The sequence below is a fragment of the Moschus berezovskii genome, chromosome 13 (genome assembly GCF_049115385.1).
Source record: "Moschus berezovskii isolate FMDL1 chromosome 13, NW_MosBer_1.0, whole genome shotgun sequence".
In the NCBI taxonomy this organism is placed as follows: Eukaryota; Metazoa; Chordata; class Mammalia; order Artiodactyla; family Moschidae; genus Moschus; species Moschus berezovskii.
Genome location: NC_142472.1, coordinates 29,106,443 through 29,250,621, shown reverse-complemented (window position 1 = coordinate 29,250,621; position 144,179 = coordinate 29,106,443).

The window sequence follows — 144,179 nt, the reverse complement described above, 5'->3', positions numbered from 1 at the left end:
CCATACAAAGTGTAAAGATAGTTAAGGTATATGGAATTTGGGCAGATAAAATTAAAATCCAAAATTTATTAAATTCCAGGGCAAAAAAAAAAATGACCCTATAAGAATATATCTTTTTCTCTGCTGCCCTGGCCAAATCCACTAAAATTTAAAAATTGACTATATTATACAAACATAGAGCACATGATTTTTATAGTGAATATTTACATGTAATTTTCCCAGGAATGTTTAGTACAATACCATACCATGTTGATTTTAAATGTAATTTTATTCTCTGGAAAACTTTATCTAGATGAGCAAATATTACTATCATTAAAGCTATTTTATCTTGATATCCAGTCTCTAAATATATTTTCAAAAAAAATTTTTTATGACTTCATAGGTAGACTCCTGATTAAATATATTTTGATCATTACTGGAATTAGTTGCAAGAAACTACTGAATAAGATAGCAACAAAGGAACATTTTGTTCTGCCCAGTTTGTTTATTTATGTTTATGCAGCATTCCTTGGAAGGAAAGTTACGACCAACCTAGATAGCATATTAAAAACCAGAGACATTACTTTGCCAACCAAGGTCCGTCTAGTCAAGGCTATGGTTTTTCCAGTGGTCATGTATGGATGTGAGAGTTGGACTGTGAAGAAAGCTGATCACCGAAGAATTGATGCTTTTGAACTGTGGTGCTGGAGAAGACTCTTGAGAGTACCTTGGACTGCAAGGAGATCCAACCAGTCCATCCTAAAGGAGATCAGTCCTGGGTGTTCATTGGAGGGACTGATGTTGAAGCTGAAACCCCAGTACTTTGGCCACCTGATGCGAAGAGCTGACTCACTGGAAAAGACTCTGATGCTGGGAAAGATTGAGGGCAGGAGGAGCAGGGGATGACAAAGGATGAGATGGCTGGATGGCATCATTGTCTCGATGGACATAGGTTTGGGTGGACTCTGGGAGTTGGTGATGGACAGGGAGGTCTGGTGTGCTGTGGTTCATGGGGTCGCAAAGAGTCAGACACAACTGACCGACTGAACTGAACTGATACAGCATTCCAGAAGGCCTTTAAATTCCACTGGATCACAATGTTGAGCATTTCACTGAGCAAATAATCTTCATAAATATATATTTTAGATTTGGCATATGCTCATATAAATTTAAGAGTGTGTATCTCCTTTTTTCCTAGTTGTTAATTTTATGAAATTTTTATGGATTTCATAAAATAAAAATAATCTCTAAATCATTTCATATATTAGAATTTTAAGGATATTATGTTACAATGTTCATTTATTAAAAAGATACATTAAACCACTTATAATTTACTGATAAAGTTTACGGAAGAAATAGGAATTGCTGATAACTCTTAACATCTAAGGGGTGTGGTAGGAAGAATGAAAGAGTATGAAAGTATTTTGTTTTCATACTTTTCTCTATATAATCTTTATTACTTTAACTTTAATATTTGACCATATGTTTCTGTATAATTAATAAAAATCTACATGAGTTTGTTCTAAGTCAGAAACTTTTAGAACCTTTGAATATTTGAAATATGGCAATAGCTACTGTGATCAATGCTAAGGTAAGAGATAATATTGTCTCTAAAGTTAAGGAATATACATGTTGCTGTTATGGGAACACTGGATAAACCTCTTAATTACATGATACTTTAAAATATAAAAATAATTAAATAGCTAAGTTAGCAGAGATATTATAATAAATATAGAAATTCAAAGAAGAGACAGTGAGTTCACTATAAAATCCACGTGAAGACTGAGTTTCACAATAAATGATAAAACCATATCAATCTGTGTTGAACAGATTTCCATACTATTTAGAAATAAATCATCAGCAGATAAAATGTTGTTTTCAGAACGTCTAAAGAAAATTTCCTATTCCACTTTGGATGCTATATATAATTCAGTAAGTTCAAAAGTTAATAGATTAATAATTTATGTTTAACAAAGACAAGTGCAGAAATATGCCATTTCTATGTACTCTAGTGCCTCAGAATCCACATATATAATTTCATAATTATTATTAGTTATGATGTCATAACTCAGAAACTATGAAGCTGTGTGTTGTCCTTGAGAAATTAGTAAAACTTTTATGGAAGTTTCTGTAATGATATTTAAATTCAGTAGCCTTATTTAAATTTCATTGACAAGACAGACTTGAAGTTTTCAGTGGAAGGTGACAAAGCTATGATAATGGTGTGCATGTTTAAGATATTTTAGCTATTCCATGAAATGTATGTCTTACAAAGGTAATATTACTATGTCTGACCTGTAAAGGAATTTCTTTCTTCCTTTTTTTTTGTAATTAAGATGACTAGTTAAGCCTTAAAAAATATTCATATATTTTTAGTTACTTCAAAGATTATGTCAGTTATGAAATTATATTCCAAAAAAGAAGTGATACAGAAGAGATTTAGTAATACTTGAGAAAAGGTTTTTTTTTGTTGTAGTTGTTGTTTAGTTAACAAGATGTGTCTCACTCTTTGTGATCCCATAGACTGTAGCCCACCAGGATCCTCTGTTCATGGGATTCTCCAGGCAAGAATACTGGAGTGGGTTGTCATTTCCTTCTAGGGAATATTCCTGAACCAGGGATCGAATTTGCATCTCCTGCACTGACAGGTGGATTCTTTACCACTGAGGCTTGACCAAGGAAGTGGGGAAAAGCTTTTACACTAGGAAAATGATTAATTAATCTGAAAAATTACATATTCATAGAATATTTTTACAATACATTTCATTTATGTACACACACAAAATAACTACTCTAATTCTGACTCAATAATATAAATGTGATTTTTTTAAATATAAAATGTTGAAAATAAATCCCACTCTGCTTTTCTCATTAGTGATGTCCTCTTCTCTTTTAATAACTGAACAATTGAAACTAATTATTTTGTTGGAAATCACAGCAAAAGGACAATAAATCTGCTGCAAAAATATATACTGGGGTTTAAAATATAATATATATATCATTTAGAATACACTTTCCCATATTTTCCCCATCAACAGTAGAGATGACTGAGATGATTGTTCATGTAGGGGAATGAATTATTAATTTTTTCATATTACTAGAATCACTGTGATTTATATTCATTCAACTTTGATATATTCATCTTATTTTTTTCCAGACAAATGTTAAGTGTGCTAATTATTATTTTTATATAAATGACTATAATAAACATTTAGTATTTTTTTTTAATATTTTTCAATGTGAAATTATATTTATAAAAAATAGCTCATCAAGAAATATAAAATGACTCAGTCATGGAAAATTTTGCTTTTTGTATTTAGAAAATGGACCCAGATGTTGGGATCACTACAGGGGTAAGAAATAAGCAAAAATCTAGTCAAATTAAGTAAGAAAAGTAAACTTTTCTTTCAGGTATAAATTTAGGTATCTTAGTTTAGATGCAAAGATATTCAAGGACTATTTCACAGAAACTGTATCATATAGAGAAGATATTTAGGATATTTTAAGTGGCAGTGACCTGTTTGAAGAATATATAATGAATCTCTACATTTTCCATCCATATACTGATGATTATTTGTATTTGTTCTACATGTCATTTTTGGTTGGATATGAAGTAGCAGACATTCCATTAACATCATGAAATTAAAAATGTTAATGAATGAATTAAGTGTGGTAATGAATGAAATTACTTTCACATAAATATGTATCAGTTCAGTTCAGTTGCTCAGTTGTGTCCAACTCTGCAACCCCATGAATCACAACACGCCAGGCCTCCCTGTCCATCACCAACTCCCAGAGTTCACTCAAACTCATGTCCATTGAGTCGTGATGCCATCCAGCCATCTCATCTCTGTTGTCCCCTTCTCCTCCCACCCTCAATCCCTCCCAGCATCAGAGTCTTTTCCAGTGAGTCAACTCGTCGCATGAGGTGGCCAAAGTATTGGAGTTTCAGCTTCAGCATCAGCCCTTCCAATGAACACCCAGGATTGAGCTCTTTTGGAATGGACTGGTTGGATCTCCTATATCCATAGCTTCGATCTCAGTAAAATTTTAATAAGAATTTAACAATACATTCTTAATTATTTTTACCAAAGGTCAAAACTGTGAAGAAAAATGTGTATTGTAGTGGTTGCAATACAACAAAGTAATTACACCACAGTTGTCAATAATGAGTTTACAAATTAGCTTAGTAGGATTGCAAAGCTATACAAAGACAAGTTTAAAATGATAGAAAGATATATAATATATAGAAAAGATTAGTCGACCTATGCATGACATGGAAGACACTTGGTGAATTTAAAGAAAAAAGATAATGTGAAAATTTTATTCAGTTGGATATTACAATAATTACTTCACTTTAATTCCACTTCCCAGATGACTCATTCTCAACAATTAAAGAGATTATGACAGGAGAGAGATCAGATTAACAACAATCTGTCTTCAATAACACAGTACTTTTTTTAAATGAGCAAAAGATCATCCAGGGAGATGATAACTGTGCTTCAGGCAGTTTGGGCAATACAAATGAGAGATCAGTGATTGTTAGAAAGTTAAAAAGTTTCCCCAAAACAAACTGTTCCCCAGTGAAAAGTTGAGTTACTTGTTACATTGAATTTTGACTAGGAGAAGCTGGCCTTGACATCTGCTATCTTACCAAGCTTATTATTACTCCAGATGGCAACTTCAAACTGTTCTCCAGTGTTTCATTTCTATAGAATAATAATTTGTGCTTTCAGATCACAAGATACTTATCTTCATACCACTGTTTCCATTTCATTATGTTTACTAAAATGTTTTACCAGTAAGATTTAAGGACACAAATTAAACAGTGGCATCAATAAATCTTTTGCGAACTAGACAAATAATCTCAGAAAACTATTATTTAAACACTAAGAAAAAATGTTTTCGCTAAAAATTTAATAAAATCACATTTTACCTCTTCAAATTAGATAAATAACTCTACCATGTCAGGCTAAAGAAAGAAAATGAAATATAGAATTTAGGAAGGACACAAACCAGAAATATGGAGCTGCTGCTGCTGCTGTTAAGTCACTTCAGTCGTGTCCGACTCTGTGTGACCCCATAGACGGAAGCCCACCAGGCTCCCCCGTCCCTGCGATTCTCCAGGCAAGAACACTGGAGTGGGTTGTCATTTCCTTCTCCAATGTGTGAAAGTGAAAAGTGAAAGTGAAGTCGCTCAGTTGTGTCCGACCCATAGCGACCCCATGGACTGCAGCCTACCAGGCTCCTCCATCCATGGGATTTTTTAGGCAAGAGTACTGGAGTGGCTTGCCATTGCCTTCTCCGAGAAATATGGAAAGCAGTTCTAAATTCAGCAGAAGTCAAACAGAATATCAGAAAGATAATCCCTCTCCAAGATTACAAAAACAAACAAACAAAAAAGCTCATGCCTAATTACTTAGATTTAAGCTATTGATCAGAATTTTCTAATTAGTTTCATTAACTAATTCTCCTTAATTCTTTCACAAAATTATGGGGTGCAGCTCCTGCTTATGGACTTTGTTTGGGAAGGAGGGTAATCATCAGTTTAGTTCAGTTCAGTCTCTTGGTCGTGTCCAACTCTTTGGGACCCCATGAATTGCAGCACATCTCCCTGTCCATCACCACCTCCTGGAGTTTACCCAAACTCATGTCCATCGAGTCGGTGATGCCATCCAGCCATCTCATCCTCTGTCATCCCTTTCTCCTCTTGTCCCCAATCCCTCCCAGCATCAGGGTATTTTCATAGAAGGAGGATTAAATGAAAGATATTATCGATAAGATATACAACCTGAAGTAGCTGATTGGTGAGATAGAGTAAATAAACAGAGAATGTGATATGAACTGGCTTATGTTGAATAAATTTAATTTGAGCAAAGTTTGAAGACAAAGTAGAAGGAGGAGGAGAAGGGGAAGTAGAAGAAGAAGGAGGAGCAAAAGGACAAGAAAGAGAAGAGGGAGGAAGAGAGGATGGTTAAGGGAGGAGATGACAAAGAAGCAAATCTCTGACATTTGTACCTAAGTGGACTGTAATAGAAATTGTTGCTAAGCTTAATCACACACTTGGTATTATTTCTCATGATATTCTTTAATGTGCTTGTTCTTAATGAACTATTCTTATTCACAGATGAATAGTCAAGAAAAGGGAACACACACAAACATGTACACACAAGGCAAAGAAAAATGAGTGAGAAAAATACAATTGATAGTTGAGGAATTGGAATTTTGGAGGCAAAGAATCAGAGAGAGGAAATGGAAGGGAGGGGGCAAAGAAAAGAGCACCCCAGAAACTTGCACAAAGATCCATGTAGTCTCTCATTAAATAAAAGCATGTGCACATGCAAGGGGAAATTCCACAAGGCTAGGAAAATTGCTACTGGATCAATGTAAGGTGAACATTCCCAGAACTCACAGAAGGACTCGAGAGTTTCAAATTCCAGCCAGCCAAGTGGAAAGACCTAATTGAATATCTATTATATTCAGTAAAGATCTAAGATAATTTACACAGTAATTATAAGTCTAAGCTAGTATGAAAACAACTCTGAGTAAACCATAATATACCTTAAAATGAAAATGTAAAAGAAAATGCCATTCCACAACTTAATGGCATTCAAACAAATATCAACAATCTTAAATCTACAGAAAGACAACAAAATCCACAGAATCACAAAATAATATTCGTCAATGTCAGTATTCAATTAAAAAATTACTAGACAAAATTTCTACTTACAAGTTTCAAAAAAAAAAAAAAAAGCCAATGGAACGGGAACGTGGCAAAAGAAAACAGAAAACCTGAAGGGTAATCAAAAGAGATTATTCAGTCTAAGGGGGAAAAAAAAGGACACTTGACCTATGGACAATATCGAACATCTAGTGTATTGTGACTGAAGTTGGAAAAAAGAGAGAAGAGAGCAAATGGGGTGGAGCTGGGAGGTGGAGCATTTGTAGATAACTACTAAAATATTCCTAAATTTTGTTTGAAAAAAAACTTAAAAATCCATAAAATTCTGGGACTATCATTGGATATGTTAAAAGACAACAATGCCAAGGTGTATCATAGTCAAACTGCTGAAAACAAATTTAAAAAGACTATCTTGAAATCTTCTGCAGATCAAAGACAGTTCTAACTGAACAGGCAGTTATAACTGAAATTCCCAAATTGCCTAATTAATATAAACAACATTGAATTGCTTTGCCCAGTGTTGTCTGAAACCACCTGAGTTAACCACTTTTCTTAGTGTGTATACATAGAATCAGAACATAGTAATGAAGAAACTTTACATATTTCTAAATTGTGTAATGAGTGTGAATATTATTCTATCATGTTTTAGTTTGAAAATGCCAAATCACATAAACTTTGCTTGTGGGACTGAGAATCAATTGTCATATAGAGACCATATTCTGAGAAGGGCACTAAGAGTGTTTACAAAAAGCAATGGAAAGAAGCTTGTAGATTTCTGAAATTAAGCACAGTATTAAAGGTTATAAAGAAGCATAGAATATGCCAAGTTAAAGTCCTCCTCTCTTTCTTTGCCCTAAGGGGAATATTTAATTCACTTTTATCAATTCTACCAAAACAGTAATTTGTAACAGATATGAGCAAAAACTCTGGGAGATGTGAAGTACATGAGGTTGCAAAGAGTTGGAAAGGACTGAGTGACAGAACAACAACAATTAGAGAAAATATAGCATAGGGTGAAAGTAAAAGCTGCTCAGTCATGTCCGACTCATTGAGACCCAATGGTCTATACAGTTCATGAAATTCTCCAGGCCAGAATACCAGAGTGGGTAGCTTTTCCCTTCTCCAGGGGATCTTCCCAACACAGTAATCAAACCAGGGTGTCCTGCGTTACAGGCGGATTCTTCACCAACTGAGCTATCAGGGAATCCCTTGCATAAGGTAATGCCATTCTAAAGACATTAGCATAGGGTAGTGCTACATTTTTCTTCCATTTTGAATAAATTTAGGAATATTTTATATAGCAATCCATTAACACAAGTAAGTAGAAGAGTAAGGGTTAAAATGTAAGATTATTAGTCTTTCCAATGGATAATATTTATTTTACATGTGAAGACTTATCTTGACATTCAGCAAGCTATTTTAACATAGTTGAAAACACTTAACAAATAAATTCACTTAGCTTAAGGTATAATGCACAATCTGCATAAAGCCTAGAACTAATCATTATATTCTTCCTTTCCCAAAATATTTATCTCAATCTTGTTATTTTCTTTTCCAACAGAAAACTATTTTAAATTTTATTTTTGCTCTACTCAACAGATTTTCCTTGAGAGATAATTATATACAAGAACTTACACACTGGGGATTCAAGGTGAAAAATTCTAAAAAGATTTCAATCTGGTAGATTATTTAACATGCATGCAACTAAATATAGCATCAGATGGGGTAAAAAATGTTGTCCAAAATCAGATTTGGGTAACAAGCATGGAATGATTAATTTTTTCTGTATGATCTTCAGATCAGTTCAGTCACTCAGTTGTGTCCAACTCTTTGTGGCCTTATTGACTGCAGCTCACCAGGCTTCCTTGTCCATCACCAACTCTGGGAGCTTGCTCAAACTCATGTCCATCGAGTTGGTGATGCCATCCAACCATCTCATCCTCTACCAATCGCTTCTCCTCCTGCATCAGGGTCTTTTCCAGTGAGTTTGTTCTTTACATCAGGTAGCCAAAATATTGGAGTTTCAGCTTCATCATCAGTCCTGCCAATGAATTTTCAGGACTGATTTCCTTTAGGGCTGACTGGTTTGATCTACTTGCAGTTCAAGGGACTCTCAAGAGTCTTCTCTGACACTGCACTTCAAAAGCATCAAGTTTTTGGTGTTCAGCTTCCTTTATAGTCCAACTCTCATGTTCATACATGAATACAGGAAAAACTGTGGCTTTGACTAGATGGACCTTTGTCAGCAAAGTAATGTCTCTGTTTTTAAATAGAGATTAGTGGGAAAATTATTTTATGTTGCAAGCATGTTTTATTTTGGACTTTTGAAATATATGTTTATAAAAGTATCTGTGTTTTCAGTTAATTTTGTTGAACTGGAAAAGTAGGACAAACCACATTAACATAAATGGGGTAGATGGTCTCAATGATATATAGCATGTCTGCAACATAGCCAGAAACCTTGTGAGTCTATTGCTGAATTACACCCCTCACTGCATCTCTGAATGATTCTGTTACAATATAAACATTCCAAGAGAGAAAAAAATATTCCACAACTGAAAAAAAAAAAAAAGATCTTACAGATTATGAGATATCACAGATGTATACTATATAAGACTACTTGATTGAGATATTAAAGAGAAATAGTAGCCTGGAATTGTTAATATTAACCTTGGAAAGAAATAAATTGGAGAAGAAGTTTGGTGGTAGGAAAAACTTTTTTAATACCCGGATTTGTAATAAAAGATGAGTGATTCATGGGGTCGCGGAGAGTCGGACACGACTGAGTGACTGAACTGAACTGAACTGAACTGAGAGGGCTGCCATCAGTTCAGTTCAGTTCAGTTGCTCAGTTATGTCTGACTCTTTGAGACCCCATGAACCACAGCACGCCAGGCCTCCCTGTCCATCACCAACTCCTGGAGTCCACCCAAACCCATGTTCATCGAGTCGGTGATGCCATCCAATCATCTCATCCCCTGTCATCCCCTTCTCCTCCTGCCCTCAATCTTTCCCAGCATCAGGGTCTTTTCAAATGAGTCAGCTCTTCTCATCAGGTGGCCAAAGAACTGGAGTTTCAGCTTCAACATCAGTCCCTCCAATAAACACCCAGGACTGAACTCCTTTAGGATGTACTGGTTTGATCTCCTAGCAGTTCAAGGGACTCTCAAGAGTCTTCTCCAACAGCACAGTTCAAAAGCATCAATTCTTCAGCACTCAGCCTTCTTTATAGTCCAACTCTCACATCCATACATGACCACTGGAAAAACCATAGCTTTGACTAGACGGACATTTGTTGGCAAAGTAATGTTTCTGCTTTTTAATATGCTGTCTAGGTTGGTCGTAACTTTCCTTCCAAGGAGCAGCATCTTTTAATTTTATGGCTGCAATCACCATCTGCAGTGATTTTGGAGCCCAGAAAAATAAAGACAGACACTGTGTCCACTGTTTCCCCATCCATTTGCCATGAAGTGATGGGACCAGATACCATGATCTTTGTTTTCTCAATGTTGAATTTCAAGCCAACTTTTTCACGCTCCTCTTTCACTTTCATCAAGAGGCTTTTTAGTTCCTCTTCACTTTCTGCCATAAGGGTAGTGTCATCTGCATATCTGAGATTATTGATATTTCTCCCAGCAATCTTGATTCCAGCTTGTGCTTCCTCCAGTCCAGCATTTCTCATGATGTACTCTGCATATAAGTTAAATAAGCAAGGTGACAATATACAGCCTTGACGTACTCCTTTTCTTATTTGGAACCAGCCTGTTGTTCCATGTCCAGTTCTGACTGTTGCTTCCTGACCTGCATACAGGTTTCTCAAGAGGCAGGTCAGGTGGTTTGGTATTCCCATCTCTTTCAGAATGTTCCACAGTTTATTGTGATCCACACAGTCAAAGGCTTTGGCATAGTCAATGAAGCAGAAATAGATGTTTTTCTGGAACTCTCTTGCTTTCTCAATGATCCAGTAGATGTTGGCAATTTGATCTCTAGTTCCTCTGCCTTGTCTGAAACCAGCTTGAACATCTGAAAGTTCTCAGTTCACATATTGCTGAAGCCTGGCTTGGAGAATTTTGAGCCTGACTTTACTAGTGTGTCAGATGAGTGCAATTGTGCTGTAGTTTGAGTCGTCTTTGGCATTGCCTTTCTTTGGGATTGGAATGAAAACTGACCATACTTCTACATAAATGTTTCCTAATTAATTAATTACCCATGTTATTTTAGATTACCTGTGTGCTTACACATGCATTTAATAAAAATTTTTCAGAAAAAAAAAAACTCTTGACTTCAAGATTATTTTTTAAAACACACTCATTCTATAACAAATTCTATATGCCTTGAAATAACTTTTTTGAATGCTGTAATATGCCATTGGTCTCCAACCCCTGGACCACAGACAGGTACTGGTCTTTAGAAAAGTAGGTATGAGGTGAGAGATAAGTTTTTATGACTTGAGATTATTATAAATATTTGGAATACAGATTGTTTACCTTTAATTACAATTCAAGAAAAGGTATTATTACATATGTGTCAAAATTATCTCAGATAGTGTATACCAAGAAATTTTTTTCTTTTTTTAAAATTTATTTAATTGGAGGCTACTTTATAAAATATAACTTTCATTATTTGAATTCTTAATTCACTTATAGATCTACATTCAAGTTCTAAACTCTCAGAAACTCATTTTTCTCCAGTGAAAATAGAGGAAGATGTAAAGTTGTCCCTAATCTTTGATCTTCATGATAAAATTATTAAGGTATGTAAAAATCTTAAAACAAAATGTCTTCTACGTAATTAAAATATATCTCCTCTAGTTCCTTGATTAATTGTGCATCTTAATTAACTGGATATTTTACCCCACGAATCCGAATATATACTTTAACTTTCATTAGTTATTTCCCTTAACATTGAAGAAATTTAAAAGGAATGCAATGCAGAAATTTAAAGTAAATATTTCAAATCTCCTGCCATTTGAAAATTATGGTTATAAGTAAGATTTACAAACTATACTCTTGATCATACAAGAAAAAGAAATAAGTTTTCTGAGAAAAAGTAAAATTAAATTGATCCTGATCTACATGTTGTAGGTAAAGGATCTTCTAAGCAAAATAAATTATCCAAGAAGGTAAAATCAAGGTTAAAGCAATCCCATTAAGTCAAAGAAAACACATGATAGAGAGAACTTCATCTCCTTTCTCCATTGTACTGAAAGAAGTGATTGAGGAAGAGGTGGATTGTTTCATAAATAATCTAAATGGAATTTGGCTTGAGTTAAATTGTAAATGTTACTAAATTTGAATAAACTTTATATAATAAGAACATTTGACATGGCTATTTTTTACTTATTTGAAATGTATAGTATGTAATTCACACTGAACAAGTTATTATTTGAGCAAATATAATCACTCTGTATGCATGTGAATTTGTGTATCTGTTGTAGTGGTACTTTAAGAAGGAAAGTTATGACCAACCTAGATAGCATATTAAAAAGCAGAGACATTACTTTGCCAACCAAGGTCCGTCTAGTCAAGGCTATGGTTTTTCCAGTGGTCATATATGGATGTGAGAGCTGGACTATAAAAAAAGTTGAACACCAAAAACTTGATGCTTTTGAATTGTGGTGTTGGAGAAGACTCTTGAGAGTCCCTTGGACTCAAAGAGACCCAACCAGTCCATCCTACAGGAGATCAGTCCTGGGTGTTCATTGGTAGGACTGATGCTGAAGCTGAAACTCCAGTACTTTGGCCACCTGATGAGAAGAGCTGACTCATTTGAAAAGACCCTGACGCTGGGAAAGATTGAGGGCAGGAGGAGAAGGGGACAACAGAGAATGAAATGATTGGATGGCATCAGCGACTCAATGGACATGGGTTTGGGTGGATTCCGGGAGTTGGTGATGGACAGGGAGGCCTGGTGTGCTGCGGTTCACAGGGTCACAAAGAGTTGGACGTGACTGAGCAACTGAACTGAACTGAAATGTAGTGGTACTGGTGGGAATACTTTTCACTGAAGAAAAAATAATCAACTCTCGTCTTAAGAAGTAAATAGAATACAAGGGTGTGTTTACTTCTTCGATACTACTCATTCTGTGAGTTTCTTCTTCAGATATTGTCACTTATTGATAGCAGCTATGCTTCCATAGTAGCTCAACTGGAAAGAATCCACCTGCAATGCAGGAGACCAGGTTTGATCTCTGGGTTGGGAAGATCCCCTGGAGAAGGGAAAGTCTACCCCATTCTGACCTGGAGAATTCCATGGACTGTACATTCCATAGGGTCACAGAGTGGGACACGACTGAGGGACTTTCACTTGACACTGCAGGCTTCCAAGCATTTATTGCATGGCTTCTTTTCCCTTTTCCATCTTGCTTGCTTTCTTTCTTTTCACTCTTGTAACCTGGCCATATTATTTATATTCTTTTTCCTTCTAAAGTATTACTTTCTTACTTTGCTAGTGTCCCCATCTTCAGATGGATCACACAAGTTGCCTGAAGCTCACTGAACTAAATCTCTTTGGATTAGTCCCTTATTCACCTCCACTAGGTTTCTCTGCTGTAGAGAATCACCTATTTGAGCTACATCACTTGGGTTTTAGGAGGTCAAAGGAAAGAAAATGATGACTACCATAATCACAGTTTCCTATCTGTTCCATTATCTTGTAATGGTTATTAATACTTTATCTCAGGATGGCCCACTCCTTTTAACTCATTATCTCCTTTCAGGTTTTGCTGTTACTGCGTTGAGCCCCTACCAGCCAGTGTTGAAAACAGAACTTACTATTATTACCTCTGATATATTGTGATAAATCATTATTTCAAATAGTTCCTTTGTTAAACCCTCTATGAATCATCTTTGCTAAGCTGCTAAGTCACTTCAGTCGTGTCCAACTCTGTGTGATCCCATAGACGGAAGCCCACCAGGCTACCCTGTCCCTGGGATTCTCCAGGCAAGAACACTAAAGTGGGTTGCCATTTCCTTCTCCAATGTGTGAAAGTGAAAAGTGAAAGTGAAGTCGCTCAGTCATGTCCTACCCTTAGCAACCCCACAGACTGCAGCCTACCAGGCTCCTCCATCCGTGGGATTTTCTAGGCAAGAGTACTGGAGTGGCTTGCCATTGCCTTCTCATCTTTAGTTTATACTAAAAACTAGATACACTCGTTATAATAATTGGTCCAATAAGACTACATGAGAGTTTAAAGGTAAAATAACTTTAGTTATATCCTGACAGTGCTACAGGGGAAAAAATATCTCAAAAATGTCTCATCCTGGGTTGGAAAATGGACTTTGCTCATCATAGTCTCTAAAGGACACTGGAAATTCCATAGAAATCCTCCAGGATAGAAAAGGCAAGGGAAAAGAAAGATGAAGAACCAGGAGTTGGTTATGAAAGGTTGTACCTAAAGATAGCTTCACTCATTTTTGTAACATAGTCAGATGGCTTAGCCTGAATGATAGTATGATCTTCCCACAGGGAGAAGAACCATATTTGATTGAACACTAATGAACTATAAAGTAGTCTGACATTTTGGTCACCAAATATTAGTTTCATTCTTTATCCCATCTATGGAACATTCTTACTCAGTCCCAAAGTACTCACCTAATCACTACTTCTGGCCCTAAGTCTGAGATTTCTTGGTGTTACTTGATTTTCTCTATATCTGGCCAGATATATGGCTTTTTTTATTTTCGAGAATTATGAACTTAAAAGAAAAGTTATCTTCCTTCCAAAATCAAAATATGGAATTAAGAAGGGGATTAATAGTAAAAGGTGTTTCAGGCAAGAATTATTATATTACAAAATATAGAACCAAAACAAACCACAGGAATCAAAATTAAATATAGGCACATAGGAAATGTACATTAGTTATTAGTTTAAAATTAATCTTATCAATTAAGCAATTATCTTAGTGGTTAAATGGTTTATATAATGTATAGTCAATAAAACTAGATATACGATTCTACTGGGAATTAACTGGGCTGATTTTATGCCTCATTATTAATGACCTGAACCATTAGGAAAAGATCCTTTAGGCCACTGGATACTTACTAATTTGAAAAATTATGTTTTTATAATAGTCTCAGTATTATATGCTATATGTATTAAACCTCATAATTTCCCTGTGGAATAATTCAAATTTATGGAAAATTATTAAAGATATAAAATTATTATCAGGACAACAAAAATGTTAATTAATGACATTCTTACCAAAGGTAACAAAACATTTTCTGAGAGTCAATAATTGAATATCAAGTCCAGGTGTATTCATGATTTTCAATCATACTTTTTCTCTTTTATAATCATGCTCCATAAATAGAAGATAATCTATTTTAATTATTACATAGAATAAATATGTATTAAAATATTTTATGACCTTTAATAAGCTTTTGGTGCTGTGAATGCCAAAGAATTACAATTATTTTCAGGAAATACATCTAAGAGGAAAACAGCTAAGAATGCCATAATGAGAAAATGATTATTTGCATCAAATTTTTAAAATAAGCCTTCCATTGTCCAATCTGTACATTTGTTGCAAAAGTGCTAAAATGGTATGGTATTATGCATTTGCATGTTTCTTCTCATTTAACATAAGCTTAAATAAATATTTTAAGTATGTTGTATTAAAATTATAATTTCATGATCAAACTTTTTGTGGAATAATCACTTACACAGTGGATTTTTGAAAGTTCCTTGACTACAAGGCTTTTAAATTATCAATGAAACAGTATAACTTCCAAGAAATGCCAAAAAGTTTCCAGAGTAAAATGGCCCACAGAATGACCATGTGATCAGCAAAGACTCATACACAGATGCACTGCCATAAATTTCAAAATCCTTGATAAAAATAACAAACCCTAAGAGTTTTTACATAGAAGGAGAGGCAGACAGGAAGACAGACAGACATAAAGATAGAAAGAGAGAGAACATTAAAAGAGGAGTTTTAAATGGCAGAAAACTCCAAAATACACTATACATTCTGAGAAAGGCAATATAAATATGCTTTCAAAATTTAAGGTTTATAATACAAGATTTCAAGAAAGTATAATATATAGTCTTAAGAATCTTATTTTCAGATATGCAGGAAAATAGGCCTATATGTAATCTTTGATGAGCAGCAGGCACTTATTTTCTTAAAGTACATCAAGATTTTTGAAGAATTGCTTCAAGTTGACTAATAAACACGGATATTTTCATACTGACCAATTTGTATTAACAAGCAAATTGGACATGAAATTAGGGAGTTCAGTATCATGCTGCCACCTTAAAAAAACATCGCAAAATTTATTGTCTCAAACTCACAGTATTTCATGCAAAAACTTCATTCAGTCTGTTCCCAACTTGTTGCTTCTTTGGCTGGTCCTCTGAGTGCCTTAGTCTGGTGGCTTAACTGAGGCTGGATGGTCTAAGCCAGCCTCAGTCACATATCTGTGGGTTGCATGAGGCTACCATGTTTCTCTAGCACTCTTAATTGATTTGTCAGATCAGATCAGTTGCTCAGTCATGTCCGACTCTCCGCGACCCCATGAATCACAGCACGCCAGGCCTCCCTGTCCATCACCAACTCCCAGAGCTCACTCAAACTCATGTCCACAGAGTCGGTGATGCCATCTAGCCATCTCATTCTCTGTCGTCCCCTTCTCCTCCCACCCCCAACCTTTCCCAGCATCAGAGTCTTTTCCAGTGAGTCAACTCGTCGCATGAGGTGGCCAAAGTATTGCAGCTTCAGCTTTAGCATCAGTCCCTCCAATGAACATCCAGGATTGATCTCCTCTAGAATGGACTGGTTGGATCTCCTTGCAGTATAAGGGACTCTCAAGAGTCTTCTCCAACACCACAGTTCAAAAGCATTGATTCTTCGGCGGTCAGCCTTCTTCACAGTCCAACTCTCACATCCATACATGACCACGGGAAAAACCATTGCCTTGACTAGACGGACCTTGGTTGGCAAAGTAATGTCTCTGCTTTTTAACATACTATCAAGGTTGGTCATAACACTCCTTCCAAGGAGTAAGCGTCTTTTAATTTCATGGCTGCAATCAGCATCTGCAGTAATTGATTTGTATCCGCCATTATTAGACTGTTTCTCAACCAAAATATCTTTATTCCAATCTTGGTGAGATGAATTTAAAACTGAGACTTTTTTAAAAAATAATGCTTTCTCAAATATTTAATTTAGCCATCTCACATGGCCATTAAGAAAATGTGTCTCCTAAATAGCCTCTATTTCTATTTCCCTAAGTCTTGGAGAACACACAACCTCCTTCATACAAACAAGATTTAGAGATCAGGCATCTGAAAAGAAATTTCCTGCAGTATGTGTATTACCAATCCATTCAAGCATGTAACCCAAAGGATGCCCCATGCTGCATTTCCTCCAGTGAAGGCAACTTAGATCCAGAGAACCACTGTTTGATCCCAAAACAAGGTTTTAGTTTTAGTGTAATTAACTTCTAATTATGCTGAAATTGCAATACTTTGGCCACCTCATGTGACGAGTTGACTCACTGGAAAAGACTCTGATGCTGGGAAAGGTTGGGGGCGGGAGGAGAAGGGGACAACGGAGAATGAGATGGCTGGATGGCATCACCGACTCTGTGGACATGAGCTTGAGTGAACTCCGGGAGTTGGTGATGGACAGGGAGGCCTGGCGTGCTGTGATTCATGGGGTCGCATAGAGTCGGACATGACTAAGCGACTGAACTGAACTGAACTGATGCTAAGCAAGATATTTCTGAACATGTATACAATCAAAATTGTCCTTGTTTTTCATTCTATCTGTCCTCTTTAAGCATATTTTTTAACTCTAAAAGTTCTTAAAGTATCTTCCCCATACTTACTCCAAGATTAAAATACATAGATCAATGGTCTCCAAGTTTTTCATCATACAATCCTATATAGCCTTAAGTTTTTAATAACCCCATAATATTTTTAGAGTTATAATAATTAAAACTCACAAGAGTCGGACATGACTCAGTGGCTAAATCACCACCACCATATTAGAAGTTAACACTGAGAAAAATTGTAAAATATTTATTTTCCATTCAAAAATATAAGAAACATTACTTGTTAATATAAAGGTGTTTTATGAAAAATAACTAATTTTCCTAAAAGAATATTAAGAGAATGGTATTATCCTGCAAGTCTTTCAGTTCAGTTCAGTTCAGTTGCTCAGTTGTGTCTGACTCTTTGTGACCCATGGACTGCGGCACACCAGGCTTCCCTGTCCATCAGCAACTCCCAGAGCTTGCTCAAACTCATGTCCATAGAGTCAGTGATGTCATTCACCCACCTCGTCCTTTGCCATCCTCTTTCCCTTCTACCTTTTAGCTTTCCCAGCTTCCGGGTCTTTTCCAAGGAGCCAGTTCTTCGCTTTAGGTGGCCAAAGTATTGGAGTTTCAGCCTTATCTTGCTAATTATGAAATAAGTTGATTCTTATGTCTGCTTTTACATTAAATCTGTTGCAATATGTTGGTTGGGTTTAAATGTATGAAGAAGGTCATGCCCCACAGAGACATGCAGCTGAGACTAAGAGGAATATTCAATAGTGCTTTTAAGTATAATATGTTTTATATTCTTCTTTGATAGTAAACAAGAATGTGCCAAGTTGAAGCTTCATAAAGACTAGCTGCAGTGTAGAATGTGAAACAATACCAAAGATTTTTTTTGTGCTCTATTGCAATAAGACTGGCCTGTCTTCCAACTGGAATGTACTTTTAACATATGCATGATTGGATAAGATTACGCTTTCATCATTTCTTTAAAAAAATTAAATTTAAATCTATACTGTCCCAAATTCTGTTATTTGTGAAGATGTGTATCATATGCAAAATTGAGCAAAGTAAAAAGATAGTCTTTACCAGAACTTACACACACACACACACACCACACACACATAAACAGTCCTGAAATATTTTGATGGATAAAGAAAAAACATTTCAATTTCACATTATTCTTAAAATTTTCTCAGTTCTTAATTTCATATGCAGACCTGACCTTAAACTATACAATCCAAACTCATTACAGAAATAAACAACTTAAAGGAACAAGCAATCTCCTTTTTCTTTACAGTTTTTTCCTACCATGATACCTTCTCCTATCCTTCATTAAGTAACTGATTAAAAGCCTCCTTGATGGGGCTTCCCAGGTGGCGCTGGTGGTAAAGAACCTGCCTATCAATGCAGGAGACACAAGAAAGAGATGCAGGCTCAGTCCCTGAGTTAGGAAGATCCTTTGGAGGTGGACATGGCAATCTACTCCAGTATTCTTGCCTGGAGAATTTTCATGGACAGAGGCGTCTAAAGGGCTATAGTCCATAGGGTCACACTGAGTTGAACACGACTGAAGTGACTTAGCACATATGAATGTGCACTCCTTGACTATAGCATATGTTAACTATACTTTCAAAGCAGTGTAAAGCTGCAAAGAAAAACTGAAAAGATTTACCATGAAGTGACAGGGGATTGGAGGCTCTAACAGAGCAAAAAAACGGTCATTTTTTAGTTGAAATATAGTTGACATTTTCTATATTGTGTTTCAAGTGTACTACATAGTGGTTAAAAATTTACATAGATTATGAAGTGATTACCACAGCATGTCTAACAACCATCTGTCCCCCTAAAAGGCAATTACAATATTATTAACCATATCCCTGTGGTTTATTTATTTTCTAACTCAAAGTTTCTATCTCTTAATCCCCTTTACCTATTTCACCCAATCCACCACTCTCCTTCCTTTAGGCAAACACCAATTTGTTCTCTGTGTTTATGAGTCTATTTTCATTTTATTCTATTTGTTTTGTTCTTTAGATTCCACATTTAAGTGAGATTGAACAGCATTTGTCTTTCTGTTTGACTTATTTCACTTAGTAGCATACCCTCTAGCTCCATCCTTTTTTTTTAATCATTCTCTACAGGTTGTCCTGAGAATTTTTTGTCAGAGATATATTGGTAAGCTCTGCTAAGCTGGGGCAACACTGTTTTAATGACAAAATTTCTAGCCAGTACCGCCAAGGAACAAACATTACCAAGTTGAGACTTGTGAAAACTCAATATTCGGTAAAGGAGAAAGAACTTGAGAAATGAACTGGCCAAAGCTTTCAGAATGTTCTTTTCTGATTTTGCTTTATTTTCCTAGTTTGATGGCAGCTGATTCCAGGAATTATCATGGTTAGTCATTTTTTATCTCTCTAGATAGAGTTTATTACATCAATTTAGGCTGAAATTATCTCAATGTAGTTTGCAACTCTAACATGTAACTTTATTTAAAGTTTATTTTCCCTCTTTTTCACCATTTTACAAGCGTAGACTGGTAGTAAAGAGAAATTTTATGAAGAAGAGTTGGAGACGGGCATGGCTACTGTTTTACTTTCAAATTCAAATTGTTATCAATGGAATGTAGGCCTAACCCTTGAAATTGAACAGATAAACATAATTGCTTGTGGTTTATAAGATTTTATCTGATACCATTTTGCCTATTCCCAGCACTTCATATATAATGAGACTTTCCCCCAGTCTTGAAACCAATAAGGCCTTATTAGCTTAGGTGGGACCTTAATAGCTTAGGAGCTCAAGTTATGGCCCAGTTGTTCTTTTGTCAATTTCGCTTACCTAAAGCCAAATGGCAACCTACTCCAGTGTTCTTGCCTGGAGAATCCCAGGGACGGGGGAGCCTGGTGGGCTGCCGTCTATGGGGTCACACAGAGTCGGACACGACTGAAGTGACTTAGCAGCAGCAGCAGCAAAGCCAAAGCATTCAAAAAATTCGTGAGATAAACGCAGTCACCGTTCTTAGCATGGCCATTAGTCATACTCATGGATATAAACTTATGTAAAGAACTAGCATACTGTAAAAAAGCATCATTTTACATTTTTCAGAAGTTTACCATGTTTGTCACAGTAAATGGTAAATTACCATCAGTACACTTTTCAGAAAATTCTTTGTGTGTAAAGTTATTCAATCATGTCTGACTCTTTGCAACCCTGCGAATATAGCTCACCATGCTCCTCTGTCCATGCATTTCTGTAGGCAAGAATACTGCAGTGGGTTGCCATGGCCTTCTCCAAGGGATTTTCCCATTGGAAAGATCCAGGGATTGAACCTGTGTTTCTTAGGTCCCCTGCACTGACAGGTGAGTTCTATACCACTAGCGTCACCTGGGTGACACATTAAAAACTGACTTGTCTGCAGTTTTCATACAGTCAGGACACTGCTATATTTGTGTATGAAATTAAGGACTCAAAGAAAAGAAAATAACATTTTTGATCATTTAGCTATTCCACTGTGCTAGGTTAACTACTACATCAATTAAACTACTGATGTAAATAATAATGAATAGAAATTAAGTTACTTTTTTCAAGTTATATAAAGTACATATACAATTTAAGATCTATTACATGACAGTTACTATCATAACTAACATGTTCAGGTATAGTATATACTTTTGTCCAATTCCTGGGTGAAAAATAGATTCAGTGAGTAAATAATTCATTAGAGAACAACTAATTAATAAGTGTGAGACTCCAGTTCTTGCTTTGAGTAGATCTGAGAGATCATTAAAGAAATATTGAAGCAGAATTCTAGAAGTCCAATCGCTCATTAGATAATGAAACTTTCATGATAAAAGTTTAGAAAAAAAATATTTCAGAACTCAGAAAATGAGAAGAGACCACCTATTCATATGTTCTACAAAGAGTAATACATACTTTATCATTTGAAATATATATATATTATTGTGCCCAATATTATTTATATTTGTATAGAAAATGATGAAAAATATGTAATAAATATTTTATGCAGAACTATTTAGAATATTCCACTTTATATGCTTCAGAATTTTATAGATGACCACATATATTCAAAAAGATTGTTGATGACAAACAAGAAGTATTTATTTTGACATAACCAATAGGTGCTACTGAATTAACAAATTTGGTCTTTCTATATGCAACACCATAATTAATCTCATTTCATTGCAACGCTAACATTATGAACAAATATTGCAGCATCTTAAAAGTAATAAAATCTAGTAAGTTATATAAGAAAATTTCCAGAGTATTTTTATTATCATACAGCTATTGCATAGCAAAAATTAGATTTATATACCTAACTTGTGTTTTCCATAAACAGTGCATATGCCATTGTGAGTGAAGTATTTTCTACTATAGTACCATCAGTTCAGTTCAATTCAGTCGCTCAGTTGTGTCCGACTCTCCGCAACCCCATGAATTACAGCACGCCAGGCCTCCCTGTCCATCACCAACTCCCGGAGTTCACTCAAACTCATGTCCATAGAGTCGGTGATGCCATCCAGCCATCTCATTCTCTGTCGTCCCCTTCTCCTCCCGCCCCCAACCTTTCCCAGCATCAGAGTCTTTTCCAGTGAGTCAACTCATAGCATGAGGTGGCCAAAGTATTGGAGTTTGAGCTTTAGCATCAGTCCTTCCAATGAACACCCAGGATTGATCTCCTCTAGAATGGACTGGTTGGATCTCCTTGCAGTCCAAGGGACTCTCAAGAGTCTTCTCCAACACCACAGTTTAAAAGCATCAATTCTTCGGGGATCACCTTTCTTCACAGTCCAACTCTCACATCCATACATGACCACGGGAAAAACCATAGCCTTGACTAGACGGACCTTTGTTGGCAAAGTAATGTCTCTGCTTTTTAATATGCTATCTAGGTTGGTCATAACTTTCCTTCCAAGGAGTAAGTGTCTTTTAATTTCATGGCTGCAATCAGCATCCTCAGTGATTTTGGAGCCCAAAAAAATAAAGTCTGACACTGTTTCCACTGTTTTTCCATCTATTTCCCATGAAGTGAGGGGACCAGATGCCATGATCTTTGTTTTCTCAATGTTGAGCTTCAAGCCAACCTTTCCACTCTCCTCTTTCACTTTCATCAAGAGGCTTTTGAGTTCCTCTTCACTTTCTGCCATAAGGGTAGTGTCATCTGCATATCTGAGGTTATTGATATTTCTCCCAGCAATCTTGATTCCAGCTTGTGCTTCTTCCAGCCCAGCATTTCTCATGATGTACTCTGCATATAAGTTAAATAAGCAAGGTGACAATATACAGCTTTGACGTACTCCTTTTCCTATTTGGAACCAGTCAGTTGTTCCATGTACAGTTCTGACTGTTGCTTCCTGACCTGCGTACAGGTTTCTCAAGAAGCAGGTCAGGTGGTCTGGTATTCCCATCTCTTTCAGAATGTTCCACAGTTTATTGTGATCCACACAGTCAAAGGCTTTGGCATAGTCAATGAAGCAGAAATAGATGTTTTTCTGGAACTCTCTTGCTTTCTCCATGATCCAGCGGATGTTGGCAATTTGATCTCTGGTGCCTCTGCCTTTTCTAAAACCTGCTTGAACATCTGGGATTTCACGGTTCACATACTGCTGAAGCCTGGCTTGGAGAATTTTGAGCATGACTTTACTCACGTGTGAGATGAGTGCATTTGTGTGGTAGTTTGAGCATTCTTTGGCATTGCCTTTCTTTGGGATTGGAATGAAGACTGACCTTTTCCAGTCCTGTGGCCGCTGCTGAGTTTTCCAAATTTGCTGGCATATTGAGTGCAGCACTTTCACAGCATCATCTTTCAAGATTTGAAATAGCTCAACTGGAATTCCATCGCCTCCACTAGCTTTGTTCATAGTGATGCTTTCTATAGTACCATACAACATGCAAAAATTACATGTTCACTATCCACTTCATACCAGTTACAGTATGAGGTTATGAATGGGTTGCAAAAAAGAATTAATTTCTTTGCCCCAAAAGTACTTGAAAAAAGAGAAAAAGTAGATTGTTTAAAAAGAACTGTGTTAAACTGTAGATTTAGTTGTGAAATATAATGGAACCTTATATATATTATTTCCTAAATAATATATGAGGATTGAGTTCAGACTTTAGCAATTGATAATGATATATAATTGCAGTTTGCTCATTAATTATCAACACAATATCGGAGCCTTTTCTTACTTTGCTTCCTGACCAAACTCTGATTCTGGTAATGACCAAATAAGAAGGAGAACTTATCCTCTGACCTTGTCCATTTTTCTTCCTATACAAGCTTGAATTTGTCTGAAGCATGGCCAAGTGTTAATTTTAGGCTCTGTATTATCAAAATCCTTCAAGCTAGGCTTCAACAGTACATGAACTGAGCACTTTGAGACATACAAGCTGGATTTCAATGAGGCAGAGGAACCAGAGATTAATTTCCTAACATTTGCCAAATAATGGAGGAAGCAAGGGATCCAGAAAAACATCTACTTCTGATTTACTGACTACACTAAAGCCTTTGAGTATATGGGTCACAAGGAACTGAGGAAAATTCTTAAAGAGATGGGAATATCAGACAATTTACCTGTCTCCTAAGAAATCTATATGTGGATCAAGAAGCAACAGTTAGAACCTTACATGAAACAAATGACTGGTTTAAAATTGGGAAAGGAGAAGGTCAAGGCTGTATATTGTCACCCTGATTATTTAACTTCCATGCAGAGAACATCATGTGAAAAGCTGGGCTGGATGAAGCACAAGCTGGAATCAAGATTGCCAGGAGAAATATCAATAACCTCACATATGTAGATGACACCACCCTAATGGCTGACAGTGAATCAGAATTAAAGAGCCTCTTGATGAAGGTGAAAAGGATGAAAAAGCTGGCTTAAAACTCAACATTCAAAAACTAAGATCATGGTATCCGGTTCCATCACTTGTGGCAAACAGAAGGGAAAAAAGGGGGAGCAGTGACAGACTTTGGGTTCCAAGACACTGCAGATGGCAACTGTAGCCATGAAATTAAAAGATGCTTGCTCCTTGGAAAAAAAGCTATGACAAACCTAGTCAGTGTATTAAAAAGCAGAAACATCACTTTGCCGAAGAAGTTTGACTAGTCAAAGCCATGGTACAGTAGCCACGTACAGAATTACAGTGGACCATAAAAAAGGCAGAGCACTGAAGAAGAAGAAGAATTGACATTTGAATTACCGTGCTGGAGAAGACTCTTGAGAGTCCCTTGGACTGCAAGGGGATCCAACTAGTCAATCCTAATGGAAACCAACTCTGAATATTCATTGGAAGGACTGATGCTGAAGCTGAAGCTCCAATACTTTGGCCACCTGGTGCAAAAAGCTGACTCACTGGAGAAGACTCTGATGCTGGGAAAGATTGAAGGCAAAAGGAGAAGAGGGTGACAGAAGATGAAATGAGAGCACCACCGACTCAACGGACATGAATTTGAGCAAACTCTGGGAGATAGTGAAGGACAGGGAATCCTGGCATGCTGCAGGCCACGGAGTTGCAAACAGTCAGACATGACTTAGCAAACAACAGCAAAGACAACAATTGATGGATATGTCCACCTGGTGCATAAGGAATAGCTAGCTAATTCAGGCTTTGAGGAATAGAAATGAATATCACTTTTGCTAGGTCATACATTAACAACATTTAGGCTGCTGTCACAGGAAAGAACTCACCCAATACAGCGTACCTGCTCTGCACCGTGATGTGCACTTTTATGTTAAAGATAAGTCATTTCCTTTGGTTAGCTCCCAAACACTTTCTATAAGGCGGCAAAGGACAGGAGCAAAGAGCTGCATCAGCAACTCTCTATGGTCTCCCGGCATGGCTACTCCTTTTCCCCAAGCACCTATAATTTCCCCAATGTCATAAACTCCTTTAGTCTCTAAAGACAAGTTTGTTTTACCTGTTTTTTCCTTCAGGACAATACAGGCTTTGCTTTCCCTTTGTGATCTTGTATATGTTAGAATTTATTAGGTGATACTTCTAAAGCACCAACAAAAATTTTTGTGTAGTTTACCTCAAAGATTCATTTCCTGCTCTGGTTACAGGCTCACTGTGACTCAGCTGAGGGCTTTGCTCCATGTCCTCTTTACTCTGCAACAAAAGAAAATGGAATAGCGTCATCTGGGCCATGCCTAATTATCCTGGCAGATTAAAAATTTAAAAAGGAAAAGAAAATAAAAAGAATCATGGTGGCTGTCACTCTGGCATTCATTATTTAAAGATGCTGGCCTTCAAGTAATATATATTATTAGTACTTTCAGTTCAATGCCCAGAGTTTGCCACAAGGTCCCACGAACCTGCAAAGGAAGTAAGACATGCATATATGCTATGTGCTTCAAAGAGAGCAAGATAGAATACTTTGTTAAATAGCGTATTAAACACCATAAATCTATTTTTATGAGACAGCCTTAATCCCATGCCTCAGTTCTTGCCTGACTCTCAGGAGGGTCTTTCTCTCTCTCTGAGCCAACTGCAGAAAACAAACAAAAAAATTCCTCTTTTGATTGACATGGGCCATATATAGTATGCAAAATGCTGCTGCTGTCACTTCAGTCGCATCCGACTCTGTGTGACCCCATAGACAGAAGCCCACCAGGCTCCGCCGTCCCTGGGATTCTCCAGGCAAGAACACTGGAATGGGTTGCCATTTCCTTCTCCAATGTGTGAAAATGAAAAGTGAAAGTGAAGTCGCTCAGTTGTGTCCGACCCTTAGCAACCCCACAGACTGCAGCCTACCAGGCTCCTCCATCCATGGGATTTTCTAGGCAAGAGTACTGGAGTGGCTTGCCATTTCCTTCTCTGAGTATGCAAAATAAATGACTACAATTAATATTTTCAGTGTGAATTTGAAGATATTACAAAGGTAATACTCTCAAAGAAGATATAACAAATTCATGGTTTTGAACTCCTAGGGCAAACAGCAATGAAGATGCAAGAGGAAAGAAGATGTCAGAAAGCAATATTTCAGCATTCTCTTTGTTTACATACTTTACAGAAGTGTAAATATACTTAAATTCAAAAGAAAGGGAAAAAATGTAGAGAAAAAAAGAAAGAAAGGAGGAAATGAAGAAATACGGAAGGGAAATAATAAAATACAGAAATAAGACTAAATAAAAATGTATGGGCCAAAAATTAAAGCAGGTGGCACTTGATATTCAAGCATTTGGATTTTTTTCCCTTGGGAATAGAAAACTTATTTGTTTCTCCGAAGGTTAGGAACATGATCAGATGTATATGCCTCAAGAGGAATATAAATGATATTATATATATTTCAATTGTTTATCACATAAGTCTTAGGATATATGACAAACCTAGATAGCATCTTGAAAAGCAGAGACATGACTTGCCCACACTGGCCCATATAGTCAAAGCTATGGTCATGTATGGATATGAGAGTTGGATCATAAAGAAGGCTGAACGCTGAAGAATTGATGCTTTTGAGCTATAGTGTTGGAGAAGACTCTTGAGAGTCCCTTGGACTGCAAGGAGATCAAACCTATCAATGCTTAAGGAAATCAACCCTGAATATTCTTTACAAGGACTGATGCTGAAGCTGAAGCTCCAATACTTTGGCCATCTAATGTAAAAAGCCGATTCATTAGAAAAGATGCTGATGCTGGGAAAGATTGAAGGCAGGAGGAGAAGGGGACGTCAGAGGATGAGATGGTTGGATGGCATCTCTGACTCAAGGGATATGAGTATGAACAAGCCTGGGAGATGGTGAAGGACAGAGATGTCTGGCATGCTGCAGTCCATGGGTTTGCAAAGAGTCAGGCATGACTGAATGACTGAACAACAGCAACAAAAGAACATATAGTATAATTCTATGATTCAATTATTTTGTATGGTATATTCTATGATAAAATTATATGATATAAGATATGTTAACTATATATTACCATGTGCTTATATTAAAAATATTATATATATAGTTCAGTTCAGTTCAGTTCAGTCGCTCAGTCGTGTCTGACTCTCCGCGACCCCATGAATCACAGCACGCCAGGCCTCCCTGTCCATCACCAACTCCCGGAGTTCACTCAAACTCATGTCCACAGAGTCGGTGATGCCATCCAGCCATCTCATTGTCGTTCCCGTCTCCTCCTGCCCCCAACCTTTCCCAGCATCAGAGTCTTTTCCAGTGAGTCAACTCGTCGCATGAGGTGGCCAAAGTATTGGAGTTTCAGCTTTAGCATCAGTCCTTCCAATGAACACCCAGGACTGATCTCCTTTAGAATGGACTGGTATATTAATATAATAAGTATAATATTATTATAGTATGTATTATTTGTTTTAAAGAAATAACAATAATAAGACAGTAGTTTTCATTCACCTACTCCATGAAATAAGAATTATTCATCTACCTATGACTCTCTGAATCATTCAGTCTAACTATATTTCAATATATTAAAATTAGGCAATAAAAAAATTCTCAAAACCTGTTATCTATTAGGTTGGCACAAAAGTCATTGTGGTTTCGGACTGTGAATTTTAAATTGTTATAACTAGTCTCAAATACATCTTTATTATTCAAAATAAGAACCATTACAATGAACAGTTTTTGCCAAGGAGAAATAAGTTTGTTTATTCTTGCAGTATAAAAATCCGTGCTTTGGGATTCAGGGAATTCTTTTGCAAGGCATTTTGTCTCCTGCTGGTTGTGGAAGCCTGTTTCCCTGTAAAAAGTCATCATGATGCTTAAAAAAGTTGTAGCAGGTTGGTAAAAGGTCAGATGAACGTGGCAGGTGAGGCAAAGGTTCGTAGCCCAATTTGTTCAACTTTTGAAGCCTTGGTGCCTTGGTTCTGCAACATATAGTCAGCTGTCATCGTGGAGATGAGTTGGGCCCTTTCTGTTGACCAACACCAGCTGCATGTGTTGCAGTGTTCAGTGCATCTCATAGATTTGCTGAGCATACTTCTCAGATGTAATGGCTTCACTGGGGCTCACAAAGCTGTAGTGGATCAGATCTGGCAGCAGACCAACAAACAGTGCCCATGACCCTTTTCTTTTTCAGTGCAAGTTTGGTTTTGGAAAGTGCTTTGAAGCTTCTTCTAGGCCCATCCATTGAGCTGGTCATTGCAGGTTGTCATATAAAATCCACTTTTCATGGCACTCAATTGTCATTGTTAACTTCTGATGGCTGGCCACTGTGCTGCTCATCTTCTAGGCTCTTGTCTCCTTTGTAAAACTTCTTGAACCACCACCACTTCACTGTACATTTGTTAGCAGTTCCTGGGCCAAATGTGTTGTAGATGTTGTGAGTTGTCTCCCTACTTTTTGACCCATTTTGAACTCTAATAAAAAAACCTGCAAATTTTCTTTTTGTTTAATGTTATTTCTATAGTCTAATATATATATATATATATATATAAAGCACAGAAAGTAATGTCATTAGCAACAAATAAATAAAGAGAGAAATGCACATTAAAATTATGTTTAACATAAATACATTTACTTATTAATGTATCCCAATATCAAATGGCAAAGTTCAACAATGCAAAACCACAATTACTGTTGCACCAACCCACACTGAAATGCTTATCATGTTCTAAGTATTAAACTATGTATATACTAACAATGGGATATCAATCATGTTAGGCAGCATTTATTAGTATTAGATTTAGCAGGCACTTTGCCAAGAAAGTCCCTTACCTACTCAACACATTTAACCTTCACAATAGTTATAAAATGAAGATATTATTAGTAGCTATATTTAATGGATGAGAAAACTAGAATTCAAAGAAGTTAAATACTGTGTTCAAGGTCACTACCTCAAAGTTGATGGCGGTGGTAATCAAACCCAAGTCTGGATACATGCTTTTCTCCCACTGTGTGCTTGCTTTTCACTTTTTATATTATAATAAGAGCAAATGTTTTCTCACAATTGAATTTATGCAATGTAAAAATTAATCACAAAAGATTAAGCATAATAAAGAAAATGCACATAGAAGACACACAAGGCTTTTAGAATGTGTGTACTTTCCTTACACTCAATTTGATTCCAGCACCTGAATGAATAAATCAATTACTTCTACTTTATTTTCATTCAGGATACAGAGCAGAAAAATTCTTATTTTCTGATGCCAATATTTTTGTTTTCTTTTGAAGACAGACTTTAATTTTCCTTTACAGAGGTAAAAGGTCTTATAAATTTTTCAAATACACATTGTGTGGCAGGAGATGCAGCCGAGGGAGAGAAAAAGTTTTGAAAATGAGAGGTAAGTGCAGGGCAGCTATTGTGGTTAACCAAAGACAAAATATTTCCATATGTATCATGTCTCATACAGTCCAAGGATTTTTTTTCCAGAATATGACTTAAGAATAAACAAGCAGATAATATTCATTTAATGTCACTTAGGAGGAAATCTGCTGTGAGTGAATTTAAAAAAAAAAAGAAAAGAAAGAAAATAAGGCAAAATGCACCTGCTATAAAGACTTTCCTTGTAACATTTTTTCTCTTTTATTTTGTATTTCCATCCAAAACTCTAATTTAGATTCCAACCGGCAAATCTCTTCTAATTCAGTATGTCACTAAACTTTTTAAAATGTGAAATACTGCAATTTTATTGGTATATAACAATTTATTACATATTCATTATTATAGCCATTTATTAATCTTCTATATGACTGCCAACTCAGCATTTTCCTCATGTAAATCAAATTCAAAATAATTGTATGCATTCCTGTATATTTTGAATGATTTTTTCATTTATTTTGAATAATTTTCCTACTTTGAATTGTAAATTACGTCCCTGTCTCTAAAATGTCCATGATTCTACAATATACTACTCACCTTATTTTTAATTCCCTGAGATTACCATCATTTTCTCCTTGCTACCTACATTAGATTTTATAGGTACAAAACAAACTAGCTTGGAAGTGATTAGTTTAAGCAGAAGGATACATAGTTGAAGTCTCATAAAATACTAATTATAAAAGGCAAGATGCCTAGTGTCCACATTTACCAAGTTTCTAAAGGGAGAAATGTAAGATTTTTTTAATCTTATTTAATGACACTTTTAATGATCCTTTGTGTGTAAACATATAAATAAAATATTTGAACTAAGATCCAAATGATTTCTAAGACTAAGGGATACCAAAGAAATTAATGGAAAACAGTATGTGTTAACAACATGGGAAAAGGCCCAGATGACCTTCAGAATGCATAAAATAAAAAGAACTAGTGACACTTGCATAAGGGAACTGAAGATACTTCCATTTGTTTTTTCAAATGTCAAGTCACATGCAGTTTTAATTAAAAGTAGTTTATTTTTCAATGCAGAAACCACTTTGGAGCTAAATTTGTATCAGTTGGAAATTACATAATTTTCATTTTAATATGCATTTTAGTACCCAGAAGATTTGAATGTATTCACTAGAATAAATCATCAAATTCAATTCTAAATTAGGCTGTTTTTTCTTACGTTATTCACATAGTCTTATATTTTATATTCAAAAATTTTATACATCTAGAATGTATTTTGATATGGAATACATGTGTAATGTTTTATGTTTTCCAAATTGATCTCTAGCTGACCCAACACACAACCTGTGCAATGAATTTCAGAAATAAGATTCCCTAGCAATTATGAATATGTCCTTTCTTATTTGTATCATATTTTTATAACATGTATTTATATATTTCTATAAATTCACTGGGCTTCCCAGGTGGAGGGAGCAGTAAAGAACCATACTGCCAATGCAGAAGACATAAGAGAAAGGAGTTTGATTCCTGTGTCAGGAAGATCCCCTAGATGATTGCATTGTGATCCACTTCTGTATTTTTGCCTGGAGAATCCCATGAACAGAGGAGCTTGGTGGGATACAGTCCATAGGGTCTCAGAGTCGATCATGACTGAAGCAACATAGCAAGCATGCATGCACATATATTTACTAAGCATTCCTTTTTCCTCTCTCTGTTTCCTCTATTTTCTTTCAGATTAAACTTAATGATTAAAAGACAAAGATTTCAAATAGTACAGGTGACACTATCTAAAAAAAAAAAAAACACACAAAAACTCACTTTTGTGTGCAGATCCTGTATTTGATATGTAATGGCTGGAGCTGCTGTGAACACCTTGCCACTAAAAGTGGAGACCCTGATGTTGCTGGGAGCCACGCGTGCTAAGTCGCTTCACTCATGTCAGACTCTGCAATCCTACTGACTGTAGCCATGATCAGACACCAAATCCGCCAGTTCCTTGATCTGGTACCTTCCAACACTCCAACAACTGTGAGAAATAAACAATGTCCATCCATGTTATTGTAAGTGGTTTCAATATTTTTATATTGAATAAAATAATATTCCATTGTGTGTTTATGTATACCACAAGTTCTTTATTCACCCATTCATGGATGAACATTTAGGTTGTTTCCACATCTCGGCTACTGTCAACAGAACTGCAGTGAACACAGGGGTGTATATATCTTTTTGAGTTAATTAATGGTTTCAATTTCCTAGAATAAATATTCAGAAATGGACTTGCTGGGTCATATGGTAGTTCTACGTTTTAATTTTTTTGAAGACCTTCCCTACTGTTTTTCATAGTGACTACACCAATTTACATTCCCACCAACAGTGCAAAAGGGTTCCCTTTTCTCCAAATCGTGTCAACACTTGTTGTTTCCTGTCTTTTTGATAATTGGCCATTCTAATAAGTATGAAGTGATATCTTATTGCGGTTTCAATTTGCATTTTCCTGATGATTAACAGTGTTGAATATCTTTTCATGTTCCTTTGGCCATCTGTATGTCTTCTTTGAAAAAAACGTCTATTTGGAGCTTCTGGCCTTTTATTAATCAGATTGTTTACTTTGTTGTTATTAAGTTGTGTGTTATGTATGTATTTTGTATATTAACCCATTACCAGATACATTTAGTTAACTTTAAAACCATAAAACGAACATTAAGCCTGCATGTTATATGTAAAGAAAAAACATGTCAAAGAAATTCCAATGTCCACTAGGTATATAAAATTTTCTAACATGTTTAGCTTTCACCAAATGCCAGTTACCATAATAAATATTTTTACATGCATCGTCTCACAACGTTTCTGTGATAGACAGCCAATTATATAAACACAAAAACTCAAGCTCAAAAGGTAGTAACTTGCTGAAAGTCACACCACAAAAGAGAGGCACGGCCAGATTTGGGACGTTTGTCTGATTCCAGAGTCTGACTACTTACTGCTGCACTGGGTGGATTTCCAATGTGAAAGGACTAGAATAATAAGGCAGGAGGAAAAGGATGTAGGGACTAGGGAAGTTAGCCTACTAACTAGAGCATCACTTGTTCGTTTGCTTACTCAGTAATTATTTACTTTCTTCCTAATATGTGCTGCCTCTAATACAATGATCACTGACAGAGAAAAATTCACTGCACTAAAGGAAATGCTCTTTAATCTAGCTATTATCATTTTAATTAAGCCTTTAACCTCACAACTATTTCATTAGCTACAATAAACATTTTAAAATGGAGTATAGCACACCTGTTAAGGATAGATAGGGAAATATAAATAAAAGGAGCTGTGAAATGACTAGTACAAGGAGGCATACAATTTTAAAAATATTAAAGGGGAACAAAATAGAAACATAAATGGTGTAACATAGACCTGGACTACAATTTGAACTTTTGCAAGAAAGCTACTTTGAAGAAATTTAAGAGGACAAAACTGAACAGGATTTCTTGAACAATGGATGCATTTTGTAGAACTGAAACCCAATGAATTTCTAACTCTCACTAAGAAGACTATACAAATATGGAGGTATATACTGCGAAAATAAATGAATAGACTAGAAAACAAAAGAAAAGGTACTAGACGCAGGATATCAAGTACAGTATATTATAAAGCAGGTTGTATATATTGGCAATGTATAAAGCCCAGGTTCATAGCCTTTGATTAATATTGCCTGAATTAACTGTAGGGTAAACCGCTCACCCCTTCATGGATCACAGCCTTGACCTGGTGAAGAGGCTTGCTATTCAATGAAGCTATGAGCCATGTCATGCAGGGCCATGCAATACGGATGGATCCCAATGAAAAATTCTAACCAAACCTGGTCCACTGGAGGAGGAAATGACAACCCACTACAGTATTTTTGCCTGAATAGCCAATAAAGAGCATAAAAAGGCAAATATATATATATTGCCAAACAATGAGCATCCTAGGTCAGAAAGTGTCTAATATGCTACTGTGGAAGAATGGAGGACAATTACTAATAGTTCAGAAAGAATGAAGTGGAAATGGTACTCAGTTGTGGATGTGTCTGGTGGTGAAAGTAAAATCTGATGTTATAAAGAAAAATTATGCATAGATATCTGGAATAGTAGATCCATGTATCAAGGTAAATTGGATGTGGTCAAGCAGGTGATGGCAAGATTGAACACTGACATCTTAGAAATCAGTGAACTAAAATGGATGAGAATCAGAGAATTCAGATGACTGTTATAGGTATTACTGTGTGCAAGAATGCCTTAGAAGAAATGGAGCAGCCCTCAGAGTCAACAAAACAGTCTGAAATGCAGTACTTGGGTGCAACCTCAAAAATGACAGGATGATCTCAGTTTAATTCCAAGGTAAATGATTCAATATCACAGTAATCTAAGTTTGTGCTCCAATCACTGATGCCAAAAAAGCTGAAGTTGACTGGTTTTATGAGATCTATAACACTTTCTAGAAATAATACCAAAAAAAGATGTCCTATTCATCAGATGGGATTCAAATGCAAAAGTAGGAAATCAAGAGATACCTGGAGTAGCAGGCAAATTTGGCCTTGGAGTACAAAATGAAGCAGGGCAAAGGCTAAATAGGTTTTCCTGAGAGAGAACTGGTAATAGCAAACACTGTCTTCCAACAACACAAGAGACGACTCTACAGTTGTACATCATCAGATGATCAATACTGAAATTAGATTGATTATTTTCTTTGCAGCTGAAGAAAGGAAAGCTCTATAAGTCAGCAAAAACAAGACATGTAGATGGTTGCGGCTCAGTTCACAAGCTCCTTATTGCAGAATTCAGGCTTGAAGAAAGTAAAGAAAAGCACTAGGCCATTAAGGTATGACCTAAATCAAATCCCTTTATGATTACACAGTGGAGGTGACAAATAGATTCAAGGGAATGGATCTGGTAGACAGAGTACCTGAGTTTGTAACGTGGTTTAGGAGGCAGTGACCAAAACCATCCCAAAGGAAAGGAAATGAAAGAAGGACAAGTGGTTGTTTGAGGAGACTTTACAAATAGCTGAGGGAAGAAGAAAAGTGACAAGCATGGGAGAAAGGGAAAGATATACCCAACTGAAGGCCAAGTTCCAGAGAATGGCAAGGAAAGATAAGAAGGCCTTTTAAAATGAACAATGCAAAGAAATAGGGGAAAATAGGATGGGAAAGACTAAAGACCTTTGCAAGGAAATTGGAGATATCAAGGAAACATTTCGTGTAAGGAATGACACAATAAAGGACAGAAACAGTAAGGACCTAACAGAAGCAGAAAAGATTAAGAAGAGGTGGCAAGAATACATAGAACAGCTATACAGAAAAGGTCGTGATGACCCTGATAATCAATATGATGTGGTCACTCAACTAGAGCCAGATATCCTGGGTGTGAAATCAAGTGAGCCTTAAAAATATTACTACAAACAAAGCTAGTGGAGGTGACAGAATTTCCGCTGAACTTTTGAAAATCCTAGTAAAAGTGCTACACTCGGTATATAAGCAAATTTGGAAAACTCAGCAGTGGCCACAGGACTGGAAAAGGTCAGTTTTCATTTGAATCCCAAAAAGAGCAAAGATAATTCTCCAAAATTATGCAGTCTCTTTCATTTGTGGCTCCAGAACAAACTCAGTGAATTGATTATGTGCATAATGTTAAAAATGAAATTCTGAAGCGTTTTTCTTAACTTTTTTTCTTTCTTCCCTTATTAACCTCATACATCAATAACAATGTAAAAGATAAGTTTTTAATTAAGCTAAGTTAAAAGGGATGTAGAATGGTTCTATTAAATCCTGTTGATTCTTTGGACTTTTGGGAAAGTGGGATATACAAAAGTCTTGGATTATTCAGATAATTTATACTTAGAAGTGGTAAAAAAAAACTATATCTGATTAATTGGCAAATTAACATTGCAGTCTACAGTGCTAATCAGGCTACAGACTTAGTCAAAATATTAGTGTGATTAAAAAAAAGTAGTATAGCTTTCAAATTCCTCTACTGCATTGCTCTATGTTCTGTAGCAGTAACAGAAATGATATTATTTAACGGGAATACTGCATAGCAGTTTCCCTATCAAACTGTATAGGAAAATCACCTGGGTCATCTAAAAATGATATTGTATCTGCCCAAAACTACTGAATCAGATGAGGGTAAAGGAACATAGGTAGAAACATGTTTTTAAAAGCACTTTAGGTGAATTTTATGTAGTCATGTACTATATTTATTCAGAATAGCTCTTGAGGAAAATGCTGATTCAGGGTTTTCATTTTTTTGTGGCTAAAAAGAGAAAGAATTTCCCTTTAAATATCATAATTATATGTTTTAATAGGAATTTAATAATAAATTTGAGCTAATAGTTGCCTAACACAGAGCACTGTACAACATTTGCAGTGGGTTATTTGAGCAATGCTACCATGTCAAATTATCTTTATTGGTAATTTTGTTTAGAAGACTTAGCTAGGCATAATTCAATAGAGAAACAGACTAGGGGATAAAGAGCCAGTAAAGCTTATAATATACCTTTGGTGTTAGCTTGTCTGGACCTGTTTCAGAAATACTTTCCTACACAGGAAAAAGTAATTTTCCTGTTAGTGTCTCATCTACACAAATTCCTGGTCTATGGAATGTGAATTTGACATTGGAAGGCAAAAATACATCATTTAGCTGTGAAATTTTTCAATATTACCTTGATTTTCTCTTCGTGAGTGTGCAATTCCACACACACAGTGGACCACGAGCCAGGTTATTAAGTGTAAACTTTTATTAACAGAAAGTACAAAAAGCATGTGAATACAGATCTCAAGTTCTTTAACTCACTAGGGGGCTAAGAGTCTAATCTGATACATTTATTAGGGGAAATTTATTAAGATGTATATTCACTCCATAATATCAACAAGGTTATATTTTTAAATTAGAATAAAGTTAATAAAAGGTATACAAATATTTTTAATATAAGAAATTACAGAATATTACTGGAAAATAAATCATACATATCTAAATAAATGAATAGGTACTTATTTCATGTTTATATGTTATAAACACAGCATTTCTCCTCAAATTATTCTTCACCTTTAATGAAATATAAATCAAATTTCAGGTGGATTTTTGAAGAATTTAAGAAGTAAGTTAATTCTAAAATTCATACAGAAATGGAAATAACCAAGGTCTGGAGGGAAAAGCTTAAAGAAAAAGAAAAAAGGTGTGGGGCCTGTGAGACTTGCATCACTAGACACCAAGATCTATAAAAAAAAAACAAAAACTGTCACAATTAAGACAGTGTGGTAATAAAAAAGCTCACTGAGGGAAGAGACTGCACAGTCCAGAAACGTACACATGGATTTTTTTTTTCTGATGGATAACTTTTACTTGGACTGGACAAAACATTTGGAGAACTCTACTACAGCTGAGAGCACTGATTCTGCTGTGCTGTGCTGAGTTGCTAAGTCATGTGTGACTCTTTGTGACCCTATGGACAGTAGCCTTCCAGGCTCCTCTTGTCCATAGGGATTCTCCAGGTAAGAATACTGGAGGGGGTTGCCATGCCCTCTTTGAGGGGACTTCCCAACCCAGGGAAGTCTCCCACATTGCTGGTGGATTCTTTACCATCTGAGTCACCAGGAAAGTCCAAGAATACTGGAGTGGGTAGCCTATCCTTTCTCCAGTGGATCTTCCTGACCCAGGAATCAAACCAGGGCTTTCTGCATTGCAGGCTAAAATCAAGGGTGTTTCTTTCTTTCTTCTTCTTTCACAGTTCAGAGCTGAATTGTGGTTTAAAGGCTTCTTTTTTGTCTTTACCTGCTCCCTTTACCTTTTTAAAGCTATAAAACCATATGTGTATATGCATTCATATACAAAATTATCATCGATGCATACGGCTTGCCATATAATATTAATATTGTCCGTGTCTGTATATTAAGTTGAACTATATTGAGGGAAGGGACTGACTTCCCAGGTGTCACTAGTAGTAAAGAATCACCCAGCCAATGCAGAAGCCACAAGAAACGCCAGTTCAATCCCTGGGTTGGGAAGATCCCCTAGAAGGGAGCATGGTAACCCATTTCAGTATTCTTGCATGGAGAATCCCATAAACCAAGGAGCCTGCTGAGCTATAGTCCATAGGGTCACAAAGAGTTGGACACAACTGAAGTGACTTAGCACACACACACATATTGAGGCAGATTAGGCCTATATATATATATATATATATAGTTTCAATCATTAAGATTAAATTTCATTAAAGAACATTAAAGTTCATCAAAGGTATGGAATATCAATGATAATTATTATGTTTGAAATAGATGTATGTAAAGAAAATTTAACTTGTGTTTAAAAGGCACTATAGGGATTCCCTGGTTGTCCAGTTGTTAGGACTCAATACTTCCACTGCCAAGGTCCAGGTTCAATTCCTGGTTAGGGAACTAAGATTGCACATACAATGTGGCATGGGCAAAAGAAAAAGAAAAGAAAGAAAGATAAAAAGCAGTGTAAAACAGCCTTTCATAGACCTGTATTATTATTTCCTTTAATTGTCAATATTATTACCAGGAGCTCATTACCAGTATTTACACCTGACATTATTTAAGAGAATTACCCTGCTCCATCCATGGTAGAGGGGACAGAAAACAAAGGCATATGTCTTGTCAATGGCATTCTTTATGTCTCATTGACAGGAAGGAAATGTTCTGGTTATTTGGTGGTGATAATGGATTTGCCTTTCTTTGTTAATATTCTCAAGTATTTCATGCTTATAATAAGAAAGATAACATAAACTGGAAAACTTCTTGAATTATTCAGGGATACTATATTTAGTCATGGAACTGTTTCAATAATCAGAAATCTGGCATGGCTTATCAGATTATCTGTTCAGTGTCTCATCAGACTCAAATCAAGGTGTCAATGTACTGAGCTAGTATCTAAGAGCTTCAAGAAGAACTTGCTTCCAAGGACATTCAGACCGTGGACAGATTCTAGTTGTAGAAATAGGACCAACTCTTCATTTCCTTGGTGGCTGTCTGTAGATTGCCTTCCTCAGCAAGTCAAGATCACCGGCATCCCTTCTCAGATGGCCACCTCCTTCTTCAAAGCACTTGCTTTGCCTCTGACTCTCATGCCATCACTGCTGCTGCTGCTGCTAAGTCGCTTCAGTCGTGTCCGACTCTGTGCGACCCCATAGACGGAAGCCCACCAGGCTCCCCTGTCCCTGGGATTCTCCAGGCAAGAACACTGGAGTGGGTTGCCATTTTCTTCTCCAGCAAAAAGAAAATCTCGGCTTTTAAACTCTCACATGATTAAGTCAGGTTTATCAGATAATCTCCTTTTCTTAAGGTGAACTGTGTTTGCTCGCTCAATCACTTAGTCATGTCTGACTCTTTGACACCCCTGGAACTGAAGCCCCCAGGCTCCTCTGCCCATAGGATTTGCCAGGCAAGAATACTGGAGTGGGTTGTCATTTCCTTCTCCAGGGGATCTTCCCAACCCAGGGATTGGATCTGTGTCTCCTCCATTGGCAGGCAGATTCTCTGCCACTGAGCCACCTAGGAAGCCCAAAGTCAACTGTGCTATATAACAAAACATAATCATGGGAGGGCTTATAATATTCACAGGGTTCAGTGAAGTGGCAGCAAATCTGGAAAATTCAGCAGTGGCCAAAGGACTGGATAAAGGTCTGTTTTCATTCCAATCTCAAAGGGCAATGCCAAAGAATGTTCAAGTTACTGCACAATTGCACTCGTATCACATGCTAACAAGGTTGTCCTCAAAATCCTCCAAGCTAGGCTTCAACATTATGTGAACAGAGAACTTTCAGATGTACACACTGGATATTGAAAAGGCAGAGGAACCAGAGGTCAAATTATCAACATCTGTTGGGTCATAGAAAAGGCAAGAGAATTACAGAAAAACTTCTGCTTCAATGACTATGCCAAAGCCTTTGATTGTGTAAATCACAACAAACTGTGGGAAATTCTTAAAGAGATGGGAATACCAGACCACCTCACCTGCCTCCTGAGAAACCTGTATGCAGATCAAGCAGCAAGAGCTATAATTGGACATGGGAAAATGGACTGGTTCCAAATTGGGAAAGGAGTACGTCAAGGCTGCATATGGTCACCTTGCTTATTTGACCTACATGCGTAGTACATCATGCAAAATGCCAGGCTGGGTGAGTCACAAGCTGGAATCAAGACTGCCAGGAGAAATATCAAACCTCTGATAGGCAGATAATACCACCCTTATGGCAGAAAGTGAAGAGAAATTAAAGAGCCTCTTGATGAGGGTGAAAGAGGAGAGTGAAAATGCTGGCTTAAAACTCAACATTCAAAAAGCTAAGATCATGGCATCTGGTTCCATCACTTCATGGAAAATAGATGTGCAAACAATGGACATAGTGACAAACTTTATTTTCTTGGGCTCCAGAATCACTGCAGATGGTGACTGAAGCCATGAAATTAAAAGAAGCTTGCTCCTTCGAAGAAAAGCTATGACAAGCCTAGACATCATATTAAAAAGCAGAGGCATTCCTTTGCCAACAAAGGTCTGTATAGTCAAAGCTATGATTTTTACAGTAGTCGTGTGAGAGTTGGACCATAAAGAAGGCTAAGCACCGAAGAACTGATGCTTTCAAACTGTGGTGTTGGAGAAGACTCTTGTGAGGCCCTAGGACTACAAGGAGATCAAACAAATCCATCCTAAAAGAAATCAACCCTGAATATTCATTGGAAGGACTGATGCTGAAGTTGAAGCTCCAAACCTTTGGCCACCTGATGCCATGTGTGTGTTGCCAGGCTTAGTCATGTCTGACTCTTTGCAACCCCATGGACTGTAACCCACAAGGCTCCACAAGGCTCCTCTGGCCCTGGGGGTTCTCCAGGCAAGAATACTGGAATGTGTTGCCTTGTCCTCCTCCAGAGGATCTTCCCAACCCAGGGATCAAACTCAGGTTTCCCACGTTGCAGGCCAATTCTTTACCATCTAAGCCACCACCTAATCCAAAGAGTCAGCTCATTGGAAAAGACCCTGGTGTTGGGAAAGATCTGAAGGCAGGAGGAGAAGGGGTTGACTGAGGAAGAGATGGTTTGTTGGCATCATCGACTCAATGGGCATGAGTTTGAGCAAGCTCCACAAAAGGATGAAGGACAGGGAAGCCTGGAGTGCTGCAGTCCATGCGATCACAAAGTGTCAGACATGACTGAGCAACTGAACAACAAAATGAAGTGAATGTCAGTAATTCGTGTCTAACTCTTCATCACCCCATAGACTATAGACTGCCAGGCTCCCCGTACATGGAATTCTCCAGGTAAGAATACTAAGAATACTGGAGTGTTGTCATTCCCTTCTCCAGAAGATCTTCCCTACCCAGGGATCAAACTGCATATCAGGTGTTGGAGAGGTTTCAGAGATCAGAACATATTTCTCTTGGATGTTGGGGGAAGGTTAGAATTCTGCCTGTTGTGCTTAGATAACCTGTGAAGTTGTTATTATAATTGTGACTTGATACTTCCTATAACTCAGCTTTTTTGAGGCTCAAAAATTGAAGTATTTGCATAAAATCTAGTCATTTGTGTCAGAGTTAGCTGGTTATAAATCAATGACCTCTAAATAAATGTATTTCCCCAAAAAAATGTATCCTTTCACCTTCTAGCTAAACAAAGGTAAAAGTGGAAACAAATAGCACCAATGGTTGCTACAGTCCTTTTGTCTTTTGTTTCTGTTAAAACATAATAAGGAGGAGCAGCAGGAAATAAAGATGCTGTCACATAACCTGACTGATAGATGCTCAATATTATCTTGGTTATGGGGATTTCATAGCAGTCAATGAATATACACTAAAAAATGGTACATATGAATAATTATCCAAAGAATATCCAAAAGATTAGCTATTGTCATCATTGTAATGATCTATTTTTCCTAGAGCTACACTATCCAATATGGTAGCCTTATTACTATGATTATTGAGCACTTGAAATATGGCTAGTCCAAATTGAAATGTACCATCCAGTATAAAAGATATATCCAATTTAAAACGTTCAACATGAAAAGATGTAATATGTCCCATTAATAATTTTTATCTGCTATCTTTAAAATAATATTTTAGAATGTGGGGTTAAATAAATTATAGTAATAAACTAACCTCATGTGTTTCTTTTAAATTATTTTAATACGGCTCCTTAAAAAGTTTCAGTTACATATATGTCTCATGTATGTATTGAATCGTGCTGCATTTTTTCTTCATTGGAGTATAATTGCTTTACCATGTTTTGTTAGTTTCTGCAGTACAATGAAGTGATATATATATATATATATATATGTATATATATACATACACACACACACATGGAACTGTGCTGCTTTAAAACAACTTAGCAAGAAATACTTTCTTTAGGATCAACATTCACATTTGAGGAAATTGTTTTTTATTATTCTCTGCAGTTATTTATAAAAAGTTTATTTATAGATAAGTTATTTATAAACAAATATTTTACCCTTCACATACGTTCAGTCAGTTTGTTAAAAACAAATGAAAATGAACAAAAATCAATATTTAAAATTGGAAAAGCCATTTATTTGACTGGGGCTTCCCAAATGCTGCTCGTTCTAAAGAGCCCACCAGTCAATGTAAGGGACATAAGAGACATGGGTTTGATCCCTGGGTCAGGAAGATCCACTGGAGGAGGACATGGCAACCCACTCCAATATTCTTGCCTGGAGAATCCCCATGGACAGAATAGCCTGGTGGGCTACAATCCATAGGGTTGCATAGAGTTGGACTTGACTGAAGTTAATTAGCAACCATGCATGCCAATACAGGAGACACAAGAGGCATGGGTTCAATTCCTGGGTTGAGAAGATACCCTGGAATAGGGAATGGCACCCCAATCCAGTATTCTTGTCTGGGAAATCCCGTGGACAGAGAAGCCTGGCCACTTCCAATCCACAATTTATGGGGCCACAAAGAGTCAGACACAGCTGAATGACCATGCACACCCACACACATTTATTTGACTATTAGAATCAAAGGCCAATGAGGCTCTGAGCCTGGTGTAAACCGGATTCTGTTCTTGTCCTTGTTTGTACTCCAGATGCTCCTCTGCTTGTTGAGCTCATTTCTTCTCTCCTTCCAAGTCTTATAAACTGACCCTAGTGTTCATCTTCTATTAATTCAAAAGAAGCTAAGTGCTTCGATCAGCTCTGCCTGGCACAGGAGAAAATGAGAAATGGGGCCATTGATATGCACAGAAAGCCAAGAAGGCTAGACTAAAGGGGATGACTCTTGGCCAGCTACTTCCAACAGAGCTCATTTAAAATTCTCACTTGTTTGACTAAAACAAAATATTAATGAATCTACTTAAGAGAGCTTATAAATGCTGAAGAATTAAAACGGATGGAGCTTGAAGGGCATAAGAATAATTTTTCAAAAAATTCTCTCTGACCACTCATGCACAGGTGTAATATGTAACTTCTTATTTTTATGAATCCTTCTATTGTAAATGGAATCAGTATGACCTTTCCCATAAGGAAAGAAGAAAGTGATTTTGATAAAATGTCTTAGAAAGTTGCCTATCTTTTTAAAAAGTAATAAAATGACTAAATGAAGATCATGGCATCTGGTCCCATCACTTCATGGGAAATAGATGGGGAAACAGTGGAAACAGTGTCAGACTTTATTTTTTGGGGCTCCAAAATCACTGCAGATGCTGATTGCAACCAGGAAATTAAATGACGCTTACTCCTTGGAAGGAAAGTTATGACCAACCTAGGTAGCATATTAAAAAGCAGAGACATTACTTTGCCAACCAAGGTCCATCTAGTCAAGACTATGGTTTTTCCCGTGGTCATGTATGGATGTGAGAGTTGGACTGTGAAGAAAGCTGATCACCAAAGAATTGATGCTTTTGAACTGTGGTGCTGGAGAAGACTCTTGAGAGTCCGTTGGACTGCAAGGAGATCCAATCAGTCCATTCTAAAGGAGATCAGTCTGGGTGTTCATTGGAAGGACTGATGCTGAAGCTGAAACTCCAATACTTGGCAACCTCATGCGACGAGTTGACTCACTGGAAAAGAGTCTGATGCTGGGAGGGATTGGGGGTGGGAGGAGAAGGGGACGACAGAGAATGAGATGGCTGGATGGCATCACCCACTCGATGGACATGAGTTTGAGTGAACTCCGGGAGCTGGTGATGGACAGGGAGACCTGGTGTGCTGTGATTCATGGGGTCGCAAAGAGTCAGACACGACTAAGCGACTGAATTGAACTGAACTAAAACAAGATTGAGTAACATACAGAGACTGGAGAAAGATTACATTGATAGACAAACTCTGCTTGGATTGGAAATACATTAACTCTAAATTGAATGTAGGTAGTTAAGTCCAGAAATGCTAATATATATATTTTTTTATTTTTAATATAAAAGGTTATATTGCATAGATAAGAACATAGTTGGTTTTCTTAATTTGCAAAATAATTAGCTTAGTTTCTTAGTATTTATATGTACCAACAACAAAATTTAATAGGTTTTTATTTTATTTGCTATTGATGCCTCTCAAGTGTGCATTTTTTCTTTGATATACATTATTCAGGAAGTGTTTGCAAGTGTGAAAAGAAAAAAGACTAAAAATGTAAATGATTAACACCTGCATATCTCATAATAGCAGCAAAACAGCTCCATCTAAGTAGTATGCAGACAGTAAACCTGTGCTTGCATTAACTATGCATGGTTTCCTTGAAGACATGATAATTTACCATACAATGTCCATGCCTCAAAAATTATACACTGTAACCCCTTCAGAAGATTTGTAAGGCAACGGATTTATGAAGAAGGAAAAATGCCTCATTTTAAACACTTGCATTAATAAGGAAGCAACATTTAAATTGAATAATAAAACATGCAACTGAAATTTTTGCAAATAACACTCTACATACTAATAAATGAAGATATTAAATACAAAAACAGAGACATTATTTTAGAAATGAAAAAGTAGTGCATTTGATACAAATCCATATTTGTCTCATGAAAGAATAACAAGGTTGACATAGTACTTGTTAGTCAAATTATAAAAATGGAAACACAAATACTACGATCACAATTTAGAAAAGGAATAAATCTATAGAGATAAAATTAAAATTGTATATGATTGTAAACAAGTTCTGTTAATAAATGGGCTTCTGTGGTGGCTCAGATAATAAAGTGTCTGACTGCAATGCGGGAGACCATGGTTCAATCCCTGGGTAAAGAAGATTCTTGAGAAGGAAGTGGCAACCCACTTCAGTACTCTTGCCTGGAAAATCCCATGTATGGAGAAGGCTGGTAGGCTACAGTCCATGGGGTCACAAAGAGTTGGACACGACTGAGCGACTTCACTTTCACTTTTTACTTTCTTTCTGTTAATAAGTGTGAATATATTTACTATGTTGTATTTTCTAGATAAATGGAATAATTCAAATTGAGTTAAATCATTTAAATAAACAAATTGTGAAAAAAGAAATTTAGTAACTTCAAGAAGCAAACCGGAAATGTCTTACTTCATAAGTGCTTTAAAAATCGTAAGTATACGTGACTATTTTGTAATTTTGCATCTTCAATAACATAAAAGAAGCAGTAAACTCTTTTAGTTATTTTAAAAAAGAAAATGTAAACTTGATGCAAAAACAGAAAAATACACAAAGCAAAAAGAAAAATAGAAATTGAATATGTATGCCTATAGTGGCTGAAATTACATATCATTAAATTGAATCCAGTGCATAGATATATGTATATATATATATATATTTTTTTTTTTTTAAGGAGAGAGAAGTCTTTAAATGCGCCTCCCCACCCTCCCCTTTCTTCTTTCTTGTTCTCTGGCAAACTCATGTAATGGTTGGTGCCCCATTAGCCACCCTGAGTCATGAAGTGACCTAAAATATGGAAACCACATGGCTGGGACTGATAGAAAAAAAATTTGGGCCAATGCTCCCACAGTAGAGCTAAAATACTAATTTGTTCTCTACAACTCTGTGCCTGTTTAGTTGAGAATATTAACTCCTGTTTAAGCCATTATCACTTAATATTGAAATTAATTCTACAGATAAATTATTTGGATGTCTCAAATTTGCTTACTCCTTTGAGCATGATAGTGTTAGGAGCCCTAACATCTGAGTAGCCAGGATAAGCCTGAGACCTTGCTTAGGCCTAAGTTTCGATTTCCTGGAGACAGGGGGGAGGCTAAGTTCACAGAAACTCCTCCCTAAGAAAATCCCGCCAGCGCCAAAAATAAGAAACTCCTCCCTAGAAAAGTCCCACCGGCGCCAAAAATCAGGTCAATCAGAGGAAAATGGGAAATCCCCCAGAAAAACCCCGCACGCGCATGAACTGGCCAATGAGCTTCTGCCAGCTTGATCTTTGAACAAAAATAGGTGCTTATGTAATCTGAGACTATAAAAACTGCTGTGACCTGGACTCAGGGCTCTTGTCCGCACTCCACTGCGCTGGGGGACGCATGAGCCCTAGCTCAAGCTAGAAATAAACCCCATTCCTGCTTTTGCATTGCTGCGAGTGTCTTATTCTACCAGTATGGGGGGACCGGACTCAGGGCATAACAATAGGAAGATATAATAAGGGTAATATAATAAGAGTAAGGGAGGGGGTTAAGAAGCGTACCAGGGGCTTCCCTGGTAGCTCAGTTGGTAAAGATTCCTCCTGCAATGTGGGAGACCTGGTCTCAATCCCTGGGTTGGGAAGATCCCCTGGAGAAGGGAATGGCTACCCACTCCAGTATTCCACCCTGGAGAATACAGAGTCAGACATAACTGTGAGACTTTCACTTTCACTTAAGAAATGTAAACTAGGTCTCAAAGCATAAGATATAAAATGTGGAAAGACTAATTAAGACCAGATTATGGAGATATTAGATTTACTGTCTATAAATATAAAATATTTGGAATATGACTTTAAATTTAATAAAAGTATACTAGAGAAAAGTAAGAAGTACTGAACCATGATTTTTAAAAAATGAAACTTAAAAATACAGCTACTGAGTGATCCAGCTTAATTAGAGCTATTGGTAACAAAAGCAAGGGCTTCAGTTGACAGAGTTAAGCAAAACCAATGGTATGAGTGCTTCCAAAATCTCAAACAAATTTAGCCAACAGAAGTAAAAGTATTAAAATATGATTAAATGTTTTTAATAGTATTATCAAAATATAATTACACTCCTGTTTTATTACTTCATTACTTTATCTTAAAATTTTTAAAGCACATAAAAATATCAAGTATAATCTATGCTGCCCCAATTCTCACTTAAGTTATTATATGTTGAATTAGCAGGTGTGCAATAACATTCCACAGTGATGCTAGTGTTTTCTAGATGTGGCATTAATTCACAAGCCATTTTCACAAACATTAGTATTATGAAACATTCAAGAACAATTTTCAGACAGTTAAAAAATGTCTTAGCAATATATGAATCTGTTCTGTTCTGTTCAGTTGCTCAGTCGTGTCCGACTCTTTGCGACCCCGTGGACTGTAGCCTACGGGCTTCTCCGTCCATGGGATTCTCCAGGCAAGAATACTGGAGTGGGTTACCATTTCCTTCTCCAGGGGATCTTCCCAACCCAGGGATCGAACCCAGGTCTCCCGCATTGAAGGCAGACGCTTTAACCTCTGAGCCACCAGGGAAGGGAAAAAGCTGATATTTCTGCATGAACTGCAGCCCCTATATAAGTATTGCACGAAAAAGTAACCACTATTTACTATATTGCATTCTCATATGTCTTAACCATACATTTTTACTTCTATGAAATTTATTTTTGTTAAGAAATTAAAAGAACACTTTTTACTACTGTTTGAAAACACAAAACATTATCGATCTGAATACCTTTGAGAGATTAAATTAGAACAAATACAAAATTATGATACTCTTCTAAAATCAGAACAGGGAATTGAAGCTATGTATAAACTCAAAATAATCTTTGATAATTAATTTCTCAAATTGTGGTAATGAGTTATACATGATTTTCCATTTACAAATAATTGTGATTCTTGGCAATCAAATCAAATATGGTATTAAAATGGTTTTTATTAAGCTATTTGTCTTACACTAATAAAAACTCAGATCCCATTTATTTCTGTAGTATCTTACCTAGCTAATGTTTCACAGTATCTAATATCATTCATGTTTTGAATGTTTTACCAACAGAAATAGGACAACCAGAATGCAGCATTTATCAGAGCTTTACAATAGTGACCACATTCCCTAGGGCATATATCTATTTTATCAGTTCTCATATCATTAAAACTTAAGCAATCAATGTATGCTAACAATTTGCTTTCAAATGTAATCTTAGAAATTCCTGAAGACAGAGACCTTCATTTTTGTAAGCTGTTAAAGGCTTTAGCAGAAAAACATCTATTTCTGTTTCATTGACTATGCCAAAGCCTTTGACTGTGTGGATCAAAATAAACTGGAAAATTCTGAAAGAGATGGGAATACCAGACCACCTGACCTGTCTCTTGAGAAACCTGTATGCAGGTCAGGAAGCAACAGTCAGAACTGTACATGGAACAACAGACTGGTTCCAAATAGGAAAAGGAGTACATCAAGGCTGTATATTGTCACCCTGCTTATTTAACTTATGTGCAGAGTACATCATGAGGAACGCTGGGCTGGAAGAAGCACAAGCTGGAATCAAGATTGCTGGGAGAAATATCTATAACCTCAGATATGCAGATGACACTACCCTTATGGCAGAAAGTGAAGAGGAACTCAAAAGCCTCTTGATGAAAGTGAAAGAGGAGAGTGAAAAGGTTGGCTTGAAGCGCAACATTCAGAAAACAAACATCATGGCATCTGGTCCCATCACTTCATGGGAAATAGATGGAAAAACAGTGGAAACAGTGTCAGACTTTATTTCTTTGGGCTCCAAAATCACTGAGGATGCTGATTGCAGCCATGAAATTAAAAGACGCTTACTCCTTGGAAGGAAAGTTATGACCAACGTAGATAGCATATTAAAAAGCAGAGACATTACTTTGCCAACCAAGGTCCATCTAGTCAAGGCTATGGTTTTTCCCGTGGTCATGTATGGATGTGAGAGTTGGACTGTGAAGAAAGCTGATCACTGAAGAACTGATGCTTTTGAACTGTGGTGCTGGAGAAGACTCTTGAGAATCCCTTGGACTGCAAGGAGATCCAACCAGTCCATTCTAAAGGAGATCAATCCTGGGTGTTCATTGGAAGGACTGATGCTGAAGCTGAAACTCCAATACTTTGGCCACCTCATGCGACGAGCTGACTCACTGGAAAAGACTCTGATGCTGGGAAAGGTTGGGGGCGGGAGGAGAAGGGGACGACAGAGAATGAGATGGCTGGATGGCATAACCGACTCGATGGACATGAGTTTGAGTGAACTCCGGGAGTTGGTGATGGACAGGGAGGACTGGCATGCTGTGATTCATGGAGTTGCAGAAAGTCAGACATGACTTAGCGACTGAACTGAACTGAAAGGCTTTACGCTATTTTCCTCTTAAGGATTATAGTTCACATTACATTAAGTGAGATCATGCCAAAACAAAAAATCTGAGAATTAAAGCTATGAGAATCTATGTCAGAATTGCAGAAATATCTCATTGGGAATATAATCATATTTTAGAGAATTAGAAAATATAAATATATATTTAAAATTATAAACTTTATATTTGAAAATCGTTTTCATATACATAAAAATATAAGGATTTTACAAAGAACTTCCTATGCTTTACATTGTTTCTTTATTATTAATTTGTTACAGTAGTATTGTATATATCTTTAATTAATAATATTAATATTTTATTATAATGAAAGCTCATATGATATTCAGATTTGCTTTTTTTCTGACTTTTTGGTCTGTACCAGAATCTTTTCCAATACACCAAATTATACTCAATCATCTATTTTCTTAAGCTTCTCTTGGCTATGACAGCTTTTTTCATATGATTAAACTGGAGGTCTGGGGTGTAAGGATTAAGATCACAGAGGTTAAGTGTCATTTTCATAAATTATATTAAAGATGCATTATATCAGCATGATTCACCATTGTTGAATTTGACTTTAATTACTTGGCTGAGGAAGTATTTGTCATTTCTCCAGTGTGAAGTTATTCCCTCTTTCCCCTCCTTGTTCCATCCTTTTCTTACTCTCTTCTTTGAAATGAGGTCACTATTTATAGCTTATACTTAAGAAATGGGACCTTACACTCTTTCTGGAGGGCAAAATATCTTCATAAATCAATTGGAATTCTACACTGGAGATTTACTTCTCCCACTAATTTGCTTATATAATTTATTAATACAAATATGGATTAACAGATGTTTATTTTATAATTTGTCTTAGTATAAAATATTACTTTATTTGGTTACTTTAAATTGTTTCAGCTTTGGCCGTTTGTTTTTTTCAGTCTCTTTGATGTTCATCAGTGTTTTGTTTTTTGAGCATATTTTTTTTCTGGTTACTACAGATTCTCCAGGCTCAACTTCTTCTTTTTTTTTTTCTATTTTATTTATTTATTTTTTTTTATTTTTAAAAAGAATTTTATTAAAAAAGCACAAATGCAAAGAAATGAACAGAGGAAAATTTATGCGTCGAACCTGGACTGGTCACTTATGATAATATACATGCTACAATTCCATTCTCTCCAATCATTCCACCTTCACCCTCTCCCACAGAGTCCCAAAGACTGTTCTAAATGCCTATGTCTCTTTTGCAGTCTCTTATACAGGGTTCAGGTTACCATTTTTCTAAATTCCATATATATGCGTTAATATACGGTATTGATGTTCTTCTTTCTGGCTTACTTCACTCTGTATAATTGGCTCCAATTTCATCCACCTCATTAAAACTGATTCAAATGCATTCTTTTTGATGGCTGAGAAATACTCCATTGTGTATATGTACCAAAGCTTTCTTATCCATTCATCTGCAGATGGACATCTAGGTTGCTTCCATGTCCTGGCTATTATAAACAGTGCTGCAATGAACATTGGAGTACATGTGTCTCTTTCAATTCTGGTTTCCTCGGTGTGTATGCCCAGGAGTGCGATCGCTGGATCATATGGCAGTTCTATTTCCAGTTTTCTGAGGAATCTCCACACTGTTCTCCATAGTGGCTGTACTAGTTTGCATTCCCACCAACAGTGTAAGAGGGTTCCCTTCTCTCCACACCCTCTCCAGCACTTATTGCATGTAGACTTTTGGATAGCAGCCATTCTGACTGGTGTGAAATGGTATCTCATTGTGGTTTTGATTTGCATTTCTCTGATTATGAGGGATGTTGAGCATTTTTTCATGTGTTTATTAGCCATCTTTATGTCTTCTTTGGAGAAATGTCTGTTTAGTTCTTTGGCCCATTTTTTGATTGGGTCACTTAGTTTTCTGGAATTAAGCTGCAGGAGCTGCTTGTATAATTTGGAGATTAATCCTTTATCAGTTGCTTCATTTGCTATTATTGTCTCCCATTCTGAAGGTTGTCTTCTCACCTTGCTTAGAGTTTTCTTTGCTGTGCAGAAGCTTTTGATTTTAATTAGGTCCCATTTGTTTATTTTTGCTTTTATTTCCAATATTCTGGGAGGTGGGTCTTGGAGGATCCTGCTGTGATTTATGTCGGAGAGTGTTTTGCCTACGTTCTCCTCTAGGAGTTTTATAGTTTCTGGTCTTACATTTAGATCTTTAATCCATTTTGAGTTTATTTTGGTGTATGGTGTTAGGAAGTGTTCTAGTTTCATTCTTTTACAAGTGGCTGACCAGTTTTCCCAGCACCACTTGTTAAAGAGACTGTCTTTTCTCCATTTTATATTCTTGCCTCCTTTGTCGAAGATAAGGTGTCCATAAGAGCGTGGGTTTATCTCTGGGCTTTCTATTTTGTTCCATTGATCTATATTTCTGTCTTTATGCCAGTACCATACTGTCTTGATGACTGTGGCTTTGTAATAGAGCCTGAAGTCCGGCAGGTTAATTCCCCCAGTTCCATTCTTCTTCCTCAAGATTGCTTTGGCTATTCGAGGTTTTTTGTATTTCCATACAAATTGTGAGATTATTTGTTCTAGTTCTGTGAAAAATATTGTTGGTAGCTTGATAGGGATTGCATTGAATGTATAAATTACTTTGGGTAGTATACTCATTTTTACAATATTTATTCTTCCAATCCACGAACACGGTATATTTCTCCATCTATTCATGTCCTCTTTGATTACTTTCACTAGTGTTTTATAGTTTTCTATGTACAAGTCTTTTGTTTCCTTAGGTAGATATATTCCTAAGTATTTAATTGTTTTCATTGCAACAGTGAATGGAATAGTTTCCTTAATTTCTCTTTCTATTTTCTCACTATTAGTGTATAGGAATGCAAGGGATTTCTGTGTGTTGATTTTATATCCTGCAACTTTGCTGTAATCATTGATTAGCTCTAGTAGTTTTCTGGTAGAGTCTTTAGGGTTTTCTGTGTAGAGGATCATGTCATCAGCGAACAGTGACAGCTTTACTTCTTCTTTTCCAATTTGTATTCCTTTTATGTCTTTTTCTGCTCTGATTGCTGTGGCCAAAACTTCCAGAACTATGTTGAATAGTAGTGGTGAGAGTGGGCACCCTTGTCTTGTTCCTGACTTTAGGGGAAATGCTTTCAGTTTTTCACCATTGAGGATAATGTTTGCTGTGGGTTTGTCATATATAGCTTTTATTATGTTGAGGTATGTCCCTTCAATTTCCACTTTCTGGAGAGTTTTTATCAAAAATGGATGTTGAATTTTGTCGAAGGCTTTCTCTGCATCTATTGAGATAATCATATGATTTTTATTTTTCAGTTTGTTAATGTGGTGTATTACGTTGATTGATTTGCGTATATTGAAGAATCCTTGCATTCCTGGGATAAAGCCCACTTGGTCATGATGTATGATCTTCTTAATGTGTTGTTGGATTCTGATTGCTAGAATTTTGTTAAGGATTTTTGCATCTATGTTCATCAGTGATATTGGCCTATAGTTTTCTTTTTTTGTGGGGTCTTTACCAGGTTTTAGGATTAGGGTGATGGTGGCCTCATAGAATGAGTTTGGAAGTTTCCCTTCCTCAGCTATTTTCTGGAAGAGTTTGAGTAGAATAGGTGTTAGCTCTTCTCTAAATTTTTGGTAGAATTCAGCTGTGAAGCCGTCTGGACCTGGGCTTTTGTTTGCTGGGAGATTTTTGATTACAGTTTCAATTTCCGTGCTTGTGATGGGTTTGTTCAGATTTTCTATTTCTTCCTGTTTCAGTTTTGGAAAGTTGTACTTTTCTAGGAATTTGTCCATTTCTTCCAGGTTATTCATTTTATTGCCATATAATTGCTGATAGTATTCTCTAATAATCCTTTGTATTTCTGTGTTGTCAGTTGTGATATCTCCATTTTCATTTCTAATTTTATTGATTTGGTTCTTCTCCCTTTGTTTCTTGATGAGTCTGGCTAGTGGTTTGTCAATTTTATTCACCTTCTCAAAGAACCAGCTTTTGGCTTTGTTGATTTTTGCTATGGTCTCTTTTGTTTCTTTTGCATTTATCTCTGCCCTAATTTTTATGATTTCTTTCCTTCTACTGACCCTGGGGTTCTTCATTTCTTCCTTTTCTAGTTGCTTTAGATGTAGAGTTAGGTTATTTAGTTGACTTTTTTCTTGTTTCTTGAGGTATGCCTGTATTGTTATGAACTTCCCCCTTAGCACTGCTTTTACAGTGTCCCAGAGGTTTTGGGTTGTTGTGTTTTCATTTTCATTCATTTCTATGCATATTTTGATGTCTCTTTTGATTTCTTCTATGATTAGTTCATTATTCAGCAGCGTGTTGTTCAGTCTCCATATGTTGGCACTTTTAACAGTTATTCTCCTGTAATTGAGATCTAATCTTACTGCATTGTGGTCAGAAAAGATGCTTGGAATGATTTCAATTTTTTTGAATTTACCAAGGCTAGATTTATGTCCCAGGATGTGATCTATCCTGGAAAAGGTTCCGTGTGCGCTTGAGAAAAAGGTGAAATTCATTGTTTTGGGGTGAAATGTCCTATAGATATCTATTAGGTCTAACTCTTCTATTATATCATTTAAAGATTGTGTTTCCTTGTTAATTTTCTGTTTAGTTGATCTATCCATAGATGTAAGTGGGGTGTTAAAATCTCCCACTATTATTGTGTTTTTCTTAGTCCTAGAGCCAATCATTTGTCCAAGGAGTCCTCTGACAGCTATTTCTCCTGAATTCTTTTTTTTTTTTTTTAATGTTCTACTCTAGCTTTTATTGAATTATTTATTTGTTGCTGTGCTGGGTCTTCATGGCTGCATGGGCTTTTTTCTCTAGCTGCAGCAAAGAAGGATTACATCTGGTTGCAGTGCACGGGCTTCTCATTGCCCTGACTTCTCTTGTTGCAGAGCATGGGCTCTAGGGGACCCGCGCTTCAGCAGTTGCTGCTCATGGGCTCAGTAGTTGTGGCTTCCAGGCTCTAGAGAACAGGTTCAGTAGTTGTGGCACATGGACATATTTGCTCTATGGCACGTGGGATCTTCCCAAATCAGGGATGGAACCTGTGTCTCCTGCACTGATAGGTGTATTCTTTACCACTGAGCCACCACGGAAGCCCATCTCCTGAATTCTTTAGTTAATGAATCCTGTTAGAAACTGAAGTTTGATTCTAGGTGTGTTTTTTGTTACTGGGATCTCAGAAGACAACACAATTACATGTACTGTAGATATACACCTATGTATATACAGATATCTGCAAATATTTCCATAAGTAACCATATGTATCTCTATTAAACTACACAAATTTAGATGGATGTATTCACCTTTATTATATTACCACATGAATACTACCACAGAGTATATCCTCTTGCTAACTTGTATCCCCTGGCTCTGACAGTGAGGAACTTGGTCCCCACAGTCTGCCATCCATTTACTTGTCTAATTTCAGAACTTTTCAAAGTAATATAAGAATTGTTATACTATGCCCAGATAAGGTACTTTAGTGTTGGTGTATAGTTCCTTTTCACCTAGTTTACAGTCTCCTCCTTTTTAAAGTTACTTAGGTTAGCATGGTATTCCTCTATACCTTCCTTCAGTGAGGTTTTATCATGTGTTTTATACAATTCATTTGTTTTATCACATTCTGCTTTCCATCCTAGGATTCCTCCTACCCTTAAGGATTTCAAGAAAAGTTAAGCATGTTATTAGAAAGTAGTTTATTTCCATTGTAGGCATTGCAGGTGAATTCTTTACCTGCCCAGCCATCAGGGAAGTCCAGCTTGGATACAGTCTCCAGTTATTCAATCAAAAGCTAGTTGTGATTAAAGACAATAATAATTTAAGAAAGGGTTTGATTTGGGGTGGGCATGATTAAATCATTTTAAAAACTCTAAGAGCAGAATAAATTCCAAGAAGAAATGTCCAATATAGACTGCAGATTAAGCTTGTGTGTCAGACTTCCAGCCTTCCTTTCCTGAAAGGACCCGCTAGGGCAGGATGGCCTGCCCTAACAATGTGATACTTGTCTCAGTTCAGTTCAGTTCAGTCGCTCAGTCGTGTCCACTTTGCGACCCCATGAATCACAGCGCGCCAGGCCTCTAGTCACTCCCTAAATTGTCTGACCCAATTCCTTGCAATTAATTTTCTGTAGGTTCTACTTCTCTGGTCAAAGAGGCTAATACAAATTTTGGTACCAAAAAGGATCTAGAGAAAAAATTTTTAGAATATGTTCTCTCAAATGATGTTGGGTTTTCTGGAATTGTTTCTCGAACAATTGTTTCTTGAATGTGCGTAGGAAGGAAACATTCATTCTGAGTGGCAAAGAAAGCATTGGCAGTCCTTGAAATGATTTTGCAATAGAAACATGTAAAATGTTGCCATTGGATACCACAGACTAAATACTTAACAGAAATTGAAGCCCAAGGTGAAAGTGTCAAACACTTCAATTTTGACAAATCCTTTTTGCCCATAGAAGTGAGAGGGTAACAGGTAGGAAGGCCAGGGGTCTCTAAATGGAGGAAATAGGCTGTAAGTGTCAGATATTTTTTATCTCGAGTGGCAGGAGGAAACAATCTAGTGTTATATTTTTTCCCCTTCTCTATACAAATTTAAAGAGGTTTCTCTTAAAATTCTGTATTGCATAAAGACACCAGGTTCCACCTGAACTTAACTTTTCTCAATCCTCGAGCTAACCAATGCAGTTTTCTTATGGAAATGTTTGTCTTAAGCTATGTTGATGTACTATGCATTTACCCCAGACTCTTTCTTCAAGTTGGTTTTGCCTAAAAGCTCAGAACTGACTTGACAAACCAGTCTGTTATACTCATACATTGTTCTGCTAATCTATGTTAACGAAACTATATATTTGTATGGAAATCTGCCTTTCTTCAAGATTTGTGTCAATCATCTTATGGCCCAGGATAACTCACCTGGTGCCATTCTCTAAGTTTTGAGACATTTCCTTTCTTTAATTAGCAGACTGCTAGTAGCTATATTAGAGAAGTCAATGGCAAGCCACTCCAGTACTCTTGCCTAGAAAATCCCATGGACGGAGGAGCCTGGTGGGCTGCAGTCCATGGGGTCGCTACAAGTCAGACATGACTGAGGGACTTCACTTTCACACATTGGAGAGGGAAATGGCAATCCACTCCAGTGTTCTTGCCTGGAGAATCCCAAGGATGGGGGAGCCTGATGGGCTGCCGTCTATGGGGTCGCACAGAGTCGGACACGACTGAAGTGACTTAGCAGCAGTAGCAGCAGTAGCAGTAGCTATATAACATCCAGCTAAAGACTAGCAGGGGGTACTCTTTCTGCCCCCTTTTGATGTCTATGTCAGAAGCTTTCTCTATCTCTTTTATACTTTAATAAAACTTCATTACACAAAAGCTCTGAGAATCAAGCCTCGTCTCTGGCCCCAGAATGAATTCTCTGGAGGCCAAGAATTCCGGCATCTTTCATGGTTTGTTGCTAAGTCACTTCAGTTGTGTCCAACTCTGTGCGACCACAGAGACAGCAGCCCACCAGGCTCCTCTCTCCACAGGATTCTCCAGGCAGGAGTGGGTTGCCATTTCTTTTCGTGGTTTAGCAACAACCTTTCAGAAGCAGCCCTTCATTTTCTGCTTGAGGATGTGAGCTCTCCACTGTCTGAAGAATTTGTAATGACCTCCCCTGAGTTAGTTATAGAGCAAGTCACTGGTGATTCTCCTCAAGACCTAGGCCAACACCCCTTCTGTTCTAGATTTATAAAGAAACTCAGGTCCCAAGAGACCAAAATGGTGATTGTGACCCACAAAGTACACGGTACACCAAAATAGCAGCACACATTTTCTAAGTTGTGCTCAGCTGCTTAGTCATGCCTGACTCTCTGCAGTCCCGTGGACTATAGCCCACCAGACTCCTCTGTCCACGGGACTCTCCAGGCAAGAATCCTGGAGTGGGTTGCCATTTCCTGCTCCAGGGAATCTTTCTTACTCTAGGGATGGAACTCCAGAGTTTTTGCCCCTCCTGCATTGGCAGGTGAATTCTTCACCTCTAGTGCCACCTGGAAAACCCCTTTCTAATTTATGTTAACAGAAATATGAGGATATGTGTGGAAATGGATCTTAAGGGTGTGGCACCATTGTGAAAGGAAATGAAGTTCAGTTCAGTTCAGTTCAGTTCAGTCACTCAGTCGTGTCCGACTCTCTGCGACCCCATGAATCACAGCACGCCAGGCCTCCCTGTCCATCACCAATTCCCGGAGTTTACTCAAACTCATGTCCATTGAGTCGCTGATGCCATCCAGCCATCTCATTCTCTGTCGTCCCCTTCTCCTCCCACCCCCAACCTTTCCCAGCATCAGAGTCTTTTCCAGTGAGTCAACTCATCGCATGAGGTGGCCAAAGTATTGGAGTTTCAGCTTTAGCATCAGTCCTTCCAAAGAACACCCAGGACTGATCTCCTTTAGAATGGACTGGTTGGATCTCCTTGCAGTCCAAGGGACTCTCAAGAGTCTTCTCCAACACCACAGTTCAAAAGCATCAATTCTTCGGCGATCAGCTTTCTTCACAGTCCAACTCTCACATCCATACATGACCACGAGAAAAACCATAGCCTTGACTAGATGGACCTTTGTTGGCAAAGTTAGAGTAGGCCAAATTTATTGACAGGAGCCCACTAAGCAGAGTTTCTAGATTACAAGTTGTAGTTTGAGGTGTCAGAAAGGACCCTTACAGTTGTTCTGGTTTGTTGGATCACCCAGACGAGGGTGAAATGAATAACTGCCTTGGTATACTGTAGAGGAAGGTATCCCAGGATGGAGGGTGAATGGAATTATGTGTGTAAGGCCTGCTTATCTAGATTGGGTTAGAAGGACACACTAAGACTGTGAAAAATAAATTTGAGGAGAGTCCCAGAATTCTTGAAGAGCCTTGTGTTCACACCTTCAATATGTTGGAAATTACAGTGCAAACTCTTCTCATCGAACTTGGCTCCCTAAATGCAATGAAGATAATGGGACTTCAGGATGGCAGGGGCTAAGGGCAACATGTAATTACCACAGACAAGGTGGATGAGATAATAGATAGTAGAGTCAAAGCAGTAATGTGAATAATCTGACTTTCAGAGACCTATGCATTGATTATGGTATCCCTAGAAAGAAGAAAATAAATAAATTTGTCATATATCAGTTTCCTAGTGTTGCAATAAAGAAACTGCAATGAAGTGATTGGCTGAAAATAGCAAAAATATCTTCTCTAACAGGTCTGGAGTCTAGAAAACTGGAATCAAGGTGTTGGCAAGGCCAGGTCCCCTCTAAGTAAGAATCCTTCTTGCTTTCTCTAGTGTCTAGTGACTGCTGACAACTCTTAATATCACCCATCCTCGTTCCGTATCACATGACATTTTCCCTGTATGTCTGTGTACAGATTTCTTCTTTTAATATTGACATGAAGTCATTTGATTAGGGGGCATTCACCATTGTGACTGCATTGAGGAAAAAGAAACAGTCATATTTTCTAGGGATCACAGTACACAGATTCTGAACTGACTGATTCCTGAACATCTAAAGCATCACTATGGCCCACTACTCAGAGAGGGGTTGACGGAAGTCAAGCAATCACAGGAGTTTCATCTCAGATCTATCTCACAGTAGGCCCAGTGGTCCCTGTGCCCATCCTGTAGCTATTTCACCAATTCCAGAACGTGTAATTTGAATAAATATTTTTAGCAACTGGCAACGCCCTTACTGATTGGTGGTGTGAGGGCTTTTATGGTGGGAAAGGCCAAGTGATTTCCTCTGCATCTGATTCAACTTGTCATTTTGGCCCATACAGAAAATGAATCTGGAAGAATGGCAGTGGATTACAGGAAGTTTAATCATTCGTTAACTTGTTTTGCAATTACTGTTTCAGATGTCGTTATGCTACACAGGGAAATTAACACATCCTCTGGTGATTTCTACACAGCTATTGATCTGGAAAAAAGCTTTCTTCTCTGGACATTTGTTAGTAATGTTCTTCAGAATTCATACATCTCTTGCTAGCAAGACTGGTGATACACTCACCAGCCCACCTCAGAAGTGTAAATGCCTTTGATCCCAAGTCATAATTTATTTTGCAGGAAGCCTGAAAACTTTCCTTTTCACAGGACTTCACACCACTCCATGAAATTGATGGCATCAGGCTGATTGAAACTGGTGAACAGGAAACTGCAGCTACTCTGCCCATATCTAGGTGTCGTTAGTAGTAAAGAACTTGCCAGGCAATGCAGGAGATATAAGAGATGTGGGTTCGATCCCTGGGTCAAGAAGAACCCCTGTAGGAGGGCATGGGAACCCACTCCAGTGTTCTTGCTGGGAGATTCCCATGGAGAGAGGAGCCTGGTGGGCTATGGTCCATAGGGTCTCAAAGAGTCAGACAACGACTGAAGCAATTTAGTACGCATGCACAGCACTTATCAGTAAGACATTTCCATGCCAGAGGTTAAGAAATAGACCCCACAAAAAATCGGAGACCTTCCACTTGAATGATATTTCTAAGGGTCTAGTGGTGTGGAGCGTGTTGAGATGGTCCTTCTCTGTTGAAGGGTAAATTGTTGGACCTCCTATAACCATACAGGAGACACAGTGCCCAGTGTGTCTCATTGGAATTTGGATGCAAAGTATCATTCATATGGGTGTGCTATTCCAGCCTATTAGTGAGTGATCCAAGAAGTTGCTACTTTCAAGTGAGCATCAGGACAGGGAAGTCTCTGCAACAAGTCCAGCCTTCTATGCAAAATGCTCTGCCATTGGGCCATATAATCCAAAACATCTAGTCATGCTTGAAGTGTCCATTGCAGATAGCGATGCTATTTGGAACTTCTGGAAGTTCCTTGCTGCTACTGCTGCTGTCACTTCCGTCGTGTCCGACTCTGTGTGACCCCATAGACGGAAGCCCACCAGGCTCCCCCATCCCTGGGATTCTCCAGGCAAGAACACTGGAGTGGGTTGCCATTTCCTTCTCCAATGTGTGAAACTGAAAAGTGAAAGTGAAGTCGCTCAGTCGTGTCCGACCCCTAGCGACCCCACGGACTACAGCCAACCAGGCTCCTCCATCCATGGGATTTTCTAGGCAAGAGTACTGGAGTGGCTTGCCATTGCTTTCTCTGAGCTTAGAGATGAACTTAAGGATAACTATACTCCTTAAAAACAAAAACAGCTCTTGGCTTGCTATTGGTTTTCATCAAAGACTGAACACTTGAGATTTCCTGATGGTTCAGTGGTTAAGAATCTGCCATGCAATACAGGGGACACTGGTTTGAGCCCTGGTCTGGGAAGATCTCACATGCCACAGAGTAAGTAAGCCTGTACACCGTAAGTACTGAACCCATGCACCATAGAGCCCAAGCTCTGAAACAAGAGAAACCACCCGTAATGAGAAGCCAGAGAGTAACCTCCACGGACCACAGCAAAGGAAACATGCGTGCAGCAATGAAGACCCAGCACAGCCAATAAATACATAATAAGTAAAATATATATTAAAAAGAGCCTGAACACATAACAGTGGGCCGCTAAGTTACCGTTGGCCTCAGCTGCCCATCATGAATGGGCTGTCGTCAGGCTCACCACGCCACGAAGTTGAGTATGCAGAGCAGTACTGTATTATCTAGCACAAGTCGTCGGTATGATCAGAATATGACAGGCACAATAAGTGGTCTGATTCTCCATAATTCCGACTTTATTATCTCTTTCTCAGCCCACACCTATGGCCACATGAGGAGCTGCCTGTGACTAATTGACTGAGGAACGCGAAACACAGGACTGATGTGTAGATCGTTCTGTGTGATATACAGACACCATTCCAGAAGTGGGCCCTGTGACCCAAAGCAGCTAGAATCAAATAAGTCAAGAAATGGTCCTGATGGGAGGATACCTCTCCAAGTCAGTTGAACGGTTTATGGATTTCATGTAACTGTGTCTGCACTTCCCCAGAAGTGTTTATCCAGTGAGCCTGCTCAAGAGAAACTGCTGCTGCTGCTGCTGCTGCTAAGTCACTTCAGTCGTGTCCGACTCTGTGTGACCCCATAGACGGAAGCCCACCAGGCTCCCCCGTCCCTGGGATTCTCCAGGCAAGAACACTGGAGTGGGTTGCCATTTCCTTCTCCAATGTGTGAAAGTGAAAAGTGAAAGTGAAGTCGCTCAGTCGTGTCCGACCCCTAGCGACCCCACGGACTGCAGCCTACCAGGCTCCTCCATCCATGGGATTTTCTAGGCAAGAGTACTGGAGTGGCTTGCCATTGCCTTCTCCACAAGAGAAACTGAGGCATCAGAAATCAGAGCAATGGGATGGGCAGGAAGAACTACAGGATCGCCAACACCATTACAAATACAACAGTTTAATAACTTTATGTGCATGGACTCATTCAATCTTCAGTCTCTTTTTCATGCCTAAGTACAAATATTATGTTTTATTATATTATATGGACTTATGTGTATAGAAAAGTGAAAGAAGTAAAAGTGTTAGCTGCTTAGTTGTGTCTAACTCTTTGTGACCCCATGGGTTGTAGCCCCTCAGGCTCTTTGTCCCATGGAATTTCCCAGGCAAGAATACTGGAGTGGTTGCCATTCCCTTCTCCAGGGGATCTTCCTGACACAGGGATTGAAGATGAGTCTCCTACATTGCAGGCAGATTCTTTACCATTTGAGATACCAGGGAAGACTTATGTGTACAGAAATAAGCTTTAAATAGTCACAAAAAAGAGTTAGAGCCAGAACCAAATATGAATAATCTGTATTTTTAAAATTGTATCTATTGAGGAATAAGAAATATTCAAAAGGAAATACAGCTGATTTTTTTTTTTTTTTTGCAATTTCCTGTTTTAATGGAAAGAGGATGAACAGAATAACTGTTAAATTGAAATTGAGACCTACTAAGTGGTAAGATATTGAATGACAGATCTCTGGATTATTTTGCATAACTACTTGATTCTGACAATGCAATTCTGGAGTTTTCTTAAAAGGTAGTATTTCCCTTATTTTGCATTCTTACTCTAAATTTGATTGAAGTAATAGTTTTCATTTTGCTAGCTATGCAAATTAAATGGTGAAAAAAACAAAATAATTTCTTAGCAAGATCCTAGAAACTGCTGCTTTGATTTCCAGATTCACTGTCTTAAATTTTTATTGTAACGGTAAGTGTACATTCGCTTATCTACAAACAAAAGCAAATTGGGCTAATCTAAATTGTTAAAAGTTTTATAGAGGGCAACAAAAAGTTTGAACCTCCGCCAACTTTATTTGAATTGCATTTTACAGACTAAAATCAAAGTTACAAATGAGAATTTACCAACCCAATGCATACACTTACATTCATTCCACAAAACTTTATTGAAGGCCTTGTCTTTACCAAGGAAAATACTATTATAAGCAGTTCCCAACTCAAGTATGGATTTGCTTCCAAGAGTTTCTTGCAAATGTTGACTAACAACAACAACAACAAAACCTACTTGAAATTCAAAACACCTCCTAAATTGATATACAGTATGGGATTTGGAAAGCTATCTGATTAAAAAAAAAAAAAATCACTTAATGTCTTACAGAGATGTACCCTAAATGAAAATCAGGTTCAGGCACACTTAAAGTTGTGTTGCCCTGATCTCTAAAGTGCAGACTCTGCATTCTCACCAAATCAGCATTCTTTGTATTTGAACCATTTATCTTATTCTCTAGCTTACCAGAATGACAATAGAAGGAAAGCATTTGAGGGAAAAGAAAAAAACCCTCAAGGGAAAGCGGAGGCTGCGGTTGAGTATTTAAGCTTGGGACTAATAAAGTCGGGGTGTTTTTAAAACTAGTACTAAAGTCATAGTTTTACACACTGCTTCTCCTTCTCTTATCCTTCTCCTCACGAGGTGCCTCCTTTTACAAGGATCCATCATTTCTATTTCTCTGTCAAGCTTTATATTTCTTTTCCTCTTAGAATAGTTGGTCATGTATACACTAAATCAAAAGGCAATTATTCCCACTCCCATCATTAAACTCATCAAAAAATCATTTTCCAAATAGAAAGCTATGGTGAAGTACATCTTGGACAGCACTGTGACATGGCAATCTCTCCAGCTAGTTGAGCCCAGCTTTGCATTCTTATCATATAAGCAGAACATTTCTCCTCTGCAGAATCTGCCTGCCAATGCAGGAGACATGTGTTTGATCTCTGGGTCGGGAAGATCCCCTGGAGTAGGAAATGGCAACCTACTCCAGTATTCTTGTCTGGAAAACTCCATGGACAGAGCAGCCTGGCAGGCTACAGCCCATGGGTTGCAAAGAGTGGGACATGACTGAGTGACTCAGCATGTACTACTTAGCCCATCACCACTACATGCAGTGTGCTTGAGCAGACTGCACATGCACTCCTACTTGGCTTTTCTGTTGCATGATTTCAAGTTACTGTAGTATTAATATCTGAGTCTGACTTCTTTAAATATGTGTGTATGTGTGTGTTAGTCGCTCAGTAGTGTCCAACTCTGTGACCCTATGGACTGTAACCCAACAGGCTCCTCTGTCCGTGGGATTCTCCAGGCAAGAATACTAGAGTGGGTTGCCATTTCCTCCTCCCTGGGATCTTCCCAACCCAGGGATTGAACCTGGGTCTCCAGCATTGCAGGCAGATTCTTTACCATCTAAACCACCAGGACAAATATAACTAAAGCATTCTGGGGTCCTGCAAGTATGCGGGCATGCCAAGTTACTTCTGCTGTGTCCAACTCTGTGCGACCCTATGGACTGTAGACCGCCAGGCTCCTCTGTCCATGGGATTCTCCAGGCAAGAATACTGGAGTGGATTGCCACACCCTCCTCCAGGGGATCTTCCAGACCCAGGGAAAGTATTTTGGGGTCCCGCAAGGACGCTTATGATTAAAGTAAGTGCATACATCATGTGCTTCCCTGGTGGTTAAGCAGTATAGAATCCACCCGCAATGCAGGAGATGCAGGGGAATTCTCAATCCTGTGTCAGGAAGATCCTCTGGAGAAGGGGATGGCAACCGACTCCAGTATTCTTACCTGGAGGATCCCATTGAGGAGGCTGGCAGGCTACAGTCCATAGGGCTGCAGAGTTGTACAAGACCAAAGCAACTCAGCATGCAAGGACACATACTATATTTACTATAAATTATATTTTAAAATGGCTTGGTTTTAGTTTGCCCTCTCCAATCAAAATTTATCTCAGCAAGATGCTGGCCTTTACTTCAAAGTTTGATATTTCTTGTTGTATAATTCAAGTTTTAAACTGTCTAAACCCTGAGGTACTGGTGACTGTTATAATATGCAGAATCTATGATGGCTCAACGTCAGAGAAACTTGAAATTATTTAACTCAGAAGTACCAGTATTAAACAAATTATTCTGATCATGCTGACTAAAAGTAATATTTGGCATATTTCATTGAAACTTCTTTCAAGTACACAAATATAGCACAGTATAATAATAGTTTTCACAGCTCTATGAATAATATCCTATAAAATAATTTACTTATCACTTTTTAGACAATAACTTCTTAAAACTTTAAAGTTTAACTTCTGATTCTAAAAATACACACAAACTTGTATTATTATATTTCCCATTTGCCTATCTACATAAATGTGTATTGTTCTCATTTTTTTTTCCCACTGTAAGAATAGCGGGTGCATAAATCCTTTTCTATTTGCAAACCTCAAGTCAGCATTAAAAATGATAAACAGTATTTCTCTATTTGAAAATGGCCTTGTTGAGGCTGAGAAAGAACCACAGGCAATTAAATACTTTTTTTTTTGTCACTCCTTAATATAAGGTTTTATTTTTCCAGCTCTGTGTTTAATATGGGAATAAAAATAAAATGACATGAACTAGTATTAATGAAACCCTTAAGCAAGTAATGGAGGTGAAAAGTTCAACAAGCAATAGAAAACTCAATATTGAGGAAAAGAGAAAATATGACAATGAATGGTTATCCACATATTAGCTCAGATGGATAGAGAACATCGTTTATAATTCTTAGAGACCCGTTCAGTTCTCACATGAGTTTTACTTTATATAATACTAAGAAGGTTTGTTCCATCATTTTGGATCTTTCAAATATGTAGATTACAAAAAATCAGGTAGGCAAATGATTGCTTGAGGGCCAATTTTTGTTTATTTGAACACCTATCAAACTCAACTTTCTGTTCTCAATGGCTGGATAAAGTAGGGAAGCTATAATATGAAATACCATTTTTTAGTCTGCATAACTCAGAAGCAACATGAATAAAGTACCGAGATGCCAGAGCTAAGGAGAATACTTTAGCCCCATAATTCATGAAATATTCAGCAAAAGTTTAAGGTCAGCTGCAATTTAGACGTGGTTCTTTCTGCCAAGAGACCTTATTTGTATATACCTATTGGACTTCCCTGGTGGCTCAGCTGGTAAAGAATCTGCCTGAAATGTGGGAGATTTGGATTCGATCCCTGGGTTGGGAAGATCCTCTGGAGAAGGGAACGGCTACCCACTCCAGTATTCTGGACTGGGTCACAAAGAGCTGGATACAACTAAGCGATTTTCACTTTTCATCCATTACTTAATGCTTTTCATTTGTGTAAACTGTCCCTGAAAATTCTGGACTCAATAAAATTATTAAATACATATTGATTTCATTATTTTTTATATTAGTGTATTTTCATACTTATTGACAAGTTATAAAGTAGAACAAACAACTTCCATGTACCCTTTATCCATACTAACATTTTGGCTATTTGTTTATATATATCTTCCTTCATAAACATGCAAATTGTTTTGCTCTTAATCATGTAGTAGAAATTTGCAGATATTATATGCAATGATCTATAAATACTTCTGTATATTTTATGCTAGTAATTAATGCACTCACATTATAGTGAGAGTTGGACTATAAAGAAAGCTGAGCACCAAAGAGCTGATGCTTTTGGACTGTGGTGTTGGAGAAGACTCTTGAGAGTCCCTTGGACCACAAGGAGATCCAACCAGTCCATCCTAAAGGAAACCAGTACTGGATGTTCTTTGGAAAGACTGATGTTGAAGCTGAAACTCCAATACTTTGGGCATCTGATGCGAAGAGCACTCATTTGAAAAGACCCTGATGCTGGGGAAGATTGAGGACAGGAGGAGAAGGGGATGACAGAGGATGAGATGGTTGGATGGCATCACTGACTCAATGGACATGAGTTTGGGTAAACTCCGGGAGTTGGTGATGGACAAGAGAGGCCCGGTGTGCTGCAGTCCATGGGGTCGCAGAGTTGGACATGACCGAGTGACTGAACTGAACTGAATGTACTCACAGGCCTTATCTAAAATCACTTTGAGAAGGTACCACATAAGAGTGTTAATGCCAGGAGGACTTTTTCATGGTCACCAAATTAAGAGTCAACCACATTGATATAACACTTTGCACATAAGGCTGGTCACTTTGAAAAGTGACAGTGACACATTTCTTTCCCTTCATGATATTTCTGGTGTGTAACTAAACTGAATGGTTTTGCAAGCTAAGATAGACTTGAGAATGTTACAAAACTATAGATTTCTCCTGGTTCTGCCTCCATTATATCATTATTAAAACAGAAACACCCTGTCAAATTCTTATCTGTAGTGCTCTCATTTATTGACCCATTGTTATATTTTCAAGTCTGATGAAACAACTAACTAACCCTTATAATTTGTTGTACTCCAGGTACTCAGACAAGTAGCCATACTGTTCAAGTGGAGTTCACTTAGCTATTCTTACTGCAATGGACTCTTGGATTCCTTTTGTATTCAGTGGGTTATAATCCATTCTCATTATTATTTTGATGTTCAAAAGGTCCCATATCTGTCCAAGGGATTTTTTTAGGTTGGCTTTTGTGATTTTTGTCATGCCTCAATCATTCCTTGAATTCTTATTTTCTGGTACAAAATATATTCCAACCTCACATTGTACTTTTCCTTGCCTAGCATGGAAACATGTGATTTCTTTAAGGAATCCTTGCTTCTGGATAACTGTGGAAACAAAGTTATATCTGGAAACAAAGATCAAGACCTTGATGTGTTTATTGTTACCTGAATGTTGTTGCACACAGCCTTTATGGTGGATACAGCAAGTTTCACATGTGTGTGGCCATGCATGTGTGTGTGTGCATACACAGAGCTAGCTAGCTATCTACCTACCTCTATTATCTATCAAAATCAATGAGCACACTGATTTCTTGAATTCCATGTTTGTAACTATCTTCCTTTTCAGACAAAGAGTAACCAGTCTCCTGTCTTTCTCAATGTGTTTACTTTTGATCTGTTTTTCAGTATGCAAGCAAGCACTGGTGTTGTGTGTAGACACCCTGCTCAGAGTGTTTGGGTTCCAACCACTCTTTCTGGGATTCTGTCACTTCAGTACCACAACTAAACACTTCACTCTCCTTTAACTGTGACACTTCACAAGTGACCTTATCTACCATGCAAATTCTCTCAACAATTCCAGCTTGGACAATGCATGGGAGCATCCTTCCTCAAACTAACGGGGCACTAACACCCCACTGCCCATATAGATTCACAAATTCAGCAATAACCCCAGGCCAGTGTGCCCAGTACTGTTTTACTTCTCTCACCGCTCACACTTCAGACTACAGTCCCTTCCACTCCTTCTAGGGCACCCAACTAATTTCACTAGACTCCAACACCCATTCTGCTTAAATAATTATTAAAGCATGAGCTTTAGTTTCAGAAATTACATTTCCTCCAAGATTTAAAATTCATTGATGACTTATTTAAACATTCTTCACAGTTAAGATACTTCATCTTTTTTAAACATTTTTAACTTAAATACTGAAAATAAAAACAAAGCTATTATTAAAAACTGATTAGAACTCTGAGATGGCATTAGTTACAAATGTTCTGATACAAACGGGTATACCTTTTTTTTACATATGTGTATTAGTCACACAGTTGTGTCTGACTCTTCACGACCTCATGGTTTTTAGCCTACTGACTCTTTGGAACCCATGGGCTCTAGCCTGCTAGGCTCCTCTGTCCATAGAATTCTCCAGGCAAGAACACTAGAGTGGATTGCCATTCCCTTCTCTAGATGATCTTCTAGACCGAGGGATGGAATCTGCCTGCACTGCAGGCAGATTTTCTACTTTCTGAGCCACCAGGAAGCCCTTTTTTCCCCACATACATAGAATTATTACAATGTTTTGTTACTGTTATACTCTCATTTAAATTCTTTAATGGCCTTTTTATATTTATTGCCTCACATTGGTTATCTTGTTTTCATTTGTTAATAAATACCAGTAAACCAGCTGGGAAATTTCACCTATCTGCTCCATGGGCAGCATCATCTCTGAGCATTTCATCTGAGAAGACATCTTGAATCTCACTATCATATGTCATAAAATTTTAAAGCATCCATTATGTTATTAAAAAGGACATATGCACACACACACACAGATACCCACCCACACTCACAGATTATTCTTTTAACTTAGTAATTGGACATCACTGCTTTTGCACATTCCCAGGGCATTAGCTGTTACATTTCTATGATTCACCTCTATTATTGTGTTCACCCTAATTCAATCACTCACAGTCACATGATATTCTCTCTTGTTCATACATCCATTTTCCTGCCAGTGAAATCTAGTTTTATGGTTTTTTTTTTTTTTTTTTCTGAAATTTCTTATGAAAAGTACTGCTCTGAACATTCACGGAAATGTATCCCAGAGTACCTACTAACAAAGTTTCCCCTTGGCTTGTTGCTGTGGTGTTTAGTCACTTAGTCATGTCCAACTACTTTGCGACCCCAAGGACTGTAACCTGCCAGGCTTCTCTGTCCATGGGATTTCCCAGGCAAGAATACAGGAGTATGGGTAGCCGTTTCCTTCTCCAGGGGATCGTCCCGACTCAGGGATCGAAGCCACGTTTCCTGCATCGGAAGGTGGGCTCTTTACCACTGAGCTACCAGGGAAGCCCTTTCCCTCGGTACATACTGGCAAAGAGAATTTCTGGGTTGCAAGGTATATAATATCCTTTAGAAATGGAATGCACTTAAAATCCTACCAGTAACGCGGCATCTGGAGTCATATTCTCACATTTCGTTCTGTCATATTTTGTTGTTTATATTAATGGATGTGTAATATTTATATTTTTATTCATAATTTGAAGTTCATAATTCTTAGTTTACCATGGGACCCAGATAGTTAGGCTTTTCTTATTAAATCAGCTGAGATTTCAGATGTGTTTAATGAAACATAGGACCACGGATAAAGATTTCACTTGAGTCTTTCTTTGCACTATTTATATTCACCATCCAGGTGGACAAGTCTCCTTCCTAGTTACCTAAATTTTGGAATCTTAATTCTTTCCCCAAAAGATGTCTGCATTGAGTATTTCATCCTTCTATTATATAATCGCTATTTAAAATTTTCAACTCTGTTCTCTGAGTTGTCTCATGGTAGATACCAGTCTAGAATAAAACTGGTTACTCTGAGTGTGGTTGGATGTGGTCTGATTTACTCTGAACATTTTGTTGTCAGCTATGATTTCTTAAATTATCTTTATCACTAATCAACATTACTGTTATCTTACCAAGATTAGTAATCCACATATTATATTTACCCATTTAAAAATTCTTAGCATATTTAATTGTCTTGTGGCATAAACAGTTATTTTACAAGACTATTCAATTAACATTATAAAGACTAGTTATGACATTGACATATATATATACATATATATGATATATATATATCAGTAGAAGAGAATATAAAACCAAGAAATAAATTCACTAATATTGTGACAAGGTCAGAAAATATTTTTGACTCAGTCTGCTCTGATAGTATATATGTTATATTGATTCTTTTTACTCTATTTCTTTTTTTTTTATTTTCAAAATTTTTTATTAGAAAACTGAAATTTACAATGTGTTTATTTCACTCACTGAGTACATGGCATTTAAAAACAACATCATTTCAGAAAGATAACAAAAATACAAAGTCTTAAAGCCTATGGGATATGGAAAACATTATCCACTGAGGCCTTAAATGTAGTAGACTTTATATAAAAAGGAAAAACAATGAGTATACAAGTATACAGCCAGTTTAAGAAGTTAGCAAAATAAACAATAATCATAAAGAAAAGAAAGCAACTTACTCTATTTCTTAGTTTGATATTTTAAAACAGAATACACTGACAAATGTTTATAACTCATACTAATATTTTAGTATTAAAATTATGTGAATTAATTAAAACATAGCTTTAAGATATAACTTATGCTTTACTGAAGCACTCAGGCTTACTTTAAATTTCCTATATCAAACAACATTTGAGTTTTTAATCTTAGACACAAACTTTTTTAAGATAACAGTATACATTTAACCTAATAATATTAGTATATAATGTGTTTGAAATAAAAACATTTTTAAGATACTGTTCTAAAAAACAGTCAATAATCATAGACAGTATATCACAAAGTTTGCACTATATACAATAGTTTATTTTTGTGAAACTTGAAATGTCTCATTCTGGGATTTTGTTATTCTAACCTATGATGCAACAAATCAGAATAAACTGTAGTCATTCCTACTTTTCCACACCGCTTTCCTTTCCTGAACATTCACTCCAGTCACAAGCAGTATGTGGGGCTGACTAAGGCTGGTTGGCATACCAATAGCAATGAGCATGCCTAGCACCAAAATCTTCTTTCCTATTCTCTACTCTCCATTAAAATAACCCAAATTCCTTGGAGAAATGACTCATTTTAGAAGTGGGACAAAGAAAGTCCAAAATGAGATCCCAATAGCCTCTTTTCTAGGCCAGAAAATAGAAAAGAGCTCAAAGAATGATAAGTGCATGCCTAGAAATATGAAAGTCAATTTAAAGAGATATTCACTATACAAAATATTTAAATAATGTGATGATATTAATGAATTATACTCAGTTAACTAAAATAAGAACTCAGGAGCCTATACTAATTTAAATTAGCGAATAGATACTTGATGAAGTCTCAGAATATCTCTATTCCAGTACATATATATATATATATATATGTATATATACAAAAAGTAAGAAAAAAATGAGTACCTAAGAATGGATAATATTAGTTATGTGTCATCTTAATCAGGTGCTCAAAATCAAAATCAAAAAACAAGTAATGAAACAAATTAAAACAGTGTGCCCTTAATAGGACTGGATGGGAAGGACATGACACTGCTTTTTGTTAAATCTACCAAAGATGCTTAATATGAATCTAATTATGAGGAAACATTTTAGACTCCCAAGTTGAAAGGCATTATATAAAATAACTAGAGTTTGATATTCCCATGTGTCAAGATCATGAAAGTCAAGATAAAACGGAGAACTGTTCCAAATAAATGAAATCAAAATGAGTTAGAAAATAAAAGTATGTGTGCAACTCTGAATTTGATCCCTTTATTTAAATGGATATTGCTAGAATAACTGGAGAAATTTAAATGGTCTCAGGAGCAGATTGTAGTACTATATTAATATAAATTCCTAAAATGTTCACATTTTGGTTTTTCTAGAACAAAAAATAGAAATGCAAAATAGTAAAATGGCTGTCTGAGGAGGTCTTAAAATAGCTGTGAAAAGAAGAGAAGTGAAAAGCAAAGGAAAAGGAAAGAAACACTCATTTGAATGCATAGTTTCAAGGAATAGCAAGGAGAGATTAGAAAGCCTTCCTCAGCAATCAATACAAAGAAATAGAGGAAAAAAATAGAATGGGAAAGACTAGAGATTTCTTCAAGAAATTTAGAGATACCAAGGGAACATTTCATACAAAGATGGGCTCAAAAAATGACAGAAATGGTATGGACCTAACAGAGGCAGAAGATATTAAGAAGTGGCAAGAATACACAGAAGAACTGTACAAAAAAGATCTTCACCACCCAGATAATCATGATGGTGTGATCACTCAAACGCACCTAGAGCCAGACATCCTGGAATATGAAGTCAAGTGGGCCTCAGGAAGCATCATTATGAATAAAGCTAGTGGAGGTGACGGAATTCCAGTTGATCGATTTCAAATCCTAAAAGCCAATGCTGTGAAAGTGCTGCACTCAATATTCCAGCAAATTTGGAAAAGTCAGTAATGGCCACAGGACTGGAAAAGGTCAGTTTTCATTCCAATCCCAAAGAAAGGCAATGTCAAACAATGCTCAAACTACCGCACAATTGCACTCATCTCACGCTAGTAAAGTAATCCTCAAAATTCTCCAAGCCAGGCTTCAGCAATACGTGAACCATGAACTTCCAGATGTCCAAGCTGACCTTAGAAAAGGCAGAGGAACCAGAGATCAAATTACCAACATCTGCTGCATCATCGAAAAAGGAAGAGTTCTAGAAAAACATCTATTTCTGTTTTATTGACTATGCCAAAGCCTTTGACAGTGTGGATCACAAAAAACTGTGAAAAATTCCTCAAGAGATGGGAATACAAGACCACCTGATCTGCCTCTTGAGAAATCTGTATGCAGGCCAAGAAGCAACAGTTAGAACTGGACATGGAACAACAGACTGGTTCCAAATTGGGCAAGGAGTACCTCAAGGCTGTATATTGTCACCCTGTTTATTTAACTTATATGCAGAGTCATCATGAGAAATGCTCGGCTAGATGAAGCATAAGCTGGAATAAAGATTGTGGGGAGAAATGTCAATAACCTCAGATATGCAGATGACACCATCCTGATGGCAGAAAGGAAAGAACTAAAGAGCCTCTTGATGAAAGTGAAAGAGGAGAAAGAAAAAGTTGGATTCAAACTCAACATTCAGGAAACTAAAATTATGGGAGCCCGTCCCATCACTGCATGGCAAATAGATGGGGAAACAGTGAAAACAGTGGCTGACTTTATTTTTTGGGGCTCCAAAATCACTGCAGATGGTGATTGCAGCCATGAAATTAAAAGATGCTTACTCCTTGGAAGGAAAGTTATGACCAACCTAGACTGCATATTATAAAGCTGAGAGATTGCTTTGTCAACAAAGGTCCATCTAGTCAAGGCAATAGTTTTTCCAGTAGTCATGTATGGATGTGAGAGTTGGACTATAAAGAAAGCTGAGCACTGGAGAATTGATGCTTTTGAACTGTGGTGTTGGAGAAGACTCTTGAGAGTCCCTTGGACAGCAAGGAGTTCCAACCAGCCCATCCTAAAGGAGATCAGTCCTGGGTGTTCATTGGAGGGACTGATGTTGAAGCTGAAACTCCAATACTTTGGCCACCTGATGGGAAAAGCTGAGTCATTTGAAAATACCCTGATGCCGGAAAAGATTGAGGGCTGGAGGAAAAGGGGACAACAGAGTATGAGATGGTTGGATGGCATCACTGACTCAATGGATAGGAGTTTGGGTAAACTCTGGGAGTTGGTGATGGAGAGGGAGGCCTGGCTTGCTCCTTCATGCCTGCACATGACTGAGCAACTGAATTATAACTGAGAACATGATTGGAAGAAATAAACGTGGGAATGTTTTTGCAAGTGATTGGACATCATGTCAGCAGTTTACTCTTAGATGATTCAGAAAAGTTATTTGTGGGTACTTGCCACATTTATTAACTTTGAGATTGTTTCAAAAAAACAAGAGACTCTGGTTCAGTCCCTGGGTTGGGAAGATCCCCTAGAGCAGAGCATGGCGACCTGCTCCAGTATTCTTGCTTGAAAAATCCCAGCAACATGACTGAAGTGACTTAGCAAGCACACTTGGCCTAGAGAAAGTTGAAAGCCCTTGAAAACTGGTGGATTAAAAAAGAAAGGATGCAAAGAGGAAGCAAATAGTAATCTGTCATTCAAAATAGAGGATGCTTTTCTCACACTTGGTTTACTATACTTTAGAGTCCAGAACTACAATATTCTCCTTGGAAAAGAGACTTCCTGTCACCAACTATACATTATTACTTGTGCAGGCTACATTCCCCAGTTGCTGCAGGAGATTTTGACATTCCACTTCAACACATCACAAACTAGTATTTAAGACTCTCGGTTTCTCAGTGGTTTTTAAGATTGGGCAGGGGATATAGACAGGGCACTTTCTATGAGCTAAAGAGTTTGGAATAACAACACTAGCCCCACTCCATATGGATGTTCTCTAGAATTGCAGATTAGGTAGTACAGACTATCCATTCACCGGTATATCAGAAAGAGGAAGTCTACTATGAACAGTTCAACCGGAACTCTTAGTTTGTAAATTGATTTGAAGGATTATTTGAAAGATTCCTCTCTTATGAAAGTTTCCAAGATTTGAAGCCATAAAAGCTGTTAGGTATAAATCAAATTCTTAAAAAGAGATGGAAATACCAGACCACCTGACCTGCCCCCTAAGAAATCTGTATGCAGGTCAAGAAGCAACAGTTAGAACTGGACATGAAACAACAGACTGGTTCCAAATTGGGCAAGGAGTACCTCAAGGCTGTATATTGTCACCCTGCTTATTTACCTTATATGCAGAGTACATCATGAGAAATGCTCGGCTGGATGAAGCATAAGCTGGAATCAAGACTCCTGGGAGAAATATCAATAACCCCAAACATGCAGATGACACCATCCTGATGGCAGAAAGTGAAGAACAAAAGACCCTCTTGATGAAAGTGAAAGAGGAGAGTGAAAAAGTTGGATTAAAACTGAACATTCAGAAAACTAAGATCGTGGCATCTGGTCCCATCACTTCATGGTAAATAGATGGGGAAACAGTAGAACCAGTGACAGACTTTATTTTCTTGGGCTCTAAAATCACTGCAGATGGTGACTACAGCCAGGAAATTATGACACTTGCTCCTTGGAAGAAAATTTCTGACCAACCTAGACAGCATATTAAAATGCAGAGACATTACTTTTCCAACAAAGGTCTATCTAGTCAAAGCTGTGGTTTTTCCAGTAGTCATGTATGGATGTGAGCTGGACTATAAAGAAAGTTGAGCGTTGAAGAATTGATGCTTTTGAACTGTGGTGTTGGAGAAGACTCTTGAGAGTCCCTTGGACTGCAAGGAGTTCCAACCAGTCCATTCTAAAGGAAATCAGTCCTGAATATTCATTGGAAGGACTGATGCTGAAGCTGAAACTCCAATATTTTGGCCACCTGATGGGAAGAACTGACTCATTGGCAAAGACACTGATGCTGGGAAAGATTGAAGGTGGGAGGAGAAGGGGACAACAGAGGATGAGATGGTTGGATGGCATCACTGATGCGATGGACATAAGCTTGAGTAGGTTCCGGGTTTGGTGATGTACAGGGAAGCCTGGCATGATGCAGTCCATGGGGTCACAAAGAGTCGGACACGACGGAGTGACTGAACTGAACTGAACTGAGGAGAATATTCTTTAGAATTTAATTAGATCAATTTACCATAGCTACTTAAGACTATTTCTCTTTTTGTGTTTTTTTCTACCGTAAATTTAAAGCACCTTCTTATAAATAAAATAGTAAATGTCTTAGCAAATATAACTCTTTTACATTATCAACATACTGATAACCACCTCATTAGTTGTGTGCCCATCCCACCAGATAACACTTATATAACTATAAATATTCTGATAATAATGATGGTGATAAAAATATTTTTTATAGAAATGAATCAGTTCAGTTCAGTTCAGTCGCTCAGTCGTGTCCGACTCTCCGCGACCCCATGAATCACAGCACGCCAGGCCTCCCTGTCCATCACCAACCCCCGGAGTACACTCAAACTCATGTCCACAGAGTCGGTGATGCCATCCAGCCATCTCATTCTCGGTCGTCCCCTTCTCCTCCCGCCCCCAACCTTTCCTAGCATCAGGGTCTTTTCCAGTGAGTCAACTTGATGCATGAGGTGGCCAAAGTATTGCAGTTTCAGCTTTAGCATCAGTCCCTCCAATGAACACCCAGGATTGATCTCCTTTAGAATGGACTGGTTGGATCTCCTTGCAGTATAAGGGACTCTCAAGAGTCTTCTCCAACACCACAGTTCAAAAGCATTGATTCTTCGGCGATCAGCTTTCTTCACAGTCCAACTCTCACATCCATACATGACCACGGGAAAAACCATTGCCTTGACTAGACGGACCTTGGTTGGCAAAGTAATGTCTCTGCTTTTTAATATACTATCTAGGTTGGTCATAACTTTCCTTTCAAGGAGCAAGCGTCTTTTAATTTCCTGGCTGCAATCAGCATCTGCAGTGATTTTGGAGCCCAAAAAAATACATTTGGCTTATTATTTTCCAATACTCTCTTACATAAAGGAAAACACATGTTCTTTATCAGTCATACTTTGATTTAATCATTATTCATGGATAGGTAGTTTTCATTTTTTTTAGGAAAATGTAATTTAACAAGCAGAGGAACAAAATATAATAAATCTTAACATAATTTCCAGCTTTGGGATATTTTTGTTTATTTTTCATCTACTATACCATTTAAGTCAAACTGGTTGCATTATAGAGGCATAAAAATAGTGAAAAATTGATGCATCTCAAGAAAGCATTTTGCTTTGAGTAATATGGATTTTAAGAGTCATATCATGCAAGTATAAAATGCCTTTTTTTTTTATTAGACAAATATGTGGTATGTTTTATTTCATCATTTTTACTGTGTAAGAAACGAACAACAGCCATCTATTGATGTTGTGGATACATTACGAAAGATCCTAAATCAATTTTGCATAACTTTATATTCTGTGTATTTGGTTTGTATATTACTTCTAGACTAGAATTTAATTTTTAAATTAAATATTGAATTCATGAAGAAATATTGCTCTACAGATGACAATCTAAAAGATAAATTTTTACTATTTAATAATTAAGGATAACATTTTGGTCAAAATGGTTTAAAAACAATATTTTGGACATAATGATCAAATACTAACTGGTACTGACTCTATTTTGGAGAAGGAGAGGAAAGGACATATTTTGAGGCAAAACATAAACATTTAGCTTTTAACAAAATACGTAAGGAAACTGAATAGACATTAAGGATTATTTTTTCTCTATGTTTAAAAAATTTATTTGGTAGTATCATACTGAATTTTACTTACTATTAATAGTTTAGTAACAACATATAGGACATATTAGACCTAACTCTTTTATATATTAAAGTTTCTGAGAGAAAGAATGTTTGTACAGGCTTCTCCTTGGCTACATTTATAATACAAGGCCAAAAATACACACCCAGAAAAGGAGAAGTGGACAATGAAAAATATGGATTAAAGAGGGCAAGGGATATTAGAGGCAGAGATAATATGTTGAAGGCACACTTAGAGTATTTTCCTACTTTTCCCAAAACTTGTGTGTCACTGTGGGTAAATCTTTCAGTTTTATTACACCAGGCCATAGCATTCCTAACAATAAAATACAGTATAATGAACTAGTTTGGAAATGAGGGATTGTGTGGGTGGTATTAAGAGAAGTATTTCATGTCTTCTAGGTTTTAAAGGTCTGTTTTCTTTCATTGATTTACAGCATCAATTCCCTGCATGATGTGATCATTTCAAATTCTGAAGGGTTTGAAAACAGCAGGCAACCTTGTAAGAGTGATTTAAAAACCTTCAAAAGTTCCTACTTTTATTTCTCATAGATGTCAAAACTCCACAAGCTACATGTGATCTTCACTAAAGGAATAACCCTACATCTTTATTTTGCTCTAATGGCAAGCATTTCTCATCTCTGTCAGCTTTGAGTGAATAACTGTATCAGAAAACTATGTTTATTGTTCACAGGAATATTTATCACTTGCTATACGAATCACATTGTCTGTAGCAAAGTTGATCACCAGTGCCAATTCACTTTTAGGTCCCTGAAGGGCAACAGCCTTGGTGTTAGAATTAAAGTCTACAGTAAGAACAGAAGACAGAGAGATAATTATGTTTAATATTTAATATTATTGTGGATAAGAATGAAAATTAAATCATCATTCAAATAAAAAACACTGAATCTTTGTTTAAAAAAAAACTAAGTGAAGACCGCATTTCAGCAGTATCTTCTAATGCAATGCAATTTTTCTTCTGATGTTGTATTTTGCCCTTCTTTGGTAAACAAAGCATTACACAGAATAGACATTGAGAACAGGGACAAGAGATAAACTAATATACTTTAATGATTTGTGGGCAACTATAAGACTGACTAAAGAAAGATGAGATGAATTTAATACTCATAAATTTCTTGAACCCTATCATTTAGTGATCTAGAAAAGGTAAATAAGAACTTTTGCTCTTATTTTATTCATTATTAAAGTTTATTCCTTGTAAACTTTCTCATTTTATACCTTATAAACATTTTCTTATGGAAAAGTTGGTTATGGGTGGAAAAGAGTTGTACAAAGCATTTTATTACTGTAGCATGAGAAAACTTTTAAAAAATTTCATATTCTTTACAATTTTACTGGTAAAATACTAAAAATCATATCTTCATAAAGTTAAGTTCACAACTGAGCAATTTTTAACTGGGGGATTATTTCATCCATAAAAGAATATCTGCTTATGTAATTAATTTTCAGAATATAGGTTGCAAATAAATGTGTACAAAATTACCTATAATATATTTTAGCTTTAAGCCTTAAAATGTCAAATTTTATAAATTAATATAGGAAAGCATAAGATATGATTGACTTGCTAATAATTTTGTCATGATATTAATATTTTGGTAACATCATTAATTCAGAAATTGCCAAAAGTCTGCCATTCATTTAGTCAGCATCAGGTTTTAAAACTTGTTTGATTAAAGCATATATACAATATACATTTTCTAAAAAAAAATCAATAATTTAAAAATACATTGATATTTGGAAAACCACAATTCTTTCTTAGAAATCTGGGTTTTTGAACAAGAAGGACAATCTCTGGCAAATCTTTTTCACTCACTTTACGTTACTTATGAAAAAATATAATTCCATTTAAAACAAAAAGAAGGCATTAGCTTGTTGTCGACCAAGTTAAAGAAAACTGAAAGAAGATTGACATATTCTGACTTGTAAAACGGGGCAGAGAAATGGAAGAAATCTTAAGGAAGAAGACATGCATCAGAATCACTTGAAAAGCCTATTAAAACACAGATTGCTGGACCCAACTTAGAGTTTCTGATTCTGCGGGTCTAGGGTGAGGCATTTCTAACCATTTCCTAGTTGATGGCAATGCTACTAGCCTTACATTTTGAGAACCACTTCATCAGGGCTATGTATGATTCCGCTATTGCTTTTGTTTTAGTCATGAAGCATGTGGAATCTTAGCTCCCTGACTAGGGATTGAACCCACACCCCTTGCATTGGAAAGTGGATTTTTGACCACTGGACCACGACAGAAGTCCCTCCATTATTGTTTTGATAGCTATATTGTTGTTGCTGTTGATTTAGTTGCTAAGTCTTATCTGAATCTTTTGGGATCCCATGGACTGTTGCCTGCCATATCCTTTGTCCATGGGATTTCCCAGGTAAAAATACTGGAATGGGTTGCATTTCCTTCTCCAAGTGATCTTCCTGACCTAAGGATCAAACCCATGTCTTCTGCATTGGCAGGCAGATTCTTTATCACTGAGCCACTGGAGCCTCCTGTTGCTGAAAGATGCAAATGATAACCCTGTATACGAGACAGCAAAAGAGACACAGATATATAGAACAGTCTTTGGGACTCTGTAGGAGAGGGTGAGGGTGGGATGATTTGGGAGAATGGCATTGAAACACGTATGTTGTCATATGTGAAATGAATCACTAGTTCAGGGTCAATGCATGTTATAGGATGCTCGGGGCTGGCATGCGGGGATGACCCAGAGGGAGGATAAAGGGAGGAGGGAGGTGGGAGGGGTGTTCAGGAGGGGGAACTTATGTAAACCTGGGGCGAATTCATGTCAATGTATGGCAAAACCAACCAATATAATATCGTAAAATAATTTGCCTCCAATAAAAAATAAATTAAAAAAAAAAAATCGCACACTTGATTCCCGATGAAAAACAAAATGCATTTCTAAAAATGGTGCATCGACCTTCAGCCTTTAATGATATTAAGACAATATCATATTATAAATTGAGGAAGCTCAGTTTAAAAAAATAACTTAAGATAGAAGTTTGATCAATGTTGGGAAGAAAATTTTGTCTCTATCCCATTAGGTTTGACTGATTAGGGGCCTGGAAGTTAATTAACAAAAGTCTGATTTGCTGTTCAGTCATTAAGTCATGTCTGAATCTTTGAGACCCCATGGACCGCAGCATGCTATGCTTCCCTGTTCTTCACTATCTCTCAATCTGTGGTTCGATTAAAGTCTGATTAAAGGTGGTCAAAAAAGTTAAGTGTATTCATATGCAGGTGCATTTGAAGGTGCACAGAAGAAGTGGAGCTCTGAATAGCTAGATATGGATTTATATACCCACTTAATTGGGCTTCCCGGAGAAGGCAATGGTACCCCACTCCAGTACTCCTGCCTGGAAAATCCCATGGACAGAGGAGCCTGCTAGGCTGCAGTCCATGGGGTCGCTAAGAGTCAGACATGACTGAGCGACTTCACTTTTACTTTTCACTTTTATGCATTGGAGAAGGAAATAGCAACCCGCTTCAGTGTTCTTGCCTGAAGAATCCCAGGGACGGGGGAGCCTGGTTGGAGGCCATCTATGGGGTCCCACAGAGTTGGACACGACTGAAGCGATTTAGCAGTGGCAGCAGCAGCAGCAATTGGGCTTCCCAGGTGGCACTAATGGTAAAGAACCCACCTGCCAGTGCAGGAGACTTAAGAGACTCAGGTTTGATCTCTGGGGCAGGAAGATCCCTGGAGGAAGGCATGACAACCCACTCTACTATTCTTGCCTGGAGAATCCCATGGACAGAGGAGCCTGGCAGGCTATGGTCCATAGGGTCACAAAGAACTGGACAGGACTGAAGCAACTTAGCATTCATGGACTCACTTAATTTAGGAGAAAGGGAGAGGGGGAAAAAAAAAGACTTTCGCGAGAAGAATAATGTGCTTAATCCAGGGAGAAGCAAATGAGTTTCTAGGGAAACAGATGTAAGTTAAGAAGTTTGTGACAGCATTTGTTTATTTAATTTCTCCTCAGATCTTTCTCCTTTCTAGTGGCAAAACTCCCTCAGAATAAGAATTTATTGCAATTACACTCTCTGGGAGTGAAACTGCCCAGAAGGGGAGATTACAGATGCCTCCTCTCAGAAGGGTCTGCCTTTAATCCGGTAAGGGAAACTCACAAAAGACTTCTTCATACATCTTTTGAATTTATAAACCTATGGCAAGAAATGAGCTTCCAACCCCCCTAAGGATTGAAGTATGATCACCTTCTTCCTATTCTGGAACCAGAAATGTTTGAGTTAGGATTGAAAGCTGTAAAAGGGCTGTAAAGTCACAGTGAAGATGTGAATTAACACCAGCTAATATATTTGGTTTCTGTCCCAGATTCCTGATAAGAGATCCAGAAACCCTTAGAACCTCTTATGTCACAAGAATGCCTTTTGTATACTAATGAATGACTAGTGGTTCTTGGCCCCTTAAATGGCATCAGGATGGTTTAGGGTCTCCAGAAAGACTAAGCCATGATTAAAGGTGTGAAATTTTCTCACCTGTACGCCCCCGCCTCCATGGAAAGTAGAGAGACTGGCAAAAGAGTCCAGTCACCAATGGAAAAAGATTTAATAAAGCGGGCATAAGTAATGAAGCTTCCATAAAAATATATAATAATTATAATGAAGCTTGGAGAGCTTCCAGGTTGATGAATACCAGAAGAGCTTGGAGGGTGATGTGCCCTGGGGACAGCATGGCAGTTTTGTGCCTCTCCCTCGGTAACTTGCCTTATGCATTTCTTCCACTTGTCTGTTGTGGGTTGCATCCTTTAGAATAAACCAGTAATCGTAAGTAAAGCACTTTCCCAAGCTCTGTGAAATTTTCTGGTCAATTACTGAACCAGAAGAGGGGGTTGTGGGAACCTCAAATTTGTAGACAAGTCAGACAGAAGTTCAGGTAGCATGGGCACCCCAATCGGCTGGCATCTGAAGTAGGGGCAGTTTTTGGGGACTGATCCCTCATTGGTAGAGATGGGTAGTTAATGTCATAACTGAATTTAATTATTGGACACTCAGTTAGTATCAGGGAATTGGGAAATTTGTGCTGGAAAAGATACAACCACAACCACGTTTTCGTGTTGGGAGGGGGAAAAACAATGGTGGTGGGTTGCTGCTGCTGCTGCTAAGTCACTTCAGTTGTGTCCAACCCTGTGCGACCCCATAGACAGCAGCCCACCAGGCCCCTCTGTCCATGGGATTCTCCAGGCAAGAATACTGGAGTGGGTTGCCATTTCCTTCTCCAGGTAATCTAAGCTTGCTGCTAAATCACTTCAGTCGTGTCCGACTCTGTGCGACCCTATGGACTGTAGTTTGCCAGGCTCCTCTGTCCATGGGAGTCTCTAGGCAAGAGTACTGGAGTGCGTTGCCATGTCCTGCTCCAGGGGATCTTCCTGACCTACGGGTCAAACCCTGTTCTGAGGAGGTAAATTATTACCCTTGATCACAAGCAGCAAAGTAATGGAAGAGGCAAATAAGATGAAACACAATTCCAATTTCTCTAAAATGCTTTGAATACTCAAAATTAATCATCTAAAATTAGAAATCCTTATTTCTACTTTAGTTAAAATTTATATGATATATTTTTGCAAAATTAATTTGATACATAAAATTCCTTCAAGGGGCATCTGTAATGGACCCTTACAGGTATAAATGTGTATAATCTCAAAAAAATCTAAAATGTCTGCACCTAAATATCATACTAAGCATTTTAAATTAATAAACCTATATATTTCAAAATACACATTATACAAGCTTTTAAAATGATAAATTATTGTAATAATTAAAGTTACATGTATTATAGAGAAAATATGAATAATTCATGAGAGGAGAAACAGTGGGGAAATTAAACTGGAGTCAGAATATGCCAAAAAATTCCATTTAATTGCATGTACTTCTCTGTAACATCTAATGACTTTCACAATTATGAAGAATTACCTAATACTAAGTTATTGTCTCCACTTATCAGATAATTGATTAAATCATTTCTCCATGCCCCTTTTTTTCTCCACTGAATTTATTTGTAATATAAGCTCTTATTTCACTTAAACAATATTTTGATGAAGTCATTTCTGGGACCGTAGTCTCTTTTAAATGAGAAACAACGCAATATAAACAGTGTAAACATTCCTGAATAGAAGACTTTTGCATGTTCTAGATCTGATCCGCAACACTACATCAGAGCGACTTACTTGAACACAGTCATTTTTACTGGGCTTCCCCAGTGGGTGAGTGGTAAAGAATCTGCCTGCAATAAAGGACACCAGTTCGATCCCTAGTCTGGGAACACACCATTTCCTATAAGGAAATGGCAACCCACTCAATGTTCTTGCCTGGGAAATCCTATGTGCAGAAGAGACTGGCGGGCTGCAGTCCATGGAGTCGGACACGGACCTAGAAAATAAACAATAGCATCTTTACTGAGTCAAAGTAAAATTTTCGGTTTCTTATAGATCCAATGTGTTATGAAACAAATGCTAAAATTCCCTTAAACAAGTATTTTTTTCTTTTACCTCAATTATTAAATATATCAATAATAATATCTACAGCCTTATGTCCTGTCTCCCAAATACGAGCTGCATACTGTGTCACACAATTTTTTAATGAAATGATGAGAGAAACAATGCATTTGTTTTCTATTGTTCCTATATCAAATTACCTCATTTTAGTGACTTAAAACCATAAATGTATTATCTTATGGTTTTGGAGGTCTTAAGGTCTGACGTGGTTTTCGCTGGACTAACATCAAGGCGTTTTCAGATCTGTGTTCCTTTCTGGGTTCACAGGAGGAGCTTCTAGACACCTCACACATTCCCTTGACTCTTGGTGCTCTTACTCAATTTCCAAAGTCAGCAAAGTTGCATCTTTCTGACTCTTCATTCATCACATTTCTCTGTCTCTGACCTCAGTGAGCAAAGTGTCTCAGCTTTAATGTCTCATATGATTTGACTTGCTTTACCTGAGTAAAGGAGAATGATCTCCTCATCTCAGTATGTTTAATCATATCTGCATATACATTTTACCTTGTTTGTCAGGTGACATAGTCACAGATTAATGAACACTGGAACTGGGTATCATGTATTGTAAAGGATTATTATGCCAGAGAGAAAGACAAAGAGAATAAATGAAGGGCAGGAGGAACGGAGAGGAAAGTGTTTCCATAAAAATCAGTTCAGTTCAGTTCAGTTCAGTCGCTCAGTCGTGTCCAACTCTCCGCGACTCCATGAATCACAGCACGCCAGGCCTCCCTGTCCATCACCAACTCCCGGTGTTCACTCAGACTCAAGTCCACAGAGTCGGTGATGCCATCCAGCCATCTCATCCTCGGTCGTCCCCTTCTCCTACTGCCCCCAACCCTTCCCAGCATCAGAGTCTTTTCCAGTGAGTCAACTCGTCGCATGAGGTGGCCAAAGTATTGCAGTTTCAGCTTTAGCATCAGTCCTTCCAATGAACACCCAGGATCGATCTCCCTTAGAATGGACTGGTTGGATCTCCTTGCAGTATAAGGGACTCTCAAGAGTCTTCTCCAACACCACAGTTCAAAAGCATCAATTCTTCGGTGATCAGCTTTCTTCACAGTCCAACTCTCACATCCATACATGACCACGGGAAAAACCATAGCCTTGACTAGACGGACCTTTGTTGGCAAAGTAATGTCTCTGCTTTTTAATATATTATCAAGGTTGGTCATAACTTTCCTTCCAAGGAGTAAGCGTCTTTTAATTTCATGGCTGCAATCAGCATCTGCAGTGATTTTGGAGCCCAAAAAAATAAAGTCTGACACTGTTTCCATAAAAATAAATGGACCTAAATGTCAGTGTTTGAAATGATAGAATTCACACTATATTGCCTAATACACAACTATTTAATTGACTTTTCTTCAAATTCTATTCAATGGTCAATAGTAACCATAAGGGAGTGAAAATAAGGCATAATCTGTTAAATACATGAAATATGTTTTTGCTAATAATTTAGTAATACTTTCTTGAAACTGCCATATGATCCAGCAATCGCACTCCTGAGCATACACACCGAGGAAACCAGAATTGAAAGAAACACATGTACTCCAATGTTCATTGCAGCACTGTTTATAATAGTGAGGTCATGGAAGCAATCTAGATGTCCATCTGCAGATGAATGGATAAGAAAGCTTTGGTATATATACACAATGGAGTATTTTTCAGCCATCAAAAAGAATGCATTTGAATCAGTTCTAATGAGGTGGATGAAATTTGAGCCTATTATACAGAGTGAAGTAAGCCAGAAAGAAAAAGATCAATACAGCATACTAACACATATATATGGAATTTAGAAAGATGGGAACCTTAACCCTGTATACGAGACAGCAAAAGAGACATAGGTATATAGAACAGTCTTTGGGACTCTGTGGGAGAGGGTGAAGGTGGGATGATTGGGGAGAATGGCATTGTAGCATGTATAATATCATATGTGAAATGAATCACCAGTCCAGGTTCGACGCATGATACAGGATGCTTGGGGCTGGTGCACGGGGATGACCTGGAGGGAGGATATGGGGAAGAGGGAGGTGGGAGGGGGGTTCAAGAAGGGGAACACATGTACACCCGGGGCAGATTCGTGTCAATGTATGGCAAAACCAACCAATATATTAATGTAAAGTAATTAGTCTCCAATAAAAAAATAAAAAAATTAACAACAACAAAAAATAAATAAAATAAAATTGGTGTAGATCAAAAGAATACCTTAGAATTTGAGGCATTGTGTTGTAAAGCCTCAAATTTTGAGATCAGTTTCCTGGCTTCTTGAAAATTAAAGCAGAAAGTTGTTACATTTATTTTCTTTTTTTTAAATTTATTTTTTAACAAGGATAATTACTTTACAGTTGTTACATTTTTTAATGAAAGGCTTTCAGTAGAGTTTTTAGACTTTCATTTTTATAGAGTTTTATTTCTATGCAATGCAGAATTGACAGACCTCTATTCTCTCTCTTCCTGGCACACAGTATTACATACAGTTTTGAAGGAATGATGATGCTTGCAACAACTTTTGGGGGGAATGTTACATTGATCTTTTAAATTATAAGCACTACAAAATGTAAACTTTGTGAAAACTAATACAACTTTGCCTTAAAGAATATTAGACTGGAGCTTCTCATATTATGTTTAAGGAAGACTTGGAGTGCTCATTGATGTTTACAATTTTAATATTTCTGAGGGCTGTTACAGTGGCCTGAATAGGTGCTGAAAGCCAAATTTTTAATCTTTTTTAACCAAAGAAATATTTAAAATAAATTATATTTCAACACACACAAAAAACAAACATACAAATAATACTTGAAATATTTTTCTAGATATTTGAAGTACATAATTATTTGATTAAAGTGACTTATTTTACTTTGTATCTTACATCACTTAAAAAGAAAAATATTTGATCAATGTATAAATTGAATTCAAAACATAATTAAAAAAAAACATGTTTCAAGAAACTCCTTAATCGAAAAGTGCTATAAATGTCTTTTAGTTAACCTACACTATACAGCATGACTATCATCCTTCACGATTAAATAGTTGGAACAGAGCAGGTAATTAGTAAATGATTTTGGAATAAATGTAAGGATAAATATAGAATACGTCCCCAAGTTACTTACCTGTCAGAATATAATCCTAGATTTTCCAACATATGCTTTCCTTTCACCAAAAAGTATTGCCTGCTATAATACATGACCATTAGAGATGTATCTTTCAACCTGACTTAAATCAAGGTTTAAAGAAAGAATTACAAATATTGATAATTTTATTTTTATCAATTTATATTGTAATCAAAATCTTTAAATATGTATTTTTCGCTTCACTATCACTGCTAGATAGATAGTCCTACATTATTTATTGAGAATATTTGGCCATTGGCAAAGTTTATCATTCCTATCTACTACCACCTAAATTGCCTATCATCATTACCATTTTTAAACTGGCATTATATCCATTGCTTGGATGATAACCCTTTGAAAAATATTCTTCATTTCCTGATAGGTATTGCTTCATCTCAATCCTATGCAAATTAAGAGTTTATTTTTCTCAAAGTTTTAGAAGATAAGTCACAAGCTCAAATATCTAGAGAGAGTGTCAACCAAAGCATTAAGGTGAAGAGACCTCACTTTATTTTGATTTGCAAGACACTGTAGGACATTCTGTTTATAGCGTTTGAACAGAATAGTTCACTTTAAGTACTTGGAAATACTTTCAGCAGGATTCTGTTATCTACAGCAAGTATAGAGTATACAGTTCAACTGCACAGCTAGACAGATTTCGACAGAGTGACAGTCTATTTCCATACACAGTGCTTGAGATGCCTGGTATAGTGGCATATTCAATGCTAATCGACACTCTTAGCTTTTCAAACCTTCTATGAATGAGCTCTCAATAACACAGCTTTTTTTCTTTTTCTAACTTATTGGAATGCATTTAGGCTTTCATTTTGCTTTCTTCCTGCTAGCTGTTCTGCTATATCTTAATTAAACATATATATATATATATACTTGGAGAAGGAAATGGTAACCCACTCCAGTATTCTTGCCTAGGGAATCCCATGGACAGAGGAGCCTGATGGGCTACAGTCCACGGAGTCGCAAAGAGTTAGAAGACATGCTTAGCGACTAAACAACATACATATATGCCATTAGCTTCAATATGAGTCACTGTCTCATGTATATATATGCCACTGGCTTTGATATAGTTAGTTTGCAATGTTTCAGGCATATGAAAGTGATTCACATTGAAGTCAATGGCGCATATATATATATGTAATATAGCTGAATCAGTTATATTTTACATATACATATATATTCTTTTCATATTATTTTCCATTATAGGTTATGATATGATATTGAATTATAGTTCCTTGGGCTATATAGTAGGTCCGTGTTGTTTGTCAGATTTATACATCAGTTTTCTACATAGTAGTGTGTATCTGTTAATTCCAAATTTCTAATTTATCCCTCCCCTAATTAATCATATATTTAAAAAAGTTTAACTATATGCTGATTTACATTTTTAATTAAAGTATACTATCATTATTTCCCATGTTTACTCCCCACGTCTAGTGACACACTAGAATGTAATCATATCAAAAATACTCATATGAAATACACAAAAATGAAACTGTTGAATTCTATACCTTCTTGAATCAGACTTTTATTGAAGTAAATGAAGTATAATTTTAGCTTTCAACATATATTTTCTGCTATTTTAATATGAAATCAGTAAGATCTTTTTCTCAACATGGCCTTTGAAGACAACTAACACATGGAATATTCATAGAAATAATTTGAGTCATGCTTAAGCAATCATTTATTCCTTTCTGTTTAATAAATACATATTATCTAAGAGAGGAATGAAGACATTCTTTCAGTAATTGTGAAAAAAAATTTAGTAAACTGTGCATTTGTGAATTCATAGTAAAATTTGCATACATCCCTAATCGATATCCTTTAATTAGTGTCCTGAAATTGTCATCACTTTTGTGCTATTATCTTTCATATCTTGCACAGTCGGCTACTATCTCTGACATTGTTATTCCTAAAACTAATTTCCAGCTGCATAGCTGTTCACACATCTGAAAATGAACAACAACAACAAAATCCTGTACATGCACGTGGTATAATGCAGAGGATTTTTGCTTTGGAAATAAAAAGATATAAGTTGCTAAGTCACTCTTAATCACATAAAATTAATGTATTTTAAACCTATTTTTTTGTCATTTTAACATCGTATGACCTAGATATTAAAGAGAGAAAACGTTAGCTCTGATAATCAGGAGTTACATAACCCTGGAGTAGTTACTTAACATCTTCAAATATTCACTCATTTTGTTTATAAGGTGGAAATACAAGTTCAGTTCAGTTCAGTTCAGTCACTCAGTCGTGTCCGACTCGTTGCGACCCCATGAACCACAGCACACCAGGCCTCCCTGTCCATCACCAACTTTCGGAGTTCACTCAAACTCATGTCCATCGAGTCGGTGATGCCATCCAGCCATCTCATTCTCTGTCGTCCCCGTCTCCTCCTACCCCCAATCCCTCCGAGCATCAGACTCTTTTTCAGTGAGTCAACTCGTCGCATGAGGTGGCCAAAGTATTGGAGTTTCAGCTTTAGCATCAGTCCTTCCAATGAACACCCAGGATTGATCTCCTTTAGAATGGACTGGTTGGATCTCCTTGCAGTCCAAGGGAATCTCAAGAGTCTTCTCCAGCACCACAGTTCAAAAGCATCAATTCTTTGGCGATCAACTTTCTTCACAGTCCAACTCTCACATCCATACATGACCATGGGAAAAACCATAGCCTTGACTAGACGGACCTTGGTTGGCAAAGTAATGTCTCTGCTGTTTAATATGCTATCTAGGCTGGTCATAACTTTCCTTCCAAGGAGTAAGCGTCTTTTAATTTCATGGCTGCAATCAGCATCTGCAGTGATTTTGGAGCCCAAAAAAATAAAGTCTGACACTGTTTCCACTGTTTCCCCATCTATTTCCCATGAAGTGATGGGACCAGATGCCATGATCTTTGTTTTCTGAATGTTGAGCTTCAAGCCAACCTTTTCACTCTCCTCTTTCACTTTCATCAAGAGGCCTTTGAGTTCCTCTTCACTTTCTGCCATAAGGGTGGTGTCATCTGCATGTCTGAGGTTATTGATATTTCTCCCAGCAATCTTGATTCCAGCTTGTGCTTCTTCCAGCCCAGCATTCCTCATGATGACATATCTAATAAGACTTTTGAAAGTATGTTTTTATAACTGTGTATATGCATGGCCCTGAAACAGTTCATGATATTATTTCATATAATATGTTTGCTTAACATATGATAGCTTCCCTCTGCAACTGGAAGAAGATAATAAAATATCACAATTTATACATTGTTATGGGAATAACCACATTTATGATATATACCATTTGATAAAATAAAGGATTTATTAAAGTATATTACACTGTAGAGGAGGAATTTTCCATTATCCTGGAAAATCACATAAAATAAAGCCTCAATGCCAAGAACAATAAATAAAAAACACCATCAGTCTCCATACTGACTCAAATAGCACTTTTAGATTCCGCAGTGTAGGACTGGTCACACAGATATTTGATGGTATAAATCCTCATTCCTCTCTCCAGTTGCATGTAAAGTCTGCTGCTGCTGCTGCTGCTGCTAAGTCACTTCATTCATGTCCGACTCTGTGCAACCCCACAGACGGCAGCCCACCAGGCTCCCCCGTCCCTGGGATTCTCCAGGCAAGAACACTGGAGTGGGTTGCCATTTCCTTCTCCAATGCATGAAAATGAAAGTGAGAGTGAAGTCGCTCTGTCATGTCCGACTCTTAGCGACCCCATGGACTGAAGCCTACCAGACTCCTCCGCCCATGGGATTTTCCAGGCAAGAGTACTGGAGTGGGGTGCCAACAGTCTAGAGATGTATAAAAAAAAATATTTTTAGGGAAAGTCGTGCTACTGAGAATGCTGCATAAATGACCCCCCTCCATTTTCTATTTGAAACCTCACATTTACTCCCCTCCCCACAACCAAATGAAAGAATTCTTGGGTCCCTGGGAGTTTGAAGGACAGAGTCATTTTCTTGATTCTTGCCCTGAAAGTCTTAAGATGTGACTCTTAGAACCTCTCTTCTATACAAAAGGATCTCAACATTGCAAAAACAAGACAAAAAAATGTAAGGTATTAGTATTTTCACAGAATGCCTTGTCATCTCAATGAATAGATTAACTATCTTAAATATAATTATAGGTGTGGCTTTCGACTACTGAAATAACGTATAGTACAACACTCAATCTGTCAGCAAATTTGGAAAATTCAGCAGTGGCACAAGACCAGAAAAGGTCAGTTTTCATTCCAAACCCAAATAAGGGCAATGACAGAGAATGTTCAAACTATTGCACAGTTGAGTTTATTTCACATGCTAGCAAGGCAATGCACAAAATCCTTCAAGTGAGGCTTCAGCAGTATGTGAACCAGGAGCTTCCAGATGTACAAGTTGAATTTAAAAAAGGTAGAGGAACCAGAAATCAAAATTACCAACATCTTTTGGATCATAGAAAAAACAAGGGAATTTCAGAAAAAGATCTACTTCTGTTTCATTGACTATGTTAAAGCCTTTGACTATGTGGATCACAACAATCCGTGGAAAATTTTTCAAGAGATGGGAATACCAGACCATCTTACCTGTCCCTTGTGAAACCTGTATGCAGGTCAAGAAGCAACAGTTAGAACTGGACATGGAATAACAGACTGCTTAAAATTGGGAAAGGAGTATGTCAAGGTTATGTACTGTCACCCTGCTTATTTAGCTTATATGCACAATACATCATGTGAAATGCCAGGCTGGATGAATCAAAAGCTGGAATCAAGATTGCCAGCAGATTATCATATATGAAACTAATCGCCAGTCCAGGTTCAATGCATGATACAGGATGCTCGGGGCTGGTGTACTGGGATGAACCAGAGAGATGGGATAGGGAGGGAGGTGGGACGGGGGTTCAGGATGGGGAACACATGTACACCTGGGGCAGATTCATGTCAGTGTATGGCAAAACCAATATAATAATGTAAAAAAAATAAAAATTAAAAAAAAAGATTGCCAGTAGAAATATGAACAACCTCAAATATACAGATGATACCACTCTAATGGCAGGAAGTGAAGAGGAATTAAATAGCCACTTGATGAGGGTGAAAGAGGAGAGTGAAAAGCTGGCTTAAAACTCAACATTCAAAAAACTAAGATCAGGAAATCCAGTTCCATAACTTCATGGCAAATAGATAAAGAAAAAATAGAAACAGTGCCAGATTTTATTTTCTTGGGCTCCAAAATCTCTGTGGATGGTGACTGCAGTCACAAAATTAAAAGACACTTGCTCCTTGGAAGAAAGTGAAGTGAAAGTTGCTCAATCATGTCTGACTCATTGCAACCCCATGAACTCTAGCCTTCCAGGCTCCTCTGTTCATGGAATTCTCCAGGCCAGAATTCTAGAGTGTAGCAGTTCCCTTCTCCTAGGGATCTTCCCAACCCAGGGGTCTAGCCCAGGTCTCCTGCATTGCAGATAGATTCTTAATCACCTGAGTCACCAGGGAAACCCAACTATGACAAACTTAGCAAGCAAATTAAAAAGCAGAGACATCACTTTGCCACCAAAGGTCTACATAGTCAAAGCTATGGTTTTTCCAGTAGTCCTATGAGATGTGGGAGGTGGACCACAAAGATGGTTGAGCGACAAAGAATTGATGCTTTTAAATTGTGTTTCTGCAGAAGACTCTTGAGAATCCCTTTGACAGCAAGGAGATTAAATCGTCAATACTAAAGGAAATAAACCCTGAATATTCATTGGGAGGACTGATTGTGAAGCTGAAGTTCTAATAATTTGACCACCTGATGCAAAGAGCCAACTCACTGGAAAAGACGCAACTCATTGGAAAAGACCCTGATGTTGGGAAACATTTAGGGGAGGAGTAGAAGAGGGTGACAGAGGATGAGATGGTTGGATGGCATCACTGACTCAATGGACATGAGTCTGAGCAAATTCCAGGAGACAGTGAGGAATAGGGAAGACTGCCATGCTGAAGTCCATGGGGTCGCAAAAAGTCAGACATGATTTACTAACTGAAAAACAACAAAGTATAATTTAGCAGAAAGCTCAAGATATTTTAAAGGTATTATAACATCTTGAAGCAAAAGACAGAAATGTAGCACAACATAAAAAGAAGCCTCTGAACCTGTCATGTACTACAAGGAGAAGCAGATCCAGATATCCCAAATATTGTGTGTGTATAATCAGATGTTCAGTCATGCCTGACACTTTGTGATTTATGGACTATAGGCTGGCAGGCTCCTCTGTCCATGGGATTCTCCAGGCAAGAATACTGGAGTGGGTTCAATTCAGTTCAGTTACTCAGTCATGTCTGACTCTTTGTGACCCCATGGACTGCAGCACGCCAGGCCTCCCTGTCCATCACCAACTCCCAGGGTTTACTCAAACTCATGTCCATTGAGTTGGTGATGACATCCAACCATCTCATCCACTGTCATCCCCTTCTCCATCAGACTTCAATATTCTCCAAAAGCAGGGTCTTTTCAAATGAATCAGTTCTTCCCATTAGGTGGGGAAAGTATTGGAATTTCAGCTTCAGCATGAGTCTTTCCAATAAAAATTTAGGACTGATGTCCTTGAGGATTGGCTGGTTGGATTTCCTTGCAGTCCAAGGGACTCTCAAGAGTCTTCTCCAACACCACAGTTCAAAAGCATCAGTTCTTTGGTGTTCAGCTTTCTTTATGGTCCAATTCTCACATCCATACATAACTACTAGAAAAACCATAGTTTAGACTAGATGGAGAAGAAGAATTGATGCAAAGTGATGTCTCTGCTTTTTAATAGGCTGTATAGATTGGTCATAATTTTTCTTCCAAGGAGCAAGGGTCTTTCAATTTCATGGCTTCAGTCACAATCTGCATTGATTTTGAAGCCCTCCAAACACTGTCACTATTTCCAGTGTTTCCCCATCTATTAGTCATGAAGTGATGGGACCAGATGTCATGATCTGAGTTTTCTGAATGTTGAGTTTCAAGCCAACTTTTTCACTCTCCTCTTTCACTTTCATCAAGAGGCTCTTTAGGTCTTCTTCACTTTCTGCCAATAAGAGTGGTGTCATCTGCATATCTGAGGTTATTGATATTTCTCCTGGCAATCTTGATTCCAGCTTGAGCTTCATCCAGTCCAGCATTTCTCATGATGTACTCTGCATATAAGTTAAATAAGCAGAGTGAAAATATACACCATTCAGTTCAGTTCACTTCAGTTACTCAGTCGTGTCCAACATTTTGTGACCCCATGAACTGCAGCACGCCAGGCCTCCCTGTCCATCACCAACTCCCAGAGTTTACCCAAACTCATGTCCATTGAGTTGGTGATGCCATCTAGCCATCTCATCCTCTGTCGTCCCCTTCTCTTCCTGCCCTCAATCTTTCCCAACGTCAGGGTCTTTTCAAATGAGTCAGCACTTCGCATCAGGGAGCCAAAATATTGGAGTTTCAGCTTCAACATCAGTCCTTCCAATGAACACCCAGGACTGATTTCCTTTAGGATGGACTGCTTGGATCTCCTTGGAGTCCAAGGGACTCTCAAGAGTCTTCTCCAACACCACAGTTCAAGGTATTCCTTTCCCCATTTGGAACCAGTTTGTTGTTCCATGTCCAGTTCTAACTATTGCTTCCTGACCTGCATGCAGACTTCTCAGGAAGTAGGTCAGGTGGTCTGACATTCCCAACTATTTAAGAATGTTCCATTGTTTGTTGTGATTCACTCAGTCAAAGGCATTGGCATAGGCAATAAAGCAGAACTAGATGTTCAACGGATGTTGGCAATTTGATCTCTGGTTCCTCTGCCTTTTCTAAAACTAGCTAAATATCTGGAAGTTCGAGGTTCACATACTGTTGAAACCTGGCTTGGAGAATTTTGAGCATTGCTTTGCTAGCATGTGAAATGAGTGCAATTGTGAGGTAGTCTGAACATTCTTTGGGGTTGTCTTCTTTGGGATCAGAAAGAAAACTGTCATTTTCCAGTCCTGTGTCCGCTGCTGAGCTTTCCAAATGTGCTGGCAGATTGAGTACAGCACTTTCACAGTATCATCTTTTAGGATTTTAAATAGCTCAACTGGAATTCCATCACCTCCACTAGCTTTGTTCATAGTGATGCTTCCTAAGGCCCACTTGACTTCATATTCCAGGATGTCTGGCTCTAGGTGAATGATCCTACCATAGTGATTATATGGGTCATGAAGATCATTTCTGTGTAGTTCTCTTGTGTATTCTTGCCACTTTAATACCTTCTGCTTCTGTTAGGTCCATACCATTTCTGTCCTTTATTGAGCCCATCTTTGGATGAAATATTCCTTTGGTATTTCTAATTTTCTTGAAGAGATCTTCAGTCTTTCCCATTCTATTATATTCCTCTTTTTCTTTGCACTGATCACCAAGAAGGCTTTCTTATCTGTCCTTGTTATTCTTTGGAATCTGCATTCAAATGGGTATTTCTTTCCTTTTCTCCTTTGCTTTTCGCTTCTCTCCTTTTCACAGCTATTTGTAAGCCTTCCTCAGACAGCCATTTTCTTTTTTGCTTTTCTTTTTCTTGGGGATGGTCTTGATTCCTATCTCCTGTACAATGTCATGAAACTCCATCCATAGTTCTTTAGGCACTCTATCAGATCTAATCCCTTAAATCTATTTCTCACTTCCACTGTATAATCGTGAGGGATTTGATTTAGGTCATACTTGAATGGTCTAGTAGTTTTTCCACTTTCTTCAATTTAAGTCTGAATTTGGCAATAAAGAGTTCATGATATGAGCCACAGTCAGCTCCCCGTCTTGTTTTTCCTGACTGTATAGAGCTTCTCCATCTTTGGCTGCAAAGAATATAATCAACCTGATTTCAGTATTGACCATCTGGTGATGTCCTTGTGTATAGTCTTCTCTTGTGTTGTTGGAAGAGGGTGTTTGTTATGACCTGTGCATTTTCTTGGCTGAACTCTATTAGCCTTTGCCCTGCTTGATTGTGTACTCCAAGGACAAATTCGCCTGTTACTCCAGATGTTTCTTGATTTCCTACTTTTGCATTCCAGTCCCCTATAATGAAAAGCACATATTTTTTGTGTGTTAGTTTTAGAAGGTCTTGTAGGTCTTCATAGAAGCATTGAACTTCAGTTCTACAGCATTACTGGTTAGGGCACAGACATGGATTACTGTGGTATTGAATGGTTTGCCTTGGGACTGAACAGAGATCATTCTGTTGTTTTTGAGATTGCATCCAAGTACTGCAGTTTGGAATCTTTTGTTGACTATGATGGCTACTGCATTTCTTTGAAGGGATTCTTGCCCACAGTAGTAGATATAATGGTCATCTGAGTTAAATTCACCAATTCCCATTCATTGTAGTTCGCTGGTTCCTAAAATGTTGATGTTCACTCTTGCCATCTCCTGTTTGACCATTTCTAATTTACCTTGATTCATGGACCTAACATTCCAGGTTCCTATGCAATATTGCTCTTTACAGCATCAGACTTTGTTTCTATCACCAGTCACATTCACACCTGGTTGTTTTTTTTTTTTTTTTTTCCTTTGGCTCCGTGTCTTCTTTCTTTCTGGAGTTATTTCTCCACTGTTCTCCAGTAGCATATCGGGCACCTACTGACCTGAGAAGTTGATCTTTCAGTGTCCTATCTTTTTGCCTTTTCATACTGTTCATGGGGAACTTTCATAGTGTTCACTGGAGTGTGTAGCCATTTCTTTTTTTTTAAAATTTATTTATTTTAATTGGAGGCTAATTACAATATTGCATTGGTTGTGCCATACGTTGACATGAATCTGTCCTGGGTGTACATGTGTTCCCCATTTTGAATCCCCCTCCCACCTCCCTCCCCATCCCATCCCTCTGGTTCATCCCAGTACACCAGCCCCGAGCATCCTGTGTCATGCATTGAACATGGACTGGCGATTCATTTCACATATGATAATATACATGTTTCAATGCCATTCTCCCAAATCATCCTACCCTCGCCCTCTCCTACAGAGTCCAAAAGACTGTCCTATACATCTGTGTCTCTTTTGCTGTCTCGTTTACCGGGTTATCATTATCATCTTTCTAAATTCCATATATATGCATTAATATACTGTATTGGTGTTTTTCTTTTCTCCAGGGGATTTTTCTGAGCCAGGTATTGAACCAAGGTCTCCTGCATTGCAGGCAGATTCTTTACCATCTGAACTATCAGGGAAGCCCTGAGTAGGTGAAGTACCAGTCATTCTTTAGCTCACAATAAATATTTTATATAAATATAATTTAATCCTTATAACTTCATTTTCAATTCATGCTTGAAGAATTTGAAGCTCTGAGACAGAGCTTAGCAAACTAAAGCAGCTGAATCAATATAATTTTTTCATACAGGAATATTTTCTCTGAAGTATGAAATGAATGGTTAAACTCAGTATGACAACTTACCAGACATTTTGGTGGGTAAACTGCCTGAAGCTTAACCTCATTATTTGAAATACCTTTTCAGTGTCATATTCCTTAGTGGTGATATGATCTAATTTTAGGCCTTTGGAAGAGAGAAGTAAGTGGACTAAGAGAGAATCTAAAGAGCTGAATACATAAAGTATCAAGTACACTCATAGTAGTTTTATCCACAACAACTTTAAAAGCAAACAACAAAAAAAAAACTTTATGAATATAAAAATTGTTTATTATGATTTTCTGGCTTTGTAAGAAGTTGCAAGTCATCTGCAATGCAATGTCATGAGAATTAGAATAATAGAAATGAATTTTTTAAAGTCTGTATAACTAGAAATTAAGTTATGTTCTTTATGTCAAATTACATGATATAAACCATTTTCCATGTTTACTGTATAAAATGTTTTAAAACTAAAATACATAGCACTCTTTCATATCTCATATCTCATTATTTATTCTCTAATAATTAGTGAATTATTACTGAATTATTCCTTGATTCTCTCCTTTTATCTCCTCAGATGCTAAACTAGATGTCCCACCTCCAACAGGTGAAAAATTTCACTGACATCATAACTCTTTATAAACTGCTTCTATGGCTACTGATAATGTCAACTGAAAATCTAAAATCACCCTGCAGGGTCATCACAAATTGATTTATACATGTATATCATATATATGGTATGTATATACCTGAGTTATATATATTAATACAAATACAGAACTGATATCTATATCTCCTACACATGTATTTGGCATGGAATCTATTTAGTTCTGTTTCTCTGTTCTGTCTTCCAGTAAATACACACACACACATTTTTGTGTTTCAGAACAGCAGATGGTCCTCCATTCAATGGATGAGATTTATCCAATCAGTTGAAGACTTTGAAAGCAAATGCATTTTCCTGTAGTAGAAAGGAATTTTGCCTCAAGACTATACCATAGAAATCCTGCCTAAATTTTCATACTGCTGCCTTGCTTTGGAGAGTTCAGACAATCATGTGAGACAATTTCTCAAATCTCTAATATATATTAGAAATCTCTCTAATGTACTCTTTTTATAATATATATATAAGGTCTATAGATTATAAATATTAATCACACCTACAAAATACCTTCACAGCAAAATCCAGATTACTATTTGACCAAATAAGTGGATACATAACCTAACCAAGCTGAAACATGTAAAATTAACCATGACAAGAACCAAGGTTATTACTTATCATCCTCTTTAAGGATATACACCTGAATGCAAACTTATGCAGCACAAAGATTTCTGTATTTTGTACCTTATAGTTGTATTATAATTAAATTTATGTCCTTATCATCTGAATTCTACAGAAATAACAACTCCTTGACAGTAGGAGTTTAATATTACCATTTTTATATCTACAGCACAAAAATTCATTTAGCAAATGATACAATTTTTAAGGGGCTACCCTGGTGGCTTAGTGGTAAAGAATCCGCCTGCCAATGCAAGAGATGCAGGTTTGATCCCTGGCTGTGGAAAATCTCCTGGAGGAGGGCAAGGCAACCCACTCCAGTATTCTTGCCTGGAGAATTCCATGTACAGAGAAGCCTGGGGGCTATGGTCCATGGGGTCACAAAAGAGTTTGACATGACTTAGCAACTGAAGAAAAAAAAATTGACTTGATATATTATTCAGTGTATTCAGTTCAGTCAGTTCAGTTCAGTCGCTCAGTCATGTCCGACTCTCTGTGACCCCATGAATCACAGCATGCCAGGCCTCCCTGTCCATCACCAACTCCCGGAGTTCACTCAAACTCATGTCCATGGAGTAGGTGATGCCATCCAGCCATCTCATTCTCTGTCGTCCCCTTCTCCTCCCGCCCCCAACCTTTCCCAGGATCAGAGTCTTTTCCAGTGAGTCAACTCGTCACATGAGGTGGCCAAAGTATTGGAGTTTCAGCTTTAGCATCAGTCCTTCCAATGAACACCCAGGATTGATCTCCTTTAGTTTCTTACAAATGGAATCCATGGAAAAACAAAATTAGATGAGGTTTAAACATAAAAAGTGCTTTAAGTGACCAATATTAAACATAATTTTTAACTGAAATATTTATGATGTTCAACAGTGAAATTTCCAAGATTTAAGAGCCCCGCATATGTGTTTAGTATATCAGTAATAATGATATACTACTTACAGTATTGCTTACTGTAAGCGTCTCATAGTCATAATTTCATATGACAGTGGCAGATTCTATGACATCAATACTAACAGATGGTAATTGCAAAATGAATGAAGCAGATTGTAAGTACACTGCCAGTTAGATTGCACATATCTGTTGTATTATGAAATTAATCATCTAATGACTCAGATGGATTGCATCTACATTAGCAATTAGATATCTGAATCAACATTTTGGAACAAAAAGAATTGTACAGTTGAAAATACTTGATTAGTTAGACACTGACGCATTTCAGAAGTTTCAGACACAAAATATTTCCCACAGAATGCTAACATCTGATAAGAGAAGCTAGGTAAACCTTACAAAGGTCAAAAACAGGAACCACAAATTTTATTATAAGTCAAACTGGAAAGTGGTCAGTTAGAAATTTTGTGTGTATGAATGTAATTCTTACGATAATTTGCTATAATTGTTGAATTCGTAAAACCAAATTATTCATAATTTTGTGTTAACTATTAGAGAAAAAAGGGTACATTAAAAATCACCAGTTTTTATTTTACGTCATTCATAAATATTAAAGATCAAATGAGAAAATCAATTCCTTTGCATTTTACCTGTTTTATTATCCTCTTTACTACTAAAGTTAAAGGAACATCTTTGTCACATTATGTTTATCAGACATATAATTTTAAAATCAAATCCTTTATATATCCAGTGATTTTCTTTCAGGTGTTTGGCCATATTCAGTGCGAATGCATTTAAAAAAAAAAAATCTACATCTCATCCTCTCCTCCCCTCTTCCCATGTCCATAAGTCTATTCTCTGTGTCTGTTTCCCCACTGTTGCCCTGTAAATAAATTGTTGAGGTCTGACAGAAAACACCAAAATTCTGTAAAGCAATTATCCTTCAAAACAAAATAAATTAATTTAAAAAATAAACATTTACAGGACTGGGAGGCATACAAATAAATGTGATTTGGATATAGAAAAGCCTATGGATGAGTAATGCATATGAATCGTACCAAAGTTTTATAGCCCCTTGTACCGCATTCACTGTTTATCTTTTAATAGCTCTGTTCTTTTCCTGTGATGTTATTAGTGAGTAAGAAATAAACAATGGGTGGGGTATAATTTAGTGGAACATATGTCTGTTTATTGATACAAGTGAGACAGTTTCAAACCACTTGGATCAGCCCTTGTTCCTATTTCTATGCACAATTGTATATTACCATATTTAGCTATGTATTAAAAAGCTAGAACATTTAATTTTTGCTTTTTAGGTATACTTTCTAATATACAAGTCTTTTTAAAAGCCTTATAATAATTGCATTGTGTTTTATTTGTACTCCCCCAAATCTAGCAACAAGTTTAATATAATAGAAGAATTGATACTGTCTCAAAAAAGCATCTTTTAAATTAAGTTCAAGCAAACTGAAATCTAGACATGTGTTTGCAGAATATCAGCAATCCAAAATGTTTGATCAGGTAAGACTACTGAATTTCTCATACTTTAATATTTGAAAAATAGAGTATTTCTGATGATCCAGAAATCCTATTTATAAAAGTGTATAATTCCCAACCCTTGTAAACACAGAAACTCTGAGCTCAATAATCCTTTATTTTAAAATCAACAAAAACTCAGCTCTCTGTAAGTGCATGCAGCATTTAAACTTCAACAAACAAACCCTATTTTCTGATACATGATAACTGTGCCTTTTAAATACCATAATCATTAGTTTCAACACCCTTCAGAGCATGAAGGATTTGATCACAGTACTGAACTTTTCATCTCATCTCAAACAGAGATGTCCATTTGAAGTGAAGATGTCAATTCAGAATAGTAAAGCAACGTCTTCACTTACAGATAAGGAAAACGTTAAGTTACATCAACAACTCTTATGAATCTCTGGAGGCCAATTTCTCTACTATTCTCATCAATTATATGGTTTTTGACAGTTAAGCTAAAACTCCTTCCTACCGAAATAGTTTAGCAGAAAAAAATCAAGCTTACAATGCAGTTTCAAAGAGTACAAGAAAACCAAGACTAATTGTCTGATAAAGGAAGCAACTATAATCTGGGGTCTGAAAATTAATTATGGTTTCAAACAAGAAATATACAGATTCTTTAAAAGTGTCATTTGACAACACTAAGGGAATTCAGGAACACAAGAAAACAGAATCAAGTGTGTTTTAGAAAGATCAGGAACAGACCTGTCCACGTGGTAAGGTGGAACATTATCATTCACGCACATTGGCAGAAGAAAAAAGCCTACAGATTAAATCACCTCCTCAGAGGAGAGGAACTGAAGGTCCTAAGTACCTAAATGGCTCCACATGACCCTCTGCACTCTGTTCTGTCAAAAGCTCTCAGAACAATTCCTGGACACTCAGAGTACATACTTGTCCTAGAGTCACCTCTCATGGGCACTATGATTATAAAAAGCACACACTTCCTATGGCTCAGCGTGTAAAGAATCTGCTTGCAGTTCAGGAGACACAGGAGATGTTGGTTCTGTGCCTGAGTTGGGAAGAGCCCATGAGAAGGAAATAGCAACCCACTCCAGTATCCCTGTCTGAAAAATCTCATGGACAGGGGAGACTGGCAGGCTACAGTCCATGAGGTCGCAAAGAGTTGGACATGACTGAGCACATAGCTCACTCTCTTCCTATCAATTATCTGGCAAGCCACAGGGTCTAAAGAGAAAAAATATAATTGTTTGAATAAAGTTGAGCGTTCAGTGTGTTACTATGACTAAGCTAAACTTTGTATGTTGTATCTAGCATCTTTCTTTCAAAATAGATATTTATACGTATATATATATATATATATATATATATATATAAAGGAAGATGAATACTTTAAAAATATCTATGAAATACTTAGTGAAAGTCACTCAGTCCTGTTTGACTGTTCGTGACCCCATGGACTATACAGTCCATGAAATTCCCCAGGAAAAAATACTGAAGTGAGTAGCTGTTCCCTTCTCCAGGGGATCTTTTCAACCCAGAGATCGACCCCAGTCTCCTGCATTGCAGGCGGATTCTTTACTATCTGAGTATACACAAACTTTACCTATGATTACATACTTTTAATAGATACAAGAATATATTGGATATATTATAGTTTTGAAAATAAAAATGAATTAACTAAAAATCAGTGTGAGCTAATAATAGAGTGCTGTGGCACATACTAGGTGATTATTCATCAATAATAAGAACCATATCTTCCCTAGAACACTACTAGACTGTATTTTTCTAGCCACTTGAATCTGTTTGGAGTCATGTGCCTGGTTTTCACCAAGGGAAAATGAGTACAAAGGGTATGTGCCTACTACCTGCCCCCACCGGCTGAATGGTTAACAGTGTATGTCTTATGCACAGGTTTTGTCTTTCTTGCTGTCAACCAGATGATGCAGGTGATACAGTCCCCAAATCCCAAATTTTGAAGCCCTAGGCTTCACGGAAATGTTTGTCCATGAGACGCAGCTTGGAGTAAAGATCCTTATTTCCTTTTCCCCTTGCCACTTCTGGAAGTAGACTGGAGGGAAAAATAAACATTATTCTGTAAAAGCCCCTAAGATTTTGTAGTTGATTGCTTACAATATTTACCTTAGCTTAATAAATATGATAAACCAAATTTAGGTATCAAAAAAAAAAAAAACTGGCAAAACCCTCCAAATATATACCATTCACTTAATAGCGATTCAGAGGTTGGAGAGGATGCTGGAATCATATACTGAAAAGCAGCAGCTTTGTGTTATTGAGGAGACCCATTAAGAACTGCCTTCTCACATACTCGCCTTGTGTTGCTGGAGACGTTTTTTTCCTATTTAGTAAGAGATGATGCTGTGAAAATGCTGCACTCAATATGCCAGCAAATTTGGAAAACTCAGCAGTGGCCACAGGACTGGAAAAAGTCAGTTTTCATTCCAATCCCAAAGAAAGGGAATGCCAAAGAATGCTCAAACTACCGCACAATTGCACTCATCCCACATGCTAGTAAAGTCATGCTCAAAATTCTCCAAGTCAGGCTTCAGCAATATGTGAACCATGAACTTCCAGATGTTAAAGCAGATTTTAGAAAAGGTAGAGGAACCAGAGATCAAACTGCCAACATCTGCTGGATCATCGAGAAAGCAAGAGAGTTCCAGAAAAATATCTATTTCTGCTTTATTGACTATGCCAAAGCCTTTGACTGTGTGGATCACAATAAACGGGGGAAAATTCTGAAAGAGATGGGAATACCAGGCCACCTGACCTGCCTCTTGAGAAACCTGTATGCAGGTCAGGAAGCAACAGTTAGAACTGGACATGAAACAACAGACTGGTTCCAAATAGGAAAAGGAGTACATCAAGGCTGTATATTGTCACCCTGCTTATTTAACTTCTATGCAGAGTACATCATGAGGAACGCTGGGCTGGATGAAGCACAAGCTAGAATCAAGATTGCCAGGAGAAATATCAACAACTTCAGATATGCAGATGACACCACCCTTATGGCAGAAAGTGAAGACGAACTAAAATGCCTCTTGATAGAAGTTAAAGAGGACAGTGAAAAAGTTGGCTTAAAGCTCAACATCCAGAAAACTAAGATCATGACATCTGGTCCCATCACTTCATGGGAAATAGATGGGGAAACAGTGAAAACAGAGTAAGACTTTATTTTGGGGGGCTCCAAAATCACTGCAGATGGTGATTGTAATTAGGAAAGTAAAAGACGCCTACTCCTTGGAAGGAAAGTTATGACCAACTTAGATAGCATATTAAAATGCAGAGACATTACTTTGCCAACCAAGGTCCGTCTAGTCAAGGCTATGGTTTTTCCCGTGGTCATGTATGAATGGGAGAGTTGGACTATAAAGAAATCTGAGTGCCGAAGAATTGATGCTTTTGAACTGTGGTGCTGGAGAAGACTCTTAAGAGTCCCTTGGACTGCAAGGAGATCCAACCAGTCCATCCTAAAGGAGACCAGCCCTGGGTGTTCATTGGAAGGTCTGATACTAAAGCTGAAACTCCAATATTTTGGCCACCCCATGTGAAGAGCTGACTCATTGGAAAAGACCCTGATTCCGGGAAGGATTGAGGGCAGGAGGAGAAGGGGACAACAGAGGATGAGATGGCTGGATGGCATCACTGATTCGATGCAGATGAGTTTGGGTGAACTCCGGGAGCTGGTGATGGACAGGGAGGCCTGGCGTGCTGCAGTTCATGGGGTCGCAAAGAGTGGGACACGACTGAGCAACTGGAGTGAACTGAACTGAAGAGAGTCTGAGATAGACTGCTGTGAGTGAAAAGACACATTTAGCCATTGGTCCAATTTGCACAGCTCTTCAGAAGATACTTGAATGAAGTTTCCCACCTACACCAACCAGACTAATATCTCCTAGCCAGTGGAGTGAGACCACTTGAGACTGGCCAGACCCAGTTGAATAGTGCCCAGGTTAGAAAATCTGTCCTGTCAAATGACAGTGCTATAATAATTAATACCAAATTCTTACCTTAAGCCAGTACATTTTGAGATAATTTGCCGTACAGAAAACGTAAAGTGGCACACAATTTGATGTGAAGAGAGAAGTTCTGCTTTAACAAAAAATAAATACCACATGGCATTGACTAGTGTCATGTTGAGGCTGAAAATGTGGAAGGAAAACAGAAAAGGATGGGAACATGATGCTCTAATTTTACAGTGATTTTTTTTTTCCAGATTAGAGTAACTAGAACTATTGGAATAGTGGTATAACAATTAGCAAAATGTTAAAAATAGAAAATACATTAAACATTCCTAAGCAGACTAATCTAATCAGGCAAAATATTATAAATGTCCAACCAATTGGTTGGACCCAGAATCTGTGATAAGGTAAGAGAAAGAAAATCTAATAATAATAATAATAATAAATGTTTAGCTTCCAAGCAGATTTTAGAGGAATCAGAGAAGATCCAGTTCTTGATGAGTTGAATAATATTGTCATCATCAGTGTCCTTTGCTGATGAACATTCATGATGAGATCTGGTACTGAAAATCAAATCAGGCTTTCAGCTCTAAGAATCCTTGTTTAGCACCTCTGAAAGGTGAAAGATTTAAAGAAGTCCCCTAGTAGTCATTCTCAGATTGACAAAAAAGTCTTCTGATATTTTTAAGGTTGTTGTCTTTAAGTAGCCTGATATGGAGGTCAAAGTAGAGAAATGTATTACGGATGTGGTTTTTGCCACATGGAGTGAACTCATGTCAGATGTATAAGAAACCAATAAAACTTTCAATAAAGGTATATTAGCAGCAGCACTACTGGCTTGGAGCAAAAAATGAGAAGACAAGTGAAAATTAAAAAGAAAAAAGAATTTTGGACATCCAACTTTCGATTGTTGAGAAACAGACTGAGAAATCAAATTATGAGCAATTTATTATTAAAAAAATAATTTTATCTCAGTGGAAAGACCTTGGATCAAAGAAAATTTAAAGAAGTACAATACATAATGATGAACTTGAGAGCCACTTTCATGGAACAAAGCTAAAGTGCTCATCAAGGAATATTTTTTCTCCTAAGGAGAAAAATCTGGCAACTATTTGTTTGCCTGAGATTCAGAATTACCAATGACCAGTGGTTTTTATGTTCTCCCTGTTCTTCCAAGGGAGAAGGCAATGGCAACCCACTCCAGTATTCTTGCCTGCAGAATCCCAGGGACGGGGGAGCCTGGTGGGCTGCCATCTATGGGGTCACACAGAGTCAGACACGAGTGAAGTGACTTAGCAGCAGCAGCAGCTGTTCTTCCAAACCTTTCTGAATGGCACTGTGATTACAAGTATCCTATTCCTATTTCAGTGCTGTTTGCTGTTTAACTTTGTGGGATAAATTACTTTATTATGCAGTTCACCATTATCTGTCAAGAGAATATCACGTTTTGCTAATATTGGTAAGCTCACTGAGCCATTTCCACTTACTTCCTATGTACACACTGCTGCAAAATCCCCAAGTTTCTTTTTTTTTTAATTTTTATTTTTATTGGAGGCTAATTATTTTACAGTATTATATTGTTTGGTTTTGCCATACATTGACATGAATCTGCCCCGGGTGTACATGAGTTACCCCTCCCGAACCCCCCAAGACAAGGGTGCCCACTCTCACCACTACTATTCAACATAGTTCTGGAAGTTTTGGCTACAGCAATCAGAGCAGAAAAAGACATGAAAGGAGTACAAATTGGAAAAGAAGAAGTAAAACTTTCACTGTTCGCTGATGACATGATCTTCTACACAGAAAACCCTAAAGACTCTACCAGAAAACTACTAGAGCTAATCAATGAATACAGTAAAGTTGCAGGATATAAAATCAACACACAGAAATCCTTTGCATTCCTATACACTAATAATGAGAAAATAGAGAAATTAAGGAAACTATTCCATTCACTATTGCAACAAAAAGAAGTAATCAAGCTACCAATGATATTTTTCACAGAACTAGAACAAATAATCTCACAATTTGTATGGAAATACAAAAAACCTCGAATAGCCAAGCAATCTTGAGGAAGAAAAATGGAACTGGGGGAATTAACCTGCCGGAATTCAGGCTCTACTACAAAGCCACAGTCATCAAGACAGTATGGAACTGGCATAAAGACAGAAATATAGATCAATGGAACAAAATAGGAAGCCAGAGATAAATCCACGCACCTATGGACACCTTATCTTTGACAAAGGAGGCAAGAATATAAAATGGAGAAAAGACAGCCTCTTTAACAAGTGGTGCTGGGAAAACTGGTCAGCCACTTGTAAAAGAATGAAACTCGAACACTTCCTAACACCATACACCAAAATAAACTCAAAATGGATTAGAGAGCTAAATGTAAGACCAGAAATTATAAAACTCCTAGAGGAGAATGTAGGCAAAACATAAATCCGACATAAATCACAGCAGGATCCTCCAACACCCACCTCCCAGAATATTGGAAATAAAAGCAAAAATAAACAAATGGGACCTAATTAAAATCAAAAGCTTCTGCACAGCAAAGGAAACTCTAAGCAAGGTGAAAAGACAGCCTTCAGAATGGGAGAAAATAATAGTAAATGAAGCAACTGATAAAGGGTTGATCTCCAAAATATACAGGCAGCTCCTGCAGCTCAATTCCAGAAAAATAAATGACCCAGTCAAAAAATGGGTCAAAGAACTAAACAGACATTTCTCCAAAGAAGACATAAAGATGGCTAACAAACACATGAATAAATGCTCAACATCCCTCATAATCAGAGAAATGCAAACCAAGTTTCTTTTGCAGCCAACTTACTTCAATATTCTTCTAGTCAGAAAGAAATTCAACTTTTATTTTAATGGTCTAAAGAAAGTGAATTTGAGTCAGTGTTTGAAAATAATTGTCCAGTCTTCTTGGGTTTAAACTAACAATCGACACTTTAATATTTGTGTTTCCCCATATGAATGGTGCTGTCTTATCATGTAATAAGTTCTGCATTCCAGGAAGTGTTCAGGCAGAATCAGGACGATGACCTCAGAGGTATGTATGACAGAGAATTGGATGAAGTACAGAATGACAAATAGAGTTCATCTGAACTTCTAAGCATGATTCATTGAGAGTGTTGCCTGAAGGACTGTTGAAGAGCATTGGGAAGTCAAGTCCATGATGTTCACAGCATGTGTGATATGACCAATAAACAATAATTTTCTTAGGGAAGGAAAAAGTGAATGACAGCACATTTAAATGGCCTTTAGCTCTAATTCCAATTCTACACTTGTAGTAACCAATTTCTTACATACAGCCTGCTGTTGCTGCTGCTAAGTCACTTCAGTCATGTCCAACTCTTTGTGACCCTATGGACTGTAGCCCACCAGGCTCTTCTATCCATGGGAGTCTCCAGGCAAGAATACTGGAGTGGATTGCCATGCCCTCCTCCAGGGGATTTTCCCAATCCAGGGATTGAACCTTTGTCTCTTATGTCGCCTGCATTGGCAGACAGGTTCTTTACAACTTAGTGCCACCTGGGAAGCCCTATATACAGCCTAAAAAATATTCAAAATGCAGATTCATCACAGGAATAAATTATTACAATTTATTTGTAATATATTACTTATTAAATATATTGTTATTTAAATAAGAGCAATATACACAAACACAGACTTGAAGAACTGCTAGGAATTACTGCAAAACTAATTAAACCTTCTTGTCGACTCCAACAGAGAAGGCAGTGGCAGCCCACTCCAGTACTCTTGCCTGGAAAATCCCATGGATGGAAGAGCCTGGTAGGCTGCGGTCCATGGGGTCGCTAAAGGTCGGACATGACTGAGCGACTTCACTTTCACTTTTCACTTTCACACATTGGAGAAGGAAATGGCAACCCACTCCAGTGTTCTTGCCTGGAGAACCCAGGGACGGCGGAGCCTGGTGGGCTGCCATCTATGGGGTCGCACAGAGTCGGACACGACTGAAGTGACTTAGCAGCAGTAGCAGCAGCAGTCGACTCTAAACTGTTGAACATTCTGTATTTCAAAACTGGTTATTACATCAAGAAGAAAACATAGGAGATTATATTGGTTTGGCTAAAAATTTTATTCAAGTTTTTTCCTAAGATGGTATGGGAAGATCCAAATGAACTTTTTGGCCAATTGAATGTTTGAAACACACAATACTGTAATTTTCTTTGAAACAAAGAATGATAATTTCAGTTTTAAATCACATTTTTAGGTATATAAGTGTATCTGAATCGATAACATTCTCTTAGATGTTATTCACTATGATTTACAAAGCACAAGCTGGAATCAAGATTGCTGGGAGAAATATCAATAACCTCAGATATGCAGATTACACCACCCTTATGGCAGAAAGTGAAGAGGAACTCAAAAGCCTCTTGATGAAAGTGAAAGAGGAGAGTGAAAAGGTTGGCTTGAAGCTCAACATTCAGAAAACGAAGATCATGGCATCTGGTCCCATCACTTCATGGGAAATAGGTGGCGACACAGTGGAAACAGTGTCAGACTTTATTTCTGTGGGCTCCAAAATCACTGCAGATGCTTATTGCAGCCATGAAATTAAAAGACGCTTACTCCTTGGAAGGAAAGTTATGACCAAACTTGATAGTATATTAAATAGCAGAGACATTACTTTGCCAACAAAGGTCCATCTAGTCAAGGCTATGGTTTTTCCTGTGGTCATGTATGGATGTGAGAGTTGGACTGTGAAGAAAGCTGATCGCCGAAGAATTGATGCTTTTGAACTGTGGTGTTGGAGAGGACTCTTGAGAGTCCCTTGGACTGCAAGGAGATCCAACCAGTTCATTCTAAAGGAGATCAATCCTGGGTGTTCATTGGAAGCACTGATGCTAAAGCTGAAACTGCAATACTTTGGCCACCTCATGCGACGAGTTGACTCACTGGAAAAGACTCTGATGCTGGGAAAGGTTGGGGGCGGGAGGAGAAGGGGATGACCGAGAATGAGATGGCTGGATGGCATCACCGACTCTGTGGACATGAGTTTGAGTGAACTCCGGGAGTTGGTGATGGACAGGGAGGCCTGGCGTGCTGTGATTCATGGGGTCGCGGAGAGTCGGAAACGACTGAACGACTGAACTGAACAAATATGTTTGACTTTCTTTTTAAAAAGAGTAAATTTCACTTGGAATATGGAGCTGTTCAGAGAAAGTAAAAAACCTGCTAATACTAATGTTCTTCAGGCAGTAAATACCCTAAGGACTTCCTTAATGGGAAAAGGCTGCTGAAAAAAATCCATTGACTTTCAAGAGAACTTGGTAATTAACCTCTTGGCAGTTTTCTCCAAGCTATCCTGTTAGTCTCAGCACAATAGCAACTTAATTCTAGAAACAGAAATTAAATAGACTTTGGAACAAAATCTTTTGAAATAATAAACTTAGTATTCCATGTTTACTAAATGTAACTATTAGGACTGACATAAAATGAGATTTTATTCTCGTGCTGTTAAATCTTTTAGTATTGAGTTCTCTGGTTGAAAAATTTGGGAAAAATTATTTCATCTTATATATTTAATGTAGTATATAAAAATTATTGAAAGACATAAAAGTTTTGTGGACTCCCCTTGACATTTAATATATTACAAATAACCTAGTATTCATAATATTTAAATTGAAAATCAGATTACAGATCACTATATAGTACGATCATAGACTACAAAACAGATATTATAGATTGTATTTTAACTATTTAAGACTATTTTGAGAAACCTATTGCATTAAGAATAAAAATTATCAATGTTAATCCTCAAACTAATTCTATGATGTAAAAGATGGTATTATTTAAAATTATGCAAATAAAATGAAGCACAGAGCAGCTGAGTAAACTTTCCAATCTCACAATTTAGGTGGAGAAAAAGGGTAAGCCTGAAGGATAGGCAGGTTAACTCAAAAATTTATGCTAATATCTACTGTAGACAGCTGTCTGTTTATACATGGAAACCTATATAACTTTGTGGATTTTTAAAAGCCTTCTTTACTTTCTGGCATTGAAAGATTTCCCAGATTCATCTTGCATGTTTCCCACCACCATTCTACAATAAATCATATTTCCAAGAAGTCTTTGTTTCTTAACTATATATTTATATTGATATTAAAAGTTGGTTTCTCAGACATAAGAAACAGTGGGTCTTATTTTTATATCCACTCATACAATTCCTGTTTTAATGACTGTATTTAGAGCGTTCACATTTAAAGTGATTACTTACGTAGTTGCATTAGTATCTACCACAATTGTGACTGTTTTCTATTTGCTGCATTTCTTATCATTTCACTTTATCTGCCTACTGTTTTAACTGTTTTAAATGCTTTAATTTTGCATTCTCTTGACATATTCAATACAATTTTCTTCTTAATGGTGTATACATGTGTACTGCCTTATCATTACAGTGTTTTTAACATATGATTCTCAATTCCTCCCTCCAACCTCTACGGCACTGCTATATGAAAGCTGCTCAGTCATGTCTGACTCTTTGCTACTGCAGCCCACCAGGGTCCTCTGTCCATGGAATTATCCAGGCCAGAATACTGGAGTAGGTAGCAATTCCCTTCTCCAGGGGATTCTTCCCAACCTAGGGATCGAACCCAGGTCTCCTGCATTGCAGGAAGATTCTTTACCAGCTGAGCCACGAGGGAAGCCCAAGAATACTGGAGTGGATTGCCTATCCCTTCTCCAGCGATCTTCCCGACCCAGGAATCGAACCAGGGTCTCCTGCATTGCATGCAGATTCTTACCAGCTGAGCTACCAAGAAAACCCCATGGCACTGTTATAATTAATTTCATTTATTCACAAGCTATAATCACTCATGCATTTTTACTCTTCTTATCTTAAACAAAGAAGTATTCTTTAAATCAATTAATGATAAGAAATATGCAAGATTTATCTTAATTTTATTTATTCTTTCTTTTACCCTCTTTATTTTTCTAAGTTAGAGCCAGGTTTGTGACTCATATCATTGATATGCTATATGATGGATTTCTTTTAATATTTCTCGTCTGCTAGCCATGTCTTGAATATCTCCTTTGTTTTTGAGTGAAGCTTTTGCTGGATATGGAATTACAGTCTGTTTTGGTTTTGTTGTGCTTTTCTTTCAACATGTTAAATATGCCACTTCACTTTCTTATGTACATGGTTTATGATGAAATGTTTCCTGCAATTCATACCCTTGTTCCTCTATGGTCAAGGTGTTTTCTTTTGGTGTTTTTTTCTAGGCTCTTTCAATATTTTCTTTTTGTGATTGTTTTAATGCAGTTTGAATATAGTATTCTCAGATGTATTTTTTATTATTATTATCCTCAAAAGTGTTCTCTCATTTTTTTTTCCCTAAATGTCTAGTTTGTGTCTGTCCTTAATATGGAAAAGTTCTTGGTCATTAGCCATTGCTACCCCAGCATTTCTTCTAGTCCCTCCTGTCTTTTTTCTCCTGATATTTCAATCATGAAATATTGAATGTTCCATCATTTAAAATAGAATATTCGCTCTTTTGGATGGGGCTTCCAAGGTGGCTCAGTGGGTAAAGAATCTGCCTGCAACGCAGAAAATGCAGGAGATGTGAGTTCAGTTCCTAGGTCGGGAAGATCCCCTGTTGAAGGGAATGACTACCCATTCCAATATTACTGCCTTGAGAATCATGTGGACAGAGGAGCCTGGAAGGCTACAGTCCATAGGTCACAAAGAATTGGACGTGACTGAGCACACACACACAACTGTTTTGGATATTCTGTTTTTTTCTTATCATACTTTTTTATTTTTGCAATTTAGTTTGGAAATATTTCCGTAGTCTATTTTCAATTTCACTGATTTTTTTTTTTCCCCGGCTATGTCTAACCTATTGATAGCTTATGGTGAACAGTGTCTGATTCGTGATCTCCGAAGAAGAAGATTTAACTTTGGAACCAGGGACCAGGCTTGATCACTCGAGAGCTTTTATGTTGCAGAATTTTATTAAAGTAAGAAAAGGGACACAGAAAGTTCCTGACATAGACATCAGAAGCGGGATGGAGAGTGCCCCCCTTGCTAATCTAAGCAAGGGATTTTTTTTTTCCAGTTAAAGAAGGTTCTTTTTTTATTTTTGCAATGTCATTCCATACAAAAGCAAGAGAAACATAACAGTCTTAAGAGGTTTACAACTGAATATACGAACAGAAAATCTGTACACATTATCATTTACAGCCTTTTTACAAAGTGAATTAACTGATTATAAAAAAAATTCTTTCTAATCCCTCTGCTGCCTTAACTTTTGGAGTATTGTAGGTAGAAGGCCCACTTAGTGCTATTTACAAATACCAAGACTGTATAATTTACACAAAATCCATTAACTTATCAGCTCAGTTTAATATCTTTGACTATTCAGTGCTCTGTATGAGGAAAAACCCCAGCTTGATATGCTGACAAACAGCCAGAAACCTAACGCTTTCCATAGAGATAGTAAAGGAGCCGATTACGAGAACACTCATTCAGATACCAGTAAAGAAAGTCGATGCTAGACTGGTCCCAAGAACCCACAGTTAAACCCAAACCAGCCATCTGAAGAGTAGCAAGTTCACATCTACAATGTTTACCAGGTAATGTTACATTACCTGTGGAAAACCAGTTACAGTACACTTTCCAGGGTAACGGATGCTGGAGATTAAGGATTAAAGTTGTTGCAAGACTGCTTCAAGTTAAATTTTCCTCTAATTTAGTTCCATTTACAATTTAAATTTATTTACAATTTACAATTTATTTACAATAAGTCAAAAGAACGTCTCAAGTTTGTGAAAATTTTACCAGACCCATTCCCACAATTTACATTTTAGGATAAAAGGATTGCAATTTAACAATAGAAAGATCCTACCAGACCCACTCCCATAATATACATTCTAAAATAACAGGATTAGTCAGGTTTTTAGGAAGGAGAAAATGTCCTCAAGCAGGATACATTGTTGTTATTTAATCCCTAGTACAGAGTTTAAACTGAACTGTGTAATTATCAGTTTCAGGTTTAAAGAGAAAAGACCGTTTTATGTGATTAAGACTAAGGAATGTAGAGAAAAAAAAAGTTTGTCCATTCCGCCTCCTTGAGAACCCCAGACCCCTCTCTCCTCTTCGGGGACCCTAGAATTCTAATCAACCTGCCTAGGAATTGACTGTCACTATTGATGAGCCCATTGATGGCATTCTTCATTTATATGACTGTGTATTCCATTTTTATCATAAGCTTTTGATTGTTAATTTTTGCTTACATTACTTACCTATTCTTGCATGTTGTCCTCTTCATTTACTAGAGCCCTTACGTATCATTTAAAGTTACTTTAAATTTTGTCTGATAATTGCATCATCAGTGTCAAATATGAGTCTAGTTCTATGTTTGGTTTGTCTCTTCAGACAGAGTTGTATCTTGTATCTTAGCACACTTTGTAACTTTCAACTGAAGCCATACTGGAAGTATCTGATAACAGGAACATTGGTAAACAGGTCTTTAACAAAGTTTCTGGTTAATTTGGCTAGGAGTTGGGTTGTGTTTAATGTTTGCTGTAACGCTGAGTGCCACAGGTGTCAGACTTCTCTAGTGTCACTGTTTTTTTTCTTCTGTTTCCTTTGTTCTTCCCTAAAAACTCTTCTTTGGATAGCATCTATATCTTGAAGTTCTCCCACTTTCAATGCATTGTTACTCTACTGGAGCTATATTACTGCTGGGGCGGTAAGGTGTAGGGAAGGAGAAACTGTCTGCAATCTTGTGATTAAATCTTATAAGATCTTAATCATATGGTTAAGTCTCAGTTTTTCAGTGAGCCTTTCTCCCTATGCTGTGACATTCAGAATGCTTCTAAAGCTTTCCCCCACTCCTTAAGTGAAAAAGAAAAGTGTAACAGAGACTGTTTTGAGAATACTTGTCCATGATTAATCCTTGTGTACCCTGTTAGAACCATGGGGGCAATCTCTGCTGTCTCTTCACCTGGTGATGCTCTTGGATATAAATCCCATGAGAGTATGCTCTTAACTCTGCAGCACCCGGCTGTTTCTCACTCTCATGGTAGTCCACACTCATCTCCTATTAAAATTACTGTTTAGGGTGGCTGTGAAGTTATGACTCCAGGAGCTCTGCTTTATGGGAGTGTATCTTAGCTGTGACTCTATTCACCTATATCTCCAGATTTCACAGTAGTGGTGGACTCTCTGACTTTAGTTCTTTGATAGATCCAAGGAAAATCATTCATTTTCAGTTTATTCAAAATTTTTTCTTGTGTAATAGGGAAATGAGTAATAACTTTCAAACTCTTTATGAAACATAGCTGAAATCTGAGTTTTTTTAAAATTTAGACATAAATAAAAGTATAAAACATAATAGATGTTTAATTATGTATTCTCTGTTTCCATGGATGAGAAGTACTAATATTTATCAAATGTTGGCCAAGTTGATGTATAAGAAGTGTAAGGATCTTGTAATGGGGTAGTCACAAATCTTACTAACTTCTTTCCCCTTCTATTATATAAGGAATTCTTAAATTTCTATGAACAGAAGTCTCCTATGGACATGTAAAAATGTAAATATATTTACTCCTTGTGCACTTGGACTCATTGTTATAAATCTATTCAAAAGCAAATGAAAAGATGAAGTTTGACTTCCACTTGGGAGATAATTCTGAATCCAGTTTCTCCACATCGTGCTCTCAAGCCACATATAATTTGTTCAGACTACAGCATAGTTGACTTTAAAACAGCAATCTTTTACAAACCAAGAGTAAACAGTTGTACTGTCCAAAATAAGGTATCAGTTCAGTTCAGTTCAGTTCAGTCGCTCAGTAGTGTCCAACTCTTTGCGACCCCGTGAATCACAGCACGCCACACACACATATATCTACATGTATTTGACTCCACTCTGAATATTAGAGTATGACAATATGATGATCAGGTGTTTAAGCATATTGCAATCTATAAAGATTCCTTTCTCCCATTATGGAAAAGAAGCTTTTTTTTTTTTATTTAATTTTCTGAAAGAGAAAACCTCATTTTCACTGGTGTAAGTTTTACTTTTTTATCACTATACCTCCTAATACAGTATTGCTAGATGACTATGAAATGTTTGGACTTTTTTTAAGGGGAAAAAAAATGGAGAGAACACTGAGTCAGTAATGAAATAGCATTGTAAGAAAATGGCTAGTGACTAATAGGAATCCAGATAAAGAGATGAAAAGAAAAGAGATTTGTCAAGAACATAATGTCTCCTACCTCACTTGACTTCTCACTCTAAGTCATTCAAAATACTAAGTCCTCTTCCTTGAAATGATTTACAATGTAATTAAATATATATTCAATTATTTAATTACCACATTATTTATTGAATAGCCTTTAATTACCACGTAATTATTTAATTACCACGACAACATTAGCAACTGCTTAATTTTTTTCAAGGTCTTACAATGTAGTAAAATTAAATAATAAAACAAAATTATAACTTTTATATACCTTGCAGACAATTATAAAAACATAGTCACTTACTGATATTTTTATAATATGAATCATCAGTTGATGCTCTAAATGAAGAAAACATATTTTTTTAAAGTTTCTTCTAAGATTTTGAGGCAAATAATTTGGTAAAGTGAAAGAAAGTCAGAAAAATATTTATGTTGGACATATTTTAAATCAAATTTTAAAAAGTGGATAAATTTAAGAGATTAGTTAGAATGAGGCTTTAATATACTCTATTTTCTTTCTATTAAACTTGAAAAGGCATAATTTATTGCAAATGACTGACAGTGTTGGTGTGAGGTTCAGATGACAGAAAAATGGCATAGAGGCCTTTCTCTTTATTTTTGCTTATAAATCTTTAGGAGTTTAAGGCTGACATTTCTCTCAAGATATCAAACAGCTATTCAAGTTATAACACTATGCCACACACCACTTTGAAAAGAAATGTGATTCAAATATTTGAATAAAATATTTACTTAAACTAGATTTGGATTCTATGTGGATTTTGAGAAGTTAGATACAACTAAAATTTACAGAAGCTCATACTGGAATATCTGGCAAAGCATAAAACTGTAATCCACTCTTGAGATCAAAAAGTTGTCCATGATTCAGTGAGACTAGATGTGTAAAAAATGCTCTTTTGTTTATCTTCCACTTTGATACTATTTCTGTTCCTATGTTCTCTTTTATAAATATGTGGAAATTGTATATAAAACTAACAGTAGGAAGCTGGCATTTCATAGAAATGAGAAGACAAAAGTTGTATTGTATTCACACTGTTTTATTTTTGTTTCAATCTTATCAGCAGAGTTCCATTTACAGTTGTAACTGGAACGTAAGTATGTTTGAGTAAAGATATTATCCTTCTTTTCAGTGCCACTTCCATTCGCCCATGACTTGACATTCATCTTTGGATACTAAAGAGTCGGTGTAAACCACATTAAAGATGACATTTTGCACTGTCAAATATTTCCACAGGTCTAAGAGTCAAAAATAAATGTATTTACTAGGTTTCTTTCTTTGCTTCTTTTGACAGTCTCAGTATAAGTATTCCAAGTCTATGTATATAGCATATTCACATACAGGAAGGGCAATTTCATTTACATTCTTATTGAGTTCAGACAGAAAATGCCAGGTATGCACCAAAATGTATTTAAAACTCTCTATTTTACTGTCAGCACAAAGATTTAAAAACATATCTCCTCACAAATATGCACATGCATAAGTCCATGCAGGGCAATAAGTTAGGTATTAAAAATGCTTACAGCAGTCTTTGTGCAATATGATTTTCCCCTCTAGTATTCTATCATTTCCCACATACAAGGTATCAAAAGAAAACAAAATAAGTAATTTTCCCAAAGGGATACTGAGTATAAAAATTATGTTTAAACTCCTGCAATCTGGCTTCAATCTGTATTTTAACAGGCAATTGCAAGTTCTTTGCAATCTGACTTCATCTGTATTTTAACCGACAGATAACTACTGAGCATACACAATGTGTATCATTGTGAAATTAAGGATTTGGGACTGATAGTGGTAGAAAATCAATAGGACCCTTTTATTACCATAAAGATCATTTATTCTCATTAAGACAGATATATGAACCATTTCATTATTATAAGAATATATAATTTAATTAATATATAAATTATTCTTATGGGAGTACAAAAATTTTTAAAACAATTCATTTTGGCAGAGGAATACCAAGCAAGATATTATGTAGGTGATTCTTAATCTGGACTTTGACAAATAAATAGAAGTGAGGGAAAGAGGAAAGGAGCACAATGGACCAAGTCCAAAATCAAAGAAATAATGACATGAATTTGTGTTATATGTGTCCTGATTATAAAAGTAACCTGGGTTCTCTACAGTGCTTATCTGTGAGATGCATGAGAATCTGTGCTGTATCAGTGAATAGGTAAGTTAGAAAGATTTATGCAGTCTACATCAAAGACATTTAATGTAAGCAGAAACCTACTCTCGGCTCATCCCATCACAAATTTCCACAGACAATAAAAGGGAGCTAAATATTATACCCATACTCACACAGAGCTAAAATATAAATTCACGTCATATATCACATATACATAGAAACATATTGGCTTTTATTTTTGGTAAGTGTTTGTCATTTGGGAATCACTAAACTAAGTTGCACACATTCAATAGCTCATGGAATCCTCTTCAGAACTCAAGGTGGTCAGTATTTATGTTTTCATTACATTTTCCAGCTACTTCAGGCTCAGGAAGCTTATATAACTTGTTTAAAATGCATATTAATGGATAGAATCAAGATTCATTCCCCTATGAATCTGTAAATGGGGGATGAAAATGCCTTATGAAAACAATATTAATGGAGATTAGTTGATACACTGTCTATAAAATACACATTAATATATGGCCATAGTAATTATCTCCTTTCTTTAAGATTCCTGATAAATCTAATACAAGACTTTAGTGGGATAATATTCAACTACACATAGGAAGATACAACTAACCGACCCACTTAGGGAAGGCTGTATTTTTTGTTATAAAGAATATATTGAACTCCACTGGAAAGAAATAATGAAAGGGAGGGATGGGACTTCCAGGAATGGCAGAGGGACTACACAAATGTTCTTCTTCATAAAAACAAGGAAGTCATTGGCAACAAACTGTCAAAGTCAAAACTTTCAGAACTGTGGAAATAACAAAAGTGTTGAAACAAACAGGGGCATATTTTTTGAGAAAATCTGCTAAACTTTAGTAAGGACAGTAGGATTTGTATCAATTTGGCTCTGCCTAATCCCATCTCCTTCTCTTCAGCTCTACAAGAGCCTTGAAAACTAGTAGACTCACAATCATATTAACTGAGAAATTAACTGCCCTGTAGATAACAGGGGTGGGATGGGTAGACCAGATTTGGAGTCCCTCAATAAGTTCAGTACCTGGAGTAGCCCACTATTTGACTCATATGGCAGATCTGTAGATAAGTTTCAGTTGCAGAATGATGTCATGATTTGACCTGTCTAGAAGATTACATTTAATTTAATTCAGATGACCATTATATCTACTACTATGGGCAAGAATCGCTTAGAAGAAATGGAGTAGCCCTCATAGTCAACAAAAGAGTCTGGAATGCAGTACTTGGGTGCAATCTCAAAAACAACATAATTATCTCAGTCCATTTCCAAGGCAAACCATTCAACGTCACAGTAATCCAAGTCTATGCTCCAACCACTAATGCCAAAGAAGCTGAAGTTTAATGGTTCTATGAAGACCTACAAGATCTTCTAAAACTAACACCAAAAATGATATCCTTTTCATTATAGGGGATTGGAATCAAAACTAGGAAGTCAAGAGATACCTGGAGTAGCAGGCAAGCTTGGCCTTGGAGTACAAAATGAAGCAGGGCAAAGGCTAACAATTTTGACAAGAGAACACACTGGTCATAGCATACACCTCCTACCAACAATACAAGAGATGACTCTACATATGAACATCACCAAATGTTAAATATTGAAATCAGACAATTTATATTATCTGCAGTCAAAGATGGAGACTCTCTATATAGTGAGCAAAAACAAGACCTGGAGCTGACTGTGGCTCAGATTATGAGATCATTATTGCAAAACCCAGGCCTGGAGAATCTCAGAGACAGAGAAGTCTGGTGGGCTTCTGTCTGAGGGGTCGCACAGAGTTGGACATGACTGACGCGACTTAGCAGCAGCAACAGCAGCAAGCCTAAACTGAATAAAGTAGGGAAAACCACTAGGCCATTTATATGACCTAAATCAAACCCCTTATGATTATATAGTGGAGGTGATGAATCAATTCAGGCAATTTGACCTAGTAGACAGAGTACCTGAAGAACTATGGATGGAGGTTTGTAACACTGTACAGGAGGCAGTGACCAAACCATCCCAAAGAAAAAGAAATAAAGGAAGGCAAAGTGGTTATCTGAGGATGCTTTACAAAGATCTGAGGAAAGAAGAAAAGTGAAAGACAAGGTAGAAAGAGAAAGATACACCCAACTGAATGCAGAGTTCTCGAGAAGAGCAAGGAGAAATAAGAAGGCCTTTTAAAATGAACAATGCAAAGAAATAGAGGAAAACAATAGAATGGGAGTGACTAGAAATCTCTTCAAGAAAACTGGAGCTATCAAGGGAACATTTCATGCAAGGATGGGTACGATAAACAACAGAAATGGTAAGGACATAGAAGCAGAAGAGATTAAGAAGAGGTGGCAAGAATACAAGAAAGAACTGTACAAAAAAGGTCTCAATGACCTGGATATCCACAATGGTGTGATCGCTCACCTAGAGCCAGATATCCTGGAGTGTGAAGTCAAGTGGGCCTTAGGAAGCATCACTAAGAACAAAGCTAGTGAAGGTGATGGAAATCTAGCTGAGCTATTTCAAGTCCAAAAGACAATGCTGTGAAAGTGCGGCACTCAATATGTCAGCAGGAAAATTCAGCAGTAGTCTCAGGACTGGAAAAGGTCAGTTTTCTTTCCAGTCCCAAAGGAAGGCGTTGCCAAAGAATGTTCAAACTACCATACAATTGTGCTCATTTCATGTGCTAGTAAGGCTTTGCTTAGGCTTCAGAAGTATATGACCCACTTCCACATTTACAAGCTGAATTTAGAAAAGGCAGAGGAACCAGAGATCAAATTGCCAGCATTTGTTGGGTCATATAAAAAGCAAGAGAATTCCAGAAAAACATCTACTTCATTGACTACCCTAAAGATTTTGACTGTGTGGATCACAACAAACTGTGAAAAATTCTTAAAGCAATGAGAATACCAGACCACTTTATCTCTCTCCTGAGAAACCTGTATACCGGTCAAGAAGCAACAGTTAGAACTTTACATGGAACAGCTGACTGATTCACAATTGGGAAAGGGGTATGTCAAGGCTGTATATTGTCACCCTGCTTATTTGACTTATATGCAGAGTACATCGTGTGAAATGTCATGCTGGATGAATCACAAGCTGGAATCAAGATTGCTGGGAGAAATATCAATAATGTCACATATGCAGATGACACTGCCCTAACAGCCTCTTGATGAAAGTGAAAAAGGAGCATGAAAAAGCTAGCTTAAAACTCTGCACACAAAAAACTAAGATCAAGAACTCTGGTCCCACGGCAAATAGAAGGGTAAAAGTGGAATCAGCGACATTTTATTTTTTTGGGCTCCAAAATCACTTGGACAGTGACTGCAGCTACAAAATTAGAAGATGCTTGCTCCTTGGAAGGAAAGCTATGACAAATCTAGCCAACGTATTAAAAAGCAGAGACACCACTTTGCCTACAAAGTTCTGTATAGTCAAACCTGTGGTTTTTCTCATCTGTCATGTACAGATGTGAGAGTTGGACCATAAAGAAGGGTGAGCCCTGAAGAACTGATGCTTTCAAATTGTGGTGCTGGAGAAGACTCTTGGGGCTTCCCAGGTGACGTTAATTGTAAAGAACCCAGCTGACAATGCCGAAGAATTAAGAGATGTGGGTTCAATCCCTGGGTCTGGAAGATTCCCTGGAGTAGGGTATGCTAATCTACTCCAGTATTTCTTTATAGAGAATCCCATGGACAGAGTAGCCTGGCAGTCTGTAGTTCATAGGGTTGTAAAGAGTCAGCCATGACTGAAGGAACTTAGCATGCATGCAGAAGACTCTTTGACTTAGCGACTAAACCACCACCACCACCGATTCTGAAGCTCCAATACTGTGGCCTGATGCAAAGAGCTGACTCATTGGAAAAGGCCCTAATTCTGGGAAAGTCTGAAGGTAAAGAAGAATGAGGGGCAGAGGATGAGAAGGTTAGATAGTATCACCAACTCAATGGACATAAATTTGAGCAGACTCTCAGAGATAGAGGAGAACAGAGAAGGCTGGAGTCCTGCTGTCCATGAGGTGGCAAAGTACTGAACACAATTTCGCAACTGAACAACAACAAGGAGTTTACATCAAGGGAGTAAGCCCTATTTCCAGGGTCTTTGTTGAATATAGTGATTGAAATACATATTAAAACACAGCTCCATAAAGCTGTGATATATGTTGTGGTAAAGAAGAGATGGATCAAAAAGTTAAAAGGAATACCTAGGGAAGGAGATATTCAGAAGGGGATTGGAAAAACAGGAGCCCTAAACACTTTGCAAGGGTAACAATGTGTCCAGAATCCTGCTGATGGAAAATAGCACAAACTCTCACTTCTGGTTGACCCTCAGGTCCTATGTGAGCAGAAAGTGAAATTTAAGGCAGAATTATAAACTGCATGAGTATTAAAGTCATGCCCAAGCATAGACACAGGCCCTCTGGCAATAGGCAAAAGATTCTTGGTTCAAGACATTAAAAACTAATCATTAGTAGCCCTCTAAGTTAACTGAGCAGAAACACCAGTGGCCATATGTGACAAAAAAAAAAAAAAACAGAATTTAAATAATTATTCATGAAAAGCAAACTATAGAGACAATAGACTAAAAGATCAGTGGGTGCCAAAGGTGTGAAGGTGAGGAGAGATGGAAAGGTAGAGCACAAAAGATTTTTACAGTGATGAATATGTATGATTATGTTTTGTTCTACAAATACACTGTGCATGTACTGCTATGCTCAGTGGTGCCCGACTCAGTGGTTGTCACTTCCTTCTCCAGGGTATCTTACTGACCCAGGGATTGAGCCCAAGTCTCCTGCACTGCAGGCAGACTTTTCAACCACTGCATCACCTGTTTTGTCCGGGCTTCCCTGGTGACTCAGATGGTACAGAATGTGCCTGGAATGAAGGAGAAGCAGGTTCAATCCCTGGATTGGGAAGATCCCCTGGAGAAAGAAATGTCAACACACCCAGTGCTCTTGCCTGGGAAAATCCATGGACAGAAGCACCTAGCAGGCTACAGTTCATGGGGTCACAAAGAATTAGAGAGGACTGGGTGACCGATACACACACACACACACACACACACACACACACACATTTTGTTCAAACCCAATGCATAATACCAAGTCAGTGTACAATACCAAGAGTGAAACCTTAGATATGATTTGGATATTGGATGATTATGACTTGTCAGTATAAGTTCATCAGTGGTAAAAACATAAACCACTTTGATGAATTATCCTGATAATGGTGAAGGCCATGTGTATTGCAGGGCAGGGGGTTTGTAGCAAATATCTGTAAGTCTCATTCAGTTTTATTATAAACTAAAAACTGCTCTTTTAAAAAGGAATTAATCTTGAAAATTCATTAAGCAAATGTCAGCAAAAATGACACAACAATGAAAACAAAAAACAGCAATAATGTAGTCATTTAAAATATCTTTCAGAAAAGAAGCTGTGGCATTCTTGACTAGCCCAAAAGAACAGGGGGATTTCTTTAGAAGAAAGGCTAGATATAATATAATAGGCTAATGACAGGAAAAAGCAAAGTGAGATTTTCAGGGGTAGGATAAGTAAAAATGAATTAAAAAAAAATCATACCTTTGAAATAATGCCATTTGCATAAACATGAATATACCTATAGATTATCTTACTAAGTGAGAAATGTCAGATAGAGAAAGACAAATATCATATGTGGTATCTAAAACAAAATAATACAAACTAACTTATTTACAAAACAGAAATAGATTCACAAATGTAGAAAACTAACTTAGGGTTACTATGGGGAACAGAAGGGAGGGATAAATTGGGAGATTGGAATTGACATATGCACACTACTATAATAAATAAATAAAGTAGGTAACTAATGGGCATCCCTGGTGGCTCAGTGGTAAAGGATCCGTCTGCCAATGCAGGAGGCTCCAGTTTGATCCCTGGGTCTCAAAGATTCCCTGGGAAAAGAAATGGCAACCCACTCCAGTATTCTTGCCTGGGAAATCCCATGGACAGAGGGAATTTTGAAAGGATTTAACAGCAAGTGAAAATGAAACACTAGGCATATCTCTTTAGAAATCTAAGAAATGCTATCATAAGCTTCAGTTCAGAAATGCCCTAAGGATGATTCCTCTGATAAATAAATAAGTAATAAATAACCCTGCTTATTTAACATATATGCAGAGTACACCATGAGAAACGAAGGCTGGATGAAGCACAAACTGGAATCAAGATTGCCAGGAGAAATATCAATAACCTCAGATATGCAGATGATACCACCCTTATGGCAGAAAGTGAAGAAGAACTAAAGAGCCTCTTGATGAAAGTGAAAGAGGAGAGTGAAAAAGTTGGATTAAAGCTCAACATTCAGAAAACTAGGATCATGGCATCCAGTCCCATCACTTCATGGCAAATAGATGGGGGGAAAGTAGAAACAGTGGCTGACTTTATTTTGGGGGGCTTCAAAATATCTGTAGATGGTGATTGCAGCCATGAAATTAAAAAACACTTACTCCCTGGAAGAAAAATTATGACCAACCTAGATAGCATATTAAAAAGCAGAGACATTACTTTGCCAACAAAGTTCCATCTTGTCAAAGCTATGATTTTTTCAGTGGTCATGTATGGATGTGAGATTTGGACTATAAAGAAAGCTAAGCACTGAAGAATTGATGCTTTTGAACTGTGGTGGTGGAGAAGACTCTTGCGAGTCCCTTGGACTGCAAGGAGATCCAACCAGTCCATCCTAAAGAAGATCAGTCCTGGGTGTTCATTGGAAGGACTGATGTTGAAGCTGAAATGCCAATACTCTGGCCACCTGATGCGAAGAGCTGACTCATTGGAAAAGACCTTGATGCTGGGAAAGATTGAGGGCAGGAGGAGAAGGGGACAACAGAGGATGAGATGGTTGGATGGCATCGCCAACTCGATGGACATGGGTTTGGGTGGACTCCGGGAGTTGGTGATGGATAGGGAGGCCTGGCGTGCTGCGGTTCTTGTGGTCGCAAAGAGTTGGACATGACTGAGTGACTGAACTGAAATGAATAAATAAAATTGGGAGGAGTGAAGAAATCTCCTTTTTTCTTTTCTTACTCTTATTTTATTTTTATTTATTTTTTTTATTTTTATTGGAGGCTAATTATTTTACAATATTATATTGGTTGGTTTTGCCATACATTGACTTCTTTAAGAAATATATTTCTTTATACATTAGGGTTTTTGTTCTGTTATTTTCCATCAGATGTTATGCTCTAGGAGGGCAGGCATGTCTGCATTTTGTAGTTTTTGTTAGTATATGCATGCATGTGAAATGTATATGTGTTGGGTTTAGAAGGTAAACACTGTAAAATCTTTTGTGTGCCTTTTCCTTATTTGGACTCTAAATATGATACACAGAAAAAATAAGTCATCTTATTGAGATTCTGAGGATACTGTCTTCACTCTATAGTGAAATAGCATATTCTGCCAGTCAAAAATTTGCCATATTCCTCAAAGCATTGGAAAAAAGATTTGCCTTATGATGATCAGAACAAAACATAAGGATATATGAATTTTGGGTTTTCATTTATTTGGATTTTTATTTATTAATGCAGTAAAAATGAATTTTAATTGTGACTTCTAGGGTTTTAATTCTCAGATACTTGAATATGAAAACAAATTTAACATTTAAACTCCATATGAAAAACAAATTCACATTTATAGCTTTTGCATCACTGTTTTATTATTGCTAATCATTTACAATGTCATTTACCTTTGTTGAAACACTTCTGATGGGTTTTATGGGATAAAATTATTATAAAAAGTTTTATTTATAATGCAAAATAGCAAGTTAAATATCTATCTTAGAAACAGAATGGCTGTTAGTAATTAACCTTTATGGCCAAGTTTGTAGTATTGTTGGAGAAAAAGCATATGATCCACTGGAGGTCCTATAAATACAATAGGGAAGCTATAAGAAGATATTTTAGAAAGTAAAAGTAGAAATGTCCCCATACACTGATATTCCTCTCATAGATTTAAGGTGAAACAAAATAAGATAAAAAGGTGGACAATGGTAAAAAAAGCACTTAAACTCCTCTCCTCAGGTTGCTATATGTAAAGACATCCTTGAAGATCTTCTGATATCATCTACACTCTGGAGGAGTGAATTAACCAGTTGGTGAGAAATGGGGAAGTAGCTGAAGATGTTAGCCCTTGGCAGTGGTCCTCTGTGCTTAAGGTTAATGTAGGCTTGACAATGTGGCCATAGGTGAGATTCACAGTTTTGGGGTTAACAGTTATATTCGGGGGGAGGGGAGTGCATCAGCAAACTTACTTGGGTATGGAGTAACGTCAATTCAGTTCAGTTCAGTTCAGTCGCTCAGTCGTGTCCGACTCTCTGCGACACCATGAATCACAGCACGCCAGGCCTCCCTGTCCATCACCAACTCCCGGAGTTCACTCAAATTCATGTCCATCGAGTCGGTGATGACATCCAGCCATCCCATTCTCTGTTGTCCCGTCTCCTCCCGCCCCCAATCTCTCTTAGCATCAGACTCTTTTCCAGTGAGTCAACTCGTCACATGAGGTGGCCAAAGTATTGGAGTTTCAGCTTTAGCATCAGTCCTTCCAATGAACACCCAGGATTGATCTCCTTTAGAATGGACTGGTTGGATCTCCTTGCAGTCCAAGGGACTCTCAAGAGTCTTCTCCAACACCACAGTTCAAAAGCATCAATTCTTTGGTGATCAGCTTTCTTCATAGTCCAACTCTCACATCCATACATGACCACGGGAAAAACCATAGCCTTGACTAGACGGACCTTGATTGGCAAAGTAATGTCTCTGCTTTTTAATATGCTATCTAGGTTGGTCATAACTTTCCTTCCAAGGAGCAAGCGTCTTTTAATTTCCTGGCTGCAATCAGCATCTGCAGTGATTTTGGAGCCCAAAAAAATAAAGTCTGACACTGTTTCCACTGTTTCCCCATCTATTTCCCATGAAGTGATGGGACCAGATGCCATGATCTTCGTTCTCTGAATGTTGAGCTTCAAGCCAACCTTTTCACTCTCCTCTTTCACTTTCATCAAGAGGCTTTTGAGTTCCTCTTCACTTTCTGCCATAAGGGTAGTGTCATCTGCATATCTGAGGTTATTGATATTTCTCCCGGCAATCTTGATTCCAGCTTGTGCTTCTTCCAGCCCAGCGTTCCTCATGATATACTCTGCATATAAGTTAAATAAACAGGGTGACAATATACAACCTTGACATACTCCTTTTCCTATTTGGAACCAGTCTGTTCCATGTACAGTTCTGACTGTTGCTTCCTGACCTGCATTCAGGTTTCTCAAGAGGCAGGTCAGGTGGTCTGGTATGCCCATCTCTTTCAGAATGTTCCACAGTTTATTGTGATCCACACAGTCAAAGGCTTTGGCATAGTCAATGAAGCAGAAATAGATGCTTTTCTGGAACTCTCTTGCTTTCTCCATGATCCAGCAGATGTTGGCTATTTGATCTCTGGTTCCTCTGCCTTTTCTAAAACCTGCTTGAACATCTGGAAGTTCACGGTTCACATATCGCTGAAGCCTGGCTTGGAGAAATTTGAGCACGACTTTACCAGAGCGTGAGATGAGTGCAATTGTGCAGTAGTTTGAGCATTCTTTGGCATTCCCTTTCTTTGGGATTGGAATGAAGACTGACCTTTTCCAGTCCTGTGGCCACTGTTGAGTTTTCCAAATTTGCTGGCATATTGAGTGCAGCACTTTCACAGCATCATCTTTCAGGATTTGAAATAGCTCAATTGGAATTCCATCACCTCTACTAGCTTTGTTCATCGTGATGCTCTCTAAGGCCCACTATTCTCCAAATAGCTTTATCAAAAACTATGAATGATATGTTCAGATGCATCTGCTCGCCTCTTAGCCCTCTGTCTCAATTGTTCAACTCAAAGAAAGGAAAGAGGGTTATTATTGACATTTATTGATTTCCTATAATTCAGGCAGCTTGCAAAGAATTTTACCTAACAAGGAACAGAATTTGTTGGATGAATGAAATAATTATGTTCAGATGATGCCACCATAAATTTGAAGTGTTCCCTCATTCTATGGCCTTAAGAGCTATCATTTTAAAAATGTTTGGACCACTGACAATCTTGAAAGACTGAAGAATATTTTAAAGTTTCTTTTCAGAAAACATGTACTTATGAACAAAATCAGTCATATGACTTCAGAGATTCATGGGTTCCAGGGTTATAATTGCTCCTTAGGAAATAATTAAATTGAAGTTCAAGTCAACCTACAAATTAGTTTCTATTAATATTTAGCATTCACTGTACCTTTTACATTTAAAACTGCATTATGTCTCATGAATTACTTTATAATTCAGTGGAAGGTAAATGACTGGAAAAATTAAATATAAAGCACATGTTATAGTTGAGTAAAACTAGCATATTAAGAACCAGTGGTAAGAAAACAACTCACTTTCACTACTATTTAACATGCACTATTCTAATTTATATACTGTCAAGGACTGAAAAAATTATCAATGCTTAGCATACTGTACATTTTCCATTACTGTAACATCTATGTTTGAAAAGCAATGGAGAAACATATATATTCAGTTCAGTTCAGTTCAGTTCATTTCAGTTGCTCAGTCTTGTCCGACTCTTTGAGATGCCATGAATCACAGCACGCCAGGCCTCCCTGTCCATCACCAACATATATATTAGGTTGGCCAAAACCTTTGTTTGAGTTATTCTGTAAAATCTTATGGAAAAAGCGGAACCAACTTTTTGGTCAACCCAATATAACGGTTCTATGAAGACGTACAACATCTTCTAGAATTAACACCCAAAAAAGATGTCATTTTCATTATAGGGGACTGGAATGCAAAAGTAGGAAGTCAAGAGATCCCTGGAATAACAGGCAAATTTGGCCTTGGAGTACAGAATGAATGAAGCAGGGAAAAGGCTAACAGAATTTTGCCCAGAGAAAACACTGGTCATGGCAAACATCCTCTTCCAACAACACAAGAGAAGACTCTACACATGCCCTTCACCAGATGGTCAACACCGAAATCAGACTGATTATATTCTCTGCAGCCAAAGATGGAGAAGCTCTGTACAGTCAGCAAAAGCAAGACTGGGAGCTGACTGTGGCTCAGATCATAAACTCCGCAATTCAGACATAAATTGAAGAAAGTAGGGAAAACCACTAGACCATTCAGGCATGACCTAAATCAAATCCCTGATGATTATACAGTGGAAGTGAGAAATAGATTCAAGTGATTAGATCTGATAGACAGCATGCCTGAAGATGTATGGACTGAGGTTTGTGACATTGTACAGGAGGCAGGGATCAAGACCATTCCCAAGAAAAAGAAGTGCACAAAGGCAAAATGGATGTCTGAGGAGGCATTACATTTAGCTGTGAAAAGAATAGAAGCTAAAGGCAAAGGAGAAAAGGAAAGATAAACCCATTTGAATGCAGTTCCAAAGAAGCGCAAGGAGAGATAAGAAAGCTTTCCTCAGCGATCAATGCAAAGAAATAGAGGAAAACAACAGAATGGGAAAGACTAGCGATATCTTCAAGAAAATTAAAGATGCCAAGGGAACATTTCATGCAAACATGGGCACAATAAAGGATAGAAATAATATGGAATTAACAGAAGCAGAAGAAATTAAGAAGAGGTGGTAAGAATCCACAGAACTGTAAAAAAAGATCTTCAGAACCCAGATAACCACAATAGTGTGATCACTCACCTAGAGCCAGACATCCCGGAATGTGAAGTCAAGGGAACCTTAGGAAGAATCACTATGAACAAAGCTAGTGGAGGTGATGGAATTCCAGGTGAGCTATTTCAAATCCTAAAAGATGATGCTGTGAAAGTGTTGCACTCAATATGCCAGCAAATTTGGAAACTCAGCAGTGGTCACGGAACTGGAAAAGGTCAGTTTTCATTCCAATCCCAAAGAAAGGCAATGCCCAAGAATGCTCAAACTACCACAGAATTGCACTCATCTCACACGCTAGTAAAGTAATGCTCAAAATTCTCCAAGCCAGGCTTCAACAGTACATGAACCGTGAACTTCCACATGTTCAGGCTAGATAAATAAAAGGCAGAGGACCAGAGATCAAATTGCCGACATCCGTTGGATCATTGAAAAAGCAAGAGAGTTCCAGAAAAACAACTATTTCTGCTTATTGACTATGCAAAAGCCTTTGACTGTGTGGTCACAACAAACTGCGGAAAATTCTTCAAGAGTTGGGAATGTCAGACCACCTGACTTGCCTCCTAAGAAATCTGTATGCAGGTCAAAAAGCAACAGCATGGAACAACAGACTGGTTCCAAATCAGGAAAGGATTACGTCAATGCTGTATATTGTCACCCTGCTTATTTAACTTATATGCAGAATACATCACGAGAAATGCTGGACTCATGAAGCAGAAGCTGGAATCAAGATTGCTGGGAGAAATATCAATAACTTCAGATATTAACTAAGGGCAAATAAGTCTCTTAAATATCGTAGGCTGATATCAGCTCTCAAAGTTGTACTCATGTTATAATCCCTAGAATATGAAAATATCACTTTTTTTTAAAAAATGATCTGTGCATATGTGATTGAGATAAGGACCTTGAAATGAGTATATCATCCTTGATTATTTCAGTGAACTCTAAATATCAAATCAAATATCCTTACAAGAAAGAGGCAGCGGGAGATAAACACCAAACATCTGGAGGAGAAACAATATGGAGACAAGCAGAGGGAGATGTCCTGCGGTGCCAAGCTGCTGCTATCAGCCGCCACGAGTTGAAGGAGGCAAGGAGAAGATTATCCCTTAAGTCTCCAGTGGAAGACTGGCCCTGCTGAACCTGATTTTCAGACTTCAGGACTCTAGAACTGTGAAATAATACATTTCTATTATTATAAGCCACGCATTTGTGGTCCCTTTTTTTTTTTTACAGTAGCTAATAGGATCTAACTGTCATCGTTGTTCAATTGCTAAGTTGTGTCCAACTCTTCTCAATCCCTTGTACTACAGCATGCCAGGCTTCCCTGTAGTCCACTATCTCCCGCAGTTTGCTCAAGTTCATGTCCATTGAGTCAATGATGTTATTCAACTATTTCATCCTCTGCAGTCCTCTTCTCTTCCTGCCTTCAATCTTTCCCAGCATCATGGCATTTTTCAATGAGTCAGCTCTTCATATTAGGTGGTCAAAATATTGGAACTTCAGTTTTAACATCAGTCTTTCCAATGAATATTCAGGTTTTATTTCCTTTAGGATTGACTGGTTTGATCTTCTTGCTATCCAAGGGACTGACTCTCCAGTACCATAATTCAAAGAGATTTCTCCAGTACCATAATTCAAAAATATCAGTTCTTCAGCGCTCAGCCTTTTCCAAGGTCCAAATCTCACATCCGTACATGACTACTGGAAAAACCACAGCTTTGACTAGATGGACCTCTGATGACAAAGTGAAGCTTTTCCTTTTAAAGATACTGTCTAGGTTTGTCATAACTTTCCTTCCAAGACGCAAGCATCTTCTAATTTAAAGGCAGAAGTCACCATCCACAGTGATGTTAGATAGAGCCCAAGAAAATAAAATCTCTCACTGCTTCTACTTTTTCCCCTACTATTTGCCATGAAGTGATGGGACCAGATTTCTTGATCTTAATTTATAGAATGTTGAGCCAGGTTCTTCACTCTCCTCTTTCACGGGCATCAAGAGGCTCTTTAGTTTTTCTTTGTTTTCTGTCACTAGAGTGTTATCATTGGCATATCTGAGATTGTTGATATTTCTCCTGGAAATCTTGATTCCAGCTTGTGACTCATTCAGCCCGACATTTCCAATGATGTACTCTGCATATAAGTTAAATGAAGAGAGTGACAATATACAGCTTTGTTTTACTCTTTCCCTATTTTGAACCAACCCATTGTTCCATATCCAGTTTTAACTGTTGCTTCCTGTCCTGCATACAGGTTTCTCAGGAAAGAGTTAAGATGGTGTTTATCTCCATCTCTTTAAGAATTTTTCACAGTTTGTTGTGATCCATACAGTCAAAGGCTTTTTAACAGCAAATGTGGAAAACTTTAACAGCATCATCTTTTAGGATTTCAAATTGCTTAGGTAGAATTCCATTACCTACACTAACTTTGTTGATAGCGATACTTCCTAAGGTCTTAAGATGGTCAAATTTGTGGTCATTTTTTACTGCAGCTAGTAGAAACTAATATGATAGGTAATAACAATTAAGCATTGGCTTTTTCCTTTTTGTTAAGTCTTTCAATCTATATAAGATTAAGGAATAGTTTACACGATTTATCTAAAGTGGTTATTGTTCTAAACATTTCACATGAATAAACTCACATAATGAGTGTATGAACTAATTAATACTATTACTCTAAGTTTGCAAAGGTGAAAACTGATGCAGAGGAAATTAATTACTTTTTTCCTTCAGAGATAAATGACTAGTAAATTGCAGAATTGAGACTTGAATCCAAATTATCTGGCTCTAGATTCTATACTCTTAACTATGAGACCATGTTGGCCTTCTGAGATTTTAGACACAAAACTTTGGAAATAAATACTCCTATTTCTTTCACATTTTAGATAACAAAAGGGAAGAAAAAGATTAAGAAAATCCCCAACTGTCATACAATTAGTGATGAATGCATGATTTGAATCCATACAGTTTGACAACACAATCTGGGCTTTCAATCATTATGTTATCCTGTCTGCAAAATACTTCATTAAATTTAGACAATTTTTCTATGATATACTCTTCTGAAAATCAAATGATCCAGGATATACATATGAATTATTGCCACATTAAAAGAACTGCACAGGTACTCAGTAAACACTGACAGAAAATGTCTTAAAACTTTCCTTTATAATTTGCAAATACAACTCACAATCATGGATTTTACTCAATATACATAGATATTTTTACAACCTATATGCAAATTTTAATTTCACAGTGAATTCTGAGCCTTTCTTTAAAGAGAAATGGCAAAATATTGAAGACATGATACACTAATTCTAAACACCCTTCTCCCCAAACAAAATATATTGTATTTAGACATCTCTTTTCAGTTCCAAACAAAATTGAAGAAATCAATATAGAATCCCCTTTCAATTAAATGTCACGTAAATTTTAGAATATATGTACTATTATAAAATAAGATGCTTGGAATTCATTGCATAAATAATTAAAAGTTTTCTGTTACTATTTTTCACAATGACTCAGCAAGTAGCTGAGACCTACTTTCCATATTATTTTTCTCTTTATATTGTTAACATACCCCCTCATTAACATCCTACATACATGCCACACACACCTACACAAACTCACACACATGATAATTTTAGATATTTAGGGAAAACATAAAAGAAAAAAATGTCTACTACACTTTTCCAAAGATGACATAATCCTAGTAAAAGGGTTGCAACAACAATAACATAATATAAAAGCTTTACTCATATATATATGCATATGCTGCTAAATCACTTCAGTCGTGTCCAACCCTGTGCAACCCCATAGACGGCAGCCCACCAGGCTGTCCCATCCCTGGGGTTCTCCAGGCAAGAACACTGGAGTGGGTTGCCATTTCCTTCTCCAATATATGCAAATACATACACATATATATGTAATATATCAATATATACATACGCTTTTAATTTAAAGATTTACATGGTGACTTCACATAAAATCTATTTTTATTAATGCTGTTAGGTCTGTAGGCAGTGGTGGTATAAACAATTAGTCATGTTAGGACAATTAAAATAAGCTGTTTGAGTAGACTACTGAAACAGTTAAATCTTTGTCTTTGGAAGATTTGGCATTTGTTAAATACTTTAGAAATAAAATAATTTGTGTCACATTATAAAACTGGAATTACATGTATTTAACTCTGCTTAGTAGTGGTTTTTATTAACCTGTTGGAGTGCTAAGAGGTGAACTTGGTATCTTTCTTTACTATAGCATTTCACTTTCTACCTATTTTTAACATGGTAGTTGTTTCTTGTTCTACAACCAACTTTCACTTCCATATCTGCAGTGAACTTGCTGAGCATTCTTGATGCCTAAGCATACTCTTCCTTTCTGATACCCTTTTATTTTTTTTCAAATTAACTCTGTTTCTTTGTCCAACTTTAGACATTCCTCTGTTTATTTTCTTAAAGGTTAAGTTCTTTATCCTAATGGGCTTAATTCTTTTTGGTTTTTGTTTATATGCCTTGTTCCTTGTTGTTTTGTGTTGTTAAAGTGCAACTAGTATAATGCAATGAATATGCTCCCAAATGTGTCCAGCATGTTAATCCTTAAGATCTTCTCATACTCAGTCCCCAAAGAACTCACACACCCATACACACCGATGATCTGGGTATAGTTACCCATTCTGTCTCTTTCCAATGCTCTAAACCTTCTTGGTACTCTGTATTTATGGGTATCCTTATTTTCCAAATATCTTTCAGGAATTTTCAGTTCATTTGAATGTTCTTTTAATACACCTGCTGAAGTAAAGACATTCCGTTGACTGAAGGGAAATTGCTTTAGGTCAACTGTGCCAAAGCACAGAAGTCTGCCAACATCCTTAGGGTTGGTAGATGAGGTAACGGATGCCCAATTAAATTTGAATTTCAGATATGCAATGAATGTTTTAGTATATATTCCAACTAATGCACATGACATACTCATACTAAAAAAAAAAAAACTAAAAGTATTCCTGGAAAATGTGAAATTCTAGATTAATTTGTTGTCCTGTGTTTTTATTTGCTAAATCTGACAGTCTCAGGATGACTAAAGAAATACTATCCTTTGCAGAATCTAATTTTCAAAGTGAAACTTTGTTATTCCAGTGCTGTAGGACACAAAAGTGAACTGAAAGATATACATGAACTAGTCATATCAAATATATCTCAGGAAAAGAAAGACCAAAAAATTTAAAAGACAAAAAGAGACTGAAAAACGAAATGAGAACATCTATAACTAATGTGAGAGGCAATGTTGAAAGAGATAATGACTAAACACATGATAGAAATCTTTAAGAAAGGCACACTTAGACTCAGGAAACACAATTTACTCAAGATTAACTTTAGACTTTAAACCATATAACATGTAGCATAATTTTATACTTAAACTCTAGATTTAAAAGTTATAGCTTCAGTGAATTTAAACACTCTAAATTCAGTCATTCTTTTACTTATGAATTCTTGAAAATCTTAAGATATATTGTGTATTCCGAGATTTTTATATCTTTCCTGAGCAACGTCAACAGTTTGTGAAGGGTACAGATGGTAACTTAGCTACAAAAGGTATGGCTTTAAAATCCTGGTGCAGATTATTGCCTCTAAACTGATCCTGTCTGATTTTATAGAAAAGTATAGCTATAAAAAGTCAATTACTGGATTTACTTTTCCAAACTGATGTATTCTAAAGATCCCATTATATTGTTAACATGAGAAGCAATTAACAAACCACTCCACAGTTCAGCAACTTATGTTATCAATTATAAATCATGATAAAAAGCATACATATAGTTATCAGTTGTTATCTCTTCATCTTTGGATTTGTCTTCAGATTTTCAAAACTTATAATGAACTGGAATGCAAAAGTAGGAAGTCAAGAAACACCTGCAGTAACAGGCAAATTTGGCCTTGGAGTACAGAATGAAGCAAGGCAAAGGCTAATAGAGTTCAGCCAAGAGAAAGCACTGGTAGTAGCAAACACCCTCTTCCAACAACACAAGATAAGACTCTACACATGGACATCACCAGACGGCCAACACCTAAATCAGATTGATTATAGTCTTTGCAGTCAAAGATGGAGAAGCTCTATACAGTCAGGAAAAACAAGACTGGGAGCTGACTGTAGCTCAGATCATGAATCCTTATTGCCAAATTCAGATTTAAATTGAAGAAAGTGGGGAAAACCACTAGATCATTCAGGTATAACATAAATCAAATCCCTTATGATTATACAGTGGAAGTGAGAAATAGATTTAAGGGACTAGATCTGATAGACAGAATGCCTGATGAACTATGGACAGAAGTTTGTGACATTGTACAGGAGACAGGGATCAAGACCATCCCCAAGAAAAAGAAATGCAAAAAAGCAAAATGGCTGTCTGGGGAGGCCTTACAAATAACTGTGACAATAAAAGTAAGGAAAAGCAAAGGAGAAAAGAAAAGATATACCCATTTGAATGCAGACTTCCAAAGAATAGCAAGGAGAGATACAAAAGTCTTCCACAGCGATCAATGCAAACAAAGAAAGGAAAACGATAGAATGGGAAAGACTAGAGATCTCTACAAGAAAATTAGAGATACCAAGGGAACATGCCATGCAAACATGGGCACAGTTAAGCACAGAAATGGTATGGACCTAACAGAAGCAGAATATATTAAGAAGAGATGGCAATAATACACTGAACAACTATACAAAAAAGATTTTCAGGACCCAGATAACCACAATAGTGTGATGACTCACGTAGAGCTAGACATCCTGGAATGTGAAGTCAAGTGGGCCTTAGGAAGCATCATTACGAATAAAGTTAGTGGAGGTGATGGAATTTCAGTTGAGCTATTTCAAATCCTAAGAGATGATACTGTGAAAGTGTTGCACTCAATATGCCAGCAAATTTGGAAAATGGAGCAGTGGCCACAGGACTGGAAAAGGTCAGTTTTGATTCCAATGCCAAAGAAAGGCAATGCGAAAGAATGCTCAAACTACAGTACAATTGTACTCATCTTGCACGCTAGCAAAGTAATACTCAAAATTCTCCAAGCCAGACTTCAACAGTACGTGAACCAAGAACTTCCAGATGTTCAAGCTGGATTTAGAAAAGGCAGAGGAACAAGAGATCAAATTGCCAATATCCGTTGGATCACCAAAAAACAAGAGAGTTCCAGAAAAACATCTATTTCTTCTTTATTGACTCCATGAAAGTCTTTGACTGGATCACAACAAAATTTGTGTGGATTACAATAAACTGTGGAAAATCTTTAAAGAATTAGGAATACCAGACCACCTAACCTGCCTCCTGAGAAATCTGTATGCAGGTTACTAAGCACCAGTTAGAACTGGACATGGAACAACAGACTGGTTCCAAATCGGGAAAGGAGTATATGTTAAGGCTGTATACTGTCACCCTGCTTATTTAACTTATTTTCAGAGTACATCATGAGAAATGCTGGACTGGATGAAGCACAAGCTGGAATCAAGATTGCTGGGAGAAATATCAATAAACTCAGATATGGAGACAACACCACCTTATGGTAGAAAGTGAAGAACTAAAGAGTCTCTTGATGAAAGTGAAAGAGGAGAGTGAAAAAGTTGGCTTAAAGATCAACAGTCAGAAAACAAAGATGGCATCCAGTCCCATCTCTTCATGGCTAATAGATAGGGAAACAGTGGAAACAGTGACATACTTTATTTTGGGGGGCTCCAAAATCACTGCAGATGGTAACTGCAGCCATGAAATTGAAAGATGCTTGCTCCTTGGAAGGAAAGTTATGACCAACCTAGGCAGCATGTTAAAAAGCAGAGACATTACTTTGCTAACAAAGGTCTGTCAAAGCTATGGTTTTTCCAGTAGTCATGTATGGATGTGAGAGTTGGACTATAAAGAAAGCTGAGCACAGAAGAATCGATGCTTTTGAACTGTGGTGTTGGAGAAGACTCTTGAGAGTCCTTTGGACTGCAACGAGATCCAAGCAGTCCTTCCTAAAGGAAATCTGTCCTGGGTGTTCATTGGAAGGACTGATGCTAAAGCTGAAACTCCAATACTTTGGCCACCTAATGCAAAGAGCTGTCATTTGAAAAGACCCTGATGGTGGGAAAGATTGAGGGCAGGAGGAGAAGGGGATGAGAGAGGATGAGATGGCTGAATGGCTTCACCAACTCAACGGACATGAGTTTTGGTAAACCCCGGGGGTTGGTGATGGACAGAGAGTCCTGGCGTGCTGTGGTTAATGGGGTTACAAATATTCGGACATGACTGATTGACTGAACTGAACTGAATAATGTACTCTTGGTATACTACAATAAATAGTGGGAAATTAATTTATCTTTATTACTGTTTACTATTAGAAGCATTATAAAGTCTAGTCAATGTTACAAATTCCTGAGGATTAGGAAGTTTTTTTCACTTTTGATTTTTGCAGATTTTTTAGTTGGTGATTATAGCTTGAAATGATGTTTACATATGCTCACATTGGCCATACCCATAGCACCTCCATTACTGTGTCTCAGGCATATCATTCTAATAGCCAGCGTTGTCTACACTAGGGATCTGGGTTTGCAGCCATTAGAAATCTGGCAAAACATTCCTTTTCCATCAGAAATGAATCTTGAAATTACTGATATTCACAACTTGGGGTGCTAAAACATTTTTTTAAATAATCAAGGATGAAAGAGAAAGAATAAAGAATAAGGAAGAAGACATCTAAGAATACCAAGATCAAATACCTCATCATATGTTCCTACAATTTACCCTTGTGCCAGAGTGCATTTGTGCATGCTAAGTCACTTCAGTTGTGTCCAACTTTATGTGACCCTATGGACTGTAGTCCACCAGGCTTCTCTGTCCATGGGATTTTCCAGGCAAGAATACTGGAGTGGGATGCCGAGGCCTCCTGCAGGAAATGTTCGTGACCCATGATCGAACCCATGTCTCCTGCACTGGCAGATGGATTCTTTACCATTAGCACCACTGGAAAGCCCAGAGTACAGACTTCTAATTTAACTTCATAAAATTGAACACGAGTACATAAAATACTTACATTTTTATTTTATTAAAGTCAAAAAGCTACTTTTTGTTTCTAACTTTTGTTTTCCTCCAACATTAATGTTTTAATATCTAAATAGGCTTTGCAGCGTTACTCTAAAATTAATGTAAATAATACACATTTATTTGCTGTGTGTGTTTAACATTCATTTTCCCTTTTAATGAAAAGTCACAGGATTAAGATATTTTCTAGGATTTTCTGACATAAGGTTTATGGAGAAAGTTTTAGATTGATTTTGAGGATCTACTTAATCTTTGAGTGTATAATATTATTAAAAGACACAATTCCTTAAGTCTTATTATTAAGTGAAGAATTGGGATACTTAAATATCATTGTCTATTTGTAGATATGCTGGAATATAAAAAAACATAAATGTGAATCAGTGTTAGAATTACAATACTGTAAATTGCTTGGAGTGTGGCACTAAAGAATATCAGCTAGGAAATAACCATCGTCTTAAAAATCATAATTTTTCATGGGACAAGTGCTTCCTAGGCCCAAAACTGCACATGCTTCTTTAAATGGTAGCTCTTGGTTTAGTTAAGTTTAATTTCTTTTGTTCCTCTTGCTTTTTTGGCATTAGATAATCTTGGCTCTTTTTTGCTCCAGCACTAAAAGCTCTTAGCACTATCAGAGCTTTTCTCATCATATCCTATGCTATTAACTTTAATGATATAATTAATAGTTAAAGTGCCATTTCCGTTTTGATTTCTCTAACGTGTTCCAAATACTCCACTGTGGCTTGATTTTTTTTAATGCTTTTTAAATTAAAAATGTAATCCAGAAAACTGGTATGAATGAATTATATTTGGGTAAATACTAGCCATCAGTCATCCAACTGTTGTCTTAGTAATAATCTCTGCAGCAAAATAGCAATAATAATCATTAGATTTAATATAAATTATCTTGTTTTTCTTCATGAAAACTCTGTGAAATATTATTACTAACTCTATTTGGAAAATATGACAACCAAGACATGGAAAGTTTGTGACGTTTTCATCGATCAGGCATCTAGAAATTGGCAGAGTTTAGAACTGAATCCAATCCTTCTGGTTCAGATAGTTTTCTTTATACAAAACCCATAGCTGATAGCCAAGGAAATACTTCAAAGAAAGCAGATTTTAAACTGAGTATCAATTTTATTCATATAGACTTCCAAACATCTATACTCACCACCTTCTACCCCCTTATAAGTCTTCCTCTCCCAGAAGCCTGCATCATTTACTCACCATGCTTCTCCCTCAATAAACACAACTTCTATGGAAACTTTCATTCCATTTCCATATTAACTGAACTAAATTATTTCTTCAGACACGCAATCAAGCTGCTTAATTAAACTTCTGCTGACAGCAGAGAATGGTAGATATACTAGTGTCTTATTTTAGGAAATTATCTGTAAGGAGAGGCAAATGAAGTAACTTGTAACATTAATTTGGAACAGGAGTAAGTATTAAAATCAAATCTCTTGCTTAGGTAATTTTTCTTTGTAAATTTTCTGTTAATACTGAGCCATTAGTTATTTTGATAGAATGTAGTTTTTCAGATTTTTTTCTGATGCAATAGTTTGATTAAAATTTAATCTGAGACTTTAAAAAGTGGTGACTATTCATTACCTACAATTTTACCATTACCTCATGTAGTTGCAATTTTTTATGTGTGGTGATAAGTTTTAAAATTATCCTCTTGTAAATTTCAAATATATAGTATAGTATTATTAATTATAACTACAATGCTGTGCATTATGTTCTCAGAACTTATTTATCTTAAAACTGGGCTTTTGTATCAATACCTTCTGACTATATGAATTTTATCTACTTATCCTTTGGGAACCAACAGCTGTCCTCTGTTTCTGAAGGATTGTCTCCTTTAGATTCCACATGTAAGTGGATAAGACAGTATTGTCTTTCTCTGACTTAGTTCACTTAACTAATGCCCTAAAGATTCATCCATGTTGTCACAAACAGAAGAATTTCCTTCTTTTATATGGCTGAATTGCATTGTATATAAAACTACATGTTCTTTATCCATTTATCTGTTGTTGGACACTGTTTCCATGTTTTGGCGATTGTAAAGAATGTTGCGTTGAATGCTGAGATGTAAATAGCTTTTTGCCACAGTGATTTTATTTCTTTTTGGTATTTACCCTGAGGTGGAACTACGGGATAATATGGTAATTCTCCAAGCCAGGCTTCAATAGTACGTGAACTGTGAACTTCCAGACATTCAAGTGGATTTAGAAAAGGGAGAGGAACCAAATATCAAATTGCCAACATCCATTGGATCACCAAAAAAGCAAGAGAGTTCCAGAAAAACATCTACTTCTGCTTTATTGACTATGCCAAAGCCGTGGACTGTGTGGATCACAATGAACTGTGGAAAATTCTTCAAGAGATAGGAATACCAGACCACCTGACCTGCCTCTTGAGAAATTTGTATGCAGGTCAAAAAGCAACAGTCAGAACTAGACACGGAACAACAGACTATCTCCAAATAGGAAAAAGAGTACGTGAAGACTGTATATTGTCACCCTGCTTATTTAATCCTATATGCAGAGAACATACATAATGAGAAATGCTGGACAGGATGAAGCACAAGCTGGAATCAAGATTGCCGGGAGAAATATCAATAACCTTATATGCATATGACATCACACTTATGGCAGAAAGTGAAGAACTAAAGAACCTCTTGATGAAAGTGAAAGAGGAGAGTGAAAAAGTTGGCTTAAAGCTCAACATTCAGAAAACTAAGATTATGGCATCTGGTCCCATCACTTCATGCAAATAGATAGGGAAATAATGGAAACAGTGACAGACTCTATTTTTTGGAGCTCCAAAATCACTGCAGATGGTGACTGCAGCAATGAAATTAAAAGACCCTTGCTCCTTGAAAGAAAAGTTATGACCAACCTAGACAGCATATTAAAAAGCACAGACATTACTTTGTCAACAAAGGTCAGTTTAGTCAAGCTTTGGTTTTTCCAGTAGTCATGTATGGATGTGAGAGTTGGACTATAAAGAAAGTTGAGAGCCCGAATAATTGATGCCTTTGAACTGTGGTATTGGAGAAGAGTCTTGAGAGTCCCTCGGACTGCAAGGAGATCCAACCAGTCCATCCTAAAGGAAATCAGTCCTGAATATTCATTGGAAGGACTGATGCTGAAGCTCCAGTACTTTGGCCACCTGATGCGAAGAACTGACTCATTGAAAAAGACCCTGATGCTGTGAATGACTGAAGGTGGGAGGAGAAGGGGATGACAGAGGATGAGATGGTTGGATGGAATCACCAACAAATGGACATGAGTTTGTGTAAGCTCCGGGAGTTGGTGATGGACAGGGATGCCTGGTGTACTGCAGTTCATGGGGTCACAAAGAGTCAGACACAACTGAGAGACTGAACTTAACTAGTTTCATTTTTAATTTTTTGATGAAATTCCATATTGTTTTCCATGCGTGTGTGCTAAGTTGCTTCAATCATGTCAGACTCTTTGTGACCCTATGGACTGTAGCTTCCTAGGCTCCTCTTTCCATGGGATTTTCCAGGCAAGAATACTTGAGCAGGTTGACATTTCCTTCTGAAGGGATCTTCCTTCCCCAGGGATTGAACCTTCATGTCTTATGTCTCCTCCATTCACAGGAGGGTTTTTTACCATTAGACCACCTTGTTTTCCATAGCGACAGCCAGTTTCCATTCCCACAAACCGTAGGGTTCCCTTTTCTCTCTCACATCCTCACTAGTACTTGTTATCTCTTTTTATAATAGTCATCACCAGTCACCAGCCCAGGTTTGACGCATGATACAGGATGCTCGGGACTGGTGCATGCGGATGACCCAGAGGGAGGATAAGGGGAGAAGGGAGGTGGGAGGGGAGGTTCAAGAAGGGGAACACATGTACACCGGGGGCGGATTCATGTCAATGTATGGCAAAACCAACCAATATAATATTGTAAAGTAATTAGCCTCCAATAAAAAAAATAAAAAAGAAATTAAAAAAAAGAAAAGATACTTTCCTTATATATCAAACTAAATAAATAAATAAATTCTATTATGGAAAAAAAATAGAATAAAAAGGGAGAGGTGTTAGCTCATTGCAGTTTTAAATTACATTTCTCCAGTGATTCATGATATTGAACACTTTTTGACTATCTTCTTAGGAAAATTGCTATTCAGATCTTTTTTCCATTTTTAATTGAATTTTTGTGGTTACTATTGACTTGTATGTTTACCTTATATATTTTGAATATTAACCCCTTATCATATACGTGGTTTTCAGTTATTTTCTCCCATTCTATAGATTCCCTTTTCATTTTGTTGATTGCTTTATTGGCTGTATAAAAGCGTTTTAGTTTGATGTAGTCCTACTTATTTTTTCTGTGTTTGTTGTTTGTACTTTGGTTGCCACGACCATAAACTTAATAAGACCAATGTTAAGATGCTTTTTCCCTATGGTTTTCTCTAGGAATTTTATGGTTTCTTTAATCAATTCTGAGTTAATTTTTTGTCAGTGGCATCAAGTAGAATTACTTGTCAGTGGCTTCATTCTTATCCATGTGAGTATTCAATTTTTCCAGCATCATTTATTTCCAGTAATCTTTTATTGAAAGATCAGGTAGCTCAGCTGGTAAAGAATCCACCTGCAATGCAGAAGACCCTGTTGAACTCCTGGGAATATCAGGAGAGACTCCTGAGAGACTTGTATGCAGGTCAAGAAGCAACAGCTAGAATAGGACATACAACAACAAACTGGTTCCAAATTGGGAAAAGAGTATGTCAAGGCTGTATATTGTCACCCTGCTTATATAACTTCTAGGTAGAATACATCATGAGAAACGCTGGGCTGGATGAAGCACAAGTGGAGTCAAGATTGCTGGGAGAAATATCAATAACCTCAGATATGCAGATGACACCACTCTTACGGCAGAAAGCAGAGAGGAACTAAAGAGTCACTTGATGAAGGTGAAAGAGCAGAGTGAAATGCTGGCTTAAAACTCAACATTCGGAAAACTAAGATCATGGCATCTGGTCCCATCACTTCATGGCAAATAGATGGGGAAACAGTGAAAACAGTGGTTGACTTTATTTTCTTCGGCTCCAAAATCAGTGAAGAAAATGACTGCAGCCATGAAATTAAAAGACACTTGCTCCTTGGAAGAGAAGCTATGACCAACCTATCCGTTCCGTTCCGTCGCTCAGTCGTGTCCGACTCTTTGCGATCCCATGGACTGTAGCCTACCAGGCTTCCCAGGCAAGAATACTGGAGTGGGTTACCGTTTCCTTCTCCAGGGGATCTGCCCGACCCAGGGGTCGAACCTGGGTCTCCTGCATTGG